Source organism: Myotis myotis, unplaced genomic scaffold, assembly GCF_014108235.1.
Source record: "Myotis myotis isolate mMyoMyo1 unplaced genomic scaffold, mMyoMyo1.p scaffold_m19_p_5, whole genome shotgun sequence".
In the NCBI taxonomy this organism is placed as follows: domain Eukaryota; kingdom Metazoa; phylum Chordata; class Mammalia; order Chiroptera; family Vespertilionidae; genus Myotis; species Myotis myotis.
Genome location: NW_023416357.1, coordinates 17,317,911 through 17,462,089, shown reverse-complemented (window position 1 = coordinate 17,462,089; position 144,179 = coordinate 17,317,911). Strand labels below are relative to the sequence as shown.

The 144,179-nt window shown below is 41.4% G+C and overlaps 1 protein-coding gene and 1 long non-coding RNA gene across 2 annotated transcripts; one reads left to right on the top strand and one right to left on the bottom strand.

Annotated features, from left to right (window-relative positions):
* Positions 1 to 38,112: 38,112 nt before the first annotated feature.
* BASP1 (brain abundant membrane attached signal protein 1) lies at positions 38,113 to 83,437 on the bottom strand. The gene is made up of 2 exons (XM_036309360.1): positions 83,210 to 83,437; positions 38,113 to 39,694 (listed from the first exon to the last, which is right to left on the bottom strand). The coding sequence occupies exon 2, from the start codon at positions 39,683 to 39,685 to the stop codon at positions 38,987 to 38,989; it is 699 nt and encodes a 232-aa protein (XP_036165253.1). The 5' UTR covers positions 39,686 to 39,694; positions 83,210 to 83,437; the 3' UTR covers positions 38,113 to 38,986.
* Positions 83,438 to 83,794: 357 nt separating this feature from the next.
* On the top strand, positions 83,795 to 128,529 carry LOC118656743. Its single transcript, XR_004967678.1, has 3 exons — positions 83,795 to 84,841; positions 118,798 to 118,930; positions 127,542 to 128,529. It is a non-coding gene; the product is annotated as an uncharacterized LOC118656743 (long non-coding RNA).
* The last annotated feature ends 15,650 nt before the right edge of the window (positions 128,530 to 144,179 follow it).

Here is a 144,179-nt window from a genome sequence, read left to right as displayed (position 1 = left end):
AGAATTGTATGACCAAGTGGGCTGAGCGAGGTGAATCCAGGATCAGGGCTATGGGAGGAAGTTTCTCTTAATGTCTAATGAGAGAGGATAGGAAAGGACAAATATCTTCTGGGGACAAATTTTCTATAAGTTTAATATAGTTTACTAATGCTTTTGGCATGGGTAAGTTATTGGGGCGGGAAGGGGGACCAGGCTAGCAGGTATTATGTGCCCTTTTAAGCCTGGCCAAGGGCAGCAGCAGATCACGTGGCCATCAGCACACTGCAGGGTGACATTCTTTCATAGCCACGTTCAGTCAGGACAGAGGAGAGCCTCAGTTCTGGGCTCCACATCCCACCTGAAGTCTGCTTCTCGTAGTTGAGACCTGAGCCCCAACCTCTTCCTTTGTTTTTATCATCTCAAGTAAAGGCGCTCATTGGGGGTTGGGGTAGTGGGTGGGGAGGAATAAACCTCAAACCTAGTGGTTTTACTAGAAAGACTGGTGAAGGTACACACACAGCGCCTCCTCCCGACGTAACTCTGCACTGTCAGTGCTGGAGCACAGCTTCAAAGAACACTACTCCAGGGGACAGAATGCTAATGGTGGTCCAGAGTTGTGCAAAGAGGAATGAAAAGAAATGAACATTGGAGGTGGATGGGAAGATGGGAAGAAATCAACCAAAGAATTTATATGCATATATGCATAACCCATGCATACAATAGGGTGGTGAAGGCCTGGGGCAGGTTATAAGGGATCAATGGGAGAAAAAAAGGGGACATATGTAATACTTTCAACAATAAAGATTTTTTTAAAAATAAAAAATAAAAATTCTGAAAGTAAAAAAAAAGAAATGAACATTTTATTTTCTCTTGAGGAAATGTGAGCATATTGTGTGTGTGAAAAGGGCAAGTAAACAAAAACTTGAAAATTGTCCCATCCTCAGTCCCCAGTGAAGAAAATACTACAGGGCTGCAAGGCTCCCTGGGGGCTGGGCCGTCCCAGTCTTAGCCACCTGTGTTCTCATGGCCCCACACTGAGTCTAGAACAGCCCAACATGTCAGCCGTTCTTGTTAAGACTACCTTTGAACCTTATCCTAAATGCATCCCCTGCTCTCCATCTCCACTATTACCACCAAATCCAAGTCACCATCCCCTGACACCTAGACCAGTGACTTCCAAACTTTTGGGTCACACATTCAATAAAATAGTTTGAGCACACATCCTCCTATTACACATGTTGGCTTATTTATGAATTGCCGGGGTCCAACCCCAGCGGGTCCAGGGGTCCCCAAAGGCGTAGACGGAGTCGGCCTGGATGTGGGGGTTCTCAATAGGGGGGGCTTACCTATGGGAATCCTGTTCCAGGGGTTCCCAAAGGTGTGGACGGAGTCGGCGAAGACTATCCACCCTCTTCCTACGGTGGAGTCCTATCCGTCCCGAGTGCGGGGCGCTTACCTAGGGGTCCCTGTTTGGGCGCCAGATGCCGGGGTCCAACCCCAGCAGGTCCAGGGGTTCCCAAAGGCGTAGTCCGAGTCGGCGAAGAAGGAATGACACAGAGACAGCGTTCAGTTGATCAGCAGCCTAGCCAGGATCTCTAGCCAGGATCTCCAGCCAAGTTCTGGTCTGGATCTCCAGCGAAGTTCTGCTTAGGATCTCCAGCCAGGTTCTGTGTCCATGTTCTCTTGCTAGGTTCTCCAGGTTCTCCAGCCAGGTTCTGTAGCCATGTTCCCTCGCTAGGTTCTCCAGCCAGGTTCTGTCCAGGTTCTCCAGCCAGGTTCAGTTACCAGGTTCTAGTCAGGTTCTCTTGCCAATTTCTGTAGTCAGGTCCAGTCCAGGATCTTTTGCCATGTTCTCTCGCTAGGTTCTGAGGCCAGTTTCTGTCCAGGATCTTTTGCCATGTTCTCTCCAGCGAAGTTCTTCTGTCTCTAGAGAACGTTCTGTGTAGGTTCTGTGCCTCCTGGTTCTGTCTTCTTCTTCCTGTGTAGGTTCTGTCTTCTTAGTTCTGTGTTCTAAGCTCTGTATTCTAAGTTCTGTATTCTAAGTTCTGTCTCTTGCTGTCTTATTACATCTGTATTTATACCAGTTGATTCAATCCTATTAATCTCTACTACAAAGGTTAGGGCGTTTCTTATCTCCATTCCAGGGAGTAAAGATTATGTAGCTTAAGCATGATTGTTCATAGTTAAAGTGATTAATTACCCGCCTGGCACTTAGTTAAGAGGTTTTATTCCCTCCCTAACTTCAGGGGAAAATCCTTACCTGGGGAAACAACCTTTCTCAGAGACCTTGGTTAAAACACATAGTGCCAAGAAGGTGAGCAAACATATTAAGAACAGTATGCCATATATGCCAGGTCCCTTGAAACAGCAAGCATGGACCGGCTCCCGGCAATGAATAATATGTGGATTATGTTGTCCATATATTATGCGTGTTATAATATAGAAATAACGTTTTAAAGAAGATTTTAAATATATGTTAACATGCGCACATATACATGTATACATATATGTGTATACAGTATATACATATATACATGCACACACACATCCCTAATGTTTTTTTCTCCATGCTAAGAGATTACCCTGCATATTCTCTGGGCTGTGTGTACTCGTATTGGGGCCATTGGCCTCGCCTACTATAATTCCCTCCTGACTGATCTCCCTATTTCCACTCTTGTTTCCTATAATCCATTTTCCACAGAAAAATTAAATTAGGTCATGCCATTCTTCTGCTGAAATCTCCCTAATGCCTTTTCATTGTACTTAAAATTTCGATTTCTTCCCCTGCCCTGCACAGTTGTCCTTGACCCACTTAAACCTGTCCCACTACTCTGAACCTCTCCTTCTTGAGCTTTGTGACAAGAAATTTCTTGTTATTCCTCCAACACGCCAGGTCCATTCCTAGCTTGGGGCCTTTGAGTCAACTCCTCAATGCTCTTTCCTAGGTCTTCACAAGCCTCACTCCTTCTGCTCACACAAACCTTGGGGAAGTGGCTCCTCCCTAAAGGGGCGCGCTCTAGACCCCTCCAGTAAGGTGTTGACCTGGTCACTACATAGCCCATCGCCTTGGGGGGATCCTCAGCCTGGCACTTGCCTGCCATGTGGTGTTCATGAGGGTGGGCATGTCCATATGTGTTTGCCCACTTGTGTATTGTCAAATTAGAGCAGAGAACATATCTATTGCGTTGACCGTGGCTTTTGACTCAGAGCAAGCCTCCCCTGAATATTTGCTAAAATATGGGAATTAATGAAGTAATTCATTGATAGAAATTTGATGCAATCTTGATTTGAAGTCAGTTGAATCAAGCAGAGTAGAGTTTTATGAAGCTCATTTTTACTTAATTCCTTCTTGAAAACAATCTACGAGAGTAATGTAGGTGGCTTTGTAAAAATAGCCTGACAGAGGCTCAGATTTCTTTGAAATACCTACAAGCAAAGGAGTGTGAGGCTAACAAGAGAATCACAGATTTCCAAAAATAAAGATCCCTATAAAAATAGGCAACCCGCCATGCTTTGTAAGGGAGCTCTAAAACCCCATTACTGAGCCTTTCTAGGAAACCTCAGTGGTGTGTGTGTGTGTGTGTGTGTGTGTGTGTGTGTGTGTGTGTGTGTGCACTATTCAACCATCTCTAATTGGCGGTGCTCTTAAGGGGCCTTAAACAAATAACAGGCCTTATCTGATTTGAACTCGATCCAAAAGTTGTCATTTGAAGGGGATAATGCTCTAGTGACAGATATCACATGGGGAAAGGAATGTTAAGGAATGTTGAACTTGTCTCTGCTATTTCAACAAGATATTTAAGGGGGGGGGGGGGTTAACTGATGTGCTCATTGGAAAAAATTAAGTTTTGAGAGAACTAGCCTCATAGAATCCAGATAAATTGTTAAAATCAATTGTCAAAGACATAAATATTCTGAGAGAGTCTAATGTCTAACTCTATGTCATTATTTTGCAGACAGAATTCCCATTCAAAAACATAAATTGTGCTTGGCATGGAGTAGAATTAGAATTGAATGTCATAATCAGCTGTAAGCAAAATTGTGTATTAGGAAGAGTTTGAGGTTCATGTTCCTAACCTAATTATTTCTCTCTCTCTCTCTCTCTCTCTCTCTCTCTCTCTCTCTCTCCTCATTCAATATTTTTTTAAAAATTAGCCCTGGCCAGTGTTGTTCAGTTGGTTGAGCATCGTAACCATGTACCAAGGGGTGACCAGTTTGATTCCATTCAAGGCACATGCCAAGGTTGCCGGCTCGATCCCTGGTGGGAAGTGTGTGGGAGGCAGCAGGTCAGTATTTTGCTCATGGATGTTTCTCATTCTCCAAAAAAAAAAAAAAAAAAATCAATTAGAAATATTTTTTGAAAAACCAGGAAAGTGAGTGAAATGATTTATTAACATTTTAATCTGAACTTACATCAGTGCCCTAACTCTTGCAAAATATTTTGTCTTTCTGGCAAAGGCATTTTGATATCGAACATGGAGTTAAAGATGTTATTTTGGAGTTAGAACCCTGACTCTTTCCTGAATTCACACCATTTGAGTAACCGTGTACTGGTCCTAAGGGTGGCAAGAGAGTTTTGCCCTTGCCATCCAGTTGGATGGAACTATTAACAGAAACACAGACTCAAGAACTTCCACCCGTCGTCTGGAAACACAAACACACCCACACCCTCATCCACCTTCTTTTGACTAACAGTTCAGATAATGGTGCTGAATTCAGTATCAGTTTCTTAATTATTCCTTCTGACTGTGCTTCAGTGAAAACAAAGACATTTTTATCCCCTTTGCTTTCCACATTTCCCTTCAAAAAAAGATTCTGTCAGAAACTATTATGACTTGTTATAAGGAAACCTAGTGCTTTGCAGCAAGCTAGGTGCTACTCGGAACACAGCCTCAGAAGAGCTTCTTGTTCAAGGAACTGGCATCTTAAAGAAGCAGCTGAGACAGAACTAGGTAGACCCAACTGAACAAAAAGACAGAGGAAAAGAACAGAATTTTGAAATAGATCCACAGCCTGCCCCTCACAATCTACAAACTCACTCCCCCTTTCATTGTCCTCTGCTACTGTGCAGAACTGCTTGCAGGCAGAGGGTCTTCAGCTTTGGGTTGTTTCAGGCCTAAAAATGAGCTCCCTAACTCTCCTGTCCCCTGCTATACCTTTAGCCAAGACTCTGCTTTTTATTTTTGTTTTTGTAACTCTGGCACTCACCCCCAACATCTGTCACAGTGTCAATGCCTGGTGAGGGTTGGACAAAGGAATGGAAGCTGATTGGTCCAGGCTGAACCAATTAGAGCCCTTCCCTTAAATTTTAGAATTTGAAACTACACACAATTGTTACTTGTTACAGTACAGCTACAAGATGGACACCAATAGCTGCCAGAAGGTTTAGTGGTCTCCATGTGAAAGAAGACAGTCTCAGTGAAATAGGCCAACACAGAGAGAGTAACAGAAATGAGAAAAGAAAGGAACAATCCTGGTGAGATTTGTGCCTTCTATCCAGTTGTGTCCACACCCTTGCTCTTCCTTTAGCCTCACAGGTCTTTTAGGACATCCCCATTTTTGCCTAAGCTGTGACTGAGTTCCATTTCTATAATTTGCCATGAACAGGATTATAAATACTCTAGTGCAGGGGTCCTCAAACTTTTTAAACAGGGGGCCAGTTCACTGTCCCTCAGACCGTTGGAGGGCCGGACTATAGTTTAAAAAAAATATATGAACAAATTCCTATGCACACTGCACATATCTTATTTTGAAGTAAAAAAACAAAATGGGAACAAATACAATATTTGTATTTGCATTTAGCCCGCGGGCCGTAGTTTGAGGACCCCTGCAGTCTAGTGTGTGTTCTGTCTTCTCCACCGTATCATAAAGGTATGGAGGATAAGAGGGTTGGTTCCAAATCCTCCATGATACATACTATGGCATTTGGTACACTAAAGGCATCCAGGCAACATATTGATGCTTTCCAAAATATGTGCTCAGGGTCTCTCAGTGTCATGTTGGAGCAAGACAGATGTAAGAAGCAATTAGATAGGCTTGGAGCTGGCAGTGTTGAACAACCAAACTGGGGTAAAGATTCCTGTAGTGACCAGTTCATGGTAGCCACTTCCTCCAATGATCTCCACTTCCAGATTTTCATATCTTTTATAGTCCCTTCCTACATTGTACCAGGGTTGGTCTATGTGACAAGTAATGTACAGCAGAAGTGATGGGTTGGCTATCACTTCTAATATTCTTTAACAAAAGACTGCAACTTCCATTTAAGTACTCTCTGGCTCACTGGTCCACTTTCTGGGATATCACTGGCTCTGTGGAAAGCCAGTGTGGGGCCTGCTGGCATCACATGGGTGAGCTTGGACATGGATCCTTTCACCCCAGTCACATCCTGAGATGACTACAGCCCTAGCCAATATCATAGCTACAACCTCCTGAGCATCCCTGAGCCAGAACCCCTAAGCTAAGCCACTCCCAGGTTTTTTACCCTCAGAAACTGTGAAATCATAAATGATTTTTATTGTAAACAGCTAGGTTTAGGGGTAATTAATACCTAATACAGCTTCCATGGTTTCAACAGTCCAGAGGGGTCCAAGATGATAATTTAGTATCTAAGGATTCCAGTTGTCAGGATTGACACAGGAAGCCAGAAAGTAAAAACAAAACAAAACACAACCAAATAGAGAGTTGAGTTGATGGGAGCCAGAGGTCTTGGAGATGAGTGCAAACGGAAAGAAATCCCACTGTCATTTTTGCTATGAGCCAAACAAGTTTTTTAAAACCAATAAATCAATAATACCAAAGTGAGAAAGAGAACTCATCTCTCAGTGGCTCAAAATGGCCCTAGAAGGGCATGAGCAATCAGAATATAGAAAATACTTCCCCTCACAATGAGAATGGTTTTCTCATTAAACTTTGTATTAAAGATGTGTGACTTTGTGCCTCCCAGAAACCATAGCAGAAAGTTACAAATTATGATCAGTGTGTCATTTACTGATAGGGCAGAAGATGTGGACCCTCAAGGCTACTCTTTGACATTTTTTCAGGAATTTGCATTTTCTACCTCTCTAGCATTTGTCACCCTCCAAACCTCACCAATCCCATATATCCTTAGCACAGACACTTCACTGTCATTAATATATCAACACATTCCTTCTCGTGTTTTCCAGGCCTAGACACCCATTTCCTCTTTCTTGACTTCTTCAAACTTTACTCCTGTCTTAGACTCAGTTTAAGCCTCTTTCACCCATGAGATTTTGGGCAAGTCCACGCTGGTCTTTAAGTCTCTAGCATTTAGAATGTGAACAACAGAATTTGATGCTTGGTTACATGTTGTATTGTTGACATTTCCCCCAAATGTTTTGCCTTCTCCCAAGACTGAAAGATACAGTTCTTTGGTAGTGTCAAGGTCCATATCCAATCACATGTCAAAATCACCATTGATGCCTTTTAAAAGGCTTCTTTGAAAATGCAGATTTCAAGTCCCCATGTCAGATTTATTAACTACAAATTTGGAAGAGTGAAATCCAGGAGAATATCAAGTTAACAAGCTCCCCAGATCAGTATGTTAAGCTAAACCTGCACAGTTCCACAGAATTATTCTGGGAACATCATTAAATGGTCAAGAATAATTTTGGATAAGCTGAAGCGACTCTTCTAATCTTTCCCATTGGTCTTACTTAGAAGTGAGAGTAGATTCTACAGAAACAGGAACATAGATCTAATAGACTGGAGCTCGTTGTAAAAAAACAATGTGGTCATTCCTTGCATAGTTAGAATTAAATTCTTTACACATTCAGGGTAGAGGGATGGGAGATATGTGATAACGCAAGTACAGTGAAATGTCAATTGTACAGTCTAGCTGATAGGTATATAGATGCTTACTTGAAAGTTTTTAAAATTTTCTGTTTAAAATTTCTCATAATAAAATGTTGAAAAAGTAAAAAATAAATTCCTACACATTCAGAACATCTGGCCTACCCAAATTTAGTCTCACTGGATTAGATTTTTCCTTCCTTCTTTCCTTTATTATTCTCACTCTTGATTATGATCACTAAAAAAAAATCTTAAAAAAAGGAGCATTGGCCATCAAGAGTATATCTCCTTGATATGAGCTTAGTTAAATATTTAATGAAGAAAACATTTTAATCTTGCAAACCATCAACTTTGACATGAGCTATACCTGCTGCTTTTGATGCTTTATTATAACAGCCACTCTACATAAAATAATTCCATACTAAAGGAAAAAATTGTTTTAAGTATTTTGAGTTCAATGAAAGATGTGACACAGTAAAGAATATATGAATTATTCACGTTGTCCAATGCTATTTTAGCATCAGCACCCCCCAAAATAATAAGCTAAAACAACAGTAGATATATTTTAATAGACAATTACATTTAATATGATATAAGTTTTATATATAGATCTAAGACTGAATATTTTCTATTTCCAGAACAATAAGTATGTCAATGGGCCTAAAATAGACAGTCCAAGAATTCAAAAACTATCAAAATATAACTACTGTATGACATCTGATTAGCTTGGAGGCCCATTCAAAAAATGAGTGAAGCCCAGCTGGTGTTGCTCAGTGGCTGAGCACTGACCTATGAACCAGGAGGTCACGGTTTGATTCCCAGTCGGGGCATATGTTGGAGTTGTGGGCTCAGTCCCCAGTAGGGGGGTGTGCAGGAGGCAGCTGATCAATGATCATTGATATTTCTATCATTCCCTCTGTCTTCCTCTCTGAAATCAATAAAAAATGTATTTTTTAAAAAACTAGTGAAGATGTGAAGGGATTCTCTGGAGACTTTAGCAAATTCTGTAGCCGTATCCTCTCTTGATAATATTAATGATTCGCTCATATTAACGACCATATTATGACAATAGTAAAGAATCAAATATGTACTCCCAACTAAAATATTAGTGGTTATATTTTAACTTCACAATATGGTTTTAACAGAACGTATATATGCTAACAAGTTTCTACTCTAAAATGAGTCTAACGCTAAATATTCACCAGTTGAGTGCTTTCCTTCCAACAAATAAATTATACACGATTCCTCTCACAGACCTCTTACTTTCTTGCCTCCATATTTCTAGCCTTATTGTTTCCCCTCCCTAATACCTAGAAACCCTTGTTCTTCATCCCCACCGACACCTTTTGTACCCAGCCCAATGATTGCTCCCTGTGAAGCCTTCCAGACCATTCACTGCAGAGCCACTTCCACTCCTGCAGTTCATTGATACACATGCTCTACAATGCTTATTTGGCAATGAATGAGAATTTCTTTCTCTTGTATATTTTCTAATTCATCACTTAGTTAGTATTTGTCTTGTCGATTGTTTGGGAATCCTTTGAGAGAAGACTATCTTACATTTCTTTGTGAGCCCAACAAGGTCTTACAACTGGAAGAAAAATAATTTGCTGCTTGATCGTTTGTTTATTTATGGGAAAAAAGATAGAAGAGAAAGAGACATAAAAATACAAGGTAATATGTATGGCTTACTGTCTGCCAGGTACTTAACTCTTCATGCTATGGTTTGTATATCATTTCATCTTCTCAGTATCCTATGAAATAGATTCCCTTATCATTCTCTTCCTTTTACAAAAGGAAGCATGTTCTCTAAGGAAAATGTGCTTCCCAAGCATCACTAAACTCTCCCCCCTCCCACTCATCCCCAGGGTTGAGTTCAGCATTGCCCTGGGCTTCTGATGAATTCCCTGAGGTGCTGTCCTACCTGAAAATCTGGTTGAACTGAAAATGGTCTTATCAGCCTTGTTTCTGAGCCATGGGGCAAACACAAGCAGCTGGGGCCTACTTGTTCCCATTTAAAGATTTATGGTCAGAGGCAATAAAAATATCAATGTTAACAATAGGTAGGCAAACAAATTCAACTTTTCAGAGAATGAAACATAATATATATAATATTTTTGTATAAGACAAAACACGTCAAATTACTGAATCCAATTTCCAGAATAACCTCAACTTTTTTTAAAAAGCAAACATTTATTTGATTGACAAATAATGTGTATTTTCTGTAGTAACTGATTTAAAAATGAGAAACTCCAAAGCAATCACAACTTTTGTTCATCTGGTTTTGGGCCACAGCCTAAAAATTCACCCAAGGAGCTTAGACTATTCTAAAAAGCATAATAATGACCATTAACCATTTCCATCTTAAAAGCAGAGCTATTCAAGGCTTTAGAAAGCTGCATAAGAAAGTGAAGCTCAATTGTCGCCACAAACAAATGGTTACAAGAAGGGCCTCTAAAAAATAAACTGCTTTAAATGGATTGATCTCTCCAGTCCTCCTTTAGGGAATAACTAGGACATTCATAACTTATACAGAAATTAATTGTGAAACAATGCATCCAGGAATTTTCCTAGATTCACATAAAAAATTAACGTTAATAACAATAGTGTTCCCTTGTACAGCACCTGCCTCTGATCAGCCCAGTTAATTAAAGCTTACACAGTGGCTTTAGCCGGAGGCAATCCTTTGAATCATATTCCCTACCCTTGTCCTCTGTGCTCAAAGATGTTATGCTGCCAGTTTTGTTTCCCTGATGAACTGAAGTGGTTGAACTGAAGAATACAAAGCAAGCGTCCTCACCCTGGCATTTTCCCTTACAGCTGTCCTCCGATGATGAAAATGTAACCACTCTCTCAGACTGGCTTAAAAGAAATTAAGAACCAATAAAAGCACAGATTAATAGGAATATTTGTTGAAGTGACAATTTAGAGAGGGATCTTGAGAAATACTTTTAGAGCCAAAATTTTAGCTTATGCTTAAATAATACATCATGTTGTTGCAGTTTCATAATGGTTAAGTGGAGGGAGGAAGGGAGGGAGGGAGGGAGGGAGGAACAGTAAGGATTTCTGTTGACCTGAATTCTCAAACTTTGTTCTCATATGATTGTAGTCAACACTTCAGGGCAGCAGGCCTCTGAAGCCAATTCTGTCTCTGATATTTAAGGAGAAAGAAAAAAGATCATGTCTACAACAGAACCTAAGAACTTTATTTTTTTTTTTTAATATATTTTATTGATTTTTTTACAGAGAGGAAGGGAGAGAGATAGAGAGTTAGAAACATCGATGAGAGAGAAACATCGATCAGCTGCCTCCTGCACATCTCCTACTGGGGATATGCCCGCAACCCAAGTACATGCCCTTGACCGGAATCGAACCCGGGACCCTTCAGTCCGCAGGCCGACACTCTATCCACTGAGCCAAACCGGTCTCGGCAAGAACCTAAGAACTTTAAAAAGAGGGTAGAAAGGGAGAGATAGATCAACCATATACCTAAGAGGAACCAAGTTAGAGATACTTGTATGGCACCAATGAGGTTGGTATAATTTCCAGTCTTCCAGTCGAGAAGGCTAAACAATAACCATGGTAAATTGACCCCTGAAGGCATCACTATATCATCCCCCAGTACTGTGAACTGACTTAAATCAATTCAATTGCTCAGCTGCTACCAGGTTCTTTCAGCTAAAGTTAGGCAGTACTGCGGTAATCATTAGTGTTATTTTACAAACATTCAGATACCCTCATCTGGGACACAAGGTAGTAGTATGCTTCCTGGCACACACGTGGTGGGGTGAGTCATGTGATCAGTTCTAGCTGATGAATTGTGAGTTGATTAATCAGCAGGGTGCTACCTGCCAGGGCTCTTTCATGTATATGCCCGAAGCAGTGATGCTTCATCAACCTGGGTCATGACCATTCTCACAGCTTGAAAAAAATAACAAGTAGGGACTGACTCTAGATTTATATTCTTTATTCTGAGCATTCAGATAAAACAAAATAACACACAACACTTCTATAAAGTTTACCTAGCAAATATTTTCAATTACCTATAACAGAAATAAAGCCCAGAATGCTAAAAAACTAGCCAAATAAGATGTAACACATTTCATTTGCTAAATGTCCTCTATTTAACCTCTAGGAGATGATCTCTGTGACTAACCACTCTGTACTATTTAACAAGCTTAGTGATCTATTTGTCTAGCCCACATAAGATCTGAAGCTGCAGATTCGAAAGCGGGTATGGAGGGGGGATGGCTAAAAGAGGTCTAATTTTAGCAGAAAGAAGTGAGAGATCACACTGTGCTAGCATGAATGAGACAGAAAAACTCTTCTTAAAAACAGACCCCAGAATTTAGGAACAAAAAACCAGCAGCAGCCCGGGGCCATTTAGTGAAGGATCCACTGGACCTAGAAAGAGCGTCAGCAGAGGCTCTTGGCACAGAAATGCGTTAGATCTCTTAGGTTTCTCAGAACAAGTCTGAATTATCAGCATGGCATTCCATCTTACAAAATGCTCAATAAGAGGGGGGAAGTGCGTTCCGGAGTTGTAAAGATAATTAAATGTGTGTTTTAACGCTTACCAGGGTAAGGTCCCTCAAGACTTCACTTAACGGGAAGCCCCTCATTCCCCAACTATGCCAAATAAATGATTAGAATATTATTAAATTAATTTTATGCTAATCAGTATACTAAGAAATCAGAACTCCTTTTACTCTTTTTTGTTTTTTTCCCTCAAGGGTTACAAAGATTGAGAAAACCTTAACACCAAAGGCAAGAACCTGCTCAATTCACCACGCCCTTGGTGGTACTGCCAACAGCCCACAGGAGATGATTTGAAAGAGTAGCATCACAGGCAGGATTTTCCTCATCCTAGAATTTGGAAAATTTACCTGGCAAGCTCTGTAAAAGAGGTCTGATCCTGCCTAAGGAATAGGAGAGAAATGTGTAATGATAAAGCATTTCACTCATCAGTTCGCATTATGAGGTCATTCAGAGAGTATTCAGGCCCTGGCTGGTATTCCTCAATGGTTAGAGCGTCAGCCCAAGGACCAAAGGGTCGTGAGTTCAATTCCTGGGCAAGGGCGTGTACCTCAGCTGTAGTTCAATCCCTGGCCACGATCCCTGGCCCCAGTTGGGGCACGAGCAGGAGGCAATTAGTCCATCTCTCTCTCTCTCTCTCTCTCTTTCTCCCTCCCTTTCACTCTCTCTAAAAAAAATAATCAATGGAAAAAAATATCTTCTGGTGAGAATTTTAAAAAAAGATAGTATTCAGATATCAGAGTCAAGTTTTAAAAAGTCATTTTAAAAACTTCAGCCCTAGGAATAGCTTCCTTTTCTAAGTGAAAGCTAAGCCAATTTATGTGACCCTACAAGTTTGCAGATGACCTAAGCCCTTTCAAAGGAGAATATGAAGTCATTTTTTTGGCACATACACATCTCCACCACCCCCAGCCCTGAGTGTCCTCAGCCAAGAATTAGATCCAGGAACTGATTTGATAACCATCTCTTTGCATATCATAGACACTGGTGTCTTAGGTAAGTACTTAATATTCCCCCGGGGACTCTATTGGAATGAAGAAACTGGGTAACTACAGGGCACAGCAATAAAACAGAATGTTTCTCATCTCCAGGCTCCTGATATTTCTCCAGTAAACCCAGATGCTAGAAAAACAATGCTCCATGTTTCCAAGCTTCAAACTCAGAGGAGAATAGGAGTGAAAATCAGATACGAACCTTGTGTGCAGATGGGGATTTTCCTACAGTCCTTCTACTCGAGCTTGGACTCTTCACCATACTGTCATTCCCCGACATGCTGCTGTCAAGTCCCTTCTACAGCAATGGGTTTGACATGGCATGCAATATTGGGGATTCTTCTATGCAACCAAAAGCTCTGGTCACCAGGAATATGCCAGTGGATAAGCTCCACATCATCTTTGCCCTCAGAGAGCAGAGAAATTGAGCAAGGAAAGAGCAAATCACAATAAAATGTGAAATGTGCTCTGACAAGAGTAGTATGGGGTCCTGTGGGAGTTTATAGGAGGAGCTGTCCAGAAGGGTAAGTGGGAGATGGCCGCTGAAGGAGGCAGCTGGGCAGGACTTACAGGAAGGTGAAACTGCAGAGAACTAGTGATGAGAAAGTGGCTGGGTGTTGGCAGCAATGAAAGAGGTGAGTTCCCTTCAAGTTGATCCAAAGAGAAGGAGGAACTTTGAGGGGTTATCGGTGTGCAGTGTCATCAGCAGGGCTGCGTTGGGGAAGCTACCTCTGTCTGCAGCTTTTAATGGGTCTGGAAAGCCTTAAAAGAGGAGACTTATTAGAAGGTAGTGGACTCTCTCATAGAAGATCCTCATAGCATCAGAGTGATGGGGAAACACACGCGGGGTAATATGCTGACTTCTCCTGAATTCGACTCCATGGTGAAGGGTCTGGTGTATATCTATTAGGCAGGAGTGTCAACCTGACATTCCTGCAGGTCAAACCTAGTGGTAACTGAATTTCCTTGGCCTGAGCAGTGATTATTTTAATAAACTTTGATGTATTTCTTAAAGTAAGACTTGTCTTCTCTACCACTCTCTATGGTAACTGTGGACATTTGAGTTTGTGAACCTCTGCGATAAAACAGGAAACTCTTTTTATATTTCATCCTTGAAATCATCATCCATTTGGGCATTTGGGCCGTCATTTTATGAATGACCTTAGTGAGAGCCAGGCAGATATTTGGGGTTCAAAAAGTATTAGATATTATTGCTATCCCCATGGAGGGTTTACTTTTGTGGAAAGAGAATAAAAAGATAACCAGCAACAGATTTGGATATACATTTTGCCAATAAAGTTATACATTGAAAAGAGACTCAACATCTTATTCATTAGGGAAAAGCAAATGACAACCACAATGAAACACCACTTCACTCCAGCTAGAATGGCTATCCGCAGAAAGGGGGTAACAAGTATTGAGGAGGAGAATGTGCAAATGCTGGCACCCTCACACATTGCTGTGGGATGCAGCAAAGTGCAGCCCCTTTGCAAAACAATTTGGCTGCTGCTTGCAAAGTTGCATTTCAGGTTACCATATGACTCAACGATTCCCTCTTAGGAAATTATCCAAGAGAAATAAAAACCTATGTCCGTGTGAATGTTCATAGCAGTTTATCCGTAATAGCCAAAAGAGTGGAGCCAATCCAAATGGCCACTCACTGGTAAATGGACAAGCAATCCATGAAATATGCATGCAGTGGAATACTGTTCTGCAAGTAATACATCGGTACATACCACAACATGGACAACCTTCAAAATACGTGTTAAGTGAAAGGAGCAGTCAGAAAAGACCACGTATGATATGATTCCATTTATATGCAAAGTCTAGAAAACGCAAACCTGTAGCGTAGAAAGACCATTGATTAGTTGCCTGGGGCCGGGGATAGGAACAGGGAGGGACTACAAATGGACACAGAACATGTTATGGAGATAACAGAAATGTTCTAAAATTGGATTGTGCTGATGGTCACAAAACTCTGCAAATTCACTAAAAATTATTTAATTATATACTTAAAATGAGTGAATTTCATAGAATATAAGTTATACCTCAATAAAGCTATATAAAATGATAATCACATATCATCAAACATGGTAAATGTCAAATCAATGGTTTAAAAATGGCCTTCAAACTCTTTTTTGTTGTTGTTAATCCTCACCCAAGAATATTTTTCCATTGATTTTTAGAAAGTGGAAGGGAGGGGGAGAGACAGAGAGAGAAAGAAACATCCATGTGAGAGACACATCCATTGGTTGCCTCCCATGCATGCCCGGAACGGGACCAGGGACCAAGCCTGCAACTGAGGTATGTGCCCTTGCCCAGAATCGAACCTGGGACCCGTCAGTCCACAGGCTGACACTCTGTCCACTGAATCAAACCAGGGCTGGTCTTCAGACTTTTAATATCATATTATCATGCACCCCGTTCATTAAAAATAAAAATGTTCATTTTTAATATACAAAGCATTTAGTTCTTTACAAATAATAAAATAAACTAATGTGTTAGTATGTTATATAAAGCATAAGATATACCCGAAAACAAAAAATATGCATAAATAGATATTTTAATATAAAACTATGATTTGATCACACAGTTTTTAAAATAAAGGAATCTAGGGGTTAGAATTAGTGAACAAAATGAATCCCAGAGTAATAAACATGTAATGTGGGGAGTTGCCAAAATAGACTGAGGGTTCTGTTATGGACAAGACCACCCATGCATAATAAACCCTTGGAATATTCATCAATTTGAAAATCATGTCCAAAGAGATGCTGTGTTTGCCTCTTGAACAATGGAACATCCATCAAAACAAGCCCAGCTGTTCGGAGGATGGCAAATACTCAGAACCATAGGGCTGCACACGTCATTAATAATGAATATCTAAGAGGAGAGTTTAAAAGAAGGGGACAGACGGAGAAACTGGAGGAAGGATTAATATGAAGAGGAAGCTTTCTACACAGTGTGAACTTTTTAAAAAATGTATTTTTATTGATTTCAGAGAGGAAGAGAGAGAGATAGAAACATCAGTGATGAGAGAGAATCATTGATTGGCTGCTTCCTGCATGCCCCACATGGGGGATCAAGCCTGAAACCCCCAGCATGTGCCCTGACGGGGAATCGAACCGTGACCTCCTGGTTCTTAAGTGGACGCTCAACCACTGAGCCATGCCAGCTGGGCTACACAATGTGAACTTTTGCTTCCAGGTGGGATGGATTTAGTCACATCACTCTGTCTAATGATCTATTATGACCTAAGAGTTAATTCTAGGAAAGACTGTGCCAGGTTTATGGAGAGTTATAACAGCTATTAAATCTTTAAGTAAGTTCGCTACATCCATTGTATTTATCCTTAAACTTTTTCCTTAGTGTTTAACATTGCAAAAATAATGATTTCTGTTGGCTTTGATGTTTACAATGTGATACTTGCTGCAACTTACAAATAATAAATGAATATAACCAAGGCAGAGCTCTTACTAGTGAGTTGTGAGGAACCGATAAAGTTGGATAAGGAATTAAGGAGCCGATCCCAAAGAGCATTCATACAAAATTACGGAGTTTGGGCTTTTGCTAAGTAGCCATCATGGAGGCCACTAGATGTTTTTGAGCACCCAACAGTCTGAAGTGTGTGGCTTTTGGAGAAATTAAACAAGTGCCACACAGGATGGACAGCTGTGTGGAGAGATGAGAGGCAGTATTCTAAGTGATTAGAATTCTAACAATACACAGCCCCAGTATAGGCTGGAGCTGAGAGCATAGACTAAGATGATGGCAATGAGAACAGCAGGAAGAGAACACCACAAAGTGAGAATTTCTAGATAGTGATGGTGATGTAGAGTTTATAAATCTTGGTGCCTAAAACTCTCCAACACCAGGCCAGAGGGCAAGTTCAACTGAAGTGCACAAAGGTCATCTACAAGCTAATGCTCCCCCGGGTTTCTCTGGGCTAGATGTGTGGTCTGGGACACTTTGGAGCAGGCCCAAGACCAGGACCTGCTCTATCTTTTTAAGTTTAAAATGTATCTACATTTCCTGTTCTGCTTCATTGCTTCTCAACAGCACTCTTAAAGAGGCAGAAGAAAGTATGGAAAGACCTGTCATCAATAATTTTTAAGTAGTAAATAAGAAAGGAGGACTTCCTCTCCATCCTCAAATATGAGTAATTTTATAATGAGGATTCAAGAAAAAATTAAAAGATCCATAGACCCTTTATCCAGTGACTTGGACATAAGTGTGTTGTGATTTACAATGATCTTCAGCCACTCTGGGAAAAACAAGATTATGTTATTTTGGGGATCCTGTTATCAACATATCTGTATGTGCATGGAGGCTATAGCCAAGGAACCAAAATAGATACAATAATCCCTACATCTTGTAGAAAATTTTAAAAAGCTAATTGTCTTCCCATGTATTCCTATTTTCACTATAGAATCATTCTTGGGGAAATTTACTTGGAAGTCTGTCCTAATATTCCTTTTTTTTTTTTTGCATACATAAAAACTCAAAGATTTGGATTTTGTTAGGTAACATAAAGTTAATGTTTCTATATTATCTGGTAATATAATTCAAATGTTTAAGATAAAATTATCTACCAGATTCATTCTTCCACCTTCCAACATCATTGTATTTTCAGGTTGGTTAATGATGGTCACTCAGTCAAATTTTAGAGCTTGGCTTCCTTGATCTGAGTAGGCATCATTGCCAAACTTTTGGCTTCCTATAGAGTCTATCCTAAAGATAACAATCATAAAAGTCACCTTCATCATTCACTTCCCTTAATGAAGTGTCTCTTTGTTGGTGTAAGAAACATTTTCCCACTTGGAAGGTCAACAGAAAAAAACCACATCTTCTGGTTATTAATCAGATCATTATTTGGTCTCCCTAGTTTGGAATGGGTAAAGCAACCCTTTTTGATCAGTGTAGAACCTTTATTGCTGCAAAAAGTTTTGAGCATTTGGTACATGGCCAGATGAAGTCAATGCTTGTTTAACATTTTTTTATCTTAAAAAAATTCTTGGCATGCAAGCTTGTATATCATCATTATATAGAGGACTGTCCTGTTTTTTAAAAGATGCATCCTAAAGTACTTATGAGTCAAGGTTTATGATGTCTGCAATTTATTTTCAAAAGGCTTAAGAAGAGAGACAAATGGAAAGATCAATGGATGGATGCATGCATGTACAGATGGATGGATAGAATGAAATGGGTAAAGAGATGGAGAGATAGAGGGACAAGAGATGTTTAGAAAGATGGATAAATGGATGGAAAGATAGATGAAATTAGGGAAATGTTAACTATTTGTTGAATTTATCTGGATGATAGATAGGTGTTCATTGAACTATTCTTCCAACTCTTCTGTATCTTGCAACTTTTCATTACAAAAGTTGCAAGAAAAGTAATCTATTTAATCAAACAAAGACCTGCTTCTCAGTCCTGGAGTCTTTTCTTCCAAAAATCCCTATGCTTTCCCTCCTTTTCACCTACTGCTGCCCTATTCTTCTCTTCCCAGACAGCAGGGAAGAAAAAGCAGTTTCCAACCTTCTCAGTGGGAACTTTTGGAAAGCTTCTCTTTAAGGGGAAACAGAACTGGGCTATCTAAGATGAAACTTCTACTAATAATTAACCATGATTTTTATTAAAATGTAGACCCCCCTTTTGTATGTTACCATTTGGAATGTCCGTGATGCTCCTCCCTTACTCTTTAGTGCTGAGTCTAGGACTCAGCCAGCCTCTTTATAAGAAGGCACATGGGCACGTACACACACACACACACACACACACACACACACACACACATTCCCTTTCTCCCTCAACACTGAATCAAAGCCCAGCTGGCCCTATTAAAATGGGTGAGTGATGAAGCAAACCATGCAGGTACAATAACAGTGAACCTTTGGAAGGAATTGAGAATTCATTGATATCTCCCCAGGAAAAAGATAAAGTAAAATTGTGTCATTTTCAGACACTCACATAATTAAATTCATATAAAATTAAAACCAAAATGAAATATTCCTCTTCCTGTTCAAAGTAGTTCCCTTAAGTAGTCCATGTACAACTGGCTGCTTCTTCAGCACATTAAGTGATTTAAAAGATTCATTTTAACACAAATCACAGTTTTGGTGATTATTATGTCAGCATTAAGCATCTAACACACTGCCTCAGAAGGAAGCTGATGGTTGCTGGGCAGAGGAAAAGAACAGAATCATCTTGTTTGCCAAAGGCAGTACAATGGGACCATTCCTTGAGTCAGCTTGCAGCATGCATGTGTGTCTTTAACTCATGAAATATTGAGAGCACCCTTTTCAGGAAGTGAGAGTCTGAATTTGAGAGATATATAATCTCATTGAGAATGACAACTGCCACGTTCCTAAACCACAGGTATGCATTTTCATAATTTGCAATAATCAGCCACATGCATGCCAAAGCAGTCTCCACCAAACTAACAGCAGCAGACCCGTCTTCTGCCCCACAGCCTTTCCTACTAAACCCAGATCCATAATCAAATGCTAAGAAAATAGATGCCCTAAACCCTGTAACAACAATATGAATGCAAAGGATAAGGAAGTAAAGTTCACCCCCAGCAGATATGTGTAAATCAAGTTTGCATATGGAAATTGAGGTGGCTTTGCTTCCTTGCACAACAATATGGTAAAACAAAAGTTAACAGCCCAGGCCCTGTGGCTCACTCAGTTGGTTGGGCATCATCCCTGCAGGGAAATGTTGCTGCTTTGATGGCCAATGTTTCTCTCTCTCCCCCTCTCACCTTCTTCTCTCTCTAAAAATCAGTAATATATACTATAGTATATAAATTTTTTTTAAGTTAACAAGCTCTTTGACCCTGAGTTCCACTAGCAGATAGGAGACCATCAATGGCATGCTAGTCTCAGACCTGGCCCAAAGAGGAGGTGGAGATGAAGTAAGATGATAAAGGAACCAAGGGTTTAGAGCAGGAGTGAGCAAAGTCTTGCTGGAAAGGGTCAGATAGTATATTTTTAGGCTTGATGGGCCATTTGGTTGCAGTTGCAACTACCCAGCTCTGCCTTTGCAATATAAAAGCAGCCACAGGCGATCTGTAAGTAAAGGGGCATGACCATGTCAGGATAAAACTGTATTTATAGACAGGCAATGAAACTTAAATGCTAGGTAATTTTTTACATGTCACAAAATAGTATTCACTTTTAACCATTTATAAATATGTAAACCATTGTCTGCTCATCAGCTGTGCAATATCAGGCAACAGGCCAGACCTGGCCCCAGGAACATAGTTTGCAGACTTCTGATTCACACAGCATTAAATTTCAAACTCAAGCAGCATCAAAATCACCTGGAAGATAAAAAAAAAAAAAAAAACACTGATCCTGGGCCCCACCCCAGAGTTCCTGATTCCTAAAACAAAACTACTCAAAGTTCTAATGTGCATTTAAAACCAATTTATTTTAAAGGGATTTTTGGCTATTGTCTGCCTTTCATATGGTGGTGGCCCTGTATTGGAGTGCTTGGATATTGAGAAAAAAGTAAATATGCTTTCCAGTACCTCATATTGTTTGGTCCAGGTTAGAGCTGTTTCCTTAGTCCAAGGAAAGATTTCATTAAAAACAGCTTGCACTGTGTAAACATAAATGCACAGCGTTTCCTTCAGAATGTATTCACTCTGACACAGAAGCATGAAATAGCATATTCATAGTGCTCTGCACAAACACACATGAGCTCTCAGTCAAACACACCAGCGGATGGGGCACCCGTTATCAATCATAAGAGTGGTAAAATTCCAGGTCGAGGATATTAACTCTTTCCCTCCATCTGAGTAGCACTTTTTTAGCTGGGAGTAAGTCATAAAGGAGTGAATTAGAAAGAGGTTAACCTGAAAGAGTTCATTTCCCTCCAGGCCCTGTCAGTCCTTAAAACTGCAGAACTCTATGGAATTAAAAATACTTCATCTAATAGGAGAGCAGACACCACAATGGACTACACAAGCAGCCAGGCTTTCCACATGAGCTAATGTAACGTTCTCGGGGACTTGGTTTCACGAGGAGGGTGTGTAACATTTCTAAGGAACCGCCCCAGTTCTGATTGTGTCACGCCAGTATGTGCACTGTTCTCCTGTGGCAATGGCAAGCTCAAGTGCTGCTTGTCACCACTCAGCTCCTAACCCTTCACTTCCATTCCAGAGCTGTTTAGCAGAAACTCTCTTATCTTTCCACTTACAAGCTTCTCAAAGAAACATGACCAGAGCAAACATGACTTCAATGAAGGTGGTTGTGCTTTGGGGTTTTGAGGGTTGTCGGAGGTTTTCTGGCAGTTTCTTATGTCTAAACTGTCTTGCTCTCTGTTGGGTGTCACTCAAGATCTTCCAGGGATGTGGTCGTTTTGTTTCAGAAGTCACATAGACGATGGGTGTAGCTTGGTCTCTAATTCAATTTCCAGTGGAAATTATCCCCTCTGTGAATCTCCAAACAGATGGGCTGAAGTCTCTGCATTAGTCCAATTCATCAGTTTATTCTTAGGAAGTATTCAACCTAGCAAGCAGGCGTCTTTAACGCCTTTATTACTGAATAATATGCAAAACACTGCCCTGTTAAACATTTTATCTTAGGCTACCTCAGACCTGTAATTAATCTATGACCTCTATTACAATCCTTTAGATACATTTTGCATGTTCATGCAACTGAATAAACATTCAATGTATGCTAATATAGGGTCAACCTAATAGACTGCCGCCCATCAGCCATCTGTGCCATATTGCCATCATTCTTCCTGACATGTAGGAATTACAACTCAACCAGGGGTTCCAGAAATGAATCTAAGAAGTTAATTTTTCATATTTTACTGCCTATAAATTTTATAGAAAAGGAAATTGCGGCCTAGAAAATTTAACTAACTTTCACAATTGAACAATAGTTGCAAGAATTATAACCCAGTTCACACTCTCACTCTGCTTATTTGATCAAATTGAAGAACCATATTGAATATTCAGCCAGATTTCATGTAGGTGGGGGATGTGAGAGAGTGGGAAGTAAATTCTAGTCCTGGGGAGAGAGGGAATATAGATATATATATAGATATAGATAGATAGATAGATATAGATATAGATATAGATATAGATATAGATATAGATATAGATATAGATATAGATATAGATATAGATATAGATATAGATATAGATATAGATATAGATATAGATATAGATATAGCTAGATATAGCTAGATGATATAGATATAGATATAGATATAGATATAGATATAGATATAGATATAGATATAGATATAGATATAGATATAGATAAGATATAGATATAGCTAGATATAGCTAGATATAGCTAGATGATATAGATATAGATATAGATATAGATATAGATATAGATATAGATATAGATATAGATATAGATATAGCTATAGCTATAGCTATAGATATAGATATAGATATAGATATAGATATAGATATTATTATAAATAGTATGAAACAAATTATAAAAGTTAAAGGATGGTGAAAATTATGCTTATCTCAAAGAATGCAGAAAGATGAAACAAAATTACATTCTATATGAAAATAAGGCCAAAATGTTTTCTAAAGGGAGAAAAAAGAACGAAGAACAAGAAATTAGTCATATGCTGGTTATATTTATACAACGATATTTAGACTTTTAAAAAAATCCACCCCATTTTTGTTTTTATTGCAAAACAATATGTGTCCCAGAGTATGTACTCAATAAATGTTTGTTGAATTGAATTTAAATTACTTTAGTTTGGCAAGATTATTTATTTTTCACAGTGCTCTGAGGGGAAAAAATCATTAAATGGATTTTTAGCCAGCCTTTCATAAATGTCTCCACAGTGCGGCCCCAGTTGATGTTTTTCTTTTGCAAGATTATGTTTTGCTTTTTATCTGTTGTAACTCCCTTCTCTGCTCTTGTACTAAAACTGAAAGTAAGAGAGAACTGCTTGGTTCCTATTGTCAAATTTCAAAGATTTCAGCAAACACGTTAACTGTCCTGAAGCCAAACAGTGTCTTCAAGGAGCCAGCAGAACCCTGACTTTTATTTGCATAATATTTCTGTTGGTGTTCCATTTAAGCACTTGACACAGAGAAGAACAGAACTTTTGCTTGGACTTCAATTCCATGTTTGCATTTATTTGGAGTTTGCAAATGCTTTGTACATTGTTATAACCAAGAGAAATCTTTGGGGAACTTAAGTACTTTAATTGAACAAATCATTGCAATATCTTTCACTGCTGAGTAGATATAAAGATCCATTTAAGATCCTAACAACCTTGAAATTTTTTTAAATGCCGTGTTAAATGCCCTTGAAAAGTTTACATCAGTAAGTCAAACTTCATGAACTCACCACTTTTCCAAATAAAGGCTCCAAAGGCTTAGAGTATGTCTCTGAACTCCTTCTCACCCACCTTTCACAAAATTATAACTAACTTACACTATTTCACCTTTGGAAGAGGTTTTCTTCAGCTTTCTCCTTTAGACCTGTCATGTGATCAGTGTGGGGGGAGAGTAGCTGAAGTGATAACTGTCCCTTTTAGGGCAATTTTCCATTTAGTTAAATGCATAGCACTTGTTACCTCTGCCACACACACAATGTGCATAATAATTAAAGTTTAAAATGGGTAGGAGAGGCCATCTGATCCCACCTTCTAAATTTACTGACAAGAAAATTGTGGCCCAGAGAGATTAAAATTCTCTCCTGAGAGGAAGGAAAGAGCCAGAATTAGAAATGAAATTTAATGACTCCCAGATGATTCTTTCCTCCACTATAGCATCATATTGTGCTTCTGCACTGTCATTTAACTTTTTGTTCACCTATGTCTCATCTTGCCTACAAGGTTGTCTTTAGTTCCAAAACTATCCGATGAGCATCATCTCTGTTCTAGGTGTCATCCTAGATGTTGCAAGTAAAAGATAAGTGACACCTACCCTTCCCCCATGAATCTGATGCTTTTGTGGAAACCCAAAATGTTGAAGAAAATCAGGAATCAATACTGATGTTAGTTCATGTGTTTATTTGCCAAATATGTATAATCTCCTTTTCAAATATGTGTTATTTTTACTGCTTTTTCCTGTCCCAGGCATTGTTCTATGTACAACAGTGAATAAAAATAATTAAAAATAATAAAATTCTTGCTCTTGTAGAGATAACATTCAATTGAGAGGAGAAGCAAAAAAATTAACAAGCATATGCCAGTTGATGAAAAGTGCTATACAGACAAACAAAGGGTAAGGGGGACAAAAATGATGAGGGCACTGTTACAGCTGGGCCAGAAAAGCCTTTCTGATAAGGTGATCTTGACCTTTGAACCAAGACTCGAGGTAAATGAAACCAACCCAACTGCTCAGCTCATTTCCAGTGGGCCTGTCAGAAGTGCTGAGAGTTGGGAATGAAAAGATGTGAGAATAAGTGCTCTAGGAAATTAGATTCCTTTGGCTTTATTCTAGGTTTAGTCTTTTGAAATTATTACTGAGATGAAATTCACATAACATAGAATTAACTATGTTAATGTGTACAATTGAGTGGTATTTTGTACATTCACAATGTTGTGCAAACACCACTTATACCTAGTTCTAAAAAATCATCACCACCCCAAAAGAAACCCTACACCAGTAGCAGTCACCCCATTCCCACCTCCCACAACATCACCACTGGTAACCACTGACTTGCCTTTTGTTTCAATGGATTTATCTACTCTGAATATTTCATATAAATGAAATCAAACAATATGTGAAACCTTTTGTGTTGGATTTCTTTCACTTTCAAAGTTTATTAACATTGTGGCAAATAGCAGTACTTCATTCTTTTTATGGTTGAATAATATTCTATTGTTTGTAAAAACCTCAGTTTATTGATTCATTCATTGATCAACATTGACCCATTTCCACCTTTTGTGAATAAATGTTCCTATGGATATTTATACAATTGCTTGAGGACCTGTTTCAAACTTAATTTTTCTTAATCCCCTTCTAAATCTGTTCACAAGTCATATTTGAAACTTTGAAAAACGTTTCAAATTGACCCCACAGTGATAAAGAGCCAAATTTATTTAAGCCCTTAAATGATACCTGGCACATCAAAAGCCCTCAATAAATGGTAGTTGTTATTATCAATAATAATTAGAAGAACACTATAATAGTACACAGCTAAATGCAAACTTCATAGAGCATTGGTCCAATCTGGAGGGCAGGACTGAGCAGAGGACCAGATCCTTATGAGGAACCAAGCATTTCACAGCCTGCCCTAAACTCTTCATCTCAGAACACTTCCCACTGGCTGGAGAAAATGGCTGGAATTGTTCCCAGCATTCATGTCTTTTATCTGCCATGCTATAAAATATTCACTAGTCCTCAGATTTGACAGTGGACTTGCTCTGGGTTTTGCCCTGAAGTTACACAAACCTTGTTGTGAAAAGCAAATGGAAAGAGATTGTTGGTTTCTGATTATGCACTTGGCATTAAACGAATCTCTAATTTATTTATTTAACATACAACTGCTGACATCACTGCCTGAAGCAATGTCAAGCAGGTCTGATCCCAGCTTGTTTGCCACCCAAAGTCAACACTATTTCAATGAATTGTGACAATAAAAATTTCATTTTTATCTGGAGCCAAATATTTGATCCTTGGTGATCATTCACAGTGTTAGGGTTTTAGAGATGCACTGACCTAGAGCTTAGGAGAAATTGAGATATTCCTCTTCTTTCTGTGACTTGTTCTGTGACCTCTGAGAGCACACTCCCTGCATCATTCTACTTCCCCATTACATTAAGGTTATTTTATCTGACCCTATGTACCTCTCCAAAGGTTGTAAGACTTATCCTATATTTATGTTTACTTAATCTGATCAATTCCATCCAAGTGGCTATGAGTTGTACAAGAAACTACTTAATGAAGGCCATATTTAGATTTCTAATGTCAACATGCCTTTTTTTATTTCAGCTAAAGCTTTCCTCGTGTATTATAATATCAGTCATGTAGGCGAGAGAGAATTGTGACAACTGGACTAACTCTGCAATTTGCCGAGCCAATGCCAGTTCAGTATTAAGGGCCAGTTGTAAGAAATACATGTCTTCCTCAAGTAAATAAAACCATTCTTTTCACAATCACCCAGAACTTTGTTCATATACTTTCACTTAGGGCTCCTCAACTTACAGAAACAAATTCTAGCCATTTGTAGTCGCTGTATGGCTGTCCACCTTCTCAATACCTCAGTCTGCAGACAAAGGAAGGTTTCATAGAACTCACCCCAAACGTTAAAACAGAAAGATAGCCACAAGGGTCCTTCACTATCTCAGAGCTCAGTGACCCAACTGAGGGATCATCACAGTTTAGGCCAAAGTCCAAACCAAACAAATACCATTATAAGCAAAATTTCTCTATAAGAAAAATATTTCCAAACCTTGACACCTCGTTGCCATTGACTCAGTAAACTATGCCATGCAGACAACCAGGAGGCCTCTGAAACACTGAGTCTGTGAAGCCCCAACCTCCCCCTTCCAACCAGAGGTCTTTCAGAGCAAAGAGGTGTACCTCTGGTGCCTGTTAATTAATGTTATAATGCTGAATGCATATGGAAATGAGTAGGTGACATGTTAGTTGCTGAGAAAATATGTGCAATAACACCCACCCCCCTTCCTAGAACTTGAAAATTCAAGGAACAGGCAGCTGTCAGCATTGCCAAGAGACTATCAGAAATATTTCAACCCTTTATTTGAAAATATTGAATAGATTGTTCTGAGGGAAAAGACCAATCATTTTGTAAGAAGTAGCCATTTTCGTTTATTTCAAATCTATCCCACTGTCCGTGTGATTGTCCAAACTATAAATTGTTTCAGGGAAAATACTGTCTTAGTCATTTATATAACTGCACCAGCTAGCACAGCACCTTGTTCTATATTCATTTCTAAAACTGTTCTGTTATTGTTAAACTAAATCTTTAAGGGGCTAGTCTTGAAATAAGTAAGTACAAGTAATTACCTCCTGCCCTAGCCAGTTTGGCTCAGTGGATAGAGCGTTGACCTGTGGACTGAGGGGTCCTGGTTTCGATTCTGGTCAAGGGCATGTACCTTGGTTGTGGGCACATCCCCAGTGAGGGGTGTGCAGGAGGCAGCTGATCGATGTTTCTCTCTCATTGATGTTTCTAACTCTCTATCCCTCTCCCTTCCTCTCTGCAAAAGAAAATCAATAAAATATATTTTTTTAAAAAGTAATTACCTCCTGACTAAGAATTTTGCACAGAAGCAACCACAGGCCCACTGAATCTTGTGGAAGCCACTCTTTCCCATCTGGAGTAAGTGGAATGGAGAGGGCCTGGGAGATCTGGGCCACTTTCATTTAGAAAGGCCAAAAGTTCTTTTTCAAGTTCAGTTTCCATGTTGTGCAAATTCAGAGACATGATGTCCTGTATTTGGCTTCTCAATGGAATTGAGGTTTCTCAATGTAATTGCAGTGCTCTCCCTTGAAATAAATATAATCCCATTTCCCTAACTGCAAGAGATCTGCTTGGAATCTTTCTAGGCTAGGATTTCTGAGGCAGAGGATGTTGCCTACAGACATACTTTCAGATACCAACTCACCGTTTCAGCCACTCTCAGGTTAGTATATCTGACTGACCTAAGGTAGCCCAGTCCCTCTGGACCTACTGAGAATGGGTAAGGCCTACAGAGAAAAAGCATAGGCTGGACCCACACCAGCAACCCCAAGAAGGGAAGGAGAAGTCGGGGAGCGCCTTTGAAAGTGTGCTGCTGAAGGAAGGAAGGAAGGAAGGAAGGAAGGAAGGAAGGAAGGAAGGAAGGAAGGAAGGAAGGAAGGAAGGAAGGAAGGAAGAGGACTGTTAATAGGTCTGGTGCTCATTGAACTGTCATAAATAAGGCAAGGCGGGCTATACTTACTTAAAATTTCTGAGAAGGGTTTATTGACACATGGATGACATGGCATGGGTATAGGGACATTTGCTTTAACAATGTTTGACCTGCTCGCCTGGCGGGGCTCAGTGGCTGAGCATCAACCTATGAACCAGGTCATGATTCGATTCCCAGTCGGGGCACATGCCCAGGTTGTGGGCTCGATCCCCAGTGGCAGGCGTGCAGGAGGCAGTCAATCAATGATTCTCTCTCATCATTGATGTTTCTATCTCTCTCTCTCTCTCCTTCCCTTCCTCTCTGAAATCAATAAAAAATATTTATTTCTTTAAAAAACAACATCTGACCAAAATTGACAGTTCCTAAAGAGGACAATGATTAAATAAATTATACCAGGTGTTCCTTAAAAGCACGGGACAACTCAGCATGCCTTCGGTATGGTGTGATCCCTAAGTTATTTTGTTAAGTGAAGAAAACTGTGATGCATTTCAACCTGCACAGTATCAACCCAAGGTTCCGAGGGTGCGCGCATCTCAGTCAAGAAAGAAAAGATTATATTGTCTCTTCTATGACTCCCTACAATCCCATGGCTCTTCTGCCCCACCCTCCAGCCCAGCGAGGACAGAGGGCTGTGACAATCATTCTGTAGTGCTCTCAGACCAGCTCTCTGCATGAGTCTGGGCTACTTCTCCAGTGTGGGAAGCCATCTACATAGAATTTCTACATGGGAGGAGCCCACAAAGAGTATGTTTCTCCAGGGAACAGTTTACTCCAGGTAAATACCCTAGAGCAGTAATAAGAAAAGAGGACTCCTCAGCAAGAAGAGCTGGCTACAACAATCCAGTGTTGTAAGACTCAACAGAGAAAAAGTAGGTTTCATAATAGGAATTTTCTTGGGTTTCTGCTCATGAGTTATCATTAGCCTGGCCTTCACCCCCAGATAAGAGGGGTGTACTAATGCATTCACAGATTGTACTGTTTGATCTTCACAAAATATACTTACGATATTTTACTGGTTAAAAAAAAAGAAAGCATTTCTTTAGAAGAAAAAGCTAATTTTTACTGTTGGAAATGTGCATGGGTATGGCTACCAGAGTGCTTCAGTTCTTAACTGTTTATGATTTTAACTTGGAATGTCTACTTATGAAGGATTTTTCCTCCAGTTATGAGTGATCCAAGATAACAAATATATTTTTCTCAATAGCTAGAAAATGTATACTAAAAACAACTTTGGGAGGTCTAATCTTGCTTCCATTCTTAGTGCTCTTCTAGTTTTATGGAAAATATGCAAACCCTTTCTTTCAGAAATTACCATGAGTATAGCAATAATTCTTATTCTCCGCCCTTTCAGGAAATGTCACTCTTGGGCTGCACTGAATGTCATTCAACCCTTCACAGGACCACTGACGCTTGGTGGTTATTGTCCATTCCTTCAACCTGTTTGTTTTCCACTCCCTATATGCACCTACATTCACATGCAAATGTACTTACAGAGACATGCTCTCCACCAACTGCCACCTGTTTTTCCACTTATATACTTAAAATAACCTAAAGGTTGAGTCTAAATCTGCAATACCTCAGTGCAATTTTTCTTTGCTCTTCCTATCTTTAATAAATATGGTGCATTAACCATGCCCTTATCTGAATCCATTATCTATAAAAAATAGCCCCTCCCAAACCATATTAGTACGTCTCCAGTAATGTTACCCTTTTAGAGGTCTGATTAACTAGACAAACAACACCTGGAACTCCAGCCATATGTCCAGCACACACATACAAATAACCTTTTGTTTTAAGTTATGATTTTTTTCAGTTAAAACAGTGAATATATCAACCTTTCATGACCAAAGCATAATTCCTCAAGGCAATAATTGAGTAGCATCTCTCTTGTTCTGTAAGTCAGACTTTTGAAAAACCTAGCCTCTTAAACACAGATATGAAAGTAGAAATAAATTAGGCAATAGTGTGGAAAAATCCAGACTAGCAAGTCAGAAAGTATGCCGAACATTGTATTCACTTACCAGCTGCTTACTGAGAGAGCACCAAACATGTTCATGCCCAGTACTCATTGCTTTCCCCTTGCACTAATTCAGACAAGAGGAAAAATTACTTTTAAATAAAATGGCAGTGTAACCAAAAACAAGTACGATTTTAGGGCAGATTTAAAACTAAAATGCTATCCATAAATCCATGGATAATTAGGATATTAGAAAATAGCATTATAAAAACATATGGATGCTGTAAAGCATCCATTTAAATTGAGATTTCTATAAAGTAAAAAAAAAAAAAAAGAAAAGAAAAGAAAAAGAAAAAACGTGAACAACTCTTAGTAAAGGCCTGGCACTATAAACCCACTCATCCCCACAAGAACCCCCATTTTACAGATGAGGCTGAGGGTAAGTCAGGATTATCAACAATTAGAGTCAGAATTCAAACCCAGCAAGTGAAACCCCAGCATCTATTATTAATCACAACATACAACATCTGCTTTCAGAGCAGGGGAAATGTCTTTTCTTTTCACCTGACAGTGTGTTTTTTTGTAAGGACTTTGAAATGTTAAAATAAGGCATGTGGTGCCTTCCTAAAAACACATCTGGCCTCCTGTCCAAGACTTTATATTTTACATGCAGGCCAGCTTCCCTCCTCTGGTCCAGAAGCACACGAGCTGACTAATTATCATCAGGCAAAGACGTCAGCCATCCCTGCAATGGGACTGTAGCATCTCCACTTCCCAAAGTATCTCTCCCATTCACCAATGACACTGCATAACATGGCACTCCCAGAACACTTGTGGAAATAGCCACATGTTCACAGTGTAAGGTAAATGTGTCTTCAAACTGATTTCTCCCATCCCAATTATTCCACAGCAAAGGGCACCAGAATGATGGGATGTTGTGGTGGTGGTGGTGAATCCTAGGTGGTCGTTTGATCACCCCCTCTTTATCCCACTGCTAAGGGAGAGATTCCCACCCCAGTGTTATGGGAATGGCGCCCAGCACTGGACAGATGAGATCAACAACAGTATCTTAGTCACACATACCCACAGCCGAAGGGAGGACACTGTTCCTTGCAGGGCCACACGGGAGTTGAACTTGAAAGCAGAGGGCACAGCAGAGGCTGTGGGAGGTAAGCTTTGTAGCAGCAGGAGGAGGAGGTGGTCCCCATGGGAGGATGTGATGGGCTTGTTTGAACAGATCCGTGGGCTGGCAGGGAACTGAAGCTGCTACTCAGAGATGAGCAGGACCAATGCCTGGTCCTCGTGAGAAGATGGTAGAGCAGAGAGGGAGGGAAGCATGCTGTTAGGCCATTCAAGACTCCCCTCCCATTTTCCCCTAGATGTTGAGGCAACACAGAGTATTGGGCCCAGTTTACTTCATTGTCCCAGATTCAGCTGAGCTCCCCTCCCCCCTCCCAGATGTTGCCATCTGTGCTCTGGAACCAGTGTCACCTTCTACCTGTGCTTTGCATTCTATCTGCCTGTCCAAATGCCCAAATAATCAATTCTCTTTTATCTCCTTGGTATTCACCTAATCCTTCTCAATTGATTCCTTCACATTAATGTACAGGCTGGGTCAAATCTTTCCCATCTAAACAAACAAACAAACAAGCCAAAAATTTCCTTTTCTATCTTGACTCTCAGTCCTATTGCTCTTCTCCATTCAAACCCAGACTTTCAGAAGAGTTTCTAGAAAACGAGGCTCAGTCTCCTCACATCCAACTCCTTCCTTGGGTTCCTATAATCTGGTTCCAGCCTCTATCCCTCTAATCTGACAACCCCTATTAAAGTTCCCAGTGCCCCAAGGTTGCATTTTTTTGTTATTTTATTTGACATCTTAGCAACTTTTGTTATACTTTCCATTCTCTTTTCCTGAAACATCTGTTCCTAGTACTCTGTTGTCCAATGTTCTCCCAGCTTCCCTCCTTCACTTGTGTACAACTTCCCAATCTTTGCAGGCTCAGGATCCTTCCTCTAATCATCAAATAAAAGGCTCAGTGCAGGGTGCACTTCTCATTTCATTATCTCCTTGGTCCCCGCATAGGTGATATCAATCAGCTCATGGTGTCAATTACCTTCTAAAGGATTTAGACTTCCATTTCTGGTCCAGCTCTATCCTTTGAGATCCATGTGGCTACTCAGTCTATTAACTTCTATGTCTATAAAACACCTCAGATGGAATATATCAACATATAAAGTCTTGACCTTCCCTCTCAATTCTGATTATTTTTCTCACTCCCAGGGAGAGGGGTAGTGACAATAAAGGTTGGGAAACATTAGGGTATGATGTTTGATGGAGGGTTGAGAGAGAGAAAGTTTCTCTCAGTTTCTGACTCATAAAAATGAATGGGTAACCTTACCATTCACTTGCTATTCTTACAGACAATGGGGCACGGTGGTGGGGAGGGAGATAAGCAAAGTATGGGTATGTTTCAGGTAGATTATATTTGTTCTTCCTGAACAAATAAATAATAAGAGTTCTGCAAAGTCAGAAAGAACAGTACACTTAAAGGGTATTTATGAACTGCACATTAAAGTTGCTTGTAGTTTTCATAGTTCTGGTTCAGTATAAGCAGTTTTGCCTCAGTGTGAAGGTGATGGAAGGGAGAAAAGAAGGCAAAAGGAAGGAAGGGAGATTATCACTTTAAAATGTAATTAACTGACAAAAAAAAAAAATAGAAGACTTGATGGGAAAGACAAAATGTCCAGGAAACAGAATAAGGAAGGAAGGAAATAAAAGACAAAAACATTGCAATAAAGCTCCACTAACATCAGAAACGTATGCAGCTATTTTCTGAGGGACTCCAGTTAGCTTGTCTCCTAATTATATTATTTGGGGTTTTGTACTTTCACTATTTTGTGTGTGTGTGTGTTATTCTGAAAAGGTAGAATCTGCTCTGAATATAAGAGCAAATTCAGCTCCTGCACGCGCGCACCCACACACACACACACACACACACACACACACACACACACACACACCACCCCCTGGGGAATTTGCATGCTAGTCAGACTTGGTGTGCTGCCGGGGGTGGTTCCGGCCCAGAGGCAGCTCTATTCTTAGCCCTGCGCCAGGCAGAGTAGCTGAAAACTGTTCACTGCTGCTCCAGGACCTTCTCCTCGGCGATTTTAATGGGGTTCACCTGTCAGATCATATCACCCAACCCTGCGTAACAGGCTCTTATGATCAGACATGCCATCCCCTTCTTTTCATGGCAAATCTCAAAACAGAGCTTTCTGTCAGGAACGTGCCGACACGTAGTCTTTCCCTTCCATGAAGAGGATTGCTGTCCTTTTAAGGGTGGAGGGTTTGGGTTTCCATTTTCCTTCCCCATTCTTTTGATTATCAAGAGTGTATTAGAAGTGGATATATTTCCCCCAAGCTTACTCTCTTAAATCCTGGCCGATACAAGCAAAAGCATATGTGAAGAAAGCAAATATGTTTATCTCTAATTCTAAATTTGTGCAGGTAGCTCCATCATTTTGTCCTTTGACCATTTACCTCAGTTAAAACAAAAGAAATGATACATTATATCAGGCCAATTAATTTATAAGTGAATGATATTAAAGGTGAAATTCCCTGGTCTCAGGAGGAAACTCGGGGGAAAGAAACAACAACAAAAAAAACACCTTTAAAGAAAAATGAGGAACAAAGGTGATATTTGGATCTTGGGAAAATCTGAAGATCAAGTGTAGAGGAGATGGAGGTATATGATATTGTTATTTAATTTTTTTCTATTTCAATGTGTACAGTTAAACTCAGTATTCTTTTTCAAGATCATAGGTCTTTTTCAAAAAGATATTCGCTCTAGGAGTTGGCTGAAATATGTTTGTGAATGGAAGTGTACAGCTTCAGAATGCAAATTGCTCTTAAAATGAAGACTGAGAAAACCTGGAGAAATGTATGGGACCAATGGTTCCTGGACTTGGAGATTTCATATACTAATAAAATTTCTATCATTAAAAAGACATGAAGCATATAAGCTCATGATAAGGAATAGCTTTTTAAAAAATCAAATATATACCTTAATCAAAAGCTTCCTATATTGCCTTTTTTACATTCCCATTAGCAGAAGGTAAAAAAAAAAAAAAAAAAAAAAAAAAAGACATCCTGTCCGAACAGCAATCTCTGGCCTAAATATTTAAAATATTAAGTACTTAAGTACTTGTCAGTCCAAAATTCAAGCAAATTTTGCCTCCTTTTACAAGGATGCATATAAAAGTTCATCTGATTAATCCCACAACTATTATTTGATATATATTCTTTTATATTTTTTTTTATTGATTTCAGAGAGGAAGGGAGAGGGAGAGAGAAATAGAAACATCAATGAAGAGAGCGAATCATTGCCCTGACCAGTTTGGCTCAGTGGATAGAGCGTCGGCCTGTGGACTGAAGGGTCCCAGGTTCAATTCCGGTCAAGGGCATGTACCTTGGTTGTGTGCACATCCCCAGTAGGGAGTGTGCAGGAGGCAGCTGATCAATGTTTCTCTCTCATCAATGTTTCTAACTCTCTATCCCTCTCCTTCTCCCTTCCTCTCTGTAAAAAATCAATAAATTTTAAGAGAGAATCATTGATTTACTGCCTCCTGCACGCCCCCCTCGAGCCCACATCCCAGGCATGTGCCCTTAACTGGAATCACACCCGGACTCTTTAGTCCGCAGGCCAACACTCTATCCATTAAGCCAAACTGGCTAGGGCTGATATATTCTTAAAATGACCTTCCAAGCATCTAGTTTTCAATATTGTGCTAATTAGTTTAAAATAAAGCTCAAAATAACTGCACTGTTACACTCAAAAAGAGAAATTGAAATCAAAAGAATGAAGATTAACCCCATCAATACTGAGACAGGATGTTGGATAACACCAAAATAGTAAATTGTACAAATAGATTTTCCCCCTCATAAATGAAATGAAATTGCTGTGCCCTGTAGGTATAAGGAACAACAAAAAATAGGTGTACCAGAACCATATCTGACAGTGGACCTGTTTTGACGAAGACATTGTTTCAATATTCCTCGATATTTCATTTAATGAAAATTAAGGCTCAGGATGCTTTGTGAAAACAAACTTTGTGTAGTTGCTGGCACCTAATAATTTACCCAACTTAGGCAGCTGAAGAATGTCTAGATCAAGTCCCTGTTGTCCACTAGACCTGGGTCTGGAGACTCTCCAAGAATGGTGAATGGCACGCCTGCATCGTGACCATGGGTGACCTCTACCTTACTGGCTAGGGACAACTAAAGATGCCTTCTCTTAGGGCTGACCCCAGGTAGGGCTATCCTGGGATTCATGGTGCGTCCCAATCCTTAGAGATTTGGGTCCATCCCCATCATGCAGAGCCAGTGTCAGCTACTGGACAGCACCTTCAAGGTGGAAAGACAAAGCTAGCAATGAACAAGCTCATTCCGATTCCTGTTAATCCCCCCTCGTGGTATGCTCACAAGCACTTCACAGGTGTTAGACCCTGAGACCCCTTTATTCTTCATAGAGATGTATACCTGTGAGTTAGTAGGTCAAATGTGGTGGGTTCCCAAATGATGCTGACTTGCCTGTTAAACACAGCCTATGTATTGCCTTCCCTTCGTTTTAGATCATTCATGAGGAGGGCACAATCTAGGTTAATCCAAAATTAACTTGAATGCCCAACACTGTTTGAACCTATCACCCACGCATATGACATTCTCTGTTGAATATACAATTTCAAATTACATCCGTTTTTCTCAGGTGTGGTAAAATTAAATGTCATGAGCCATGGTTAGGTTAAAATTCTGATTTAAATATTTTGGTGACCACATTTATGTACTCTTGTTTGAACACAATTCTAATAGTTATAAAAGAAAAAGTATATATAGCTCAGATTTTAATTCTCCTATACCCAACTCAATAATTCTAAGTGTAAGTAAACTGAGAAAAATGTCTTAGTTTCATTCATCCTTAAACAGTAATTTACAGTAATAAATGTTAATCCAGGAGGCTGATTTGATTGTTGTAATCACCAAAATGTCTAGTGAATTTTTTTAATTAAAAGAAGTGAATGAAAAGGGAGTGGATATATCACACTTTACTTACACCAAGCACATTTACTTGCAAAAAGTGCATGCTATTCAATGTTAGTAACTGTATAAATGTCCTCCATGGTTCACTGAATCTGTTGTCTTCCCACCACCAACCCACCAACACACCCCCAAGCTATTTTATATATGCTGGGACACACTGGTAATAATCTGGACAGTCCTCTGCTGTTTTTCATATCTAAAACAGTTGCTTGGTGGTTTTGTGTTTACATATTTCTTATATGCTGTGCTTTCAAGCATTAAGAGGTCAAATTTATTTCACTATAGAAACAAGAACCAAAAGTTTCAAAAGGTGATCATTGTCATGAATTGAACCCCACAGGTATATCTGCCTAATAATGTTTCACTTCTTCTTTCCCCAGTATTACCCCCTGGCAACATCTTAGGTATGGTAAGACTGCAGGTCACTCCAAAATTGGAATTTTTGTTCCCCTTTATTTAACCATGTGTAATGTAATGCATAAGAACAATTTCAGATTCATCCTCATCTACTGTATTGCTGAGGTCCCTTTGGGAATAAGTTTCTGTATAGTGGCCCTTCTCAAATTCTATAGAAAATTCCCTATGTTCAAGTATGAAAACTTCCCATGTTAGAATATAAATTGTTTGAATTTATCACTGGGCAATTATTGCCTAGTCCTACTCTCCCCCCAAAACCTGACATTTAACTGATTCAAGCATGAGCAACCTTTACAGTGGCTAGGTGTAAGTTCATTTTTAAATGCTTTATATTCAAGATTTGGTTTCTAATATCCAATTAGAAAAAAAAAAAACAAAATTACTACCAAGATCTAAGTGACAATTCCTTCTTTTCTTACATTAAAGAATCGATGTGGCCGAGACCGGTTTGGCTCAGTGGATAGAGCGTCGGCCTGCGGACTGAAGGGTCCCAGGTTCGGTTCCGGTCGGGGGCATGTCCCCAGTGGGAGATGTGCGGGAGGCGGCTGATCGATGTTTTTCTCTCATCGATGTTTCTGACTCTCTGTCTCTCTCCCTTCCTCTCTGTAAAAAATCAATAAAATATATTAAAAAAAAAAAAAGAATCGATGTGCAAGCCTGGCCCCTCCATAAGCCACTGCTTATGCCGATTCTCCTACCCTTTCCCCATCTACAGAATCTATGAAATCTGAGCAAAGTGAGCAGTTTGGGGGATAAATCAGGGTTCAGAGGTGATTATCTGTTAGAGCATACATATCCGTCATAATATAAAATTGCTACCAGACATACACACAAACGACTCAATATTTCAAAAGTTGAAAGGAGTCTTTCCTAAGAGGTCATAGAGCCTTTGCCCTCTTGTAGATAAAGCAGGGAAGTCTGGAGGTTAGAAGTGGCTTAAACACCATACAGGAGTGGCAAAGCCTGGACAGGAACCTGGTCACCATAAAGGCCAGCTCTGTGCTTGCTCCCACACTGCTGCTTCTAACTGCCTGCTCACCACTCGGGGCCCCTTTCCAGGCTCTATCATGAATGAATATGATGAATAAAGGGATACAACACCACTTACATACATACGATGTTTCTGTAAGGTCTTAGGACTCTTTTCTTCCCAACCTTCAAGATCAAATCTATTGTCACTCGCTTGTTTTATTCAAAATATTGCTTTTGAAGTAAATTAATCACACCCATACTTCTATAGGGTGCCTACCACTAGACATAGTATCTTTTCAGTTTATCCTCTTCCAAGATAACATACTGATACTGATGCAACTAATTTTTTAAACAAGTAATGTTCACAAAAATTTGAGGAGACCATCTTATACTTCTATGCAAATATATTCCAGAAAATGCCGGATACATTGCTCTGTGCTCCCCTGAGGTTACCGAGGAGGAAGGGGTGGCAAAAGAAAACCAATCATCATCATTACTTCTTTTTAATTGTTTAACTTTATTACTGTTGCACCATTTATACAATTACATATAATTTCAATGCATCCATTGTACATTTTTTTGTTATTTTTTTTTAAATTTTTTCCCATTTTTCCAATGAGTGGTGTATTGGTGTCTGTGACACAGGATGGAGGAGAAACTGGAACTGCAATGAACGCAGACGTTTTTATTTTATTTTTTTTTTTCATTTCCACTGACCAATAAACAGAACTACAGGTGCACCCAACCACGGACATGCATTAACTCGTCATGAGAAATCTAGGGAGGCTAAGTTGGATGAGAGAATGTGTGTTACTCCCAAAAATACCTGGGGAGGAGGCATGGAGTCTTGGCATGGAGATACATGTGGACAGGCTCAGTGGGCTGTCTGAAAGGTGGCATTCATCCACAGACATTTAAAAAATATCAAAAGAAGAAAGGCAGCAAATAAAAAAAAAAAGGAAACACAGAAAATACTGCTTTCATAAAGATCTGATTGCCTTTGGAAGGGCCCTGCGGGCAGAATCAAACGCACGCTCCCTACTCCCCTTGCAGAATTCAGTACCCATCTGAGTTAGCCGCAGACCACTTTCAGACACTGACCTCGAAACGCCAGGACTGGTTGGTAGAGTTGACTGAAGGTATATTAGATATTTCCCCACAAAAATACTATTTGGATTCTCCCCATCCCCCCTCCCTCCTTTGATGGGACATCTTTTTCTTTTCATTTCTTTTTTTTTTTTTCCTTGGGCAATACATATCATGACTTCCAATTTGAAACAAGTTAGTATAGGAGAGAGACAGAGAGACAGACAGAGAGAGAGAAACAGGTTGTGTCTAAGCTGTGATCTCTTTTCCCATAGGCTGTCCTTGTTACTCCTTCACCGCCACGGTTTGATCGGAATTCATGGCGGGGGCCTCGGCAGGTTTGACCTCGTCTGCGGGGGCTGCTGCGGGGGCTGCGGGGGCCTGGGCCTTGGGCGTGGAGCTGGGTGCTTCCGTGGCTGCTGGGGTCTCCTTGGACGATGGGGCAGCCTCAGTGCTGCTGGGTTTTGAGTCTGAAGCTGGGGCCCCGTCACTTTTCGTTTCCTGCGAGGCAGGAGCCGCGGGAGCCTCAGTCTTTGCGGGTTCCCCTCCCTCCTTGCTCTTGTCATCCACCTTGGTGGCGGTCGCGGGCTCCGCCGGGGCCTCGGCCTCGGGAGCCTTGGGGGCATCGCCTGCGGCGGGGCCCGAGGTGGCCGCCTGCTCCGCATCCTTCGGGGGCTCCGGCTTCCCCTCGGCTGCTCCCTCCGTCTGCTCAGGCTCTGCCTTCGGAGCATCCGCCTTGGCCGCGTCTGTGTCTTTCTCGGCTTCCTTGTCTTCGGGCTTGTTGGCAGCATCCTGGGCATCCTTCTCCGCCTTCTCCTCCTTGCCCTCCTTCACCCCGGCGGTCTCCGCAGCCGCCTGGGTCTCATTCTCCTTCGGGGTCCCCTCCTCTTCCGTCCCCGCTCCTTCGGCCTTCTTGTCTTTGTCCTTGGCCTTCTCATCATTCACATTGTACCCCTTCTTCTTCTTGCTCAGCTTGCCTCCCATCTTGGAGTTCTGGAACACAACACAAAACAGAACAGAGCGGTGTTACTGTGGCTCTAGTCTAGGCTGAATAGCTGTGCCCCCACCTGCCCCCCTTCCCCTTCAGAGGTTGAAACCCTAACCCTCAATGTGATGGCATTCGGAGCTGGGGCCTTTGGTAGGTGGCTAGGCCATGGGGGCGGGGCCCTCATGAAGGGGAGGAGTGCTGGCACAGAAGACACCCCCAGGGCTCCATGCCCGTCCCCACGTGAGGATACGCGGAGGAGCCAGCCATCTACAACCAGGAAGCAGAGTCTGCCTCCAGAACTGTGAGAAATAAATTCCTATTGTTCAAAAGCCACTCGGTATATGGTGATTTGTTACAGCAGCCCAAACGGACAAAGAAGCTTTTCAAGTATGAAAACTAAAAGGCTTCACTTTACAAAGAGTCCAGAACACTACAGAACAGTACACTTTCAAATGATCGACATGGTGTTTTTACATGTATTTTGCGAAAATTATAAATAAAACAGTGAATGGTAAAAATATATAATAATAATAATAATAAAGAGCTCAGTTACAGAGTGTCTAGTCACAGCAAGTTGAGGAAATAAGCTGGTGTCAAAGATTCAGTGATTAAAGACTAAGCCTGTCAGTGATAAAGACGTGGAGCAGTATTTGTTTCTTATCTGTCCCCCATAGCCAACTCAAATACCCAATACTGGACATGTGTACAAAATAGCATTAGCAGCCACTTCAGACCATAGCATAGCCAATAAAAGACTTAGTAGTTTTAAAATGCTTTCCAGAGAAAGGGTACATTTCAACAAAGCACAGTTCAAAAATTTCAAGAAAATTATCTCAAACTACAAACTTCTTTCAAACGCCATTATTCACGTATATCTATCTATATATATAAAAGCCTAAGCAACTGAATGACCAGTCAACATGACCATCAGGGAGCAGGTGCTCAAAGCAGGAGCTGCCCACTGGTGGTCAGTGCACTCCCTTAGCTAACCTCCCGTGGCCCCTCCCCCTGGCCAGCCACCACCACCTACCCCTGCATCGGCCCAGATCGCTGGCCAGGCCGAGAAGGACCCCACCCATGCACAAATTCATGCACTGGGCCTCTAGTGTTCATATAAGCACACACATCTTCAAAGAACAAAGTCAAGCAGGATTTGGTCTAGCTCATTAACTAGGACCAGCTAAAGGAAAACTATCCCTCAAAAATCAAAAAGTATAGTGTTCCCAGTTACATTTAGGTTGTTAGTTGTGTCCAATTTGTATTCATTGTTTTTCAAAGTGTTTTTTGGATTAAAAGAAATAGTCCCATAGCAATATAAAAGCGTCCTTCATTACCAATGTTCTGATTAGGGTTCAAACTAGATACAGAAGTTGAATGCTCATTAACAGCCTTGTTCACCCAAAGGTAAGTCTCCAACTTCTTAGATATATAGTGCAATATCCTCTTTCATCCCCACAAATAAGTACGAGAGAGAGAGAGAGAGAGAGAGAGAGAGAGAGAGAGAGAGAGCTTTGACCTGGGCCCTGTCTGATTTGGTTCCAGGTCAGGGTCTCCTCCTGACAAAATTATAAAGTACTCTTTGACCAGTCGTTTTTAAAAAACCATCATTCATTTAAAAGAGGAAATTTGCTGTTTATTCATTATACTCCTTGAAATTATAATTCATGACAGTTAAATGACCTACATTTATTCTAAGAGTCAGGTATTGGGTAGGAGAGTGCTAACTGAAGAATTCTGACTTTAGTCAAGATTTGTCTCCCCAGTCTATATGCTAATTTCCTGTCTGGAGAGACTTCAATAGTTGGGGGAGGGGGAAAAAACAATAAACCAAAAGATGTCTAAAATACTAGTTTCTATTCCCAAGAAAGACCTTTATTATGGTATCAAAGAATTTCTCTTACATATCTTTTTTTTAAAAAAGGAGTGATTTTTGGTTATAACTGAGATATGCAGTGTGCTCTATTTGACTTAATCTTTAGCTATTTCTCCCTCAGAAGTGGGAAAATCAGATGTAAAAACAATACAGTTAAATCTACCTTTATCATATATGCAATCACAAAAGCAATAAATCAAAATATAAAGAGATAAAATAAACTAGATCAGTATTTTAAATTAGTTAGAACTCTTTTATTGAATTCTTAGTTAGCCAATATGCACAAATGGTGTTATGTCAAAATAATTTCAGCGGTTGTTTGGAGTAGGTATTGCCGAAACCGGATTGGCTCAGTGGATGGAGCGTCGGCCTGCAGACTCAAGGGTCCCAGGTTCGATTCCGGTCAGGGGCATGTACCTGGGTTGCGGGCACATCCCCAGTGGGAGATGTGCAGGAGGCAGCTGATCGGTGTTTCTCTCTCATCGATGTTTCTAACTCTCTATCTCTCTCCCTTCCTCTCTGTAAAAAATCAATAAAATATATTTTAAAAAAATAATAATAATTTCAGCTCTTATATGTCACAATACCTAAGAAATAGAAACCCTGACAGGCCTGCCTTTAGGATGGCCTACCAATTCCATAATAGAAACCCATGCACCAACTTGGAGATCACAGAATAGCAGACAAAGTGTACATTGTGAATGTAACAGGATCGCGGTGTTATGACACACACAGCATGAAATTCTATATAGCTATCCCAGAGGCTGAAAGTCATGCTGGTTTACAAACCTAAAATCTGCGTTACTAAAATTGGTTTTCTGCAACACGGTTAGGGCCATTTTCTATTCTTTGTTTTAAGCCCATCTGTGATTCCTTTCTGGGTAGGAAATGATTGTATATAATCCAGTTGTAAGTAAGAAAGTGTGTTTCCATTCCTGTTTGCTTTTCAAACACAAAGTTAACCAACACTTCTACCTTTTGCTAGTTTGTGTGTGTGTGTGTGTGTGTGTGTGTGTGTGTTAGTTATAGTGAGGTATGGGGGGGGAGGGGGGGGAGGCTTATAGAATTCACCAGAACCCTGGAAAGGCAAGATAGCTGGTTATTTCTCAAGACATTATGGGTGAAAACCTTGCCTACACCCAAAGGTAAATTAAAATTGTAATTTCAAATTTATTAACTGTTTCATGGGTTTAGGCACAATCCTAATCCTAAACACAGTTATTTTATTTAATCTTCTCAACAGTACCATAAGATAGTAAATATCCCATCAGCATCCTCCTTTTACCCAAATGGAAATTCTAGGTGATTTCATGGAGCAGTTCAAGCAAAAGGCTGAGTCCAACAAAATTAGGTGAGGCAGGAAGGCACCATCTTGGAGGTCAAAGGGAACTCCACTAAGAAGCTTGCAAATGGGCAGAGTTCTCATCTCAGGAATGTTACCCACTCTGGGTCACAGGGTTGGTACAGATCTGGGGTGACTCAGAACTCAAGATATTGACAAGATAATGATAAAATTCAGAACTTCAGGTACTCTCTATCCCTAAACATTTCATCACCCATTTGCCAGTGCAGCTTTGTATCATGATCCTTGAACAATTACAGAGCATGATGGGCACATTTTAATTATTGTTCTCTTTTTATGACTTCTAATTTTGAAAGAAATCAGTTGGTGTAGAAAGTTGGAACTTCTACATTAAAAAAAAGTAGCTGGGGGGGAAAAAAAGACACAGCAACTAGTAATCCACCCTGGAAATCCCTTAAACCTAAATCTGAGCGACAGGGAAACAACAATCTTTCGTTTCTCCACATTTTGGTCATTCTCTAGCCACTGAGTAGTCCAGCACAAACACCCAGACCCACGCTGATGCACTGAGTTCTGTGTTGATACAATAACTAAAGTAGGACATATCCCCATTTTTACAGAGCTATTGGGATGTGACATTTTAGAAGATTTTTCGAGGAGTTTATAAGTTGGAAGAGAGCTTCAGGCCAGTCATAGGTTTTAAATGACAACAGCTTAGCTTTGGGAATATCAACACAAGGTCATGGTGACTTTCAAGCACAGTAAGAACAAAGATTCATTACCCTCATATAAAGGGGAGAGAGAGAGCTTCTCATTTTGAATAAAGTCTCCCCGCCTATTGCTTCTTCTGAAAATCTACTTCTCCTCTGGATACAACCTTTTATTTATTTATTTATTTATTTATTTTTTTACTTATAGAAACTGAAGCCAGTAGTCTATCCCACAAGCTTATTTTACACTCACAGAGGCACACAAGAGTGACATTATCCAGCAGAGTAGGATTGACACTTTGACCCCATTCTGCACCAAAGCTCAAGCAACTGTATTATGAATCAGGAAGCCCACCCGAATAATCTCCCTTTCTCCAGTGCTAAGAGAGGAGCCCAATTTGGCAGACGCCAATTGCTATGGTGAGTGGAGCCACTGAGCTGAATTGGTCCTAAGTAGTCTCTTTAAAGGACAGACAGTTCTGCCCCTTCCAGGGACGGAGGTTCTCAAATCCTATGACTGCTACCAAGTGAAAACACATGGCTCACTCAGCCCCACTGCCTTTGGTTTCAGTCAAGAAAACTGCCATTATTTTAAGTTATAGGAAGGCACAGCCCTACATACCCAGATAGTGTCTAATCAATATAGAAGTTATTTTTATGGCTTTTCAATGAAATGTGAGGTTTCTGGAAGCTATCATTTACTGTTTCCTTTCTTTAGCCCCTGACATATAACACTAAATAGTCTAGTTGAGTGTAGGTGAGAGAGAAGAGCGGGACACATTGGATCAAAAGGAGTTTGAGTAGGAGAAACAATAAGAGCACTATCATCACCAATTTTAAGACTTCAGTCCTTTGAGGCAGGGCTAAGTAGTAGCATGCCATCAGGCATCCCAGAGATCTGGGTCATCAGGATGGCTTTAAAGAGCCATTCTGCCTCTTGGTAGCAAGCAAAACTATTGGTAACTAACAGCCCACATACAGAATTTTAAATGTTTTGATATGTAAGCAATCACCACTTGTAATGTTAAATCTTCATTTTGATAGCACTTTGTTGGTTATATCCGTTAGTGTTACCCAAGTCTTTGGATGGAAAATGCAAACCCCAGCTATAGCATTTTCCCCCTTCAGAAAAATGCAGCATTGCATAATGACAGTTTGCAGGCATTAACTATTCCAAAACCACGAGGGCTTATACTCACTGTATTCTGCCTACAATTATTATGTACTCCACGACACCTCTCCATTCTACTACAGTCAGTAAGCAACAACAAGATTTTGTGACAACGAAAAGTATTGGTGTGCATTAACTTGTGTATAAAACAAAACAAGAAAATGACTGATACAGAATTTCTCCTATGATCCCATAATTACTATGTGTATGGCTTCACGTGCTATTTTTATGTCTTCTGCCTCTCACTAATAATTTCTAGGTACTTACTATGCAGGACAGTTTGAATTACACCAAGATCCCATCCATTGCCAAATTTCCACTTAGGAAATACAAACCCGGATTTATTAACTATTTCAACTAGAAACAAGAGAATAGAGTTCTTAAGGATGATATCAAACAGATGATAATAAAGATCACTGCAAGTTTATAGAAAAACCCAACATGAATATGCAACAGTGTGTGTGTCAGAGACTAGAGTGTTATTTCTGGTTTGACTGTTGCTTCATGATGTGATCAAGACAAGAAATAGTGTCCTTTTGCTTCTGTTTCCATATTACAATCAGAAGAAAACATACCTCCTCACAAGCATGCTGAGAATGAATCAATGTTTCTTGAAAGTTAAATATGTGGGTGCAGCATATTAACTGTACCTTGAAAAAGCAATTGTTACTGCCAATTCAGGGCTGCAAAGCTTCATGGATTTATATACAAGGCCATCTATATTGACCTTTTAAGGATAACATACAGAGTTAAAACTGACTCCTGAGTTACATCTACAGGCAAACTCAACACAAACAAAGAGGGTTTATTAATTACTCAGGCCAAAAGAACCCAAGTTATTGATCAAACCTAGTTAAAGCACATGTTGTGATAAGACAAAGAGAAAGGATCTTTTTTTACCTTAAGGAAAGAATTTACACAGACTCTTTTCACAAAGAAAAAATAAACAAATTCAAGAAATATTTTCAATAAGAATGGAGGAAAAATTAAAAGATTTGGTTATGTCCAACAGTTTCTATTTTCAACAAATGGCTGGCTTTTCTTCTTTTAAATGGTCAAGACTTTTATTCTAAAGGAAGAAAATGAAATAAAGATAATGTAGCCTGTCTGTATTTTTGGTATTCCTACAGGGATGTGTTCAGTCACAATGATTTGCTGTCAAGTTTCATCAATGCCTGGTGATCATTTTCATTATTCTCAGCATCTGATTCCATCAAAGCTTCTATTCAGCAATTGTAACATCACCAACATTTAGATGAGAATGTCCTTTGGGGAGAGAATTGTCAATCCTGAGTTTCTGAGGCACACCTATTAAATACCATGAGTAAAATTGTAGAGAAAACATTCTCAAGCTAATTTATTCCCTTGTCACAATAAAAATGTTCACTCAGCATTGAAAAAAAAAAGTACTTTAAAAATGTGTAAGCTATATTTTAAAAAGAGGGCACATACTCTCACACTTCTATAACCCAATTTTCCCAAAAAAGTTTCAGTAAGTTGACTTGGATCTTCAAGGTCAGAAAGCCCTCCAATACAATAGAAGATTAATCACAAGTGACCCCTCCATTTTTCTCCTTCAGGAAAGCCCAGGTTAGCCCTATAGAAACACTGTCAGAGTGTCTTTGGGGATCTCTCATCAAAATCTAACATGCAGAGTAGCCCCAAGAACTTCAGATGTTCACAAATTATTCTAGAAAAATAGACTTGATCTTAGTGGGAAAAGAACCTTTTTGAAGTGGGTACTAAATGTAAGCAATGACAGAGGATATAAGTAAGCAAAAAACTTACTCCCGTGTAGCAGGAGGGATAAGACGTACAGAGACCATTAAAATGAGTCAGTTAAGTGTCATAATAGAGAGAAAAACAAAAGTTTTCCCAGAAGAGATGACCTTTTGTTGGATTCATGGGATGTGGAAAAAGTTTTATAGAGAAGGTGGACTTTGAGATGGTCAGAATATCAACAGTGCTTATACCCGCAGTAATTATTCGGCCTAGGACTGTCTTACTATTTAGTCTTTACATTTTTGACCCATTAACAGTCTCATCAATCCTACAAGGAAGGGATTATCACTATCTCCACTTTAACATGAGGAAACTAAGGCATGTTGGAGATAAATAATTTACCCAAGACCATGCAACTAGTTGCCTGGAGATGTGGGGTGAACCAGGGCACTCTGGCTCTTGAGTGAGGTCTGTTAATCATCATGGTAAAGTGCCTTAAAAATGGCTAAGCTATCTACAGATGAAGATGGGGAAGTGGAAAGTGTTTATGTCAGAGTGAACCAACAGGAAGGGTCTAATCAGGATTATAAGAACATCCTGTTTACATTTAGGAGACAGGTGAGGGCACATTGACCTGGAGGAAGAAATGATGGGGGATCCATCTATAAAGTTTGCCTCGTAGAATGCATTAAGGTGGTAGAAAGCAGAAAAACAGCTCTTAAAGGAGTTAAAGGGAAAAAAGATGTCTCAGAAATCAAGAGAGAATTTTAGAAGCATCTTGAAGAAGTTATATGCTGCTGCCATAAGGTTAAGAAAGATGAGAACAGAAATTGTGCAATTTGATCTTGTGATGAGTTGTCCACTACTGACCTTCTAGTGACGCAGGTGGAGGGGTGAAGACATATGCCTCCCTTTGGGAAGGCTCAAAGAGCATACAAAGAGCCAGAAAAGAGATCCACATAAAAGACTGACATAAATGATTGTAGGCAAAGTGAAGGCAAGAGTCGAGGTTCTGGAAGGCTCAGAAAGTACACCAAAATTAAGCTTGGTAAAGAGGGACATACATTTACTATACAGATGGTGGGAGGGGGAGAAAGGAGCGATGTAAATTCCAAATCCACCCATTACCCCCAGACTCCATGTCGGCATCACTCTCTTTCAAGTGAATGTGCTCATATCTGAATTATTCCAGACCAAAGCCTCGCTATAGTAAATGTTAGATCATGTGTCTTTGAAATAGTCCTTTATCTTTTAGTACTTTATGTCTTTATTTGTCCAGTTGTTTATCGTCTCAGTTTCTTTCATATTACACTTAGGATCTCTCAAGTACTGGGAGGAAAAATACAGACATTTCATAAACTAAAATGTTTGAGGATTAACATAGTGACCCAGAGTGAACCTGGAGAGGTCTTCTTGTGAAACAATTTGATGTGCAAAAGTAAAGCAGATAGGCTCATCACATTACAAAGGATTTAAGAGACAAGGGAATGCACAGGTACTAGCCATGGCAGCTAAGTCTAAATAGAAAAGGAGCCATACTTCTTAAGAACTCCTTTACTCTCCTTGCTCCTTTCCTTATTATGCAATCTCGTGTAGTCTTAGACAAGCCATCCAGCTGGGGTTGTTTATCTAATCTTCATTGCTTAACCCTCGTATATTCTGTTGTATTGTACTGGGAGTTTTAGCAGTAAAATAAGCCTAGCCTCACTCAAACATTGACCAAAAGCCTTTCTTCAGATTTATTCAACATACATCTGATGACCTCAGAAAAAGGATTTTGTTTTATGGTTATTAATGAACAATGGGCTCTTGATAAACACTGCAGACTCTGAAACATGCAATTTCCAAATTATAAACTTGTAAGAGTCAATACAACCAGGACTGTAAACTAAGTTATGTAAACTCAGCTTTCAGTTAGCAGTAGAAATAAGCAGGCTAAATTATAACTGAAATTTCCATTCCATTGAATGAGACATGGCCGAGTTCCAGGGATCATCATGATGGCCAAGTCTATGGCATGGGAGCCATCACATAAAGATGAGACGGCAGACATTGCTATAGTCATCTTGACAAGATATTTGCCCTTAAAGTTATTATGTGCATATTGTAGACATCAATTTTTCAAAGTCTGTCTCCTGGTTGGTTCTTCAGGCTTTAACCATAAAACTCTGAATTGATGCTGCTGCTTTAAATCCAGCATGTAACAGTTAAGCTTGTCTTTGAATATAAAAGGAGACTGAATGCAGACCTTATGTAGAGGGGAGATTTACCCCATTTAAAACATCCTGCCACATGAATCAAACACTATCAGAAACATGTATTAACATGTATTATTCATTCTCATCAATACTCTAATATGCTTTTAGAGTCTTCTGTGCATTCACATCATTATTTATTTGTACTTAACGGGTAGTCCTTTCAAAAGCCCCAGCTGCAGCATTCTAACATATGACTTTGTGTAAATCATCTGCTCTTTTAGTCAATAAAGTGAGCAGGTGAACCACAACCAGCCCAGGAAATGCAAGTTGCCAAGATCACCTCCTAACCTTCCTCTCTTCCACAGACCCAGGAAACTAATGTCTTATCACCACAACTAATTTAGAACTCTTAAGACAGAATTAAAGCACAGGGGAAAAACTTCTAGCAATTGAGATACTTTTGCTGCTTATACTAATGGACTAGACAGACCATCATGGGACTGGAGCCATAACAGACCTGCACAGTGTAGCCCATCCAACAAAAAACTGGCCAAGGAGAAGGGAGGGGCCACCTACACCCAGAATAACTGCCCCTTACTCATGATGTGACCTGGAGGGGTCAGTCATATTCTCTCATTTGTCAATATTTTGATGCATCTGAGGAGCTGGTTAATAGTGCAGATCAGGGGTCTCCTTCTAGAGATGAGTGAGTCTAGAGCAGGTCCCCAAGAATCTATTTTTTAACAAGTTGACCAGGTAAAGCTGTGGCCCAGGAGCCACTCTGAGAAATGCAGACACATGGAGTTTTCAGTGACATTGAGTCAGTTGATGCTTTCGCATTATCTGTAACAACTGCAGCATGAAAAACACTTCAAAATCAATTTGTTACTGGTGGTGGCAACCCTGAAAACAAGCATGGGAGCCACTGGCTGTGTGGGGCCTGGAGGAAACAGTGAGCAGAACCCCAATGGAACCTTACCAACTAATGCACCATTTAGTCTGAGTTCTCTGCTACCAGAATCACAAACACGTTAGAATTACCTGGACTTATTCTTCCTCCCAGACTCCCCAAAAGCAACTGCCCCCACTACCTCTCTCCCACCCTCCTCACCTCTCCCCCCACCCAGCCCTCTCACTAGTGCCATTATTTAGCCAAGGAGTGGGAATCATACAAGCAGCCTGCATAGAAGAGCAAGTCTCCTGACCAAAGAGCAATTCCACCAGCTGCCGAGAAGCCCCCATGCCTGCATCAGCTCTTAGGCCACCTCCTTACTCCAGCAACTTCGGCCACTGGTGGGGAAACACAGTATAGTGGCTATTCACCTCTATAAACTCCCTTTTTACATAATGCGGGGCTTCAATTGTTCAAGATTTACTGCCGGCCCTGTGAGACAATACTGTTTTCAAAAGCATCCATTTTATGTAATTAGAGTTCACATTTCAGAAAACAGGTTTTTCTCTTTCAGTTCAAATGGAACTTTGATGGCTTGCCAATGAGTTTTGAGCCCTGATCTCATATACTCTGTGGGAGAAGGCATATGGGCAGTGGGGTCAGCAGGCCAAGTTCAGCTATGTGAACTTGGTCAGGGAAGTGAGCCTCGGCAATTCACCTTCACCTATAAAAGAAAAAGGAGTGGAAAGAGTTTAATAGCATTAAGTGGAGTAGTTTCAGGAAAGTGGAGTTCAGCTCATGACATAGTATTCGGTAAATTTTCATTGACCTTTCTTTACCTAAAATCATTTTTTCTCAGTCCTATTAATATGTAATAGAGAGTAAATCTGAATTTTAAGATTAAGTAAACATATGGGTGGAACAAATTACTGTATTCAAACGGGCAAACAAATGGAAATGGATTCAATTATATTCAAAATAATACTTTCCCTATATATCAAAATCCTAGATTAGGTTAAAAATGATAATACCCAGCTCTAGCCAGTTTTTCTCAGTGGACAGAGCATCAGCCTTGAGAACTGAAGGGTTCTGGGTTCAATTCTAGTCAAGGGCACATGCTGAGGTTATGGGCTCAATCCCCAGTAGCGGGCATAGAGGAGGCAGCCGATAAATGATTCTCTCTCATCATTTATGATTCTTTCTCTCTCTCCCTCTCCCTTCCTCTCTGAAATCAATAAAAATATATTTTTTAAAAATTTAAAAAATAAAAAAGTATAATATCCATTATATAATCTGTAGATTTTAAAGGGAAGTAAATGTTACTAAATGGGCAAGCTCTTATAATAGTATGAACAGAGGGCGAAGATGAATGATAATCAGAAACACCAAATGCTGAGTGACGTCAGCATACATGAAAAAACATTACATAAAAAAATCAAAAGGGAGAACATGCCTTTAAAGCAACCTTTTGGGAAAGAGACTCTTTTCCAAACTCTATTTCCATCTTATTTGCTTAGGTAAATTGCGAGGTTGTGGTGAAAGGCCGTGCACAATAATACTCTGTTTTGCCCACTCCACCTGTTTGAAGTTCAATCATAGTTTTAAAATTAAAAGACCAATAGACCTTTTCCCTAAGAATATTTTATTTTTTATCTACAGCTATTTAAACAGTGTGTTCAGACATGAAGTAAAGAATTACCAGCCAGCCTTCCTCAGTTTTAGCATAAAATTCAGGTGAGAAGTCAGTCACATCTCTATTTTTCCCATAGGCTTAGAAAAAGCAAGTCAAGAAAACCACAATCCATAAGCACTTTTCTTGGAATCAGGGAACCAGCCACTAGGAAGTGTGGCATTGCATTCCAAGCCACACCAATATCACCTTGGTACTACAGTCTGGTGACAAAGTGCTAAATACCATCCCTACATGTGGAACTTAAAACAGGGTACCCATTTAAGGCCCCAACAGCATCCCTCTCAGGGTACTCAGCCACTCAATGCCTCACCTGAATTACTCTCCTTAGGAAAAGAACTAATACCATTCATTGGCCATGCTTTTGTGAATTTGAATCTTTAAATAATATCTGTTAAACTTGGACTTGAATCTCACCATAGCCATTACTAGGTGCTTATGTTAATCAAACCACTTTTAACTCCCCGGTGGTTCCTTATTTCATTTGTATATAAATGGCTATAATTGTATTGCTTTGGTCTATAATTTTTAGTCTTCATACAAATCTGCAGTAATAATGTATATATTTAACTAGATTGTATTGAGCACTCAAATTCACTCATGCATTTATTTCAGAAAGGCCACAAATGTCCAGGCACTGTGTTAGACCCAGGGCGCCCAATGTAAAACAAGGTTGACTCTGACTTACCCACAGACCATTCAGGTTTAAAGTGCAGGAAAACAATACCTCTTAATCATGTCAAAAATAACAGCAAATACTAGCCAGTAGGCTAAATTCTGATAAAGTGGCTTAAACTATTTTAACAAGTACACTACAACAGAAACTCAATTTATTTTGTAAGAGTTAGAGCAGAAAACACATAGGTAGGGGCCCAAATCTTTCCTAATGAGGCCTTTTGGGTTCTCCTTGCTGTCCTCAAATGCTTTATGCACCTTCTGAGATGAGGACCAAGAGTGGAGCTGCTAAGAGTGGGGTGCTGAATGGCAAGGGTAGAAAGTCATGCTAATACCAGATAAATAAGGAAGAAATGGAACCTCACATGTCAATAATAGACACGTCAAGATTCGCTCAATCAGGTACAAGTTCCCTCTGCTTAGTAGATCAAGGATCCTATCCTATGCACTCAAACATGTGGGCGCCTGCAGCTCACTGTATATAAATGTACTCTGATATGTAGGACATTGCCAAATGGAATGTACCAGTGACAGCGTGAGTTTTGCATAATCCTGGAGTTGTGACAGACACATGAGAAGAGGTGCATTGTCTTAATAAGAAAGGCGAAGGCAAATACATCGCCCATGTAAAACAGAAGGTGGAAGTGAAAGATGTGTTTAATATGACAAACTTCACCTGACTTATCCAACCTCAGGAGAGCTTCTGAGGGTTCCACTCATTCCCGCCACCAACCTTGCCCTCCCACAACTTCCTGTTACAAATTACACTTCCTGGTTGACACTAGGCATCAGTGTGGGGCAAGAGATTTCAAAACACACAGCAGCCTCAGACTGGCCAAGATACCACAGGTTCCATATGACTCTTAGATGTAAGGCGAGAATAGAATACAAGCGTGGAAGGCTATGACTCATGAGTCTCTTTTACTGGTAATGGGAAAGAAACCCTAGTGAACTTATTTTAGTATTGAGTGAGTAAATTGATTTACTATGTCGTTCCCACCAGTCCTAATACAGATTAAGTGGAAGCAAAGGGAAAAAGCATCTTTGTTAGAACAGCATCCCCTAGCTTTTATGACAGTACACCTGTCCCTCACATCTCTGGACCTACAAGGATTTTCTACAAAACAAAGGAATTGAGCTATTTCATCTCGAAAATCCCATGAGTCTAAAACACTAATACACACCAACATAGAAAATTGCATGTCCCAAACTATTTACATGTGTGCAGCAATAGGTTCAAATAAGTAGATGTCACTAGTCAGAACAAACCAAAGCTGTCCCTTAAGTCAGTTGGAAGGTTAAAAAGCAGCAGTGGGTAACTTAAAATTACACAAAACCACCCATGAAAGAGGGCACATTTATTAAGATAAAGATTAGTGTCAGAACATGTTACTTCCTTTGATGTCAAGGTGTTATCTAATGAAATGAGGAAATCCAACATAGTGCCTTAAGTTGTATTCTTTCCATTTTTATGTTGGGTCTCTTACTAATTTAAGCCTAAAATGTCTTAGGGAGCACTGCCAAGCACAGTGGATAGTAAATATTCTTTATTCTAAATCACATGATTCAGTTTGTGGTAACTTGAACATGGGATCTGCAATTCATATTGAATTAAAATCTGAGAAATAAATATAGTTACCTAAAACCCTCATTGAGTTTATTACATCCTGAAGATCCATGGCAAATGGAACGTTTTATCAACTGATCTCGCTTTCCTTATGCACACAATTTATTCCGTTTATAACATAGCTTTGAAAGGAGACCATCTTAAAATACGAACCATCCTCTCAGTCAGGCAAAAGTGACTCTTTTTACTTGGGAATTGGTGAAACTTGACTGTCGTAGATGGCTATCATAGATTCATAGGGTTCCCCAAACCCAGCCAGATCTTCTCAGCTCCCCCAGTCAATCTAACTTCAAAAGACCTTTTGCAGAAGCAGAAGTATTTTATTTCCTGTAAGTCATGAGGAGAGCTAAAGGTCAAACAGATAAACACTACTCAGCAGCAGGGAGCGGTCCATTCGCTAAAGGTGCATCCTGTGCTATGGCAGCCTCCCCAGGAGGGAAAGGGCGCTTCTAAATAAACACAAAGGAGGAATTACAATTAGTTTAGCAAAAAGTTTGCTTTTTCCATGCAAATGAGAGTTGCCAAAATGAAGACAGAACCTGCTTATGATTCTTCCACAAATTAATTATGCTCATTTATCATCCCCATGCACTTATTTGCACACAAGGTGCTGAAGTCCTCCTAGTTTGTTCTTTTATGAGAAAAAAGCTTTTGCCCCCAAAACTCCAATCTAGTCCCTATTCCCCAAAACTCAACTACAGTACAAATGCAGATTTGCAATTTGAACATATTAGGAAACTTGAAACATGCAAATTCTGCTTAGCATGCTTCTCTAAGTTTGCTACACGTATCTATATAACACAAATAATAAACACCAGATAGTCACTAATGTTGAAGGGTTTTTCTGTTCCATAAAGCCTCCTGAATGTACTATGTCTTATCACTGGTGAGTAAGATGCATGAAACTTCTCTGATAATTCGAGCAGCCAAGCTTTCTCTGAGCCACAGGCTCCAGTCTGTAAACCCGACAGATGTGCATATTCATAGTGATCAAAGCAAACCTCACAGCTCAGCTTGGAAATCAAGGCTCGCTGTGATTTCAGGGCTGGTGTGAAAGATATGGATTATGTTGAGACATTTGGGAGAATCTTGGTAACTCAGAATTCCATCCAGACTACACAGGGGAAAATAAAATAGAAATGGGGAATCAACGTTCATACTTTGCCACTGTTCTCCAGAAAGTGTCCTTACACTCATAAAAAAATTATTATACAAATAAGTCAATGTTAAAAACAATATTAGCCTGAAAAAGAAAAATGGACTGTTTTCACCAATTTGTCAGATGATTTTCTTGCAGGATTAAAAGCAGAAATTCGAGAATTTAGCTTTCTTTTGGGCCAGGGGGTCAGCAAACTGGGCCACCAGTTTTTGAAAACAAAGCCTAATTGGGACCCAGCCAGGCCCATCATTTACATAATGCAGCTGCTTTCATGCCAGAGTTGAGCAGTTGTGACAGAAATTGTCTGGCTGCCCTGACCGTTTTGGCTCAGTGAATAGAGCGTCGGCCTGTGGACTGGGGGGTCCCAGGTTCGATTCCGGTCGGGGGCATGTACCTTGGTTGCGGGCACATCCCCAGTGGGGGGTGTGCAGGAGACAGCTGATCAATGTTTCTCTCTCATCGATGTTTCTGGCTCTCTGTCCCTCTCCCTTCCTCTCTGTAAAAAATCAATAAAATATATTTAATAAAAAAAAAAAAAAAAAAAGAAATTGTCTGGCTGGCAAAGCCTACCGTAGTTTCCACCTGGCCCTTCAAGGAAGGTTGCTGACCCCGTCTAGAACCTTAGATGAACATACTTAGCCAGCGACTCATTTCCTACTGTCGGATGACTGTCTGATTCAAATCTAAACGATGCTGCAAAGATTAGTCAGGCTCTTTTTGGTTTGCAGCAATATCATCAGTAAAAAAGAACGTCACATGGGGATGTTTTAAGATTAGGAACAAGATAGTTTTTTTTTTTTTTTAATTCTTATCACCTACTCTGTGTATTCTGACTGCCTGAGAGCAAAGAGACTTGGGCTGTTGTAGCATCAACACAGCACTTACCAGGACAAAAACTCTAATCTCTCAGGAGACATGATGCCATAGCACAAAGTCCAGACCAGACCCAAAAAATGTTGCTCGGGTTCCAAGCCAGCGTTCCATCCCTTTCTGCTGCATGGCAGAGAGTGAGCTGCCTACCCGTGGTCGGCAAACCTCGGCTCGTGAGCCACATGCGGCTCTTTGGCCCCTTGAGTGTGGCTCTTCCACAAAATACCACGTGTGGGCGTGCACGTACAGTGCGATTGAAACTTCATGGCCCCCTGTGCAGAAGTCGGTATTTTGTGGAAGAGCCAGTATTTTGTGGAAAAGCCACACTCAAGGGGCCAAAGAGCTGCATGTGGCTCGCGAGCTGCGGTTTGCCGAGCCGCAGTTTGCCGACCACTGGTATGTGCGCCTGTTTTGGGAGTGTGTTTTTTTTTTCATAAGCATAAAATGGGGATGATAATAACTTTACATGAGACAGAATTTATAGCAACTGAAGAAGATAATGAAGACTACTTCAATGCTCCTCTTGAGCCAAGGGTGTGCTCTTGTGGTGCCCTTCAGATTAGATGGCGTCTGACCTTCTCTGAAGTTAAAATGCTCATCTTTGTGACACTTTCATAATATCAACAACAGTCCAATGGTGAAAGGGAAGCGAAAGAAAACACAGCTGCTCCTTCCCTGTAACTATCCCCAGACCTGTCTCTCTCATTTTCAAGCCCAACCTCAGCTCATTCTTCCGCCCATGGCTTCCTCCAAAGGTTCCTGGGGCATCACCCTCAGGTCCACAACAATTCAGTTACCTTGTTTTTCCTAAGAGATACACCCACTTGCACAGTTTTAAGAGCCTTGTAAGATGCTGAACATCCCTTTGTCTGATGTCAACAGCTTACTTATAGTCATGTCCTAAGCTTCAGACTTCTACAGCGTGAAATACCACTGACCCAACATGGACATCCCTTGGGTACTTCAAATTCATGATTTTCCCACGTTGGCTCACTGCTGCCTTTCCCACCTCCCTAAATCTATTTTTTTTCCTGTATTACCATCCAAGAGACCAGAATCACCAAACCCCGCCCCCCCGACCCCGATTGCCTAGGTAGGAATATGAGGGTCTTTTGCAGACCAACCTGCACAACCACCACCACCACCACCACCACCACCACCATTTTCTCATCCAATTGCTTATGTCCTTTTCCCACTTAAAATCTGTTCAAAACTCCACTGCTAGGTGCTGGCAAATATGATCTAATGTGTTGTATGTGCTTCTAAAGCAGCTATTCTCAACCTGTGGGTTGCGACCCCTTTGGCGGTCGAACGACCCTTCACAGGGGTCGCCTAAGACCATCCTGCATATCAGATATTTACATTACGATTCATAACAGTAGCAACATTACAGTTATGAAGTAGCAAAGAAAATAATTTTATGGTTGGGTCACAACATGAGGAACTGTATTTAAAGGGCCAGAAGGTTGAGAACCACTGTTCTAAAGGAAGACAGCTTGGAGCTCCAGCAGCCATTTGAACCAGAAGGACAGACATCAATACTCAGAATGGAAAGATAGGAGCCTGGTTCCTTGACAACACCACAGAACTGCCACATCAGCCCTGGAGCCCATTCCTGGGATGCTATATAAAAGAGAATTACACTTCTCTGTCATGTAAGCCTTTAAATTTTGGATGTTTTGTTCTATCTACACAGCAACAATACTATCAGAGAGTAAATTTCTCAAAACCACTCCTCAAGCACCAAAAATTTCAAATATCTCAACACATCTGTCAATAAGCCATTCTTATGAATTCCCCCAGCTCCATGACCATCTCTCAAACACATACATTTCTCAATTATTAGTGTTCAGACTATGAGAGTACTTAAAAATACCAAGTCTGTTCAGTGATTTTTCCACATAAGATATTATTGATGCTGTAAAAAATAAATAGTAACAAAGATTTAAGTTGATTTTTAATACTGACTGTAAAGTCAATGCAGCTAATCTCACAAAAGAATAAACAAGTTAATCAAAGAACGCACTTTCTATAAAGCCCAACAGTTTTATAAAGAACAAAGTGACTTTTTATAGTCAAGGAGAACACAGTCAAATTAAAATAGGTATATTTTAGTATAGGTGGGCAAAACAGCTCTAGCAAGAGCCATAGCAATTAAAAACAAAACAGACCCTAAAAACACGTTTGAATGAGAAGCCTTAGGGATGGCCAAGAAAAAAGACTTGGATTAAGCTGTGGGCTGAAGAAAAATGAATGAGGTAGGAAGCACAAAGCAAGCAAAGATATAGAAATGTTAGTATATGAAAAGGAGCCATTCATAGAGAACATGATAGGGTCTAAATCTGGGGTGGGGAACATCTGGCCCCCGGGCCCTATAAGGCCCTCGATATCATTTGGCCTGGCCCTGCCAAGGATTAGGGGTGAGTTAATTGCCTATTTGACCAAATATAGCAGGCTAATTTTTAAGTTGATAATTTTGTATGGCCCGTGAATGATGCTCCAAATGGCCCTTGGCAGAAAAATGGTTCCCCACCCCGGGTCTAAACTGTAGTTTAAAGAGGGAGGGAGACTGTGTGTACCAAGTGATTTTATGCCGGGTTAGAAAAATGTCTGATGCGAAAGTGCCTCAACACTGATAGAATGAGACGAAAGGTCTGTGGAAGTAGTAACTGAATCTGGCTATTCAAATTCTGAGTCAGATAATCACATCCTCCAGACTGTTGCTAGTCCCAGCGGAAGGTCCTGAACAAGGCGATAGCTAGGGCTGGCTGCTGCAGGGATGCACAAGAGGAGCATGTGGCTTCTCACCTTGGACCAAATTTTTTTCTGAGTTAAGAATGAGGCTTGGGGAAGGCTGACATGTACTGCACCCCATCCAGGCCTGCCCTGCCCATTCAGAGGTGAAGGACTGCAAGGCCAGCAACAGGAGTGGTTCCTGGCGCAGGCCCAACAGGCCTGGGGCAATGGTCTCTGCACTCACAAGGACCTTGGAAAGTCTAAAAGTTTGGGATCTTCTAAATAAAACAGTGCTTCCAAAATACAAAAAGAAAACCTCCAGATTTTAATTAGCAGTGTTGCAATAGACTGCATATTTGCAAACCACCCCCTTCCCAATTTATATGTTGAAACCTAATCCCCAATGTGATGGTATTTGGAGACAGGGCTTTTGCAAGGTGTTAGGTCATGAGGGCAGAGCCTTGATGAATGGGATTAGTGCTCAAATAAAATAAAACAGGCCCCAGAGAGCTCCCTGCCCTTTTCACCACCACTGACATTACAGCCATACTCAGTCCTCCAGGAACCAGCGAGGCCTCACCAGACACCCGAGCTGCTGATGTCTTGATCCTGGACTTCTCAGCCTCCGAAGCTCAGTAACATTAATATTTATTGTGTAAGCCACCCACTGTATGGTATTTTGTTAAAACAGCATGAACGGACTAAGGCAGTGATGGTGAACCTTTTGAGCTCAGCGTGTCAGCATTTTGAAAAACCCTAACTTAACGCTGGTGCCGTGTCACATATAGAAATTTTTTGATATTTGCAACCAGAGTATAACAAAGACTTATATTTTTGATATTTATTTTATATATTTAAATGCCATTTAACAAAGAAAAATCAACCAAAAAAATGAGTTCGCGTGTCACCTCTGACACGTGTGTCATAGGTTCGCCATCACTGGACTAAGGTTTGTGTCTATAGTAGTAGTTATGCCAATGAGCTTCTACAGCTCAACACCTACAGATTTGTAGTTATGCAAGTTATCTTTAACTTGTGATTTCAGTGTTTTAATGTTTAACATGATGACGAGTACGGCCTCCATAATTAAGAGACGCCAGAGTCATGGAATGGTGGTATGTGAAGAGGAAAAAGTAACCGAGGAGATAGAACAAGAGCAACAACATATAAAAGTGCTTTAAAACCTGTAACAAAACGCAATTGCAATGTGACATGTATTTTTATTAATGATTTTTATCAACATCATGGTGTTAAGAGCTATCCAGCCCCCATAAACATGCTTGGTTTAGAATGCCGTGCTATACTACGGACTGAAAACTAGTCACACCCTACAGTGGGCACGTTGCCTCCTTCTTCGCAGTTTGAAAGAATACTGCTGTGTCTGAACTTGGTCAGCAGCTGAACTTGGTTTTATTAGTCCTCAAGTTTGTGCAATGAGAATGTTCAGTTGTAGAATAAACATCGAACTGCCCTTATGGTGATGATTACCAAACACCACCATACCCCCAGAGTCATGCCAACTCGAGCTGAAGCAGATCTTTTTTATTGGTTTTGCGGAAGTGTCCTCCCATTTAAATTTACACATCAGAGTCAATCACAGAATTAATGCCACATATGCACCAACATTCAAAAATAATTTTTAGTTGCAAAATCCTCAACCAGCACACACAGCAACAGTTTATGAAAAAAAACACACACACAATCTTTTATTTTAAAGTATGACACAATTGTTTTCACATCAAATCAGCCTATTCAGTTCACAATGGAGGCTGCCCTAACACGTACACTTATTGGTCACTTTCTCCAGGTAATAGACACTGGACGTGAACTTGGTCCTTTCATTGCAACAGTTTACAAACAGCAGCTCAATGTAAGTTTGTGCCAGAGAGATGGCTGCAGTTAGAGCTGAGGCGAGAATTCAGAGAATATGACTACAAGCAACTATATAAACTATATTTACTAGAATAGTATGAAACTATCTGTTCATGATCCCACAGCTGGAGTATTTGAGTGTTTAGACTGAAATCATCATAAGCAACAAAGACAGAGGAAGCCTCATGACCCTGGGGCAGCTGACCAGTAAATGCCTAAGAGCTCATGGTGGCCCAGAGGTGGAGATTTCTCTGCTCACTGGTTCCCCTTTTCCAGGAAACAGTGGGGCGCCCCTAAAGAGACTATGCTCGATATTTTCCAAATCCTCTGCAATACATTTATCCCCCAATTCCCATAGTACAAAGCCTACCAAGTCTTTTGAGTTAAATCTGAAACATCTGAATTACCAAATTCATCTACTTCACTCCTGCCACTGTCTTATACTAAAAGGGATCCAATTTCTTAAGTTTGGGGGTTGGTCCATCAAAGGCAGACTTCGTGCTGGCCCAGGAACTTTATGTGGGCCACATCAAAGTAGATTCCCAACCACTGGTGCTGTTTGAAACAGCATTCGTGTTAAGAATTACAGCTTCGGATCCATTTCAAAAGCCTGAAAGTATATGGCACACACATCCATTGGGCAGTCTGGTATTCAACTGATTTCTACTGTAGTTGAAAGAACACATGGGAACATTTATGCTTTCTATCCCCTAACCTAAATGAAAACATCACAGTAACATAACATAGCTGTATATGTGAAGTCAGGAGCTACATCCTTTACCACCTATCTCATGGAAGGGTGGAGGCAGTATGCTACAGGTGTTCCAGAATGTTCTTTCTCCCCTTACACACATGGTCCACTTTCTCATACTTCCGTATTAAAAAAGGTGCAAATTTATGGGGATGGGAAGGTTTATAAAAACATCACTTATTTAAAGATATAGCCTCCTCTCCCAGCCACCCCTCTCCCTCCCCCCTCCCATTATTTCTTTTTGAAGGAAAAAGGTGCTTGCCTTTCGTTTAAGTTGTTTTTCCTAAAGTTCCAGTCCACAGGATATTAATAAGCTGAGCAAATATGTACTATTACAAATAATGTTAGTCATTTTTTGCTATTTATAGATTTATAGGTTTTTAAACATCTTACTGATAGTCATAGAGACATAATAAATACTTATATAATCTCTTAATTGCCCTTAAATTAAATTAGAAGTCCTGACTTGAGCATCTATTAAGAGACAAAGTTATCGCACTATAATTGTCAATGTCATAAAATTGTCCAAACCCATAGAATGTACAAGACCAAGAGTGAGTCCCAATGTAAACTATGGACTTGGGCGATTATGTGTCAATGTGGGTTCATGGGTTGCAACAATGTCCCACTCTGGTGGGGGATGTTTGGGGCGGGGGGCAGGGAAACTGTGCACCTGTGGGGCAGAGGGTGTATGGGAAATCACTATCTTCTGTTCAGTTTTGCTGTGCACCCACAACTACTTTTTGAAGTCTATTAAAGAGAGAGAGAGAGAGAGAACACCACAGAATCATTTTCACCCCCATACACTGTAGATGGGTGTATACTCAAGTTTCTCCTCTCTTGCTTTTCTGTTAGCTGAGTAATCAATCACATTTAAAAGAAAAGAAAGAAGCTACAATTACACCGTGGCTGGTAGTAGTCACTGAAACTATGAATGGCGCCTCAGAGGATGCCTCCTTACTCTTCGGGAGCAGCACAGCGAGGCAGCGCCTTACTGCGATGTCAGTCCTTTCTGTCACTCAAGAAACCACGAAGTGTGGGCGATGAGGAGGCCTTTTCTTCCAAGTGACCAACCACTTGAACAGCAGCACACCTCAAATTCTGTGAGGAAATCACAGTATGGTTCAATACCTCTGTCAAGAGTCCCCTGATTTAATATTTTTAAAAAGCTTAAGTTTGAATCTCAGAAAACCCCAACTTCGCATGCTGTCTCCATGTAGTAGTTTTGCAGCCTTGCCTGTCCCCAAATCCATCAGCTCCTGGCGGGTCAGTGGGTCAGGAGCCTTTGTTTTGTTTTGGTGAATGACCCACAGCCTGACACCCACCCAGTGGGGTCCAAGGGACAGGAGAAGAAGGCGTCTGGGAGCCCGTGGCCCTCGGGAGCTCACAGGAAGAGCGATCGCTGTGCACGCTGGCTCTGCTCCAGTTCGGGAACTGATCCTATGAAAGCTTCAGAGTCTCCTTCATTTCCAACAAACGCAGCTAATGCATGGCACTTATTTTTAAAAAGTCAAAGAAAAGTTACCCTAATTGGAAGCAATAAAGTAAGCTTTTTTATTAACTGGGAACAATTCAAACAAGTTAAGAGCATGGACTGTGGACCAAGAAGGGCTGTGTCACACTGGTTACGTGACCTGTTACTTATTTCTCTGTGCCAAAGCTTCCTCATTTGCACGATGGGGTAACAACTGTACCTACCGCATCAGCTTGCTGCATCTCAGAGTGTTAATCTTTGTAAAGCTCAAGAACCCTGCTTAGTACAGGGTAAGCCTGTGTTCAGTAAACTAAATGGTGGGGTTTTTATAATTTATAATTAAAAGAGATTACAAAATGCTGTGAAATGTCATTTTAAAAATAAATCTTTGCATAGTTTCACCTTCCCTGTAATGATGGTTTTATGTTTTCAACTTAGTTCAAAATAACAACCATCCAAGCTTTTTATTTAGTAGAGTCTTTGAAAACACATGTCTCTTTCCCCCCACCCCACCCCCACCCCCATGCTTGTGTCCAAGACCTGACACTGGGAGCCACCATCAGGCGGTCAGTGTGTTGGCAGTGGGACTGCTGTAGCACTGGAATGAAAAACATGTCTCTTAACAGTTCCAACTACAGGACTATAGATTGAAAAAGAAAAGGCAAATACCACCACCCTACAGGGGTGGCATTTCCAAAGACCTGACAACTGGCGGTGGTTACCAGTAAAGAGGACTTTGAATAAGAACAAATTCACAGATTGGGGAGAAATCCGGGCGAGAAGAGTTTTGCTGGACTATTTGAAGCTTGTGTTTTCAACTACAAGAGGACATTATCAGATGCAGATATGCCACACATGTAAATTCCTAACTGGGTACCACTAGGATCAGCCTGATGTTGCAAGGCCCTGGGAAGGTCATGGAAGCTGTAACTAAGATCAATAACTTGGGCTGTCTCAACACATCTTGCAAGAAGGACACTGAGGCCCAGACCCCAGGGGGAGTTTGGGGTCAATGTTATCATCAAATATACAGCCTTCTGTTACCTGTACAGTAGTCCCCACTTATCCACGGTTTCACTTACCCACAGGCAATAGTGGTCTGAAAGTATTAAATGGAAAACTTCAGAAGTAAACAATTCATAAGTTAGAAACTGTGTGCCATTCTGAGTAGCATAATAAAATCTCACTGTCCAGCTCAGCCCTACCCAAGACGTGAATCATCCCTTTGACCAGCATCTCCCCCACCCATTAGTCACTCAGTAGCCCTCAGGTTATCAGGTCAACCATCTGAGTATCGCAGTGCTTACATTCAAGTAACCTTTACTTTACTTAATAATAGCCCGAAGCACAGTGTAGTGATGCTGGCTGGCACTTTGGATCTGCCAAAGAGAAGCCATAAAGTACTTCCTTAATGTGAAAAGGTATAGGTACTCTCTGAAGTTTCAGGCATCTTTTAGGGGTCTTGGAACTTATCCCCTGAGAATGGGGAAGAAGGTGGGGGTGACTACTGCACTAACGTTGACCTATTTTACTTGGACCCTGACTTTGGTGACTTCAAAAAATAGCTGACAAAGAAAAAACAAAGTGAATGAGGGGACTTTTCATATATGCCATGCCTTCTTTCAGAAAGAGCTAAATACGGTGTGTGCTATTTAATCAAGTTTGATTGATTATTCAGGGAGGGATAAAGATTTGTGTAGCTTTACTCCCCAACTCATTTATGTGTTATATTGAATGAGCCAGCTAAAGTGGTTTCTTAGAGGGCTAAAAGGAGCAAACATTAAATCAATACTCATTTTCTAGGCACTTACTAGGAGCTGGGCAGTCTTCAATTGAGTGGAAAGATACTTAAAAGCTTACAAAAGATAATCACATTTGAATAGAAAGCAGGAGATTAATAGCTTACCCTCAAAAAGAAATTTACACATATTCTTTGAAAGTCATTGTCATATTTATATTTAAATACAATCCATAATGAGTCCTATTTTAATAGTCATAGCATTCTACACTTCAGATATTGACCAGGAATTATGAACAGTTCATGGTGCTGGGCAGTAGGATGACAAACTGAAGATGGTATAATGCAGGAAGAACAGGTGGCAGCAGATGAAGAAGAAAAGATGAGTCAAGTTCAGGCACTACAATGGTGGTGGCTACACTTTGGTACATTCAGGTGAGACTATTTGGGGGCCAGGCAAGCATTTTTACTCCAGGCTTCCACGGTTTCTATAGAAACCCTGACCTTAGAGTATCAAATGCTCAACACAGACTATTAAAGGTTTCTGCACACGGTTCTAAGGCTTGACATTAGTCTCCATTAACACTTAACTACATGTTTCATCAAATAAACATCAAATTAGTTCCAAGATAAACATCGGTAGGTGTGAGTTGAAAGGGAGAGCAGGGAGGCTCCAGCTTCTTCGGTTTCTTTGAAGTTTTATTTTGGTTTCAATAAAAACTCAGCTAGCCAGCTATGGAAAGTGAGTGGGTTGAAAATAGTGACCACTTTTACTGGACAAGGGACTGAGATGCTGGGGAGATCCGAATGAGCCTGGAATGACTGCGGGGAGAAAGTCCAGTGCTGTTCTGAAAAAAGAGGGCAATTTAAATGGAGAAGAAATAGAAAGGCACCTGGGCAATAGGATAGGTATAGCTCACAAAAACATTTCAAGTTCCAAACCAAAGAAAGTGTCTGTGGAAGTGTCAACACTCCAAGGAAAATGTGACAGTTAAAGACAAGAATCCCCAAATAAGCGCCTACATAATTAAATAGCCCCCCAGACACATCATGGTCTGTACCACTTTGGTGACACTATACTAGTAAGTAGCCTGACTTTAGAAAGCAACACCGGGGAACATGTAAGGTCCAGGGAACAGGATCCTCATGCACACCCCTCACTTCAGGGCTCCACACCTGGAATGCCCGTAAGTCCATTCAACCACAGGCTGAGGCAGTCTTCCTTCTTCAAAATAAAAACCATACAAGTCACTAGTGTTAAGAACAGATGTTTTATCTGTGTTCTCATGCCAATAGCAGTCCAGATGAGCTCGAGGAGGGTTCTTGATGTCCCTGTCAGACAGCCGGACATCTGTCTTCCTTACACCTCCATGAAGAATTCTTGGTTGTTTACCACAGCCTGGGCTGGAAGATTCCACTAACAAACTTTCAAGATATACAGAAAAATTCCAGCTTTTGAAAATTTCAGGGGAATTACACAGCAACACAAGCAGCTCCTTTGATACACAGAATTGTGCTGTATTACCATCAAGACTGCCTACTGAGAATTTTTTCGTAAGATATGGATCGAATTAAAAGTGTGTATTACTCACCTCACTTGAACTACTCAACTTCTAGATATTGGGATCTATGAGAATTTGATAGAAATATTTAATTCCTATTATTAAAAATTTCTGTTTTTATAAACATTGAATGAAAACTAAACTGAGGACATGCTCTCAATCATGAATTCCATATTCTCAACAGTGTTATGTACATAAAACTAAATAATAGCCCATTGAACTTCTAATATCTCACATTGCTTAGTCAAGTCAAAGAGGTGGATGTGACAGCAAAATAGAGAAAGAACAGGGGTAATGACCGATCCAAGTAGTTAATTTAATGACTATCTGCTGGTTAATACCTCTATCCCATGTTATCTACAGACTAGCACTTGTCTCACTGTAATTACGGGTGTACTTGTTTGCTTTCACTGACCATAAGCTCCTTAAAAGGAAAGAAAACAGGTCTTGGCATCCATCTCCCAGCTCATTCAATAAACAAACATTAATTGTGTAATATCCTAATATGGTTTGTATTTCCCCACATTGCATTTAACAGGGAAGAAAACCCCCACATTGTTTGCTCACTTGAACTGCTTTTAAAAAGCTGAGTCCTAGAAATATGCTTGCAAAAGCCACTGATCTCTAAATAAAGAATGAATTCATCGCAAAAGCAATACTTGTACCTTTTAACTATATAAAGTAATTATTTAGCTATGACTTCAAATGAATAAGTGTACATCATGAGTGTCCAACCCAATGATGAATTTATAGAGCAGAAGTAATGCCAGAATCTAAATATCTACACCAATCATGCCTTGGGCTTCCTTATTGCTGCCACAGCAACTTTTCTGATTATATCTTCCAATTTCGAAACCAAAATAATACCTTCGCCCTAGCAAGTCACATCAGAGGGTTTAAAAATAATAATAAAGGAAAATATCCTCTAGTAAATTGCTTGGAAATACACATCAAAAAGCATATCAGTCATCCAGTTATTCATTTGTGTCATAAATGGCTGCTCAACCATCGATACCATGTCATTCCAGCTAATTACATATTCCAAGGACACGATCTACCACCTGAGCCAAGGCTTCAAAACAAAACATGAAGTTTGGTATGTGAGAGATCAGCGGTCAGTATGACAAGTTAGGGAGGCTGAATAGTACATAAAATAAATTGCCAAGAGCTATCCATCCCTGTCCTTTCTATTCTACTTAAATCACACTGACTTGACCCCATGGAGTAGATGACCCACCCCTGTCCTGATGGCCAGCTCCTTTAGATCCTATGGAAGTGTCATTTTATATGTTGGGGGAGGGGCATCAGGGGAAGGAGGAGGAGCTAAAGGAGTCACAGCTGCAGACAATGCCATCCATAAACTGATTTCATTTTAAAATGAGATCACTTTAGGTACTGATTTAACAATAAAAATAGCAAGTGTTTATGGTACATATGATATGAGATTGTCTTATACCCCAACACAGCTCACAGATGTAGACAAAAAAGACCCTGCAACCACCTCAACTATAGCTAGTTTTAATATGTAAAAAAATGCCTACTAAAATAAAACTTTTACAAATAAAGCATCAATATCTAGAAATGTTTTAGAATGAATCAATTATATTGCCAAATTAGATTTGCTTACTGAAACTCTGTGTTATTATTTAACTATAGGTTATTTTAGAAGCCAATTTCACATTATAGTAAAAAACTACATTTTTAAAAATTTAATAAGAATTCCATCAATAAGAACTGGCTTTAGAAAACTAGACACTGATCTGTGAAGGCCAGTAACGTCAACGGTGAGACAATGAAAGTTGAATACTGACCATCAAGAAGTACATGAGCCCTAGCCTGCTTGGCTCAGTGGGTAGAACATCGGCCTGTGGACCAAAGGGTCCCAGGTTCAATTCTGGTCAAGGGCACGTACCTTGGTTGCAGGCTCCTCTCCAGCCTGGGCCCTGGTCAGGGCTCATGCAGGAGGCAACCAATCAACATGTCTCTCTCACATCAACGTTTCTATCTGTCTTTCCCTCTCTCTTCCACACTCCCTAAAAATCCATGGAAAAATATCCTCAGGTGAGGATTAACAACAACAAATAAAAGTACATGAAAACATGGGGACAAGATGGGGGGGGGGGCGTGGATCACAAATGTTGTTTTAGTTGTGTTCCTCCCCTCCCAAAAACACTGCAATGTTTGTAAAAGGTTTATTACAAGCTGGTTCCTGGATATGAAAATAAAGGACAACACTCGGTCACATGCATTATTTGTATAGCATGATGCCAAGGGTCACTATGAAAAACATGTCGTTCTGTACCTTCATCCCAATACCGGACCACAGGTTCTGTCTGGGAAACTGACATCCAAAGATGAACAAAGCCAGGTCCTGGCCTGCAGGAACTCACAATTTAGAGTAAGTGCCACAGCACAGAACCAGGACTAGATCCCTATTTATTTGGTTAGGTTTGTAACTGACTAATGCATACATTAGATTTCAAACCACATGCTCATCTGGGGGCGGAACACTCCTGACTTCACAAATGCTGTCATAAAACGCACTGGTCTGCAGAGGACCCATGGTGTTCAATGACTTGGAAGAGGGCTGAGGAATGTTAGGACAATGCGCCCAGCTTTCATTCCTTGTGGCTTACTTCTGAAAAGATTCCACAGTGCAATACTATTTGTTTCCCACAAATAATATACAATTCATTCTTCCTTTGAGACTCTACCTTGGGAGGAAGCTTAGATGCATGAGCCATTAGTACTAATTACTCATAATGTCTCCGGGATTTAGAACAATTACTACTAAGGTTATGGCCTGGAAACAGAATAATTACACTAATTGGAATTCATCAGCTATCCATCTTCATAGTAAGCACAACTGATGAGGTGAAATTTACTATCCATAAATGGAAAGCATCTAAACTTCCAAAGGTGATTTTCAAAAGACATGAGCCCTCCATGAATATAATGTACTGTAGGCAACCTTTGACACTGAACAAATGTGGAGAGCTTGGTATGTATCAGAACTGTTACAAAGCACTGTCATGGTCAACAAAACTAACACATCCCTGCCTCCTGAGTCTTTTTATCTAAAGACGTTAAATAATCACATCAGTTTTGATAAATGCAAGGACAAAAAAAAATGGCAAGTGCCATGAGAGGTGTGGGGACAGTCAGGAAAGGGATCTCTGAGAAAGTGACATTTAAGCTGTGGAGTACTTGGACAGTGGAAAAAAGAATATTCCAGGCAGAACGAATAGTAGGAAAGACCTTAGAGCATTGTGCAGGTGGAGAAGAGAAGGTGGGTGAGAATGAAAGGGGGTGCAAGAGGGAAACAGGAGGTGAACATGCAGATCAGTGAAGGATTTTATTATTTTATTCTAAGGGTAACAGAACGTCATTATATAAAGCAGTGGTTCTCAACCTGCCTAATGCCGCGACCCTTTAATACAATTCCTCATGTTGTGGTGACCCCCAATTTCATTGTTACAAATTGAACATAATTAAAGCATAGTGATTAATCACAAAAACAATATGTAATTATATATGTGTTTTCCGATGGTCTTAGGCGACCCCTGTGAAAGGGTCGTTCGACCCCCAAAGGGGTCACGACTCACAGGTTGAGAACCGCTGAAATAAAGTCTTAGGCACAGGAATGTCAGGCTTAGATTTAGGTGCGTATTGGGCAGTAATCAAGGACAGGAATAGAGGCTTTGACAAGATTCATGGCTTAAAGTAGTGGATGAAGGGGAGCAAAGTCCACCACCCCAAAGTGCCTCTTTAGGGTATTGGTTATTTTATGCTGGTTAATTTTAAGAAACAGTAGGTCTGGGAGAAGCTCTAAAAGTCAAGTAAAAGTTATCCTTTATAAAAGGGCCTTTTTGCAGAAATCTCCATTTGTAAGGGTGTTTCCCTCATTGTATCAGGAAGGTATCTAAATCCCTAGAAACTGTTATCAATCAAAAAGGCATAGACTTAAATCTGAATAACAATTTTGCCCTTGTAACTGGTGCTTTTTCTGGTGACTTCCCATAACTCACTCTCTGTACCCAGCATCTTCTTTTGTCTTTAGTTGAAGGTAGTATACCTATTATTAAAATTGAATTTTAATCTGTCTCAACTTGATTAGATGAGCCAGAAGAACCTTGAAAGGTGTAGGAAAAATTTTCCTCCCCAACAAGGGAAATGGACATATGTGTGAAATAATTATAAAATAGATTTGATAGACCTTTGTTACCAGGAAGAACCCTTCTTTCTGGAATAAATGGAAGAAAGTGCTATTAACCAAGACAGTGAGCACTGAAAGTAGACCGTGGGCATTGGCTTGAAAATAAAGGCCATATAAATTAAAGAGCAAAAATAAGATATTCTACAGTAAACTCACATGTTTCATGCAGAAAATTTGACGGTGAAAAATTTTTATGAAAGATATTGAACAGTATCAACTTGCCATTATTTTTAGGGCCAGTGGTTTATCTGGTCTAGTAAAATTGAATTGTTACATTTAATTAGACTGTGGAATAATGAAGCAATATTTTTATTGTCATAGTTAACACAATGTGACACAATCTGAAATTTGAAACAGAAAGCAGTAATTGCATCATTTGAGAGGGCACCCTTGAAAGTTGTAAATTGCTTTTTTTTAAAGGGCCTCTCAAAAGAGTTTAGTGTGGACATACGCACATCCGCATTTGTTGAGAATGCCCCTCAAAGAATCCCTTAAGTATCACTATTTGTTTTATTGCCTGGAAAGACCCCAAAATTCATTAGCCTTGACTTTTATGTCATCCAAGACCCCTGGCACATGTGATTCCTGAAACACCTTCCTTCCCAATACTTAGCGTCCCGCTGTATAGAAACCTAGGCCTCCACCCATTCCTCCCACATGTGCTTCTGTGAAAGCGTCAGTCTTCTAATGTCTTCAAGTCTCCATCCAGTAATACTTGCCCCCTAGTAACATTCTGTATGGCGAATCCCTACCAATAAGCATGGATGCTAGAATAGAATTTTAAACAGGCCTGCACATGTGGTCAACTCTTCCATTATTGGATGGGACATTTTAAAGTGGGCTTTCTCAGAATAATTCTATTTACTCAACACTAGCTGGTTCTTTACTCTGGATGTACTAAGTCAATCCTTCTCTCTTCCTTTATGCACTCTCTTCTAAAATTCAGCCATATAAAAAAAAAACCTAATGAAAAAGCTTTTAGGCAGAGGAAAAGCATAATATACTACATAGCACTAGAGTGAAAAACAGGCTTCACTATGTTAGTGCCTATTGATTGGCGGTGGCTGCCTAAAGCACTGTATTGAGAAGGACCCTCAGGCTTCCTCCATGTACCCATGTCCATCATGAGTACAACAGAGGGCATGATGCCTGCACACATGCTTTGCACCTCTGGGGGGACACTGGAGCCACAGAAACATGGCTTTGAATCCCACGCCAGGCTCTAGCTCTTCTAGCAATGTGAACCTTAGCGAAATTAACCTCTCCGCCTCTAATGTGTCAGATGGGGTCACCTATGCTTGCCCCACCTGGATTCATGAGCATTAACCCAGGGACTCAAGGGTTGGGATTTCCCCCACTTCCTTCATGAAGCAGCACTTTGCCCAGAAGCTTGAAATTGTTCTTCTGTGTAAAATACCTTCCGTGGCATAAAACATAAATTGTGATGAGCTGAGTGGTATCCCCCCAAAATTCCTTTGTGGAAGCCCTAAATTCCAGCATCTCAACATGTGCCTGTATTTGGAGAGATGGCCTCAAAAGAGATGATTAAGTTAAAATGAGGCCATGAGGGGAAACCTTTCATCCAATAGCATGGTGTCCTTATAAATAAGAGATTAGGACACACTGGAAGAGACACCAGGGATGTGAGTGCACAGATGAAAGATCATGAGAACAGAGCAAGTTGTAGGCCATCTGCAAGCCAATGAAATCACACTGTCAACACGTTGATTTGGGGTTTCTAGCCTCCATAACAGTGAGAAGATCAATTTCTGTCAAGTAGGTCACCCTGGCGGGGGTATCTGTAATGGCAGCACCAACAGACTGCCAGGGGAACAAAGCACCAGTGTCTTCCACCAACTCTATTACTGCATATGCATCTGGACCCTCTGCTGTCCATTCGCTTCCTCCTCTTGCCGGGCTACGTTCTTTTCACCCTGGGAACACAGGAAGGGAGCCCTGGGGCTCAGAAACAAGAGGTAACGTGGACTGCTGACCTAGAATAATGTAGTTTTGCTTCCTGTATTGTACTTACCAGAAACCCTGCCCACACAAGGGGAATACAGACACTCCTGGGAACAGAAAGGAATGGTGTTCCCCTCTCTCCATCCAAACACAGGGCTGCAAAATTACCATGCTGAACTTCCCTCAAGCATGGCCATTTCCTCCTTTTCAGGGGTTTTTTAAAAAACCTCAGTATTGAATAAGAAATTCTATTGCTCACAGGTGCCCCTCCCTCTCTCAGGGCTGAACTGTTTAATTAGGTAGGGAGGTAGTTAAATGTGTTATCAGAATCCAATTTAAATGGAAATATGTCCTGGCCAATTAAACCTCACACTAACCAGTGCATGCATATTAGTGCTCTAAAACATTTGTTCTAGCAATTAGATATTTTCTCTACCAGGTAAACTATGCAAACAATTGCCAACGTGTCAGGGCCTGCTGGTTTGCCACGCGGCGTGCTGCTCATGTTAAACACCCTAAGAGTTTGGGTGTCATCTTGCCTTTTAGATAAATCTCCTCCAGTTCACACCCTCTTCCAACAGGATCATGCCCAGCTCAAATTTAGTTTGAGTTTTTTCACTCCCCTGGGAAACAGCAGTAACATTTCTTGCAGTCTGACATCATCCTGGACTTCTTTGCCCTTTAGCTGAAATTCTTGGCTCCCACTACAGAAGTGATAAAGGATCCTCCTTTGGTCATCCACCCAGCCAAGGGGGATCAACACAAGAACGAGACCCGCAAGTAGTGTCTCTTGGTCTAAAGAAGGCAAGTGAAAGGGGTAAGTAAGCATGAGTGCATTTGTCCTGACTTGCCAACTGTTCCCTCTAACCACCATTTCTCCCCTGAATGTTCTAATGTTTGTTGCTGGGAGCAAGGATACAGTAATTTAAAAAAAAAAAAGTGTTAGTATTGACAACATTAAAATTTAAAGTACAAAAAAAGTGATATTTTTTAAGTAGGAAGGGCTAATTAACATTGTTATTTGGATGAGAGGAAGAGATGGGAAGACTGCTGAAAATTCATTTTTTTTGTTGAATTCATTTTTTATTACATTCTCTACATTCAGAGTTAGTAGCCAATTAAACATAGTATCTTAGAAATATTACTACAATGCTTTTCCCACTGAGAGTGCATTGCATTGAAAACTACAACTCTTACCTTAGTGAAATCTTGTGCTGTAATTCCATTGTATAGTTAACTCCTCTCTGCATTGTGGCCAGTTGCAGTCTCCTAAGACAACCACCTACCCAGGAAACCTTAGTACAGCTGAAATCAACGCTAAGCTCTCTGGATGGTGGAAACAAAACCAGTGTGAATAGAAAGGGTAGAGGTGAAGAAGGTGAGCTACTAATATTTGTCTCTTACACCAATGAAACCTTCAGTGAGACTTTATTAGTCAACCAGTGGACTGGATTTGGGAGAAGAGTAACATTCAGATGTGAGTCACACAAAGAAACACACACCTGGGAAACCATTATCCATCTTGTCTTGACAACCTTCTCGATAACACTGGGACAAACACTTGTTGCTATTTGTCTGAAAATCAACACTGAAATTTCTGGAATCTGGTTTCTGAAGTCCAGTTGGGTGAGGTCTCAACAAAAGATCTCCAGGACTACTGAGGAAATGCTCTTGCCACAATAAACCTCCTGTCAACAGGGTGGTATCCACCAAGGTTGGGTTACCACAAGAAGACCCAGGAACTACTTGTAACTTCCAATTGTTAACTAAGATCCTTTCTTTTTCCCTCCGGAAAATGAGTCATTCAGAAAAGATTCCAGAACACCCTGTTTAACCAAAACAATGTATCTGGTAAATAAATACCCTAGCAGTCACATAACCTTACTCTACCTTCTTACCTCCTTGATGAAATGCAGAAAAAAGGGAGAAAATCACTTCAAATCTCCCCACCTGGAAATCACTGATTTCTCTAGATTTTCCTTTTCCCGATCATCTTAAATATGCCCAAGGCTAATATAGGAGCTCTTCATCCTCTGTTGAAACAGCTGAGAACATTTTGTAAAGGTCAAAGACAGCAAATATTCCTACAGCCCCTACTGTTTCCAAGATAAGCTCAGAAAAGCTTAAGACAGTGTTCTGTGAAAACCCAACAATTCTAAGGAGAACTTTTTCTATATATCCTGAAGAAATAGGAGTGTTCTCAGAGTTACTAAATGGTTGCTATTGTTTTCCCTTTTAATATACTACTTCCACAATTAGATTTTGTTACTATTTGATTTGGCTATTACATTAACCTAGGTAGTAATGGTGTTTTGAATGGCTGTCAATGGGTAAATGATGTGGGTCTTTTCAAAATCACTTTGCAAGCAATTCAGGAAACTTATAATGTAGAAAGCTCAACCAGGAAAAACTATTCTCTAGCATCTATTCTTCAGAGACTTAAAAAAGAGGTTTTAGCCAAAACCGGTTTGGCTCAGTGGATAGAGCATCGGCCTGCGCACTGAAGGGTCCCAGGTTCGATTCCGGTCAAGGGCATGTACCTGGGTTGCGGGCACATCCCCAGTAGGAGATGTGCAGGAGGCAGCTGATCGATGCTTCTCTCTCATCGATGTTTCTAACTCTCTATCTCTCTCCCTTCCTCTCTGTAAAAAATCAATAAAATATATTTTTTAAAAAAAGAGGTTTTAATTTGAACTTATTTTAGGAATACATCTTTTTCTGAACCTGCAAAATTATAACTTAAAACATTATAAAAACTGTGAGGTTATCAAATTCATCAAATCTTATTCTCTTTTGAGTTGTCTAATGATGATATTTAAAAATATGAATTAAACTTGTGTCGTATCTAAACTTCGCTGTCAGTTTCACCAAATACTAATGTAAACACTTAACGTTGCTAACATCAGTTTCAAACATCTAAACAATAATTTGCAAAATGTTTTAACATGTACCTCAGTTCCATGTTTTAATGACTACTTCAGAAACTTAGAGCCCTTTAAATCCTCTAAATCAGCCCAAATACTATAAATGATCATTCCAAAGAAAAAAAGATTAAACCTCCTGTATTATGCAGCTTTCAAACCAAGAAGCCAGATAACACTGGTAATCAGCATAAAAGCTCATGTCCACCCATCACCTCCCACAGCGCAGCATGCTGGATTTCCCAAGAGTTCCCCGGAGCATTTCTAGGGCCCGAAGTTTGATGATCCCACTTGCTCTGTAGTCCCCTGGTTAGTCTAAAACCAACTGGCTTATTTTCAAACATGTAACCTCCATCCACAGCTCCCAACCTTGGACCACTACTACCTTTAAGTGGAAAACAAGAGATATGGCACGAAGATTTCATTGTATGAGCCAAGTTATTTAATACATGCCATGAATTCTTTGGCATATGAAGGAAGTCATGGGCCTATTCTGTAAGAAACACAGGTCAATTGAGAAGAAAGATGGTGCATAGATAAAGCTCAGGTGGGCACTGGAGACAAGGGGCACAGCGATGTATCAAAAAGTAGTTCTTTCTGCGGGAGGGGGGCTACAGCAGAGAGTGACACATAGGCTTAAATTTGGACTTTCAAAAAAGTGGGAGGAATGCTTTTTTTATGTTGCAGACAGTGAGTAAGAGGTTGACTCAAATTGAAAGGGAGGGACAGTAGGAGCGCCGCTTTATTGGGAAATAACCTGGGGGTCCACTCAGCCACTAAGCAGCTCACAGGACCTTGAGTAAGCCACTAACTCTCCTAAGGGCCTTTTAAGTTCCAAAATAAGTGTTTTAGTCATGAGTTTTCAAACCTTTTGTTATGATGACATGAGTATTTACAAAGGACTTCTGTTGCCGTTAGGATCGTACTGAAAACAGCCACCGAGTTTCTGCAAATGAATCCTGCACGCACGGAGGCAGAATGAAAACCAGTGAACCAACTTAGGGCTTGGTTTATTTCTAATCAGGCAACTCGACTACATAGCTGAGAGAGGGTTGACTGGTATCCGATTGGTATCTCAAAGTTAGAATTACAGGTATTTGAGTGGTTGCCTCCACCTATGAGGTGTAATGGGAAAAGTGAAGGGAGTCAGGCAAATGCACGACATTCACCCACAGTCTTTATTAGGAGCAGCCATCATCATCAGACTCAAAAAGGTCTGACTTAAGGATATTAGCCCGTGTTCACGGTGACAAGAGCACATCTAATCTATAAGTGACTTAATGTATCTACTGATCAAATATTTACTCCGCCCTGCATCTTTTCTATAATACATAATTATTCATTGAAGAACTTAGCACAACTCTCTGTAAATAACATTGAAGATGTTAATACATTAGCAGGCTGTCCATATTACATAAGGTAAAATGGCCAAGGCTTATGGGAGCCCAATATAGCATTGTGGAGAGGAATGGGGCCATCAGACAAAGATTTGAATTCTATCTCTTTCTATTAGCTCTAGAATATTATGAACATTATTTAACCCTTATGGATAAAAAAAAGGGGCCACATACTAATCCTGATAAGCTCAGGGGTGGCCTGCATGGGATAAAATTCAATGAGAGCATATGACATACAATAAACAGCCAACAAATGTTCAATTTCATCTCTTAACTTCTCCAGATTTAAAAAAAGTAACAACAAAAAAAAACTCATCGATAGAGGAAGTTTTAAAAAAGATACAACCACCATGTCCAAAACCTATTTCTACAGTGAACACCTGACAGATAAGTAAAATGTCACTTCCCGCCCAAATCCATAAGATTCAAAACATGTTTAAATAAACTATTAAAAATGATTTAATCAAAATAAGAATGACTTCACCTTCCCTCAACAGCATAAGCCAGTGTCCAGAAGGCCAAAAACAAGCCACATGGACAGATCCCTGAGTTAAATGCCTGAAAGGTAGGAACTTACTGGAGGAGGATGGATCAACCCCAAATATCTGAAATTCCAAAGAAACAGGTTTGTTTGTTTTTAAGAGGCCATAGTGACCAAAGTCTCCATGTAGATATTTACTTGCAAAGATTTTGTCAACAGGTGACAACATCTTTACATTCTGACCTAATACAGTTTCGCTCCTAGAATGGAGATAGTGGGGATGTGGGAAAGTGGAAGGGTATATACCATGTGCATCCTTAGAATTTTAAATATATAAATTGGTTTATATCTTAATACTAATGACTATGACACTCCTTTCAAATGCCAATTAATGCACCTTGAATCAAGACACAACAAAAGCCAGTACTTTGAGGAATTCCCTAACACATCCAGTGAGCCTTTCTCTGAGCTCCCTCAAGTTCCAAGGACTTTCACTTCTTTTCTTTCTTCATTTTAATGCCAATTCAGTGTGGAGGCTAGAGTTGTATTAACCTACCCACTTTGAAACTAGGACAAGTGTCCTGACCATATATTCAAGGTATCATAGGACTTGACTATGCTGCCAGGATTATCCTAAACCTCAGACTTTAATGTCCTACCATCTACTCTCTTCAAGGCACCACCATGGCCTGTCTGGCAACAGGACCTCAGAAACAACCCTATGAACAGCTACAAAGGTGGAGGATGAAGCAAAGTAAGCTGGGCTTCTCCCCACTTTGTGGTGAATGTGCTAAATAAGATGCACTGAATAGGTGTGAGGCACTGAACTAAAGTGTTTGAGGATTTCACTTAATCCTTAACAACAGCTCCATATTGTAAACCTCATTTTACAGGTGGGGATTGAGACACAGAGAAGCTAAGCAATTGGCCAAAATTCACACAAACAGAAAATGGCTGAGACAAGATACTTAACCCAATGAATCTGGCTCCAGAGTACAACTCCACACACTTCACTCTCCAGCCCATGCTTTCTAGATATCATACTCCCTTCACAATGTACAAATAATAGCTGAAATACACCTTTCAGAGAAACATCCAAAAAACAAACAAATGAATCCTTCCTCATCCAAAATGAACAATCACCACAACAAAATCAATTCAACAAAGTTCAAACAATGTTTAAGTGTTAATGTGGAAATACTGTGTAAACGCTTTGCTTCCCCACTGAACACCATTTTCTTATATTATCTAGAAGTGTTTCCTTATGCCCTGTGTCCCTGTGGTGCTAGCAGATGGTTGCTATTTCTCAATATCTAAAGCTTTCAGGAATTTATTCCTAGACTACGAAGCCTGCTCAATCACAACCTCCCCTCACTGATGGACTTGACTTGGCAAGAAATCTCTGCTTTCCCTGTGTTTGTTCAAAAAAAATCGAATGCCTTTGGAAAGCCTGGTTTTTTAATGTCATTTAAATCCTTAGGGTTCAGAAGGAAAACACCCTATGAGACTCTCTCAGCATCCTACTTCACCCCATTTCTGATCCCCAGAGGAAAAAAAAGAATGCTGTTTAATGAGTCATTTTTGGGCTTGTGTCTCCTGAAAATTACAACCTAACCATATCCTGGTAAGAATTTGGCTCTATGGTTGTATTTTACTCTTGATAAAGTTCACTGGGCAAGTTTTCTCACGTGACACTTACCTAGGTCTGCCTTATCAGCTGTGGAGGAAATGGCATTTAACAGAATGGCATTTCCTTTGGCAGGCAGGGAATTTCCGTGGTTTTAAGACTATCTCTATATTTTCTCAAAAGAACTCAAATGCCATCTCTTGAGTTAATAAGCAGCCATGGGGAATTCAATGGGAGTGGTCATCCTGTCTCCATTCAACCCACTTTCAGCAAACTCCCATGCATTGTCTCAGAATTTCAAATATGTACATCCATAAGGCCAGAAATTCTGGATTAGGAAATATTAGCATCTATGAGAATGAGATATCCTATTTCTGACTGAATGCACCCATAGCCCTCAGGTCTTGATTAATCAGCATGAAACAAAAATACAGCTCAATATACAGAAATTAGTTAGTGATGTCAATCACACAAAGTATGTTGAAATGTAGACTGAGAAGTCCAGGGGCACCTAAGAGCCAGCTATTGTATTTATGCACTTTTTACACATATATGTGTGGTCCTTAGTACAGCCTGAAAATAGGAATTATTATCCTAGTTTTAAAACAGAAGAAAGTAAAATCCAGAGAGGCTTGAAGTATTTTGCCCAAAGTGGCCCAGCCAGTACTTAGAGATTTTTTTAAAACCAAGTTGCTTTCCACTATTCCCTAGGAAAACTAAGTAAGTAAATACATGAATAAATAAATATTTCCCCAAAACACATCAAGAGTGTACTCTTTTTTTAACATTCTGACTATTCACAACTTCAAAGTCATTTATTTATATTAATCCACAATCATTAAGCCAGGGAGTAAAGTTCATGTTGCATTAGGTTATCTCAAGTCTTAAGAGACAATAAATTATAAAGATTCAGTAAGTTGAGAAAACTTGATAAAATGAAGACTCCACATCATCTCCCTGTGTCTATACATGTAAGTTGTTTTACCTGGTTTCCAGGTCACCAGCTAAGACTATCATTAAGAAGATGCTAATCTTCTGATAAAGGAGGTGCAACAATGAGAAGATAAAAACTACACATAAGAAAAACAAAAGCCTAAGCAAACCAAAGCATGTCTTGCAAGGAAATCTGACACCAAAGGCAAATGCTTTTTAGCAAATAATAACTGACAGGCCTTTTGGGGACATTTTCCAAACAAAAATGTACAAGAGATCACAAAAATAAGACAAAACAATTTTTATAAATCCTTTATTTAGAAGGCATTGTTTATTACAGTTTTAAAAGTCAGTAGGGTTTAATATGAGTTTTTAAGCCTCTAAATGAACACCTTCATTTTAAATGTTCAATGAAACCCATTTGTCTTAGGGGTACGCTGGTAGAAATTGGAAATGAGCGTGTTAGTAGACGAGCTAGTCTTGCTCCCTTTTACATACATATTTAAAAAGAAAATTATTTTCCAAAGATATATATGAAGCACTATAAAATAATATTCTAAACCAACTGTTTTAATTTTATATCATTAATAAGATTTTTTTATTATATATATATCTATATATCTGGCACCTTAATTGCTTTAAAAATGGTTTTGGGGTTTGCAATTTTTTTTTATAAAACTACAATGAAAATCAAAGACATCTATTTTACAGTGATCAAGTCTCACCTAAATGTAAGTTTTTCATACTCCACTTATTTTGACCACAGAAGGAAAATAGTTTTAAATTGTTCTTCATGTGAATTACACACACACACACACACACACACACACACACACACGAAACAGGGAGCTGAATCCCCTTGAGCTGAGCTCGTCCATTGGACCGTTTCATTTGAGTGATCTGGGGAGAGAACGGGCTCTCTTCCACGGGCCACAATGAAAGCATGAGCACTAGTTAAAGAGAAAAATGCCACTGTTCACATAGTCACTATTGGTGAATTTTTGTCAAAAGGCCCAATTAGCTCCTTTCTCCACCTGCCAAGGCTTGGCAAAAATCAAGCTAGCTACAAAGTAAGACAACTGATCTTTTTAAAAAATTCTATTTTAAAATTATTTTGCTCAAAAAACTAAGACTCATTGAACTTGGGTTTTATTGGTATATACTTGCTATTGAATTTGGTCTATATTTCAACTCACCTCTCCCTTAAAAACACAACCAACAGGAAAGAATAAAATAAGAGAGAAAATGTACAGATGGCCATCTAAATCATAATCAATCATTCAATACTAAGGAATAGAGCAGGTACCAGGTAGCTAAACTACCAAATATAGGCTCTTTTACATAAGGTCCAAGTTTTTATTAGAAGGAACAAAAGAGGTGATTTCCATTTTCCTGCCACGTGTTGTCTCATCAGGGTGTGCTGAAGTATGAAATTCCTATAAGTATATTTATCTGCAAAAATATACTTAGCACTATTATACACAATGTCTCCTTTTGGATGGTAAACAAAGTAGCCCAAAGAGAAATCTAAAATGTCATAACCTGGATAATTCATATTGGAGAGAAAATCAGCCAAAGGTATATGTATTATGGCTTCTGTTAAATATTGCCAAAGGAGGAGGAGGAGGAGGAGGAGGAGGAGGAGGAGGAGGAGGAGGAGGAGGAGGAGAAGAAGGGAAGGAAGGAAGGAAGGAAGGAAGGAAGGAAGGAAGGAAGGAAGGAAGGAAGGAAGGGAGGAGGGAGGGAGGGAGGGAGGGAGGGAGGGAGGGAGGGAGGGAAGGAAGAGAAAGAAAGAAAGAAAGAAAGAAAGAAAGAAAGAAAGAAAGAAAGAAAGAAAGAAAGAAAGAACGAACTCCCTTCTTCCTCCCCAAGAGTGGATTTCCATCTCTGAGGGGTTTGCCTTTGGGGATTCCTACTGAAACAATAAGGTAGGAAGCAAGAGAAAAATAAAAGGGTTAGGATCCTGACAACCATTTTCTCTGCTCTGGGTTTTGTAGGCCATCTTGTTCCTATAAAAGCCAGGATGTCTCAGTTTTTCCCAACTAGGAAGACCAATGTCCCTTAATCAAACGACCAGCAGAAAAAAAAAAAAAAAAAAAAATGTCAGACAATTAACTGATGCAAATTCAGAGTGACCATTACTGCAGTGCTATGTTATAGGAAAAAGAACAATGGTCAGTACTAGAAAGTAAAATAATAGCGTTCTATTTTTAAAAACTTTAATCCACACATTTGCTCTCATTATAAAAGCTAATCTTATTTTTGGTCATTTTAAATCACTAAGAAAGAAGAGAGATAGCCTGATAAAGAAACCTACACACGGGGGTAGGGGTGGAGGGGAGACTGTCATTTTTACCCAAGGGTTTCATGCAACATTTAGGGCAAACGCCTTTGTTCCTCCACCTCGTAAGGGAGTGGGTGGGTGGGTGATGGAGAGATCAGACGCGGCTGCCCGGGCCCTCCACACCCAGCTCTCCCGCGCATGCGCGAGGCCAAGACAAAGGAATAGGTAATTACAGTCCGGATTCATTCATTTTGCCCGCAGCACTGGGGATCTGTTGGCCCCGGCTGTAATCCCGAGGGAAAGGGGCTGAGGGTGTTGGTCCACACCCCTGTGGTAGGAAGACCACCTCCACGCTGCCAGTGTTTGATTGTAACCTGCCGCGTACGTGCTACTGGCCTCGCGGGAGACCGAGGTGTGTCAACCCCGTTCAAGGTACTAAAAATGCGCCCATGTGCGCTGTGCTCATTTCAGCAGGATGGAAAGTACACAAGCAAGGGCTGTCCACGGAGTCCGTCTCAAGGCGGAAATCTCTCTGGGGAAGCAGCTCAGGAGCTGAGCCAAGCATTCGATGAATATTCATGAAAAGAATGCGGTTGGTTGGTAGCCGCACGTAGTGGGTGCGATCCGATCCAGGGATTCTGCAATTTACATTTTTCGCGGGTGGGGGTGGGGGGGGGGAAGGAACAGGAACCGAGCGTCGGGTTTCAGGGTTCCTGCTTGAGGCAAAACCTGTTAAACCCCAAATCTGTGCTCACAGAGGGGCTGGGCCCCTTAGGGGCCAAGCTCGGTCAGGTTCAAGCTCACACCCTCCGGGCCGGGGCAGCGAGTGAAGGCACCAGGTGCTTTCTCTGAACCGAAGACTCCAAAAAATTAAATGCTCAGAGGGGCCCACGGGTTAGTGGGAAAGCAATTCAGCCCCGTCCGAGCCTGGGGCTTTGATCCACTCAGATGTACTTCTGGAGGCACGTTGTCCTGTGACCCTCGCATTTCTTGGACACTCGGAGCCAAGACTCAGGAGTCCCACTGGCCAAGGAAACCCATTTGATAAAACCCAAAGCCACCTCCTTCCTCCGATCAGACCAGATTCCCCATGTTCGCTCCCCGCTCACTCCCGCCCCACCCCACCCCCACCCTCCATCTTTCACTGCTGCGCCCCTCGCACCAGGCGCTTTCTTCCCGCGGTGGAAGGTTCCGATGACAGAGACGCTCCCTTCAGCCCCACAAAACCGGCTCTTTGGGACTCCGTGCGCTCAAAGGGTTTCGTTCATCCGGCATTTTTTTCAATTAGCAGCTTCTCTCCCGCTACCCACCATCCCCAGCCCCAACTCCGTTTATCAGGCTCGCCATCTCCCTCCCACCCCCCACCCCCCATCCCCTCCACCAAGCGAGTGGCTGAAGCCTCACCTGGGAGGGGGGCGGCGGGGGTTCACCCCAGATCCCCGAAGTGCGATGGAGCCCTCGTGGAGGGACCCCGTGCCCCGTGGAGGGATCCCGAACCCGGCCCTGCCCATCCACCACCCACCCACCCACCCCAGCTGCAGCGCGGAGTGGGGAGGACGGGCCCGAGGAGCCGGGCGTGGCGCCGTAGGGGAAACGGAGGCCCCGGGGTTGCCGGCACCTTGGGTCTTCGGTGGCGGTGGAAACGGGGCCAGGGCCACCCGGACGCGCCTCCTTACCGGCTCTGGGTGCCTGTGCCGCCCCTGGGTGAACGCGGTGCCGCCGAGGGGCCCGGGTTGCTGGCGTCGTCCGGCCGGGTGGCTGGCCGCTGGCGGAGGCTCTCTCTCCCGCTGGACGGCGGAGTCCGAAGCGAGGAGCCAGTTGGAGCGCTGCCGCCGCCGCCGTCGCCGCTGCCGCTACTGCCGCCGCTGCTGCAGCCACTGCATTTCTTGCGCTCGCGCTCCCCCTCCCCTTCCTGCCCAGCGCCCTCCCCCCGCCGCGTCCGCCAGCCCAGCCTCCCTCTCCGGCTACCCCGCCCGCCTCCCTCCCCCTTCCCCTCCGGCTCGGTGCCCCGCCCGCCTCCCCTCAACTCCCCTCCACTTCTGTGCGCTCCCGAAGTCCCCTCCCCTCACCCTAGCCCCTAATCCATCCCATCCCAGTGGTCCCCCCTTTCCCCTCCTCTCCATCCCTGTACCCCTCCTGCTTCTCTGGATCTGCCTTCTATCTGGGTCTCCCACTCCCTCCCCACCACTCTCCATTCTGGGGCCCACCGCCCGGTGCCTCCCCTCCCCCGCTGCGCTGGGCTGCCCGTGGGTGGGTCTCTCTCTCTCTCTCTCTCTCTCTCTCTCTCTCTCTCTCTCTCTCTCTCTCTCTCTCTCTCTCGGCTGGCTAGAAGTGACCCGGCTATCGCTCAGACTTAAGGGGCTGCCTGGAGGTGATGAATAATGCCCTGCCACCTGCTACCCAGCTCAGCACCCCATTCCCTCCAGCTGGCCACATTGGGCTGATTCTGACAGCCTGGCAGACAGTGAGGTTGGGGGTGACCTGGTGGCTTCCCCTCAGCCCTTAAGGACAGATGTCCGCGAGGTGGAGGGTGGCCCCCATCGCTGGCACTTCTGGGAGGCGCCCAGCAGACCGGGCGCCCTGGGTGGGCGGCTCCCGCGCGCGCACTTGGTTGAGCCAGGACGGCTGCCGCCTCAGACCAGCGCCACGGCCAAGGTCCAGCTGGCGGGGCGGGCTTCGTCGCCCTGCGAGGATGCTCTCTAGACTTGAGAGAGAAGGGAAAGAAAAGGCCCCGAGGAAAGGAACCTTCGGGATTTTGTGTGTCTGTGCGTCTGTGATTTAATGGAGGCAACCAGTTCTCGGAGAAGACTGGGTGAGCCGAGGCAACGCGCGCGGGAGCGCACAAGTCAAAACGGGGCCAACTAAGGCGTGTGGGGGAGTCCTGGGGACTGCCACCTGGTTAACACCAACCAGGGCACAAAACAGCCCCCCGGGTGGGGAGAGATGCTCACCTTGCTTATCTGTTGGCAAGAAGCAAATACAAAAGATAACATAACGTGATATGGCTTACAACGGTGGCTCTTTCATCAGCCAATTTCACCTTCCCGCAACACGCGTGCGAACCTTTGGAACTTTCATTTGCGGCATTTTGGCGCCCCCTGGCCGTGTTTGGATTGCTCTCGTGCTCGCCTGTATCCCAGCAAAGAAAAGGACTGAGTTGCAGGTTTCCCTCCCGGGTGGATCTGCCCTCCTGACCTGGGCCTCCATTCGATCAGGGGCAAGGTTGTCCTCCAAAATCGGGATGACAAAACGCATATTGAGGGGGACCGACGCCAAAGGCAAGTGCATCCGCATTCAACCTGGAAGAGGTAAGCCTATTTTTGATTAACAGGAAAAAACCTTACCTGAACTTAACTGCATTTCAGTGGGGTGGCCATGTCAACCCAGTTCTCTGCCAGAGGTTTTGTGGTGGAAATACCCAACGGAGCAGGTATTTACAGCTTACATGAGGCTGCACCAAATGAGACAAACGCATGCGAGCTGGAAATGTTCACATTTTAACCAAAGGGCGATATGGGCAAAGTAGGGATTTTGTTGGTTTGTTTTTTTCTTCTTTCTTCTTTTTGCCATTTAAATGAATAGCAAATAAATATCATACAAGAACAGGAAAGCAACTCGCAACTAGGGTTGCCTCCAAGCTATTTACTTGAATATAAATACTTATTCAATAATTTAATATGTTCAATATGTGTCCCTCATTCCAACACACCATCTATGAAGCTAGATGCAGGGTTTCTCAACTTCTTGCTTTGGGCTGATCATTTTCTGTTGTTGGGTGCACTGTAGAGTGTGTAACATCATTGCTGTCCTACCCACTAGTTACCAGTAACACACACCACCACCACCACATATGTTCCACAGTTATGACAATCAAAAATGTCTCCTGACATTGCTAAATGTCCCCTGGGAGGCAAAAATCACCCCAAGTCGAAAAATACTGGGCTATTAAATTTTAAACCATTGTGAGCAAGTCTCTAGGTTTTTACCCTGTCCAATTAGGTGAGCATTTGCAATTTTATACTCAAGGCATTTATTGAGTATATTTGTTAGGGTATCAGAGTAGTTAGTTATTTCATTTAGCATTCCATTTTTAGCCCTGTGATCTTACAGGCATGAAAATCTTCTTAAAATTAGTATATATATATATATATAGTCTTATTGTGTTTGTATTATAAGCCACCAGATGTCATGTTCTGTTTTCTCTTTTACCAATTTTTCAAAGAAAAAAAGACAACATAAAAATTAATTTTTGGTGTACCTTCAGTGCTTCTGGCTAAATTTTCATGACAGGGAAAACAAGCCTTTCAAGGGTGTGATTGGAATACAGATCATGGGTTTCCACTGAAATGAGAGGCAAAAGCTTACACCAGTGAGACTGGGGTCTCCTCAATTTTGTCTTCCATCAGATTTAGCTGTTCTCTTAAAATATTTTAAGGCATTCTGCTTTAATTAAATAATGATGAAACTGGCTGACAATGCTATTAGCTTAAAGAATGGAACCTTTTCCAGAACTCATAAACATGTATCAAATGGTAGCCAAAATATTTCATTGCAGTACAGTACTATATAAAGTCCAATTTGGTGATATTTTTAGTTGTTCATCTAAGATCTTTTGAAACACACACCTAAGGAATTAATGACTAAGCATTTGAAGCTCTGCAGTATAGAAAATTGTTAATATTACCTATTGTGGATGTCACTGGCTATTGAGATTATGGACCTGGGAGCATATATTAAAGATGCAAATTCTAATAAATTAAATTACCTTTCAAAATTACATCATGAAAATAAAAACTGTTTTACTCTCCAAATGAAATCAATATATTTTAATAAACAAAGCTGGACTTTCTGGGTTGTGAAGTGAATTCCATTGTCATTTTCAATTACCTACATAATTGGTTTCGGTGAATCCTAACCTGCACTATGAAAATATTTATCAAAAGGATACATTACTCAGTGACTACTGATTTTCACTAAAGTATTCGCCATAGAATTGCTTGCAATATAATGGACTTATCATCACCTAAGCTACTAGTCAGTTTAGCAAAACTTTGGTATGTGTTCGCCTTTTCAAATAGTCCCTGTTATGTGTCAATGGAGAGTCCACAATAATCCTTTAGAGCTCATCTCACCTCCAAAACTCACCCACAACTCCCCTTTCCTATCTTCCAAATCACCCACCAACGCCTGGCATCCTCCTCAGTTCCCCATACTTTCCTCCTAAATAGTAAAAAGAGGATTAATGTCCCCAATAAAAGATGCAGACCAACATGAATGAAGCAAAAGCCTCGTGACAGCATCGTCACCCCAGTGTTACCACCGCCACCTTTGCTGGGCATCGTCCTGGCTGGCTCCTGTTTAAGGCCACGGAATTAGCCGGAATACCCTGAGACCCATGCAGAGAATTTAATAAATGTAGCTCTACTGGTAAGTGTTGGCTAGAGGACTGAATTGTCTTGAGTTTGCTCACAAGATCTCATCTACAAATTGAAACCTCAATCAAGGCCAGATAGCCGACATTATAGTATAAAAATGTACAGCTTTTCCCCACTAAATATATTTATAATTTTTAACCAAAGACAAATATTGAAATCTGTATAGTCTTTATTTCATCTTTCTCCCTTCTTACAACCACCTCCCCCTGCTCCCTCCATTATTACAGCCTCACCATTCACATAGCCCGGAGAAAGACTTTCTCAGGTTCACTCAGCAGTCCCCAAGCAGGGCAGTGGTAATATCTGGAGGCATTTGGAAGGAAGGGAACATAAGAGAGCAAAGTACCACTGGCCTCTGATGGATAAAGATCAGGATTGCTACGCAACATCCTACAGTGCACACAGAGCAGCCCCTCATCAGGCAATTATCCAGTCCAAACTGTCAAAAGGAGTGTGAGAAACCTTCGTTTCAAAGCCCATGCCGTGGGGAAATGCCTGGTTTTTGTGCAGTGCTGCCAAGGGAATTGCCTCTCGCTGTGGTTCAGGTGTCTTCAGCAGGCAGCTGGTTGGGAGGCACAGAGATGAGCAGAGTTCTCCTCTGGGCAGGGGCCTGCTCTGTGCCCTGAGCCCTGTACTGACCACCTTCCTGGACTGGAGCCCAAATCCAGGCAGTCACTGCAGAGCAGTGCCAAAGATTAACACCGGGGATTGTGGATTCCACTCTCTGTTACTACCCGCTGAGCCACTGGAGGAAAACAGATGAACTTGGGTTCCCTGGTTCACGTCCCTCTTTATGTTCTGTGAAAGGATAGCAGGGAACCTGAGAAAACGTGTGTTTACTATGAAGCGTTGGCCTTGAAATGGAAGGAGCAATCTGGCCTTGGCACGAACACTAGGAACATTTTTGCCCAGGATAAAAGGCGGCTGAAAAGCAACCTTAGACTCTGCCTGAAGAGTTCTCATTCCCAACTCCATTCTCCCTGTCATCGCCCTCAATTTCCAAAGTACTCTCTCTACTCTCCAGCGCTTTCTATTCAGAAAACACACAAAACCAGTGACAGACGGATGTTTCCTCACTAGCCAGCAAGGGCTCTTTCCAGGCAGTGCCTACCTGTTCCTACAGACACAGGGCCTGGGATTAGAGTAAGGGAGCTCAGTGTTGGGAAAACAGTGCTTAATACTTTGGCTGCCCTTCCCCCGTCATCACCCACTAAACCCTTCAAAGAACAAGTTACTTTACAGTGGCTAAAGAATTCTGTAGAACAATTGTTCACGTGGCTCTCGTCCTGAATACATGAGATTGTAGAGGCTCCGGTGTTCGATAGCACTGTCTCGTCCCATTCCTTGTCACTACCCTATTCTTCTCTCAGATCAGCCCCTGCTGGTAATGAAAATGGTTTAAACTTAACTCCAATGCAGGGAATGGCGCCCAAAATAAATTGGTAAATGAACGAGCAAGTTGCCAAACAGAATGCAGAGGATGCATAACTTTTGCTGTGAATTAGTGAGGGGTGCTGTTTTCCCGATGACTCCAAGTGCAAATGCTGTCCAACATCTGCTTAGCTCTGCTCTGTGGATAGACTCCCAAAGACTCGCAGATGCCAGAACCCAACTGCACCAGGAGCCTCCTCAGGTAAGCTCAGCTCAATGTCAGGAAGAAGGACTTCTCTCCAAACCAAAAAAAAGTAAGACAATGAGAAAGGAGAGAGCCAGGCTTAAAGTGTACTAAGGGAAAAGCTGGCATAAACAGTTGAGGATATCTAAACAAACAAAACCAAAAGAGAAAAGCAGCTACTGTGTCAGCAGTTTGCGGGGTAACCCAATGCCATCTATGAAAATGAGGCAGCCTGTCACCGTGATGGACCATGGTATTTGACACAACAAGAAAATCACAGTTCTTGTTCCTGTTCCTGAAGGATTTGGAACAAAATAAAAAATAATAATAAAGCAATTTCATTGCAATTAAAATATTTGATCTAAATCAAACAACAAAGAAAGATGTCAGAAACAACTTTTTAGGTGCCTAAAGCAAGTTGAACAGGTGGTATGAAGTTGTTTCAGTGTGCTCTAAACCAACACACAGGGGAATGTTTGCAGGATTTTAGCCCCATCTGTCGCTCTCACTGAGAACTGGAGTCATGTCAGAGGTGGGGTGGAGGCTGCTCAGCTTTCCAGTATCATGAACGAGTGCTTTTGCAATGACCATTCGTTACTCTGAGAAGAATATATAATTTTGTGCGTTGTTCAGGAGACCTGTTCCGGGCTGAGAAATCACTGTTTAGGGATTGCCTCCTCATCAGCTTTCTATGCACTCAGTATTTGAACTCTACACTTCTGTTTCTTGCATTTTTCTGCTTCTTCGCCTTTAAATGAGTGGATGGAGAATGTGGCCCTAGCCCTGGCACCCTTTTGGCTGTTGGCCCACATAGCTGAGGCATCCCACTCTCATCCATTTCTAATGCAAAAGTCCTCCCCACTCTCGATGGCAACAGCAAGGAGATGTTAGCCTATGATTAGCACCTACTGTACCATCCATACGTTAACTTACTTTTTGCATTGATGGGCCAGTGGTCAACACAAAGTTCTGTTCTCTATACAACATTAGTTTTTGTCTTTCTCGGTCTATCTGAATGATCTAATACACAGCATTGCTGCTGAATCAAAGTCACTTAAGCATTTTATCTTCTACTGAAGGCCAATTAACTTCCTTTCTGTTTTTTTGACTTCTAATCACGCTGCTGTGACAGCTTTAAACACATAGTTCTCATCTTTTAAAATATTTCCTCAGTTGAAGTTTCTAGCAATGGGATCCATCAATCATTGCTATGCTGATTTTTATGGTTTCTGTCCTCCATTGAGATTTTAAAATTCTGTATAACCAAAAAGATTTAACAAAACCTGTTTCCCCAGCAACACCACCAGTACATGTCACATAATGTTTAGGTGCAAAATGGCTTTAAGCTGCGTATATTTAATTACCGACAAGAATTGACTTTGTTTCTCCAATCTTGCTTCACTGTTTGGGTTCCGTCTGGGAAAACTGATTCCATTCTTACAGATTAGTTCTCTTTGACATCTGTTGAACTCCACTGGACTATGACCAGGGGGAGATAGAACATCTTAGTGGCTGAGTTGACAAGCTTGGTTTTTAGTTAGTAATGGTTTCAAATCCTAATTATGCTTCCACTTTCTAGCTTTTTTTATTTTGAACATAATCCTTCCTGATTTTTAGCCTTAGTCTTTTTCATGTGGAAAATGGGGAAACTCCAACCTCACTGCATTGTTCTGAAGATTCTGTAAGAAAATGTATTTAAAGCTCTTAGCCAATTCATAAAACACATTCAGCAAATGTGTCCTATGAACCTGATTGTCGGGCGCCACCAGTAGGACCACTAAGGAAGAGATAAAATAAGAATTGAGTACTGTATCAGGGATTGCAGGAGGCACAGCTCGTTATAATCAAACACCTGAATAATACAGCTACGTTTGCCCAAGGAATTTAGCTCCAAGCTTCCTGGCAGCCAAAACAAAAGATGATAATATGATGGACTATTAATTTATCTAATAAAAGCAAACATTTTTGTGTGTCAGGAGGGACAAATCTTCCTACCAGTCAGCTTTAAGAGGAATGTGTTGCAAGATTCCTTTATGTAAAGGGTACTGAATTTCATAAAGGACAATTTTCAATGATTATTTTTACTGCAACTGACTTCAAGTACTGTGTTGACAGAAAAATAATACGAAGTATTTGTATTTTAAGGTCGTCTTCTTCTTCTCCCTCTCCTCCTCCTCCTCCCCTTCCTCCTCCTCCCCTTCCTCCTCCTCATCCTCCTAAACTTAACTTGTGTTTTGGCCCAAGTAAAGGGTTCCCCCATTTGTGTCTAAAGGGGTGCCATGGGAGTCTGACAGTGGACACCCCACATCTTGTTGGCAGCTGCTTAAAATCAGCTTTAGGGCCTGCAGAAGGGAAGCCCCTGGGGCGGGAATCAAAGGAGCCATAAGTGGTTCCTGGGGAACAAGCGGGGAGGGGAAGGGAGGTGATAGACGTGAGGTCCTGCTGTGCACAGCTCCCTCTAGGGAGGAGTGAGGGGCTTGCTGTAGCACCAGGTCTGGGAGAGAAGCAGACACAAACCTTTCTCCAAAAGCTGAGAGAAATAGGCTTGAACTCAAGGATAAATGTAACAAGCAGAAAGTTTAAAAATACTACCCACTGCATAAATCTATTTTCATACTATATTTTTAAAGCTGTTATCTGATCATCTCAAAGGTAGTGATACTTTTTTTAAAAAAAAGAAATTTAAAACTAAGGTTAAACATAGAGCCCCTGCCTTCAAAACTATGCAATCTAATGAGACACTTATAACTTAGAAAGGGCCAAGTAGTAACTAGTTTAGGTTTTGCAAGCCATGTGACTTCTGTAGGGCACTAGGCAACTCTGCCATTATCTGAAGAAAGCGGCCATAGATCATGTGAAAACCAATGGACATGGCTGTGTTCCAATAAAGCTTTATTTACAAAAAAACAAACAAACACGTGGCAGGTCAGCTTTGACACAGAGCTACTGTTTGCCCACTGCTGGTCTAGATTAATAACAATTTCCTCCTGCTAAAATCACCAATCCCTATCTTTTCTTTTCACTAAGCTAAACTCTATACCTTCTTTCAAATCTTCAAATCCATTCAGATTTATTTATCCCTTCAAAACATTTATGACTGACACAAAAGGTGATGAAAATTTTGTATTTAATCCCGATTTCCTTTAAAAGAAGCTTATGCTTTCTTCTGAGCTTTATTTTATTTAAATCTCGTAATTTCACACTTTTTATCCCATAATTGAAAGCTAGCTTGAAATATTTGTCAGTCTGGTCTGGAATTACCTTTTTGTAAAGAAGCAAAATAGGGGCGGGGGGGGGGGGTGAAAGGGAAGTCAGCCAACCAGAAGAGAATAAGCCATAACACATCTTAGAGGGAAATAAAATATTATGCATAATAAATAGCAGACTTGGTGCGGACATTTTTCTGAAAGGAGCAGTTTTAAATATTATACACTAAAAAGCTTTTCCTTCATGATACAGGATATCGGGTGAACTCTGGGTAAATACATAGACACAGATCTGTTTCCATTTATCTTAGACTCTTTCCTGGAGATTGTGGTTTATAATTTTGAATCTGAGCTTAATTCCTGCTCTATTATTCAATGTTGAGGACTGTTCAGAGGTTAAGTCTACTTCAAATCTAAAATGCAGTTGAAACAATAGTTTGAGACTCTAGTTTAATCACTGACATTTAGAGCAGGAAGAAACCACGTGACCCAGGAATGCACAGCCAACACCACCTCCTGCGTCCAGGGTGGACATCACTAATCAATCAATATCATTCAATCACAGCATTTTTTGTAGCCAACAAATTCTTTGTAATATTATATACCCAAGATACCTCTGCCAATTAGTTATCCCCCAGGATATCTTATGTGATATGGAATTGTCATTTCCAGCGTAGTCCAATCCTCCTTTTACAAACTGGGAGGTCATAGTCTAAAGAATCTGCCCAAGTGCTAAGCACAATTCTCATCAATTTAATGCCCTTTCTACCTCTATTTTCCGAATACCAGATTACCCATAGACCATGGTGGGGTGGGTGTCACCATTATTGCAATATGAATTCATATGCAAACTAAACATGCATATGGAGCACCATCTAAATGCCAGAAACTATTTCTGAGTGCCAGGGACTCAGCAATCAACGAAGCAGATGAGGTGCTTGTGGGCACGGGGGATAAAAATAAAACTTTTGAGAAGTTTTATTGTGACGGGAAGCAAAGAAAGAATTTGGGAATAATGAAAATTTTTGTTGTTGTTTTTTAAATAAAAGCCGTTGGTACAAGTATTTATGTCTAATGGAATGGGCAAGGGGGAGGAAGCCTTTGGGAATGTAGGAGAAAGAGGGGGGATCATTACAGATGCAAAGTCCTTGAGCCCTTGAGACGGCAAGAGGTGTTTCCATCCACTCAACAGGAGAGAGAGGGGCTGACCTCTATAGGAGCAGGGATAGTTCACTCACATGTAGCCCACAGGGAAGATGGGCACACAGGTAGGGAGGATATTAGGTTAACAGGTTATGAAGGTGAACCACATTTCCAAATTTTAACTTACATACACGGTCCTTCTGTTATAAAGCATAAGCTCTAGGAGGCTTGGGATTCTTGTCCACTTTGTTCACTATTATAAGCTAGAACAGTGTTTGGTACATATTAGGCCAGTGATGGCGAACCTTTTGAGCTCGGCGTGTCAGCATTTTGAAAAACCCTAACTTAACTCTGGTGCCGTGTCACATATAGAAATTTTTTGATATTTGCAACCATAGTAAAACAAAGACTTATATTTTTGATATTTATTTTATATATTTAAATGCCATTTAACAAAGAAAAATCAACCAAAAAAATGAGTTCACGTGTCACCTCTGACACACGTGTCATAGGTTCGTCATCACTGTATTAGGCGCTCAAAAAGTATTTATTGAAAAAAAAGCACTGTAGAGCAGTGGTTCTCAACCTGTGGGTCGCGACCCCTTTGGGGGTCGAATACCCTTTCACAGGGGTCGCCTAAGACCATCGGAAAACACATATATAATTACATATTGTTTTTGTGATTAATCACTATGCTTTAATTATGTTCAATTTGTAACAATGAAAATACATCCTGCATATCAGATATTTCCATGACGATTCATAACAGTAGCGAAATTACAGTTATGAAGTAGCAACGAAAATAATTTTATGGTTGGGGGTCACCACAACATGAAGAACTGTATTAAAGGGTCGCGGCATTAGGAAGGTTGAGAACCACTGCTGTAGAGCAACTAGTTTTGCCAAGTCTGATTTTCCAAAAAACCACTAGGTGGCAGGCTCGTTCAAGAAAAGTGTCACCTGGCTAGTAGTGAGATAAACGAGAAATCCTGAGAAGGGACTTTTTAGTAAAGAGCCTTATAAACTAGAAACAAATGAATTAAAGCATTGGGATGTGTATGTACTTACTTGTCTTGTGACAGACAAGACTTTATGCAACCATGAGAAAGAAAAGAAAATGCAAAGACTGGCTAGGTATCCATGCTTCTTATGATGTGAAATTATTTCCTCTTAAAATTATGTCCCCTTAAAACAATCACTTTTACTGCTTCAAGCTGTTTCTCACATGTGGTGAGTTTCAGAGTCACAAGATGAATGTAAAATGCTAAAGAAGCCCCAACGTGAAACGGCGTCCTCTTTGAGGCCACCTGAACTTGGATTTCCTTTGTATAAGTAACATTAGAGTGGCCCTTTCGTAAGGCAATCTCTCTCGGTGCTATTTCTCATCAGATAATATATTTTTTGTTTGTTCCTTCGTTAATCCTCATCCAAGGATATTTTTCCCATTGATTTTTAGAGAGACTTGAAGAAAGCAGGCTGGGGCGGGGGGGGGGGGGGGGGGGAGGGTGGGGACACACCAATGAGAGACACATCAACTGGTTGCCCTTCTGGGGCTGGGGATCAAACCTGCAACCAGGTACATGCCCTTGACTGGGAATCAAACTCTGGACCCTTAGGTGTGTGGGCAGACACTCTAACCACTGAGTACACAGGCCAGGGCAAGATAATGTCTTAATGTTTTCTTTTTTCTTTTTCAATTACACCCTGGGATTAAAAAAAAAAAAAATGCAGTGAAGGTTAATTCTTTCTCTCTTTTTTTTAAGTGGCATACAAAGTTTGAATTTAATATTTCTGCATAATTAAACCCTTGACACCTTGCTTTGTTTTGTTTTGCTGGTTTTGCTTTGTTTATGGTAGATTGAATTTTCCAAAACTTTGCTGCCCTCCCTGGTGGAGGATTGTACTTCCCCGCCCACTGATACCAGGCTGGCTGCCCAATTTGAGATGATCCTCCCTGGCTCATTGAGGTCAGGAGTGACCATGTGACTTGCTTTGCCCATGAATTGAAGGGAGACATGACATGCATCCCTTATGAACAGAAGTTTTAAGAACCAGCTCACGGTTCGCCATGTCTCCTCTCCCTTCACCTGAGACTACCAGTTTCCCCCCAAGGGCTGCCCTCCCTTCTACGTACTCGGTTGTGCAGCCCAGGATGGGCACGTCGTGTGGGTGAGAAATAAGTGTGTTGCCATTAGCCTCTGACATCTGGGGGCTCTTTTTTATTGCAGCATAACTTACTTAGTCTAGGGTGACTGACATAATATCTTATGTGGTGGTTGTAAAAATAAGTGAACTAAAGCCTATAAAATACTTAACCCTGTGGGTGGCATGGATTAAGCAACAATTTATTAATGTCCTTGATCATTATTGCATCATTCATTTTATCTCCCATATTCATGACGAAACATATTTAGGCTTTATCTAATGTGCATTACAAGATGTTGACATCATTAAAAGGTTTAACATGAGATTTACAGTCCAATAAAGAGGCTACAATAGCTTCTCCATGGAAAGCTCTGGAAAGTGCAGGTGGTCAAATGCCATCATTGGAACACATACTCATGAATATTTATTGAACAATTAGTGTTAATTTCCCTAGTGCCAGTACTCGGCTTTTGCAGCCTCTGTTATTCTGAAGGTACAACTTTCTTTAACTGTTAAATACAACCAATAAAAAGAGCTGACTTAACCTAAACTTTTCTAACTTTTATATGCCAATTCCATGAAATAATCTCCCACTTCTGATAGTGAGTTCTTGGCGTCAAGGAAAAGAAAATACACTCCCCTCTCGTCCTGGGGCAGATTAACAAAGCCAAGCTTCTTTGATACCAAAATAGCATTATTTTTACATCCCTTGATGTTTCTGCAGGAATGCATTAGAATGTCCCAAAGAATACAAATTTCCTTTCAAACTGATGACAACTCAGTGTTCTTTATACAGTGTTGAATATTTGCCAGTTACCAACTAACTTCCTGAGTGACATCGATTCTGACCCGCAGTTCCTGCCGATTCTTTCAACCCAGATCAGTTGTCACCAATTCCACCCCATCAGACAATTCACAACACTATTTCTTCGATTGGCCCCTTTAATGAAAAAAAAAATAGTTTTAAACTGTAATTCTCCCCCAGGAAGGTTTGAAAGCATTTTCCCTGCAAAACCTTCAGAGGTCTAGGACTTAAAGGTAGGAGATACTCAAAGGCAGAGGGCAGTGCAAGGGATTGGTGGAAGATGTCTATATTTAGAATGAATGTACCTCCAGATTTACCCCCCACCATTCAATAGAGGCCGCCACTTCCATGCTCTCGGGCCCCACCCTTGGCTGGAAATGTGCCTTAGAGAAACTGACTCCAGGCAGCACCAGTCTAATTGTTCCTGATGAGCACGGAGAAGAGACACGGGCCTGAAGATAAGGGAGCTCACTGGAAGTCGGCCTAAAGGTGGTAGATTCCCAGCCCATTTCTGAGAACCTGATGCCAGACGGCCTTGGCCAGGTAGAGAGCCCCCAGCAAGAGTGGAGGCTTCTCTGGAGAAACGGGTCCCTAATGAAAAGGCCAGTTGGCCCCTAGCCAACATTTTAATTGGGCACTGACTGTGAAGCCCACCTGTCCCCAGCGCCGCCCTCACACAGAGAGCTTGTAAATCGCTCTCAAGTGGTTAAGTCTTAATTATAAAAGGACAACCAGGGATTGTCCGGTATTTAAGAAAACTTACAACATGATTTAAAGGAGATTAGTAGGAAGGACTCCAGAGCAAACAGAGGTGGTGCAGGACCAGGTTTTGTTTGGGGGTTTTTGGTGTGTGTGTGGGGGGGGGGTAGTGGTAGGGAATGTAGTCAGTTATATTGCAATAACTATATATGGTGTCAGATGGGTACTAGACTTACAAGGTTGATCACTTTGTAATTATATAAATGTCTAATCATTATGTTCTACATCTGAAATTAATATAATATTGTAAATTGAAAAATAAATTTTGTAAAAAGACACAACCATATAAAAATAGAATAATAATAAAAATGAAAGTTTCAGCTATGGCTGGTTTGGCTCAGTGGATGGGGCATCAGCCTGTGGACTAAGGGGTCCCGGTTTGATTCTGGCCAAGGGCACATGCCTGGGTTGTGGACTTGGTCCCCAGTGGGAGGCGTGCAAAAGGCAGCCAGTTGGTGATTCTCTCTCATCATTGATATTTCTGTTTCTCCCTCTCCCTTCCTCTCTGGAATCAATAAAAATATATTTAAAAAAAAAAGTTTCAATAGTAGTTAAAGACAGTAATTGACAATAGCTCACCAGGCAATTTGACTAATTGCCAAAAGACTATTTCCAGAGTCAGAGCAGATTGCTCACTGCAGCCCCAAGATTATAAGGGTGAGGTGAGATCTGCCTGAGTTTCCTTGGAAGAATAGATTTGTCAATTTGAATGGGGGGAGGGCAGTCCAAAGACTCTTTAGAGCAGCGGTTCTCAACCTGTGGGTTGCGACCCCTTTGGGGGTCGAACGACCCTTTCACAGGGGTCACCAAAGACCATCAGAAAACACATATATAATTACATATTGTTTTTGTGATTAATCACTATGCTTTAATTATGATCAATTTGTAACAATGAAGTTGAGGGTCACCACAACATGAGGAACTGTATTAAAGGGTCACGGCATTAGGAAGGTTGAGAACCACTGCTTTAGAGGCATAAAGAAGGTGTGCTGGGGGGGAGGGGACAGTGACCAACTGTTTAGACTAAAGTCTAACTGTACACGTCCAGTTGGGGTCCTGCAGGAGACATGCAACCATCAGACCAGGAGAGTCCAGTGAACACCAGGCTGCAAAGGGTGAGGAAGCCTGGATAAAAAGCCTGGACTTTTTTATTTGCTATAGACAGTGGTCCCCAAGAGATGCATGTGCATCACCAAGGGGCACTAGATGGGAGGCAACAAGAACGAATGGAGTCTTCTCTTTGTCAGCATTAAATACAGAAACTGACACCTATGTTCTCACTCAGCCTGCCTGTCAGAAGGCCAATGAGTGGTGTGGGTCTTCACTGCCCATTTATTGTCATGTTTTGCAGCACAGAGGGCTCGTGTTTTAACTTGATTAACTCTCCAAAAATGGACACATGGCTAAAAAAGATTCCTGGAACGAAATGGCATATTGAACATACTACAAATAAAACAAGCACCAACAAGCAACAAGAAAATCAGAGCACCCACACTGACACTTCACCCAAAGGCCAAAGCAACAGTAATTGAGTCACCACTGACAATAAGCTGGCCAAAACGTTTTAAATGACCAGGAAGATCATTGTCCTAAGGGTTTGCACCCACCATTATTAAAGAGCAACCACTGCCTAAATCAGTGGTTCTCAACCTTGGCTGCACATTAGAATCACCTGGGAATCTTTTTAAAGTCCTGATTTCTGGGCTTCATCCTCCGGAAATTCTGTTTCTTTGTTATGGGGTGGGGCCACAACATTAGTCACAAAGAAACAGAATTTCTGGAGGATGAGGCCCAGAAATCAGGATTTTAAAAAGATTCCCAGGTGAGTCTAATGTGCAGCCAAGGTTGAAAACCACTACCCTAAATGCAAAACATGCCTTTAAATGGCAGCTAATGGCGGGATTGGGCATCATGACTAGTGAGACATCTCACAATAATTTCTCTTTCAGTTCAAACTCATCTTTTAAATTTTTCCATAGTCATGTCTCTTATCATGTACATACGTTGAGTATGTTGGTATTTGTGTATTATTTATATAACATGTTAATTTTTCCCCCTTTCATTGTGTGTAGGACCAAAAGAGCTTTGAGGCCACTGCTGTAGACAATGGGAATTTCATAAGGTTTAGGAACTGTGGAACGTGTACTCAAAATTCTTCTGGAGGGAAAAGGCATAATTAATCATATGGGGCTGGACTCCATGAATATTTACAGCAATGCAGGCATGAAGCAATAATGAGCTAGATGAGATTAGTCTATGAGCCCTTGAATTGAAAGGATGGGATGAATTTGAGAAATACTACAAAGGATCAAGAAAAGAGGCTGAGTGGCTGGTGTAATAGAGGGCATTTGTCCTTACACTTTCTGCTAAATAGGAATATCAACAGCATGAAGCAGAATAGTTAGCACAAGCTTGTGAGTATGTTGTTCCTTGTTCACCCCTGGGTGGGTATATATAATTCTGCTCAGAACCCTATTTTCAGGGTCACACAGGGTTATGTACCCAGGAGCACTTTCTTGATGCTCTTATTAAATTATTAATAACCTCCCTATTTGATCCCTCCCTATTTTTAAGGTGCTTTCGCACTAATTGAATGTTTAAGGTATTCTAGCTATATAAAAGCCTAAGTGACTGTTCGACTGACCAGTAGCTATGATGTGCACTGACCACCAGGGGGCAGATGCTCAATGCACAGGCATGGAAACATGGAACAGACTGATGAATCTCAGAGGGAAGTGGGGATGGGGGAGGGCAGGAAGAGATTAACCAAAGATCTTATATGCATACTAGAGGCCCGGTGCATGGATTCATGCACTGGTGGGGTCCTCTGGCCTGGCCTGTGAAGGTTGGGTTGAAACTGGCAGTCCGACATCCCCCAAGGGGTCCCGGATTGTGAGAGGGCGCAGGCCAGGCCGAGGGACCCCCCACTGGTGCACAAATCTGTGCACCGGGCCTCTAGTAAAGCGTAAACAATAGTTAACACTTTTGTGGCTCTTAACATGCTCTTGGTGCCATGCTAAGAACTTTACACACATTACCTCCTTAATCCTCACTGAAAAATCCTATGAGTTGGTATCATTATTAGACCTATTACACAGATGAGAAAATTGAGGCCCAGAGAGGATAAATAACTTGCCCAAAAGTAATTGGCAAAGCTGGGTTCCAACCCAGGGAGGCTAGCTCTAAACCACACACTAACTACTATGATAGTATAATTAGTGTAATTGCTCTAAACACCTTCACATGACTCACATTTCCTTTTGAGTTATAAAACCATTCAATTCTATAAATTTCCCAGGCTCCCAAATTTGTGAATTAGGAAAAAAAAGCCAATTTATTTTTGGTTGATTAGTAGAGAAAGAGAAGCCTTCCAATCCAGGCACAGCCCATAAATTGACATGGTGAAATGAAAAGAAAGGACAATTGTGTGTGTGTGTGTGTGTGTGTGTGTGTGTGTGTGTGTGTTAAACACATTTATTCCTGGGAAGAAATGTGTTTTAATTATCTTTTGTATTAAATTGTTCTTTCTTTTATGAACTGAGGGTGATAGGTGGTGGCAGTTTTATTATTAATGAACTTAAGTTCAGTGTCATTACATGAACTTCTTTTATTATCAATTTTTAATTCCCCATTAAAAACTTTATTGGAGGCTTGTTTGTAAGATCTAAAAATCTGGGAGTTGCAAATCGACGAAACGGCAAAACGACCGGTTGCTATGACGTGTACTGACCACCAGAGGGCAGATGCCCAATGCAGGAGCTGCCCCCAGCCCGCAGGCCGCAGGCCAGCCAAAGCAGGTAGCCAGCAGGGGGCGGGGGGGCCCTCATCACCCCACCGATCACCCCACAGATTAGCCCTGATTGCCAGCCAGGCCTAGGGGCCCTACCCATGCATGAATTTTGTGCACCGGGCTTCTAGTAGTTTTATAATTACTTTAGAGAAATCTTGAGCACACCCCCTAATCTGGGCCCCAGACAAGACAATCCTTACTGGGATCCCTGGAGTTGGCCACCCTGCCATCTCCTGGAAGCCACGAAGCGAGGAAGTGAGGCCAGGACCTTCACCTCTACACCAGTTATGGACCAGGATGAGAGAGAGCATGCAGGGCAGTTGGAGGTCCTGGTCTTTGCTGAATCAGTTGGGGATAAAGTCACTGGCAGGACATCCTTATGCAAAGAAGTAAGGAAGTGGCCTTTAACTGGGGACCTGCTGTTTCCTCCCCACCCACTTGTCACAAGCCCTCTGGCACCCAATGGATGTCAGACTCTCACCAACAGAATTCATATCCCTGTCCTGCTTTAAAAGGTTCTAGATCATAATAAGCTCAGTTTTAGAGCTTGGCTATAGTCATGGGTTCAGCACTTTAGTTTTCTAGATACATGTAGCAAGTTACCAACCACGTTCAATAGCCCTTGTGGTAACTTTCTTCTGTGCCCCTTTTATTACATCTGCTTTCTCTCTCCCGTTTCCTAAAACAAGGAGAGGGGATGTGTAGAAAATTTCATGTGAACAGTCGGAGGATTATATATACATATACACACAATTTGGTCATGTGTTGAAATGAACGATAGTTGGAAGCATAATACGGACCCACTTTAGAAAACGAGTTTGCTAAAATGCTTTCTTAGATGCCTGTGAAAACGGTAAAACACATCAAAATATCCACTAGGGGGCACTGCGGTCAAAGCACAAAGAATGGATGCAAAACCTTTACTCAACCGTGGGTAAACTCGGGTCGTTTGTTTCATTAATATTGTCAAAAATGAATTGTTTTCACAAAATGAAAGGCCACTATTTTCACTTTTGGCTGAAGGGGGAAAAAATCAATTTTCTGGCAGCAGAAGCTAAAAAGTAGCTGACTCTTGGCATCCAGAATTGGCCCTACTCTAAGGTCAATATACATATGTGTTCAGGAAACCTGAACCAGCTGGAGATCGTGAACCAAGCAGGTCAGGCCAGAGATAACGCCTGGGTCTTGTAAATGTCACACTGATGAAAATGTCCTCCCTCCCACCTAACTCCTCCCCACCCTCCTCCCAACCCCTGCTGGTAGTCATAGACAAGAAAATTTAGGTGACTCACAGAAGCTTTAGAATAAAATTTAGGAGGGGAGGGCCTTGAATTTTATAATGCATCTGATATCACCCGCTGACTCCGGCTCGGTGAGGGCCTAATCTCAGGAGAGCCGAGGTCCTGTGCCGCAGAGGGTGGAGAGGAGGCCTCATTGCCACAGCAGCAAACACAGAGGAATCAAAATGGGGTAGAGTGTGAGCAGCTAGAAACATATGTTCTGATGCATTTTTTAAAACCATTTGATTTTTGTATTAAAATAAGTCCATTTCTTAAGAGCATTTATTTGTTAAACTGAAAATAAATGTCTTGGGCTGAGAGTCGAAGAACAACTGAGGGTTAGGAGAGGGTATGGTGAGGACCCAGGAAAGAAGCTAAGGCGTACACAGCACAGTTCAGGTCCCTAGAACTCCTGCCTGCCCTGTGAGACCACCACCAAGTAGCCTTACCACACAGAGAAGTTGCCAGAGCCTGGGTCTCCCTGGCAAAGTGAAGATTGTTTTTTTAGTTGGTCAGCATTGTGGGTTGCATCCCCCACAAAACATAATGAAGTCCCAACCCCCTTATATGTGAAATGTGACCTTATTTGGAAAGGTCTTCCCAGATGAATCAAGATGAGGTCATTAGGGTGGGCCCTAATGCAATAGGACTATATAAAAAATAGGAAGTCTTGACATCAAGATGGAGACAATGAGGTGTGACCACAAAGGCAGAAATTGGGGTCATACATCTACAAGCCAAGGAACACCAAGGATTGTGGACAGCCAAATGGCTGGGGAGAGAAGGGGACTGGATCCTCCCTCAGAGCCTGCAGAAGAAGCCAGCCCTGCTCACACCTGGATTCCAGACTTCCAGCCTCCAGAACTGTGGGAAAAATCAATCATTTTCTGTTGTTTTAAGCCACCAAGTGTGTGGTACTTTGTTATTGCATCCCTAGGAAACTCATTATTATGACCAAATTCAGAAACAATAAGATGGAATTCTGGGAATGGCGATGAAGAAATACTTAACTAAGCACAAGGTTTTAAAGAATTTGTTGTTGTTGTTGTTGTTTTCCCTTCTCTCCCTTGTTTTCTGTCTACCCAATACCAATATTCCAATATTTTAAATATGAAATATTATTTTGATTTATCTTTAAAATGCACAGCTCTTAATGATTTCTAGAAATATGGTCATTGTTTTCCCAAGTCCCCTCAATTACCCAAAAACTTTACAGTCCAATTGGCATTTTTTTTCCTAATTGGCATTTTTAAAGCTCTTTGCTCCCTTGAGTTGCTCAAAGTATTAAATGTAAATGTTCCTTATTCTTCATGACATCTTAAAGAAATTTTTTTAAATAGAACAGGTTTTTAAACCTCAGAAAATATAGAGCCAAGTTAATCATATTGCCCAAGACACACAGCCTTTCAGTGGATGAATAGGTTCTGGAAGACAGATCTCCCAAGTTCTCCTATAGTGTGTCAACTGTATTTCATTCTTAATTATCCACCTATAAGAGAAGAGTAAATAAATCCTCCAAAATTATGGTCCATTAACAGTTGCCTATTGAATATCTTTTCTATATTTTGAATAGAAATGTCTCTGACACTCTTGGAATTTATAAAACCTCAAAGTAAATGGTACAAATTGTCATGTTCTAATTTCCCAATCTCCACAGGAATTTGTCCTCCCTTCCTTCCCATTCCATTCTGAGAAAGTCCCTCCGCCCCTTGGGGTGATAGGAGATCAGGCCCAAGCTGAGCTAAGCCTTCTCCCACCTTTCCTGGCTCCAAACGTCCTGGGACAAGAAGATGAGGAGTTTTCTGACTCCAAGTGCCAAGGTCATTCAGGAGGCCTCAGAGAGCCCTCAGTCTGAGTCCCTCTGCCATCACCATTGTGCCTTCCAAAGAGGAGTGTCATCTGAAAGGTCTGGCCCATGGTTAGAGAAAATCCCTGCTCTTTCTGTGACTCAGGAGAATTGACATAGACTGAAATTTCCAAAAGAAACAACAATTTTTTTCCCAAAGAAAATCATGGAAGCACAGAAACACAGCTGAGTTTGTCCCACAGCTCACAGGGTTTGTCCCATTCCTCATCAGAGCACAGACACCAAGTTCAGATGATAAAGACCACCTGGGGCCTCCTGGTGTCCCAGCTCTGAGTCGCTGCCCTGTGGAAGTCCTCCCACCCCCATGCCAAGCCAGTTTCCTAAACCATTCTCCCCCTGGGATCAAATTCGTTATTGGCCTAAGCCCCGTTCTTCAGTTGAGTGGTCGATGATGAGATCCTTCACCTATAGCCTGTGGTGGGCAATAGGGGGTGTTTAGCCTCACGGTGATCTTTATAATGCAAGAATTATTCAAATATACCTATAGAATAAATATGATATTCATACAAGATGAATGACATGGTCATCATAGCCTAAGTAGATGGCAGTGAAAAGAAGCCATCTGACCAAGAATGAGGGGTCCCAGGCTAGTGCTACAAAAGGACAAGGATATGGGTGTTTATGAAGAAAGGGACATGGCAGGGAGGAGGCTGGGGGTTGGGGTATGGAGACAGGGAGGTTGTCATTAGAAAGTGGGACAGGCATGCAGTGGAGATGCACGTCCGAGTTAAAGAAGGCAGGGATCTCTGGTGGGGACCAGGTTGGGAAGTTCCAAAGATCATTGACATTTCCCCAAGTGATAGTGGGATTTGGGAATGAAAGCAAGTCAGCCAAACACTCCAGCATTAACAACTATGGAGTTGTGCCAGAAATGTGCCAATCACTTTATATGGATCTTCTCATAACATCCTCACAGCAGCCGTACCCTATAGGAAGTACTATATTCGCATTTTATAGAAGAGCTAACAACACTAAAAACGTTCAGTAACTTGGCCAAAGTCACACAAACTAGTAAGTACAAAGCAGAAATTAGTATCCAAGCCATCAGATATTGTAGCCAGGGTCTTGACACTATATATGCACATATGCACACACACACACACACACACACACACACACACACACACCTACACACATACACTCCTGTATTAATTGCATCGGAGAGCTGAGAGGAAGCAGCCACCAGCAGATCCCGTGGAGGTCAGCAAGGAGGAAAGGATGGGGAGAGGAATCACAAAATGTCAAGAACTCAACAGAGAGGGGATATTTTCCAAAAGGAAGAGTAGTAGATTGCAAGTGATCATGGGACATTGGTCAAATGCTGAATCCCCAGGTGATGAAACGCAGAAAAGGGGGAAACCAGGATACTCTGGAGAGAGCCAGACTTCAGGAGAGGGAGGTCCTTCGAAGACTCTGAGGACACAGAGGGATTACCCACCATGGAACAAGGACCCCAGACAGCCCAGTGAAAAGGGTTGCCATGGGGGCAGAAGAGAGAGGCCAGGAGTCCTCAGAAAAGACCCATGGAGCAGCAGGTGCATGAGTACAGGGGGAGCCATTACCGGAGCGGCCAGGACTGAGTGATCCCTGGAGATGACAGAACGCCAGGCAGGATGCCTCTGGGAGCCCCACAAGTCCCGGCTTGTCCCCTGTCCTCTGAGCCTCCGGGACACCAGGGCCTGTGGTCATCTGGTGGCCGTCCGGGTGGAAGGGGACTCTTTGGAGCCACGGATAGGGTGAGAGGAGGAAGGAGCTGGGTTTCACCCAGCTGGCAGCTGGGAGCTGCCAATCCTCGCAGGAGAATTAGCTGGGCTAGGAGGCTTACCCCGACGTGACAGCGGGAAGGTAAGTAAGCTGCCCAACAGACATTCCCTTTTCCACTGGGAACCTGAAACAGAACGGTTTACTCTAAGCATGTACTTCTGCTTGCCTGGAAGGGGTGGTGATTATCATGATTAAGAGCCTACAACTGCAGCCCCATATATCAGCCCCAGATACAATGAAAATACGTGGCAGATGGGTGGCTGATCTCAGGTCACTGGTTTCAGTCTATTTTTCTAATCTTCCAGTCAGATTTCTATTTGGAAACTATCTCAACCAGCTACTAACTGTATATCAGAGGCTTCCTCTACTGTCTCGTACTCTTGCCATTTCTGACCCCTGGCAGCCTGGAACATGTTGAAACAATGTATGTTCTTAAGGTTCTAGGAAAACACTAAAAAAAAGTCTCCTTAGAAATTGCGTTTGAACTAAACGTCATTCCTGCTTCCGTTTAGCTCAATGGCTCTGCAAGCAGAGAACAGCCTGAAACAAGAGCCAGGATCATTTGTCTTGGCCTCTGCTTCCTTTTCCCTTTTTTATTATGGAAAGTTTCAAACATACACACCCAGCTTCCACGAGTATCAACTCATTTTGGCCACTATGTTCAATAGCTAATGTTCCTTAAAAAAATAAAATATCAGTAAAAATTCATTAAAATGTTGCGCCAAATTTGGAGCACATTCCCCACTCCCTCCATATTTCCTCTTGCATTAGAATCCTGAGTGACATAGCCCTCCATACAAATTATAAACAATCTGTTTTTGAAAACTCTTCCCAGAGTCCAAATTTCAATTCAATTTCAGGTTATAAGAATTAGGCACCTCCTTAAAAAGGAATTTACCTCATCATAACTTCTTATTCTGAATGTGACTCTAAAACAAAACTGGTTATTCTTACCAAGCTCACATTTTACTTGTTGGGGATTTTAACCACATGCAGTAAATTCCAGTAAGAAGCTTAAGAAATTTCCCAGCTAAAGAAACACTGGTGGTGGCAGGATTGGGGGTGGGAATCAGGCATGTTTCAGACTATTTAAAGAAAAAGAATCTGTGGGAAGTTTGCCATTTTGAGGTGAGTCAATGGTGACTGTTATAGGACTGAGAACTGTCCACTATTTTCCAATCAGGAGGAGGCGACCGACCTATCAGTTGGGAGTTTCTCAAAGGTGGCTGGGATTCCCTTCCTTTATCTTTGTCTTCCTTCTTGTGGTGTTTGTTTGCTTGGTTTTTTGTTTGTTTTTAGAGAGCATGACCTTGTTAAGAAAAAGAGAATTTGTATCATCAGTAATAGCCATCACACAGTCATTCTCCAATAGCTTCTGTTTTCGGTCAGCAGGTGAAAGTGAGAAGAACACATATGAACACTAGATACCAATTCTAGCTCGAGATCTAGCCATGTTATTTATTCCCAGAGTCATTTGAAACCTCTCATTGTGGGATTTGGTGAACTCAAAGGACTGCCCCAAAATACTGACCACATATATCATAGCAAGGAAGAGGTTTGGCATGAAATAGAGCAGGGCTTAAAATCTTGGCTGAAACATCTCCCCTTCCATGTGGGTTTCTCCCTGGGACAAAATGCTCAAGGCAGATATGTCTCTAAATGCAGTCCCATGGAGGTGATGGGGGATCCATAGCTTATACACACACACACACACACACAGAGGCACATGCACACGCACCATACACAAATAGAAATGAGGAGACCCATTCCTTGGGGCATGAGCACTCTTGCAAGTCCCTCTCCATTAACTAAACATCCTAGAATGGAAGACTTTTCCTCAAGGACTCCAGAGGTAACTTGCATCCACCTGGGACAACTTTTCTTGTTCTTGGCCATCTGCTCACGTGCAAGGGACAAGAACACCCTTGGGAGAGTTAGTGGCCTGGTTTTGTCTGCACTCCATCCGGGATGGACAATTACTTGGATTTGGTGAACTCAGAGGACTGCCCCAAAATTCTGGCCACATATGTCACAGCAAACAAGAGGCTTGACATGAAATAGATCAGGACCTGCGAAAAAGGAGATTTATATCATCAGGATTAGGCAATACCAAGATTGGAGTTTAGGGGCCTTGTTTCTTCAGCTCTGATGTAAGAGGAGGAGACGAGCCAGCTGATGGCTGAAAGTCTGAAGGCAGCGCTAACCCTATGGTAAACCATGAACGCATGCAGGGGCTTGGCCTCTGCCGTGTCAAACCTGAGCTCCACGCTTCTCAGCTGTGTGGCTGTGGGAACACCACTTCATTCCTTCTATCAACTAGACAGAGGAATGAATACCTGTGTCACAGGTTAGGATTGGATCCCTTAAATATATATAAAGCGCTTGACTATGGAATATGTCATAGTGCTAGAACCTCCCTTTCTAAAATACTATGATTTCAAACATGAAGGAATCTGGGAAGTTTGCCTTTCTGGAACACAACTAGATCATTCAGTCCAAAATACTTCCCAGTCTAACTTATTACTCATCGGAGGACAGAAATTACACAAATCTGGGTCAGTCCTACTGAAAAATACCCATGAGATAAAAGTGTTGCATAGCCCCTGTCTTACGTGAGATAGTTTACTTTTTTCCCCTTAGTTGTTCCCAGTCACTTGGAAATCAAAGAAACGGTACACATTAAACCAAGCTGGAAAAGTGAAGCCTCCACAGAGTTTATATTGTTAATTAAATTAAGGTTTCTAGCAGATCAAGGACAAATTACTGAGTTCAGAAAAATATTTCCTTTGATCTCAAGATTTTTTACTTCAAAGACTAGCCAGCGGGACCTTGCAGACGGCTGTCAGGGGGCCCACCCCTCCCTACAATGAGGGGCTCATGGTGAAAGAACTTTCCAGGGTCTGCTTCAGAGCTGTGTGAACACCCGCAGTGGTTGGCCCTGCCCAGGCCAGACTGGGCATGAGGTGTCTTAGGAGAAAATAAATGGCTCAGGAGATGTGGGTTTGAGGCTTGGGGGCAGCCACTTACCCACATGCCATGACCTCCGTATTTGACCTCAGTCTTCATGTCCTTCCATGTGAAATGGAGGCACAATACCTCACCTATTTCTCTCATGGGTTTGACATATTAATAATGTTGGGTCTTTGGTATGCCAAATACTGGGGAGAAAAATAAGGAATAAAACCCCTGTAGGATCCTATGGCAGGTTCTTTTTTCTCCCAGGAATGGTTTTTCCTCCATTGTGTCTCTAGTGCTTTTAGTAACCAGTGCTAAGTAATTCTTTGCTGAATGAGTGAAGGGATAAATGAAGAGTGTGGTGAGGAATGGACTTCCCTCTTGATTCACCCCATTCATTCAGTCATTGCAACCCTGCCTCTACTTAGACTTAGGATGTAGTAAAAAAGAAGTACCAGGGGTGGGGGTAGCAGAAGACAATGAAGAGGGTCAGGGACAGTAGCTAGGAAGGAAGGAGGGTGGCTCTGGGGATGGAAGGGGATTTCCTGCAACACCTGAAAACAGGAGCCTGTGCTGCCCCAGCTTGCGTACCTTCATGGGACAAGACATTTTCAGTATTATCCCCTTAAGTTCATGTTTGCTTCTGACTGAATGGATCAAACATTCATGTATCATCAAATATGCATATACCTGGAAAGTGAAATACTGTACTCATCAGTGAAATACAATGTCAAGTTGGCCTTAATTCCTAGTCCCAAAGAGAGCTGGGGAGACTTGAGAAACCCAGACATTGACTCCATAATGACAACATAATGAGTAAACTTTAAGAATATGCACTGCAGCCTTTCACAGATGTTTTCCAAGTCTCCCTATCTCTTTGAGCTTCTCATTTCCATAAAACCTCTGGACACACTTTATCAGAATCAGAAAAAATGGGCAGATACTGGAAGGCTAGGCTTTGCTGTAAGCTCTGGTCTGGGCCTGGGTGGACTCCCCCATGGGTGTCTCCATAGGGGGTATTTCAACATCAGCATTCCCAGGACTTAGATTGTTCTTCCTCTGATGATGGGACTGTTTCCTAATCCATAAGTGCTGTGAATCAGCCCTTGAGGGAGGAGTGATTCAATTGACTAGTATGGCTGGGGCTTCAGATGAAAGACCCAGTCAAAGATACGACAGCTGTTTAGATGTTTGAGATTGTAAGTCACAGGAAACTCAACCTAAAATGGCCTTAAACATAAGCATGTATATTCATTTCACATAAGAAGTCTAGAGATAGGTGGTTCCGGGGCTATGCAATTCTCTTGGTTCTAGAATGACAGTATAGTGCAGTGATGAGGGGCCCAGCCTCTGCCATTGGTTCCCCGGCTTCAGCTCCCAGCTTTGGTGCTTTTCGGCTGTGTGACTCACATTACTTAACTTCTCTGAGCCTCAGTTCTCTCCTCTGTGAAACTGGAGATAACAATAGCACTTTCCTCCCTGGGGCCTTGTGAGCATTAAATTAATTAGCATAATGTAGACTGCTTAGCCTATATATGCGTTAGTTCTTATCTTTGTTTATTAATATCACCCTCTCATTGTCATGAGAGTTCCCAAGGCAACAAGCTTCACACTGCACATGACAGTATGAGGGCAGGAAGGAAAGTATGGGAGGGGGACAGGACAGAGGGTGGGAATGACACAAACTCCTCTTGAGCATCTCCCTTCTTTTGCAAGGAGAAAAACCTTCCCAGATGCCTCTGCCTCTTTACATTGGAGCCTGTGGATCAGGATGGGGCCACATTAGACAATACTTGGCAAAGGGGACTAGAAGTATCATGGTTTAGAGTCTTTGTGCTGTCTAACATGGTAGCCACTGGCCACAGGAAGAGATTTAGAGTTCAATTAAAATTAGCCCTGGCTGGGTGGCTCAGTTGGCTGCAGATTCAATTCCTGGTCAGGGCACATACCTACGTTGTGGATTCAATCCCCAGTCAGAACATGTACAGGAGGCAACAGATCAATGTTTCTTTCTCACATCAATGTTCCTCCTTCTTTCTCTCTCTCAAATCAATGAACATATCCTTGGGGTGGATCAATAAAGAAATAAGATTAATTAAAATTCAGTTACTCAGTTACACAAGCCACATTTCGAGGGCTCCATAGCCACATGGAGCTGGTGGTCTCCATAACAGACAGTGCAGTTATAGACCTTTCCCATCCTCACAGAAAGTTCAGTGGACAGCACTGCAATCAGAGTTCATGCATGAGGGACCCACCTTCCCTGAGCATGTTTCCTCCAGGTGCCTGAACAAAATTAGGGTTCTGTTCCTAAAGAAGAGGTGGCTGTTGGGTTGGTAATCAGCAAGGAAGGAGGAGCAGGAAGAAGGACCATCATAGATGCTAGTGAGACCAGCATAGTGGGTGTGTGAATGTGGTATTCAGGGAGAGACTCCGAGAAGTTAAAGAAGTCACATTAGACTTCAAGTTCACCATGCTGGCTTCTCTGCCCACTAGGCCCCCTTACACACAGGACTCTGGGTATCTGACTGTGGTGGAAATTGGAATTATCAGGAAGGATGTTTTTAGACCCCCATCTGAATAACTTCAGTGCCTACATCCTGGACATCAACCTAACGTTACAGCAAGGCTCTGCAAACGACCACACAGATGTTGGCTATTTTTATGACTGTCATGTAGTAAAGAGCATTTTCCACTTCGCATAGTCACCATGAGGCATAACATGATAGAGCAGAGCCCTCCTGAAAGTCCTGCCAATCTACCGCAGAGCCCTGCACCGAGGTTGTCGCTGGCTTACCCAGGGGCCTTGGGGACCAGTCAAAGTCCTCTGAGCTCCTCTCAGTGTTAGAGAAGGTGTCGGTTGACTGCGGCAAGAATGCAGCTGGAGTCATAATAATAACGATTGTGCATTTATGCTGAACTATATGCCAGGTACTTGCCTAAGGTCAGGAAATGGCAGTGTGGGATTCACGCCCAGATATTTCACTGCCAGCGCCAGGCACCCTGCCATACTTTCTCCCCAGAACTCTAGAGGACAGAGCTCTTTGGGGATTAGTCAGAGCAGTGGTTCTCAAATTCCAGAGAGCATCAGAATCATCCAGGAAGCCGCTTAAAACCCAGATCTCTGGGCCAGCAATGTGCTCAGCAGATTCTGCCTCTCAGCAAGGGAGAGCTGAGTGTGTGCATCTCGTCACAACTCCATGTTCAAGAACATCCCGTTGGTAACTTGAAATCAGTCCCGGTGGGAGAATTTAAACCTCAGGAACCAGCAAACTCTGGAGACTCAGCAGTTCAACCTTCACCAGCACACCGCTGACTAGGCCCCATCCACAAATTCTCTGATTTGGAAAACTGGGATGGGGCCTGAGAATTTCCATTTTTAATATGTCCCCAGGTGTTGCTGAGTCTGCTGGTCCAGGGGCCACACTGGAGAACCACTTAGAAAATCATTTCAGAGAGCCCCGAAATGGATAACGGATTCTTGTCCAAGCATAAGCCATCATTGGCAAGAATGGCAGTGGTCTCATCGAGGAATGTTGCCTGTAGATGACTCTATATCAAATCGATACTAATAAGGGCTAATATTTATAGTGTTGACTATAGCCGGCTGCTGTCCTAGTCACCTCATGCATTAGCTCATCCAATCCTCCCAATAACCCTAGCCATCATGTTTTATTATTATAGCTGAGACGGAAGCACGGAGCAGTCACATGCCTCGTCCAAGGTTGTTCAGGGAACAGGTGGTGTCACTGAGATGTGAACCCGGGCAGTCTGGCTCCAGAGCCCAGGAGTTTAACTGCCACACCGCAAATCACAGATGAAACCTGACTGTAGTTCTGCCAAATATAAATCTAGTAACAGTTCCCTCAAAAAAAGAAAACTTCAAAGAACATACTCAGAAAAGGGAATTCGAATTTGTTCCTCCCAACTAGACTTTCCTGACTTAAAAGAAAATGAAGAAGTTTTCATTCCTCCCCTTATTCTCCCTCTAACATCCTGAATGTGCTGGACCACACTACCAGCTGATGAGAAAGTCATTCTCCTGGGTCAGGGGTCAGTGCACTTTTTCTGTACCGGACCAGACAGTAAGCAAATGCTTTAGGCTTTGCAGGTCATACAGTCTCTGTTGCAACTACTCAACTCTGCAGTTGTTTGAAAGCAGCTGTACAGGGTATGTAAGAATGAGTGTAGCTATGACCCAGGAAAGCTTTGTTTACAAAAACAGGCAATGGGCCCTATTCGGCTGTGATGACCTCTCCTAGATTCATCTTGTTTCAAATTAACAAGCAGGAACTCCGCCTTCATTAAGTTCCGGCAGAATTTTAGCAAAAACAAACACACACAACTATAAAAACACCATGTACAAACATAGAGCATTGGTTACAGACAGAAACCTGCAGATAATAGCATTCTCTGTGTCCAGTCTCTCACCAAGCCTTCTTCCAAGGATGAGAGGAGGGTGGTGCTGATGTGTGGGTGCTGATGGTCATGGATGTGGAGGTTTGTGGGATTAAACATGAGTGTCCAGGAGAGAGAGTTAACAGCTACAGATGTCCAAGAGCAGACAAGAGGGCAGAGGTTGGAGTAATTAAACTTCCCTCCTGGTAACCCAAAAGTGGCCCGAGGTGCCAGCGAAGGTACCACCCTCCTCCCTAGGAGAAGATGCCAACAAGATGAGAAGGGAGCTCTGGTTTCTAGAAGCCTGACTCCATCCTCATCCATGTCGGAAAGAGGCATAAAGATTAATACCACCTGGAAGAGAATGGGAGACCTGTAGTTCATGTCCAGCTCTTAGGCACTCCGATTTTGTTAGGGCTCAGGAAAGAACATTAGGCATGAATCACAGCACCAAGGAGATCAGAGTGGTGCCAAACCTTCCTCCCGGAGCACCTTCCTAAACCCGCACTTCAATTTGCACCCTAGTGCAAAATGCGACTTTTATCAGAAGGGGGGGGGGGGGACGTTGGGGAACAACTGAAAATGCCTTTCAAAAATCTGTTGTCTTCAGCTCCAGGAAGTTTCTAAGGACATGAAATTTCCACTTCAGATCTGAACCCTGGGTATCCAGGTGAGGTTTCTTTCTACCACTGAGCCTTCCACTCTACTAGTATGCTTCTGAAAAAATCAATGTCTTGCCCTAGCCAGTTTGGCTCAGTGGATAGAGTGTCAGGCTGCAGACCAAAGGGTCGTGGGTTTGATTCCCATCAAGGGCACATACCTCAGTTGGATGTGTTTCTCTCACATCGCTATTTCTCTCTGTCTTTCCCTCTCTCTTCCACTCTCTCTAAAAATCAATGGGTGAGGATTTTTTTAAAAAGTTGATGTGTTTGTGGTTGCTGCCAAGAAATTTGAGTTCATTTGTAGCATTTTTATCCTAAGAAAATTTATTTCCATATGTAGTTGAGATGAAAACTATATGGCATCCATTAAAAAATAGTGCTTTATAATAATGCTATTTGAAGTTACAGTTGTGTTTCTGCCCTTAGCGTGTCTTATCTTAAGCCATGTGCTGTTGTGAATTAAAAGGAAGGGATTTCAAACCAAATGGTTCCTCTGAATAGCATTAATCCTGTCAAGAATACTTTGTGACAAAAGCTAAAGGTTGTGCTGTTGCCTTTTAAGCACAACCAAGTTAAACATCCGAACTATTCCTGCTGTCTCTTAAATATTAGGATGTAACACATTTGGGATATTTGTTGACATTTGTTATACTTTTGATGAACAATTAGCCTGCAAGACTATTAACAGGAAATTCCATTCATGAGATAAGCAGCTGTTCGTGCAAACCTTCAGCCAGATCATGGGACCAAAAATCTTCTTTATGCAACTAATGTTTGTTGAATAGTCAGCATTCCTTAGGTATCCAAAAGGAAATGCTTTGAAAATAACTTTTATGGCTAATTTTGACTCCTGTGCTCATAAGGAAAAAATAAGTCTTAAGACTCATTTGGACTCTTGTAGTTTGTGATTATTTAATAGTGTCCCTAATCACCGTATACATTTCAAATAGCAGGTACCAAGAAATGACTGACCCTAGTAATTTCCAACCTGTAATACAGAATCATACAGCCAGTCTTAACAACCCTAACACCACAGCATATCATGGTGTGTTCTTACTTCATTCTTGAAGCAAAGGCTTAGAGTGCCTACCATTATATGGAACATTCTCTTATTCAAAAATATACATCTCTTCCATTTTTTTTTTACTACAGTTATTAAAACAACGTAATATTCCCATTGCAATATTTACTTAGGATCTACTAAATAAATGCTAGGAATGCAGTTTCAAAATAGTGAGAGGCAAATGACTGGTAAGTAACTAGTTAGATTCCAATGCCATAAGAGAAATGATGGCCATTCTGTGAAAGTACTAGAAAGGCAATACATTCTCCACTGGGGGAAGGATTTGATCAAAGATTCACTCCCAAGCCATCAGTCACCAAATTCTAAATACCATTGCCACCCCCCTCTTCCTCTTTCTCTCCAACTGCCTCATCTCCCCCTCCTCTCTACCCAACATGGACAAAAAAGGAAATCTAAAAGGGCCTGGCATTTATTTTAAAGTCAAAGCAAAAGACCATAATTGTGTCCCCATCAGTAAAATATTTCTGAGCAGGCGTTCCCAGTGTGTGTGCATTTATTAAAAATTATACACATGTCCTACTCTGGACTAGCATATTAATTATCAGTAAAGTTTTTCAGATTAAAGACCACATCTGCCTCAAATTTCTTCTAATATTTTCTTGCATTTTGGGGGGGGGGGGGGTACAAGTCTCCCCTGCAACTTGTGAGACCAGTACTCAAAACAGCCACCAGAACAAACTTTCTGAAAAGATATCACATCATAATTATGATCCAGTCTAGAGTTCTGCAATTTATGGTCTGTAGCTTTTACTTAAGTGTGTATGTGCGCGCGCGCGTGTGTGTGTGTGTTTAAATAAACAAAGGTCCCTTCTGGATTTCTTTTCTTGCCCATTATAGCCTCAGATATGGCTGTAAGGATAAACAGGTACCTGCTCAGATAAACAAACCCCACACTCTCCCATCGTCACCCTCAGCTTCATCCCCTCCTAGCCAGCTCCCTGCTCCAGTCCTGCTGAACTTTTGGCAGCAAAGGAGTTAAGATAGACAAGAGGCTGCCTGCTCCTGGGGGTTCATGACCACCAGATGCCAACTGATTTTCTAGTTGAGAACACCCCTGAGGTTTAGTTGGCCAGAAGTCCAAACTACAACTTTTCAGGAGGGTTATGGAGTGTCCCTTTTAGTAAAGGTGGCCGAAAAGTACAAACTTCCAATTATAAGTAAGTCCTAGAGATGTATGGACAGCATGGTAATACAGTTAATAATACTGTATTGTACATTTGAAAGTTGTTAAGACAGTTGATCTTAAAAATCCTCATCATAAGAAAAAAATTGTAATTATGTGGTGATGGATGTTAACTAAATTTATTGTGGTGATCATTTTGCAATATATATATGTATATCAAGTGGTTCACCTAAAAACAATACAATGTTGTATATCAATTATATTTCCATTTAAAAAATAAATATTGGAAACAGCCTAAATGCCCATCAACAGATGAGTGGATTAGAAAACTGTGGTACATCTACACAATGGAATACTACGCTGCTATAAAAAAGAAGAAATTCTTACCGTTTGCAGCAGCATGGATGGAACTGGAGAGCATTATGCTAAGTGAAATAAGCCAGGAAGTGAAAGAAAAACACCACATGATCTCACTCATTTATGGATAATAAAGAATATTATAACCTGATGAACAAAAAGATAGATACAGAGGCAGAGAGCATCGAACAGACTGTCAAATTACAATGGGAAGGCTGGGGAGTGTTGGGGCGGGGTGGGAGGTAAGAGATCAACCGAAGGACTTGTATGCATGCATATAAGCATAACCAATGGACACAACACACTCGGGGGTGGGGTAAGGGCATGTGCCAGGGGGTAGGGGAGGCCGAGGGAAGGTCAATGGAGGGGGGGAAAAAGGAGACATATGTACTACTATCTGTAATACTTTAAACAATAAAATAAAATAAATAAAATAAAATAAAAAGAAACGGCAAAAAAAAAAGAAGAAGAAATAAGAAATAGCCCGAGATGGTTAGGCTCAGTGGATAGAGTGTAGGCCTGTGGACTGAAGGGTCCCAGGTTCAATTCTTGTCAAAGGCACATTCTCCATCCCCAGTAGGGGGAGTGCAGGCTCCATCTCCAGTAGGGGCAGTGCAGGAAGCAGCCGATCAATGATTCTCTCTCATCATTGATGTTTCTATCTCTCTCTCCCTCTCCCTTCCTTTCTGAAATCAATAGAAATATTTTTTAAACATATGAAAAAGAAATAAAAATTAATAATAATTTTAATATTAATAAAAATAAGAGTCCCTTTTAAAGCATTTTAAAATCTTAACAGGTGAGGTGAGTCCCATTACATGACAGAAAATGAGCCCATGTATGTTTTGGCTCCAACTGCTGTAACGATTAACTATATAAATCTAAAATGTATCCCACTATGCACCCAAGACCTTCCCCATTCCACATTATTCATGTCATTTCCATCAGTTTCTCTCTCCCTGTATAGGCTAGCCCTTCATTCAGCAACAGATAGTGTCACCCTGAGGCTACTCATTCTGGAATGGGGGAAGGGGGGAATTCCCTTTCATCCCCTGAGACCCTCCCCAAAGTCACCTCCCCCTGTGACAAGGTTCAAACACTTGTAAACAAGGTAAGTTACATCTTTTCCTAAATTTTCACAGAATGTGTACAAATCTGTATTACTTAAATGCCAACATTCAATCTGTTTTCATGAGTATCAGGGTGAGAAAACTCATCATTGCCCTGACCAGGTGGCTCAGTTGGTTGGAGCGTCATCCCATACACCAAAGGATTGTGGGTTTGGTTCCCAGTCCAGGCACATACCTAGGTTTTGGATTCCATCCCTGGTCAGAGCATGTATGGGAGGCGGCCTCTCTCGTATTGATATTCTTCTCTCTCTCTCTCTCTCTCTCTCTCTCTCTCTCTCTCTCTCTCTCTCTCTCTCTCTCATCATTAATCAATTAACCATATCCTCAGGTGAGGATAAAAAGAAAACTCATTATTCCCACTTAACTCTAGTAGCTCACTTTGGGATGGAATTGTTTGAGAAAATACTTGATGCCAGTTAGAGTCGAAGGTGAAGCCCTGAGGGTGTAATTTTGAAGCAAACTACAGAAGGAGAGTTCAACTGCTGTGCTCATTTAATGAAAGAGAATTAGGTGGATGGAGTGAGTGAGGTAGGGGAGAGCAGAAAAATGAGGCAGATAAGGAGAGAAGGAAAGGAAAAGAAGAAAGAATAGAAAGGAGTTCAGCAAAGGAGTAGAGGGATGGAATTAGAGTTGGCGGAAATGCCCAAGAAACATTTGAAGAACAGGGGGTCTAGTATTCAATTTTAAAGTGATCACTCTATGGCTGTACAATATAACCGTCCTTGTCATCAAATCGCCAACAGAAATCTACTGCATACAGCTGCATCATGTGTGCTGTATTTTAATGCAAGGAGCAAATTTTCTGAAAATGGAAGGCTTATGTCCTATGTTTGAGTTGACGCCAAGGAAAAGATAAAGAAACAGCTGAAAGACCTAGAGTGAAGGATAAGAAGGCAGTAGAAGCTGAAAGCTGAAAGCAGACGTGACTGGGAGGGTGCCATAGGAATGTACAGGAGTTTGGACAACAGCATTGAACTTCCAATTGTCTGGTGGACAAGGGATTTGAGCAGATCTAACCTAGATCTAAGAAGTGCATGGCGGGTAGCCCAGCTGATACGTGGCTTACTCAAATATGTGACTCTGTTGTATCTGAAATCTTTGAGATCCTAAACTATGAACTCTTCCAGGACAGGAGGGTAAAGTATTTGTTTTCTCCTAGCAGAGCCACGTGCCTGCTTAAGTAATAGCTAATGAAAGATTAGTGCATCACTTTATAAACTTTCACTAATTGATAAGTACTGAGATGTCATTTATCATAGTTGGTGGTCTAAGATTCTGGGATTGCTAGCTTAAGCTATTTTTTATTTAAAGGCTCTCTGGGGTTTATTTATGTATTATCTGTAATAATAAAAGCATAATATGCTAATTAGATCAGACATCCTTCCAGACCAAGCTTCAGTGGCTGGGGGCTGCCGTGGTGGTGGGAGTCAAGCCCCTTGCATGAATTTCGTGCATCAGGCCTCTAATATAATAATAATATACTTATATTATTATACTTTGGAGGTGATTTTAAAATTCTGTATTGCTTGATGGTATCAAGCAGTGTGTCAACCTCTTGAAGTCAACATCTTTCTTCAGTGTTGTAATGAATACCATGAAGAAGTTCCGGTCACAAGAACCTACCAGGGGCCAGAAGATGACTAGTCCTAGAGGGACTGCTGTGGGTTGAATTGTGCCCTCCCCGCAATTTGTATGTTGAAGTCCTAATACTGAGTACTTCAAAATATGTTTGTTTTGGAGATACAGATGTGTTTGCACCCAGAGGAAAGACCAGGTGAAGAGACAGTGAAAAGGTGACCTTCTACTAGCCAAGGAGAGACACTTCAGAAGAAAGCAAACCTGCCAACATCTTGATCTTGGAGTTCCAGCCTCTAGAACTGTGAGAAAATTCATATTCTGTTGTTTAACACCCAGCCTGTGGTCATTTGTTTTGGCAGTTCTAGAAAGTAAAGATAGGGACCATATTTTCCAAACTAAAAATTAGGACACATGACCTTACAATACAAGTGATTTATAGAAGCAATCGACTGAAATACCTTATATTTGAAATCCAGCCATATGTAACCCATAGTTTTACTTCCAAATAGGACTTGACTTAATCCTAGAAAAATACTTTTATTCAATTCTTTAAAAAAAAAATCTTAGAAAGGGGGTTCTATTACCACCACGGGAAATGTACCAAATCTCAATTTTGAAAGTGAGGTTTTACTATCATGCATTATTTTGGCACCATTTAAAAACCAAATCAAATGTAATTTAGAGAGAGTTAAGGGCAGAAATCCATGGACATTTTTCCCTTAACATGTGCTAGTAAGTGTAGTCTAAATTACTGTAAGCACACGCATTCTATTTTTAGAAGAAAGGAAATGGAAGAACCCTGAATACCTTCAGGAGGACAAATCCTACAAGAGGAACAGCACAGGCCAGCATCGGCAGCCTCTTAGGCCACCCGGCTACATAATTAGAAAACACCCGGGGGGTTAGGGGTGGCAGAAAGTGGGAAGGAGTTTAAACTAAATATTCTTTAAGATCTAAATCAAGGAATGAATTGGACTCTCGCCATGGTTGTTGGTACAGTGCATATTAAACACAATGTCTGTTTTCTCCCTTAGAGCAAGAATAGAAAGGCAAAGCTTTTATTTATTAATATGATCTAACAAAAATGCTAACTTCTATATGTTTAAAAGCCCATTGGGGATCCCAAGAACATAACAAAGCATATGGAATCCTCATCAAATGGAAGCCAGGTGTGATTTTTTTTCTTTTTTTGCCTTTACCAGAAAACTTCAGACTCACAGACCTCATAAGTCTGCATTTCTATTCTTTCCACAAGTTAGAGAAATGCAACTAAGTAAAAAGGAAAATTATATTATGAATATTTCTTGAAGAAATACAATTATTTGACTTCTGGGGTGAGATGACAAAATGGACCCAAATTATAAAATTGCTCAATTTACAAAAGCCAATGAAGAAAATGAAGACGCATAGCTAGAAAAGAATAAATTGTATCAACTCTCCTTAAACAAATGAGGAAAAACTCATATTGAAAAGTGTTACCCATTTCCTCAAAAAATTAAAAACAGAACTCCCAATTGGCCCAGTAATCCCACTTCTAGGAATATATCCCAAGAAACCAGAAACACTAGTGAGAAAGGACCTATGCACCCCTATGTTAATAGCAGCACAATTCACCATAGCTAAGATTTGGAAACAACCTATGTGCCCATCAGCAGATGAGTACATTAAAAAGCTGCAATACATCTACACAATGGAATACTACGCTGCTGTAAAAAAGAAAGAACTCTTACCATTCACAGCAGTATGGATGGACCTGGAGAGCATTATGCTAAGTAAAATAAGCCAGTCAGAGAAAGATAAATATCACATGATCTCACTCATATGTGGAATATAGTGAACAACATAAACTGATGAAAAACAGATCCAGAGACAGAGAAGCATTGAACAGCCTGTCAAACTTCAGTGAGAAGACAGGGTAGGGCATAGGGGAGGGTAAGAGATCAAGTGCAGGAGGTGGGGGGGGGGGAGGCTGGGGAGAGGTCAATGAGGGAAAAAGGAGATTACTATATGTAATACTATATGTAATACTTTACCAGGGGTCCTCAAACTACGGCCCGCGGGCCACATGCAAATACAAATATTGTATTTGTTCCCGTTTTGTTTTTTTACTTCAAAATAAGATATGTGCAGTGTGCATAGGAATTTGTTCATAGTTTTTTTTAAACTATAGCCCGGCCCTCCAACGGTCTGAGGGACAGTGAACTAGCCCCCTGTTTAAAAGGTTTGAGGACCTCTGCTTTAAACAATAAAAAAAGAAGAACACAAGCTCTTATTTCTGAAGAAAACATTGAACTATGTTGAAAGTTTGTAAATGACCAACTATGGAGAAGCGTATTTTAAAAACACAAATAAATAGTGATTTTCCCCAACAAAAATAGAAAAAGAAAAGTGTTACCCAGAGAAACCTGTGTGTTTCCAAAGATGGGAAGGTAGCTCCAAGCCTCATATGCCCAGGAGCAGTATCAAAACCAAAAAGATGAGTAGGGAAAATGAGGGGAGAAAAGTCTCCCTAATGTCTCCAGCCCCAGGGCACAGGGAGGCAGCCCAGGAGACATGAGAAGTTTCACCCTTTCTGCTCGCCCGACTCCCCCGCCAGGACTATTCAGAGAAAAGAGGATGTGCATGAGGGCCCAGAGATGATTGTCTCCATTTACAAACGGGTTTCCAAGGGTGAAAGCCAAAACAGAAAATACGTAACACAAAACTACTGAGATTTTGGGGGCCTGAGGTATGAAACTGCCTCATTTAAAATCCTCAACTTCTCTTCAGATTAAAACTGCCATCACAATAGTGGGGTATAGAAGACCCTCCACTACTTATTAGTTGTGTGACCCTGGCCAGGTTACTAAATGTCTCTTAGCTTCCGTTTTCTTATCTGTAAAATTAAAGTTATTATAATAGCTAAATGCAGATGAGTGCATTAAGGATAAAATAAGTTAATATATATGAAGCACATAGAAAAGTGTGGGGCACATAGTAAACACTATATTAGTGTTACCTATTACTATTATTACTGTAATTGCCACAGTCCATAAGCCTTCCTTTTCTTTTCTCCCTCTGGCTAGAATGGGTGTAGGAGGTATTCATTGTGGTCCAGGTATTACCTATGTTACTGCTGATTTAAAATAAAAAGATTCAATGCCTGGCCGAATGAAGCTCTCAATCTATTATGGGAAGGGAAGGGCAAATGTATCAACAAATGAGCCACCCAAGCTCCCTCAGTGCTTGCCCCAGTCTGTGCGTGGCAGGGTACTCAAGCCCTGGGGGAAATTTATTTGAGAGATCCCTACAATTAACACCAGTCATCAACTCCATGAAGATACGGAATCCCTACTTCTCTTTCAGTGGCGAATTGTGTTTCAGTCGTTTTTAAATAGTCTATGTTCTTGCCTGGCTGGACAAAAATCAACCTATGAACCAGGAGGTCACATTTCAATTCCCGGTCAAGGCACATGCCCAGATTTCGGGCTCCATCCCCAGTTGGGGCGGGGCGGGGGGTTGCAAGAGGCAGCAAATCAATGATTGTCTCTCATCGTTGATGTTTCTATCTCTCGCTCCCTCTCCCTTCCTCTCTGAAATCAATAAAGATATATGTATTTTTTTTAAAGAACATTAACTTTTAACAAAAAAAAGTCTATATTCTTCCAACTCTTCCTGTTCTGGTGTAGTGCACAAACATCACCACCCTGAGCCAGCCCCCTCTTATCATACCTCTTGCACAATTTGCTACATAAGCATGGCACATCAAAGCACAACAAAACTTCTCTCTTAAGCCCCTGCATTACATTCTGACTTGGCATGTACCCAGGTCCTGTCCTTCATTCCTCTGGAGTTAACATAGCACCCAGTGCATGTATATTCCACGTACTACATTCTTAATCTTCTTTTTATCCCTTCTCCATTCCTTTGATCCTTAAGAACAAAGAATGGAAAAACAGCTCAAAAACAGAGCCATGGTGTATGGCTGCACTAAATGTGCACCATTTTGTGAACAAGGACCCTAGAGTTGGTCAGTCTACAAGCTGAACAACCCTATGCAGCCCCTCTGCCAGCATGCATTCTAACAGAATATGCATGTAGCACATTGGGAAGCACAGCAGATAGAGTGCTCAGCTCCCTTTCGGAAGGTCAGGGAAAGCTGTATAAAACAAGTAGCTATTAACCATTCTTCCAAAAGTCTGGGGAGGGTGATGTAGGGAGCAGAAGCAGTATATGAAAAGGCACAGATGCATAAAACAGTGCAACATTCAGGCATTACAAGATTAGGAAGGACTGGGGAATATCTAGAGCAGAGGGACAATGGGAGGAACAGCGGGAGATGCAGCTGAAGATACAATCGTGTGAGGACTTGCTTGTTATGCCAATGAATTGAGAGTATAGGGGTGCCTGTGTATGTAGGTAGGGGTGGTCTTAGAATTAGGGAATGGGGTACACATGATCAAATTTGTGCTTTAGAAAGATCACTGTATCTATAGGGTCAGCTAACCTGGGAGACCACTTGGAGCCTCTCATCATTATCAGAGAACTAAAGACGAGTATCAATACTGATTAATGCAGAGATTCCAGAAGCATTTAACAAACAGATTAGATAAGACATATTGACTAATTGGGATGGAGAGCAAGTTGAAGAAGAGTGATATAACTTTCAGAACCCTAGTTCTGGTAACTGGATAGTACTTTTGGCCAGTGCTAACCGAGTAGGGGAAGAGCAGGCTTAAAAGGGTTGATATAGGTTAAAGTAGAAGAGCCCTTAAGACATGTAGATAAATAAATATATCAAGTCCCCAGTTGGTAATTTGGGTCTGAAGTTCAAGAGAAAGATTTGAGTTTCATTTCAAAGTCACGACAGAAGCTGACAGCACATGGAAGGGAGAAGTAGAGATTGCTAGTGCAGGGTATTATATGGGGACTTTGTTAAAAAAAAAAATAGACAGAACACAAGGTTGAGGAGGGTACTCTTTTTCTAATGGGACTTGAAAATATTAAAGGATGCAAGAAGGAATAAGGCAAAAGGGAGCAATAGAAACATGAGAAGACGTAATAACTGAAACTAGATCGGGAAGGGCATTGATTAAGAGCACAGTTCAGGGTGTCATTTGAACAGAGACCTTTCTGAGACTCCAGTTTCATTGAGGTGTAAGTTGGAAAATGAGCTTTCACATCTGAGAACGCTATGTTCTCTAGGAAATAGGAAAGTAGTCATTCATTAATTGTCATTCTTTTCAATAACTATTTTCTGAACACCTACCAAGTACCCTTGCACCACAGAAGGCATTCTCCCTGTCCTCTTGGAGCTTAAAATCTGGTGTCGTGGAAGGCATTATTTTAAAAATCATATAAATAAATGTAAAATGGCAACTGTGATAGATGCTATGAAGATTTACATGGTACAATAAGAGTTTATAGTGAGAGGAATTGACCTGGTAAGGTATCACTGAAGCCTTCCTTGCTGAAGTAACACAATTAGGACATGTCCCTTGAGGAAGAGACATGACTCCAAGCTACAAGTTGGAATCAACTGGAGAAGAGACAGGAGGAGGGTCAGCATGTGCAAAACTCCAAGCCAAGATGAAAAATAGTTGATGTGGATGGAGCAGAAAGAGTGAGGTAAAGTGTGGCGAAAGATGAAGCTGGAGACATAAGTAAGACCAGACCAAGTAGGACCTTGTAAGACATTGCAGGAAGGCACTTTTAAACTGAAAAGTACTAGGAAGATATTGAGGAATTTGAAGAGGGGCTGGAGATCACATGATCACATTTGTATTTCATCAAGTTGATTTTAGCTGCAAGCTCACTGAAGGGATTAGAGGAATCAGGAAAGGACAAGATAGACCCATTTCTGTAATCCTGGGAAGAAATTCTTATAGCTCATAAAAGGTGGTGGTGGTGGTGAAAATAGAGATGATTTCAAAGATTTTTATGAAGTGAAATTCAATAAGACAAGGTGAGAAGTGCATTGAGGTTGGCTCCTAGATTTCCAGTCCGCACACATTGGGTGAGTTGCTGAAGTGAAGTACACTGGAAGTAGACTGGGTTTGAGGAAGGATCAAGAGTTTTCTTCTAAATATATCAATTTTAATGTATCCTTGAGATATTCAAGAGTCAATATCAAGCATAATGCTGGACACATGAGCCTGGATCTCAAAGGAGAAGTCTGCACTGTAGATACAGAGTAGGCATCACTAGAGCAAGATTGTTTATGAAAATAATATAGAGGAAAGGACAGGGCCCAAGACAGACCCTTGAGGAACTCAAACATTCAGTGGTTAGGTAGAAGACAGTGAGACTGAAGAGGAAGAAGAAATGGCCAGAAATGTAAGAAAGATTTAAAAAAAAAAAAAAAAAAAAAAAAACTAAGGCAGTTTCATGGCACAGAAAATGAGATGAGAAAGTTCCAGAAAGAGGAAATATCCAAGAATGTTACTAAGAAGAAAGATGAGAGTAGAAATGTCCTTTCAGTTGACATGAATCCCATGGGGGTAATAAAGCCAGAAATCACACTGGGCAGGTTGAGGAATGAGTGGGAGGAGAAAATGGAGACAGTGAATATAAACTATGCTACTAAGAAATTTATCTTGAGTCATGGACTGAGACTAAAAGGGATAAAAATTGAGAAGGTGCCTTGAGGAGAGAGGGAGGACAGTTAAGGCAAGCAGCTGTGAGTTATTAAAGAGAGAACTGACCTAGAACAAGTGAAAAACTATAATGAACTGGGAAGACAGACTTCCCTTAATTTGTAGTGGCACCAGTTTGCCTGGGTGGGCAATTCTTTCTAGCTATCAAAGTCTGAACTGAGGAAATACCAAATTGTGGTTAAAGAAGAAAAAGAAAAGGGAGAAATAAACAACCAACGAGGAGACAATGAAGTAGAGAGGCTTGAGAGAATGAAGTTCAAATTGGCCATGGGACCCAGGCTCCACATGGAAGGAATTGTGGTTCCCAGGAGCCTGATAATTTAGCGGAAAATGAATGAGTCAAGGGATTAGGGACCTCAATAAAGACGAAAGACATATTTAGGGGAAATGCAGGGTTAAGAAAGCTGAGACGGTAGGTGAAGCAGATGCTGTTGAAGGCCCCCGAATCTCTGTGGTCATCCTTATTTCTATGCCCCTACTCTGGCCAGACGGTTGCTTACTTTTGGCTCAGGGCCTTTTCAGGGCCAGAAATTCTGGGCAGTTTATGTCCCTAAGAAGCAGCCTCAGCCAATGACTGATGGAAATAGGCAGATAACTCCCCAGCTCCCCAGGGTGAGCACTGGGAGGGATGTTCTGTTTCCTTCTCTGCCTTGTCTCAGCCCCACACCCCACTCCCCCCGACTGAGATTAGCTCCCAATAAACTACTTGTACTGGAATCTCTCCTCAGGGTCTGCTGCTTGTGAGACTCAAACCAAAATAGTAGGCAATTGCTGTTGAAGCTTTTAGAGGTGATCCTGGGGATACAAAGAGCACAGGATGTGCTAGTGAGAGGTCTGCTCAAATGCCATGGAGGTGAATGCTGTTGGTTCTGAGATCTTAGATAACCATGTTTGGGGTTACCTATAGGGATATCAAATTGACCTTAGAGGTTTTATATGGTGACTTAGACAAGACCATGAACCAAGTACCAATTTTCCATACTGTTGGAGAGAGATTAGAAGGCTAGTAGATGACAGTGACCCACAGGGTTGTAGGGTAGATTAGGTGGATGGCATGACCTCAAAAAAAGAGGATTTTTACCCAAGGGAAGTGGAGTAATGTCTAGCCCCAGGAGAAGGGAGTGAGGACACGTATACTCTAAGAGGAAGAGCAGCCCCCGCTGAAGAGAGCCTAATTGAAGGAAAGCAATGTCTCTATGAGAGAACAACAGATTCATCGGCAATGGGTTAAAGATACAGAGAAAGTCTTTACAGGAGGTTCCAGATGGTTTAGGATAGAGGTCAACAGATAGGGGATAAATCAAAGAGATGAAATACAGGAGGTATGGGTTAAGGGGAGGAATAGAGGTTGTCCATTTTGATCAGTGCCTTGGAGTGAACCTTCCCAATCCCCTTCTGAGGCAGGATCCCGGGGAGCTGGTGTCCACAGTCACACAACCGTGTATGGTGGGATTGAAGAAACTGAGCCAGGCAGTTGGGCCCTAGAGACCACTAGCCACCATTCAGTGCTGCCCCTGAGGTTCAGGGCTCCAAGGCCCCTCTCAAAAGCACAGGCAGGAATCTGTACTTATATCGTGCAATGCTTACACTTTAAGAAAATGGTGGTATGCAAAGCATGATTATGTGGAAATATGCAAAATAATAAAACAATCAATTAATAATAACTGTGCCTGTACTCTGGCACCACTGTCTTTCTTTCTTTTAAATCCAGGCTTCTGTTTTTACCACCCATCTCTATCACAGTAAACAGAGCTAGCATCCAGAAGACTGACATTAAAAGAATTATTATCTGTTCAGAGTTCATTCCAAAAAGGAATCTGCAATATAGCAACTTCTGAATTGGGTTCAGTCTATGCTCTTTGATGCACTACAGATGTTACTGCAGAACAGCTAATCTAATAATCTCCTGCCCGGCAGGAAGCAAGACTCCTGGAAAGCTGGGCTGAGTCACGTGTCTCAGAGCCCCCTCAAGAATGAAAGCTCTCCCCCAGCGGCTGACAATGCTGCAGGTCCAAACCCTCAGTGTGTCGCCTCCTATGGAAAGTGCCATGGCTCTTTCTCCACTCAAGGTCACTGCCCTTCCCTGGATGCTGCATCTGACGGGAGTGGGGAGAAGGGAAGTGTATATAAAGGCCAAGCCCTCTATCTCAAGACAAGTCAACTCTGAAGTGCCATCTCAGTTGCAGAGCTCCTAGTGGGGTCAGCTGAAGCCTTTATTGGGACTGCATCACAACTAGACTTCCCTTAATCTTGCTTCCTTCCTCTCTTTTTTTATAGGTGCCAATCTCAAAAACACGCCCTAATAAACATCCTTCATTTAATCTCCATTGCAGAGTCTGAAAAGGTAAAACTCCAGGAATCAGGTCTGACAGTGCAACATTGGTTTATAGGAAATGTGCCATTTGCCAGGTATTGAACGGGAGAGGGGAAAGAGCTTATGCTAAGTCATATGGACTGGGAATTGAATCCTCACCTTATATTTCCTCAGGGGAAGTTTATAAAATTCTTTGACTACAGAACTATTTTGTGCTTGGTATTTCTCTTAGAGCTCAAGGTAGGATAACAACTCTGATTTGCACAGGTCTGGGGCAGGGTGGGTTCTGGTAGGGATGACTTTTAGGACTATAACTGGGACAGCTCTGCTCAAACCAGGGTATTGGTCAAGGTCAGTAACTTTGGGGATGCTTGGAATTGAGAAACAAGGTTTGTTGACCCCCTGGAGAGAGAGAGAATGGCTGGATTCTGCTACTCCCATCCCTGCTACCCCATTCATTGCCAATTACTATGTATGGGCTGGGCTTTAGTCCAGCGTCCATAGACTAGGATGTGGTGGGCCCGTACTTGCCCTGTTGTGTAATACTGATGAGTTGATATAAGAAGGAAACCCATGCTTTTCTGCCAGAGAAACTGAAGCTTAAGAAATCTCTGACATACCTAAAGTTCCTAAAAAGGAATGCTAGAGCCAGAATCAATATTAAATCAGAAGCATCCCTTAATTCCCTAGTTAACTTCTATTATGATGACTGAAATATGTAGAAGAAAGCAAAAGACTAACTTAGGTAACAACTCTGTCTCAAACCACTCAGACCTCCATACCCTGACTGCTATACCCTGATTAGCTTTGGAAAGTGTCTCACTGTACACTGGCATGACTTGACAGGCTGAGCCCCAAGACTGATTCCACAGCAGTCCCCCACACTCGTGTACATTTCATGTTGTCAGGTCTGGAATATCAAGTTAGAATACATGTGCAGCCAGGGTGTCCCTAAATTGTAACTTGCATCCCCAAGTAAGGACTTTTTAACTCCGTTGTAGATGTTGTGACTCTCAGGCCAGTGGGCGCCTGCATCTCTGGGTGTAGACACAAGCACACACTGACTCAGAGAACTTGGGCTCCATGTATGGCACGCAAAGCCCACACTTCACATTCAGGACCCAAGACAAAGCCTTTCATCCACTGGCCTGAATAAATAAATATTTTCTGCAATCAATGTAGCCGCCTACTTTGTTCTTGGGCTTGTCGTGATGAACTTCATAGATGTTTATAAGATCAGTGGCTAGCTACTAAGAATAGATTTAAACAGGGGGAAGTGCAGACAGCTCAGAAAAGGAATGTTGGATTGGGGGATCCTGTTTTCTGTTTATCCACCAAAACAGGAATTCTTCAGTAGCTGAGAGGTGTCCCAGGGGCCCAGAGGAAACGCTTTGTGAAAAAAATGCCCCCCAGATGAGTAATTATATCAGCAGCCTTATTTGTTGCAAGTATTCCATCATCTGCTTATGTTAACTTATCTAAACTGTGAGAAATTAACATTTAGGGCAACAACGGGTGCTCATGACTTTGAATAAGTCACATCTTACATACATTGACCATAGGCTGCTGGCAAGCAGCCATTAGCCAAAAGGACATAAACACCCATAAACTGAAAATAGTTCCCATTTTATTTCCACTCAGATGTGTAATACCCACAATTTCCATTGCTGTTTGTTAAAGTAATCTTACTCCCACAAGGTGCTTGTAAAGCCATAGAATTCCCCGGGTGTCAGGGTTAGTAATAAGTCCTTCCTTATAACTCATACATTCAAAAGAATAAGCCAACTTCAAATAAGGATTAGAAGAACATTTACCCAAAGAACAAAAATAAAGACAGACAAGCACCTCATAAATTAGTTTGCTAATCCGACAGTTATGCTTAATGGTTTCATTGACTCTATTCCTAATTCGTTGTAAGGTTTTGCTTAGTTCCCTGGTGAAATGGCAGCATGAAAGCATGGTTTTACCATAGGAGCCTCTGGGATATTTATTAAAAGGTGATACACGCATACACACACACAAACACACACGGTTATTATTCCTATTTTAACATAAAATAAGTTAGCATGCGTATCTCATGTGTTTCTTGTGAAACTGTTTTTTGGTTGGTATTTCAAAATACATTTTATTTCATATTGTTTTATGATGAGAAGATTAACACTGCCGATGTGGAAACATTTTCTACACTCGCCAACTTAAATCGTTTTAAAGTTCAAAAGTAAAGGGTGACATATTTTTCACTTTGCCTCCAGGTTTGACGAAAATTAAAAGCAGACTTTATAAGCAGATACCATGATTTCATAATGGGGACAAAAGCATTTACAATGCAAAGAACCCCCCTTGGGAGCTCTTGAACTTTCTGAAACAATGGTCTGGGTGGAATTCGGTTTTCTGCATGTCTAATGTTTAAAAACAGCTGGTTTTTGTTTTGGTGGGGGTTTTTCCCTAAAAGAATCTCATTCCCCCTAAAATTTTCTGACATTCATAATGGCTTTTGCCCATGCCATTTGGGAAATGCACTTCTGATTTCCCAATTTATTCATTTATAAATATCATAAATAAATGAGGTGGTAATGCCCATCATTACTACTACCTGGTAGAAAGATGATTCTAATTCTCATATCCCGCCATAAGGAACCATACCCTAAAATATTCCTCTTTATTATTGTCCAATTGAGCACTGAAAAAGTTCAGGATAATTTCTTTTCAGATTAAAGAGAGAGAATCACCTGTAATTTTAAATTACTTAACCATTTCTAAGGTGACATGTTTGGACAGATATTAGGTGAGGTCCTATGGGCTAAAATGTATTTCTTCTTTCTGGTGACTGATTTTTTTCTGCATTTGCAGTCTCTAGATTAAAAGACTTCAAGAGCCCTAACCGGTTTTGCTCAGTGGATAGATCATCGGCCTGCGGACTCAAGGGTCCTAGGTTCGATTCTGGTCAAGAACATGTACCTTGGTTGCGGGCACATCCCCAGTAGGGAGTGTGCAGGAGGCAGTTAATCGATGTTTCTCTCTCATTGATGTTTCTATCCCTCTCCCTTCCTCTCTGTAAAAAAAATCAATAAAATATATTTAAAAAAATAAAAGACTTCAAAAAACCAACTGTCACAATGTTAATTCAAGGGTTTAAAAATTTCAGGGGTTCACCTTTTTGGTTCCTTAGTTTTGGGCTCTTGAAAATATAAGCTTTTTTTGTAACTAGATGTAATTCATAAGAGTAATACAATAAAACAACAAAATCTGCCTCCATCTGTGAGTTTGGGGAGTTAAGATAATTAAGGCAAAAAAAACTTGAAGTTCAGATTATAAAACAAGATAGCCTACATGCACATCATCACATTGGAAAATTTTTAATCTAATTAGGCAAATTAAAGAAAAATAAATTAAAGATAGTTATCTGTTTTGTTTTTTGCTGCCTAGCAAATTATCTCAAACATAGTATCATCCAGCCCTAGTCAGGTGGCTCAGTTGGTTAGAGCATCGTCCTGTAAACCAAAAGGTTGAGGGTTCGATTCCCTGTCAGGGCATATACCTAGGTTTCAAGTTTGATCCCTGATGAGGCATGTATGGGAGGCAACCAATTGATCTTTCTCACCTCTCTCTCTCTCTCTCTTTCTCTCTCTCTCTCTCTCTCCCCCTCCCTCCCTCCCTCCCTCCCTTCCTCCCTTCCTCCTCTCTCTAAAATCAACAAACATATCCTTGGGTGAGGATTAAAAATCCTCACCAATCCCAATTCTTTATTTAGCTCATAATTGTGTGGGTCAGTGACTTGGGTTGGACTCAACCCATGATCCTTCTATGTTCTCAGCTACAGTCACTCATTAATCTGTGATCAGCTGCTGGTTCTGAGGTCAGTTGGTGGGTGCTCTAGAGGCTGGCTCATTCCTGTTGGCCTCATGTACATGTCTCTCTCTGGAGAGAGAGAGAAAGAGAGAGAGAGAGAAAGAGAGAGAGAGAGATCGAGCAGAGAGATTGATTCTGCTGCATACCATTGATCAAAGCATGTCACTTCAGCCCAGGTTCAAGGGATGGAGAAATAGACTCCATCTCTTGATAGGTGGGGGGCCAAATGCAGGGAGGGACATTACAAGGGCATAAATGCAGGGAGGGACAGAATCAGTAGCCATTTTTATAATCCACCACAGTATCAAATTGCTTGTTTGAAAGCAAGAAGAAAAGCAGGGCTTAGAATGCTTAGAAGTGATGGCTAGAACCACTAAGTTTCCCTTGACTTTTGGCAAGTTGCCTCCCATACACACCCAGACCCAGGATCGAACCTGCAACCTGGGTATGTGCCCTGACCAAGAATCAAACCCGAAACCTCTCAGTGTACCGGATGATGCTCCAACCAACTGAGCCACACTGGCCAGGGCAGGTGCCAATTTTATTTTATGAAAAGACTGAATGTGTACATTTTTACAGATAGAAAATATACCTCGGCTATGTTTCTCGGAAAAGTAAGTCTCCGGATTACGAAGTGTAAAGGCAGGTGGCAACAGATGACCTCAGATGCTGTCACTGCATCTGATTCCCAGTCTTAGAAATAGAAATAATAGGAATAGACATGATAGAAACAAATGCATGTAACTTAGAGAATTTAGAGAATGGAGGAAGGAGGCGAGCAGCTTTGAGTGGATGTGAGCATGAGTCCCAGGAGGGCAGACAGAGGTAAAGAGAAGGGAAGTCTGTTAGATATAAGCACCCATGGGCTGTCTTCACAGGAAGTCCAGCCTCACAATGGAGCCAGAGAACAGACGCCAGAAGAAAGTGGCTCCAGGAACAGAAGAATTTGATAAACACCCTAGATATCAGTGAGAAAATACCAGTTTGTTGGAGCTAAAAATAAGAAAATTGCATGACTTTCTGCATTCTTTGCCTAGAGTGAGATCCAGAGAAAAACAGACCCATTGGCCTGGGAGAGAGTTTTAGAAAGAGCATCTTAATGACATCCTTCTGGTATTGTTTTTCTTCAGACCTCTGATGCCCACTCCCATTCTCTCTTGGCAGCTCCCTGCAACAGTTGGCCGCTGTGACTTCTGAGAACTTGCTATGGATGTGAAATCCCTCCTCTTTAATTTAAGTCCGTGTCCACTAATTTGGTCCTTCACAAAAGTGATGAAAAACTGGCCCGCATTCTCCACATTAAAACCTTTCATTTATCTAAAGATAGTCATTAAGCCTCCCTCAGCCTGCTTTTCTTTGGGCCAAACAACCCCACATGCTTGAACTTTTCCTCATAAAACTAATTGTCATCCTTTACAACATCCTTTTGTGCCTCTGGTTTCTTCACATCAGTTTTAACAGCAGACACAAACAAGCCAAAAAAACACGTTTCCTAGCAAAATTGGACTAAGGAGGAGCATAAAGGAATCGGACACAAAGGAGAGGGATTTCCTAACCTAAACCATCCCTGTCTTACTTCTGGCATCTCAGCATCATGCTGCTTTTTCCCACAGATCCACTGCATCTCTGAGGAATACTCATTTAGGAAACGGAGCCCGCCCCACCCAGGTCATGTTGCCGCTAAACTTGTACCTTGTCATAATCTCCGCGACAGCAAACAGTAATAGCTGCATCTAACTTTGTTGCCCTGTGCTAACCACTCTTAAGTGGTAGGTCTATCATTATCCACATTTTACAGCAAAGGACACAGGCCTGGGGAGGTTTGAGAACTTGCCTGAGGTGATCATGTTGCTCAGTAGTGAGGCCTGCATTGCCACCCAGCCGCTGGATTGCTGGGTCCCCGAGTTTGAGACATGTCCTCATGTCTATCTGCGGATTGTAGATAATGTTATCTCTTTTTTATACCGACGGGCTGGATTCCTGTTCCTCAGCAAATACTTCTCTCAACAACACTCCTGGCTTATCAAGGTCATTTACAAATGTATACTGGCTCTCAGTCTAGAGAATTAGCAACTTCTACCTAAGTAACAACTGCAGTTTAGGTCAGTATCTTGTCATTAGCTTCATTCCCAATGTGGAAGCTTAGAAGTTTGACCTTTAAATTATGGATGTTAAAAGCAATAAGAGCTAGCATTAGGCACTGTTGTTGGCATGTTGCATACCTTAACTCCTTTACCCCCCTCTACAGCACCAAGAGGTGGGTACTAGTGTTTCTTCCAATGTTACCAACAGAGGTACAGAGAGGGTCAATAATTTGCCCAAGGTCACTCAGCTGGAAGTTCAGCCCCACATCTTTACAAGTAGCTTTGGATTTAAAAAATAAAAATTCTATGCATATCTTGTCACCAATTCGCTTTTCAACAAACAATCTCTAAACAGGAATGTTAGGAAAAAATTGGATCATTTACCAAATGTTACTATTTCTGCTAATGGTAATTTAGGTTTGAAACCTTTTGCTATTTGGAAAAAAATGTTTCTCCAAAATTATTGGGGTTTTATTGTTGCTGTTTCAGGAGACATATATGCGTAACTGCCAAGGGCATGACAAACATCAAAATCAGGATAATGATGACCTGGGGGATGGAGGTTGGGGAGGGGACACAGGAAGCTTCAATCATATTTGTAATTTTTCTCTTAGGCTTGGTGATAGTTCTATGCTGCCGATTTTTATATTATTTTTATGTCTTTTTAAAATTTTATAATTTTTTAAAAGGTGGGAAAGAAAATTAAGTATGAATAAATATAATACAGTAGGAAAAAACGCTGGTGGTCAGGGGCTCTGATTTCCAGACTTTATTCTGCAACAAGCCCATAGTTGAAATCAAGCAAGCTGCTATGTCCCTCTGTTTTTGTAAATAATGTTTTATTGGAACACACCAGTGCCCATTTGTTCACATATTGTGTACAATTGCTTTCATTCTACAAGGGCAGAGTTGAGCAGTTGCAACAAAGACTGTATGGCCTGTGGAGTCTAAAATATCTACTACCTGGGGCTTTACAGACAATGTTTGCAGACCCCTCCAGTAGAAAATCAGTCTCTTTCAGCTCTAAGATTTGATCATCCTAGGAGATGGAAGCACATCCAAGACCTTGCACCAAAGGTAGTAGATCATGGATACCAGTCTTCCACACACACAAACTGCTTTAAGTAGGCATGTATATACTGGTAAAACTGAAGAAACTTTAGGACCTTGAAATCACACAGCAAAACCCTTCACCATTGTTCTGGGAGAGTATGGACCACAGACATCTTCCCCTGAAAACACTACATTGGATTGAAGGAGAGAAAAGTCCATAGACACCAAGAATGAATTTCTAGCACCGTTAAGGTGGTGCATGTTGTGTGATTACTGTACCATTTATAAATGGTTATAAATGGGTTTTACAGGGTTGCTTTAGAATATGAGTTCTTGATCTTTGAATAAAACTTCTCCTTTGAGTAGTGAATTCATTCCTTTATTTGGAGCAGTTCACCCACTGAAGGAGCAATGCATAATAGTGACCAGGAGCAGGAATTCAAGAGCCAGATAGCAAAGACTAAAATTCCGGCATACACCCTCTCTGCCTCTGCATCTTGGGCAGTTTATGTAATCTCTCTAAGCCTCTGTTTCCTCATCTATGAAATGGAACCATGCTAGTATGTACCTCACTTGGGTTCTTGTGAGGACTAAATTATATAATTTATGGCACAGCACTTAGCATAACATTGAGTCAATAATAGCCATTATGAACCAGACATACTTAGGACACAATACAAATTCTGAAATGGATTTAAAAGCACAGCATCTAGTATTTATTTTCAGGACTAATGAAAGTTATGGGAGAAAAGTGGAAGCTAAACGGCAGTTTAAACGTATCTGTACTGAGTAGAACATATGAAGCAAGGTTTCCTCTGGGTTCCCATATGGCAGTGGCATCCAGGAGGCACAGAAAGCCACCATCAGTGACACCTGAAAGGGAGCCCATCATCTAAAAGTGCTTGGACAGGCCCTGACCATTCCATCAGAAGAAACACGGGTTCTCTTCCCACCCTCACAGTTTATCACAATATCATGACATTGACACACAGCCCATTTAGTAGTCACTGGAATGAAAACAAGCACTAACAGCTGACGTCACATAGGGTGTTTACAGTGCAACTTCCGGCAAGTTACACAGCGGCTTTAAGGCTTTCATTTCCTCACTGGACATCACTGCCCAACAGACATAACGTAAGAGCTATGTTCTGTATTTTCTACTAGTCACATTAAAGAAAGGAGAAAGAGCCCTGGCCAGTTTGGCTCAGTGGATGGAGCGTCGGCCTGCGGACTGAAGGGTCCCAGGTTTGATTCTGGTCAAGGGCATGTACCTTGGTTGCGGGCACATCCCCAGTGGGGGGGTGGGGGGGGGTACAGGACGCAGCTAATCAATGTTTCTCTTTCATCGATGTTTCTAACTCTCTATCCCTCTCCCTTCCTCTCTGTAAAAACCAATAAAATATATTAAAGAAAAATAACTAAAATTAATTTTAATAATATAGTTTATTTAATCCAATATATCCAAATATTTCAACATGCAATCAATATAAAAATACACTAATGACAAACATTCATGTAATGATATACATTCTTTTTTTCATAGTAAGACTTCAACTTGGTATGTATTATACACTTACAGCACATCTCCATTGGAACTGCTTCAGGCCCAAGGGCACATGTGGCTAGCAGCTACCACATTGGACCATGTTGGTCTAGGATACACCTAGCTCTTAGAAAACCACTGATCCTAACACCAAACTTTAGGGATGAGCACAATGGCAAGGATGAAAGTTCTATGCCATTGGCCCATATATGAAGATTTAAACCATATTAATAAATGCTATTTCACATTTTATGTTGCCATATAATAAAAGGAGACCAGCTCAGAGGCCAGGAGCTCATCTGTTAGAAGAGGCTCCCATAAAAAGTCCTCAGGGAGGCTGATATTAGATGAACAAGTGTGACTTTCAGCTGGAGAAACTGAGTTGATTCTCCTTAAAAATGGGTTATTAGGTTTTCTTTCTTTTCTTTCATAAACATTTTGTAATTTAGCAAACACCTATATAAGAATGCTCACAGCAGCTCTATTCATAATAGCCCCAAACCAGAAATGACCCAAATGTTTTTCAATGGGTGGAAGGTTAAACAAACTGTGGTATAACCACACCAAGGAATGCAACTCAGCAATGAAAAGGAACTCTTGAGACATGCAAAAAATGTAGAGAGATTTCAAGGGAAATAGAGAGTAATAAAAGTCCAAAAAATTTAAAAAGTCCATCTTCAAAGGTCATATATTGTATGATTCCATTTATACAACATATTCAAAATAACAAAATTACAGAGATGGAAAACAGATTAGAGATTGCCACAGGGTAGGAGTTGGTGAAGGAGAAGCTGGGTGTGGCGACAAAGGGATGGCATAAGAGAGTGCTGTGGTAATGGCACACTTTTGTATCCTGACTCTGATTGTGCTTACACAAATATATACACGTGATAAGATCACATAGACCTTTACACAGAACACACATGCAGATGAATGTTTGTAAAGCTGGTGAAAGCTGAATGAAGTTCTATGGATTGTACAAACATAAGTTTCCTGACTTTGCTAGTACACTGTGGCTGAGTAATGGGGGGGGGGGGGGGGGGGGGCTGGGTCAATGGCATCTTCCTGTTCATTTTTTAATTTTTTGCAGTTGCTTATGAATTCATAATTACTTGATTATAGTAATTATGAATTACTTGATTTGTTGGTTTGTTTAAGAACTCATAAATAACTGTATTCTATAAAATTTTTCCCATTTGCACTGTGGAGGAAAAATTGTAGGGGACCAAGAGAAAGGTCTAGGCATGAGAAAATGATGAACTGGGCAATGGCAATAGGAATGGGGAGATGTGACGCAAGAGCTATTTGAAGTTAGGAGAGATCAGACTCATTTGGGCAGAATAGCATAGTAAGTGTTCAGACTGCTTGGGTTCAAATCCTATCTCTGCCATTTTTAGAGAAAGAGACTTAATCCTTCTGTACCTAATTTCCATTTCTGTAGAGTAGGAACAATAACAGTACCTGCTCCTAAAATTATTATGAAAGATCAATAGTTAATTCACAAAGTACTTAGAACAGTTCCTGACACATGATAAGTGCTCTAAATATATTGGCTATTATTATTGTTATTATTATTATTATTGTTATTGAGTGTAATTATCTCAAAACTAGAAAAAACACCATTGTTCCTTTAAAAAAAAAGCGGGGGCGGGGGGGGGGGCGGGGACATAGAAAAGAAAAGATCTTTAAGAAAAGCAAGAACTGCTTGACAAAGCCAGGCCTTAACAGGTAGCAACTCAAGAACCAGCTTTTCAGAAGTCAAGTGTCGCAAATATTCATTTCTTTATCCAAAAATCAATGCCAGGAGAGAAATGATTGGTTTGATGAAAACCAAACCAATTCTGACCCCAGCTCCAGGAGTCCAGTGCCTTCCGAACCCACCAAGTGTGTTTTATGGCCTCCATGAGTCAAGTTGTATTGGGCTCTTCACATGATGATGCAACATCTAAATTTTAAAACCACACCAAAGTCCTGGCAGGGAGAGGCAGTTGTGAAACCTACACGATGTGATTGTTTTTCTGCTTTCCTTAAAGCTACAACTTCTAATCTGTTTCCTTTTAGGCATTCTATTCTTTCTTACTATAGGTTAAAGCATTGCCTTTTTATTTGTGCTTTCCTTTTCCTAATGGTAAACATTGGTAGAAACCATAGTTGAGCCTCAACACCTTAGTCTATCTCAGCGGTTCTCAACCTGTGGGTCGCGACCCCTTTGGGGATCAAAGGACCCTTTCACAGGGGTCGCCTAAGACCATCGGAAAACACATATTTAATTACATATTGTTTTTGTGATTAATCACTATGCTTTAATTATGTTCAATTTGTAACAATGAAATTGGGGGTCACCACAACACGAGGAACTGTATTAAAGGGTCGCCGCATTAGGAAGGTTGAGAACCACTGGTAGTTCACACTAAACCCTGAAAATTGGCCCCAAGTCAAGCAGTTTGCATTTTTTTATCTGTGCACTTTCTGACCACAAGAGGGCTCCTTTCATTCTCAGTTGTAAAACCCAGTAGAATAGTCGGCAATTTGGAATTTACAAACATTTTACAAGGGAAAAAGAATTAAAAACCGAATGCCCCCCCCCCCTCCCCAACAAGTACCAAGATTTGAGTTTTGTAAAATGTGGAATTCATTGAAGAAGCTCTGTGATATGTACTTCAAAGCTCAGTTTCCTATTTTTGAGTCTGGCATTCTACCTGATGGAAACTAGCCAGCCACTCATAAAGCAAGTTCATGACTTCATTTCCCAGTTGGCGAATGAAGTAGGGCCAAGTGCCGTTCTTATTTTTGCTGGTTTTATTAGTAACATATAGAGCTCGGCATAATGCTGTGGTTCAATCAGAGCTCTGCAGTCCATGGTTCCTTCTTCATTATTTAAGATCATTGTCCCTAAGTAGAGCCCCCCACTCCCTTGCTAATAAATTTCAGTCCATTGGTAAAAAGCAAATGTTTGGGAAGAAAGACTCATCTTCCCCCTGAGGTGTAACCCAACATGTTAGGAGAAGGGAGTTCAGAGTCCAGATTCCTGGAATGCTGGAAGTGGAAGCTCTTAACAGGCACAGAAGACTTTACAGCATATTCTTGTCTTCAGGTTTGTCCTCAAACCTGTCTAGGGTTGCCCTCACTCCACACATGCTACTCCTAAAATGAAGATCCCATTCCTCTAATATTTGACTACTGATGACAGCTACCAGAGCTAAAACACCATACCCCGCTATGCCAGCAGTTGCCATGGTTTATTGACTCATTGCCCAATTTGTGGAACTCTCTACATTCTATTAAAGTTTTGCAAAGTGCATGCAAATGAAACAAAGAACACCTATTTTTTTTGCTAGGCATCAGTTCCCAAATTTGAAAGAGGTTTCCACTGAATTCCTAAAAATAACAACAACTAGAAAATACAATTCAGAACCAAATCAATGAATATCCTGCACTATTATCCTTTTTAGCAGAGACCTAGGATTAACTATCCCTGTCCACACATTCACCTTCGCTGTGAGAAAGGTGCATCAACTGGCACCTTCTCTGCCTCTGGCCTAGCTCTGCCTCCTGAGTCCAAGAGACAGGATGAGCCGTGGCTGGAGGTGCCCCCACCCTATGGGATATGCATTAAGGCAGTCAGATGGGCTTCTGGGAAACATGACCAAGATGTGCTTTGTGGAAGATGGTCTGATTAAAATGCATAGTTGCTACAAATAAAATCTGTGGCCAGTGCAAAGGACACCCAACAGGGAGTCCTGAGCTGCAGGTTTGGGCCCTCACTTGGCTGTGAGGCCTGACCTCCCTGCCATATACAAGTTCTTTGCTGTGAGAAACAAAGCAAATATATAAAATCGCTGTGGCCAGATACTTTCCAAAGCTTGTCTCAGCACTAACTTCAACCTAAGACTCAGTTTGTGATCTTCACAGCCCAGCAATTACTGGGGCATTTCTGGAAAAACAGCGCCCTTAAGCCAAATCCTCTCCCCATGTGATTAAAAGGACTAGTTTGTGTGAAAGACTAATCTGAGAACCTCTGCTAGAATCGACAGGATGTCATTTTTTAAAGCATAAGCATATGACTAGCATAAATCCACCAGCTTTCTACCACCTCCGACCCTTGAGAGATGGGCCCAGAAATAACTGAATGCTGGTATTTGATATTTCCAAGGGAACGTTCAAATTTCCTGGTCAAGGTCAGTCCCACATAAATGAGAAAGGTTGGAGTTTGTTTCTCAGCTTGGCCTGACTTTCACGGGGATTCATAAGTATGTGTGTTCCTGTGTATGATGTGGACCTTCTTGAGCCTACTGTCTCTACCTTGAAATAAAAAGCAGCAGCCCGTGGCAGGAATGCTGAACACTCTGGGAGCCACATCTTTATGTATAAAATTGAATCCTTGTGGGCCATTCTACAGCTGCAGGGAGTGCAGTGAGGATGCTGGGGACAGTCTGTCGCGTGTGGCTTTCACCACGGATGTGGCTTCTCCCCTCCCTGGCCTTGTCTGATGACAGAACCCTTCTTGGCGAGGCCTAGAACTTGTGTGGTGGGAAGCGAGTGCAGTCTGCACATCATTCACTTGATTCTGGATGGCTTTTCTCCCTTAAAGTCTACATCACTATTTTTTTAAAAAACAAAAACAAAACACTTTAGTGTGTGTGTGTGTGAAGTCTAAATCAGTTCCTTCACTTCTATATTGAACTTTCCTTGGCTTCCCAGGACCAAGGAGAAAAGGGTTGGATTTTTTTTGTTGTTGTTGTTTTAATTAGATCTGTATTGTTGAAAGTACAGTGGGGCCTTGACTTACGAGTGTCCTGACTAACGAGTTTTTTGAGATACGAGCCGTCTCTCGGCCGATTTTTTGCTTTGAGTTGCGAGCTAAAATTCGGGTTATGAGTCAGCTTCAGATACCCCACTAGTTGGCGCAGCGAACGTCACAGTGAACGCCACAACATCAGCCCAGCATCACGTGTCTCACTCGTTCACTTTTGATTTGACATACGAGTAATTTGAGTTACGAGCTCTGTCACGGAACGAATTAAACTTGTAAGTCAAGGCCCCACTGTGTTACATGTCCCCTTTTTTCCTTCATTGACCCCTTCTAGCCCCCCCGCCCCCCCTTCCTTAGGCCTTCACCCACTCTGTCTGTGCCCATGGGTTATGCATATATGCATACACATTCTTTGGTTGATCACTTCCCACCCACCCACTCTCCTCCACCTTCCCTGAGGTTCTGCAAGCTGTTCTATGCTTCTCTGTCTCTAGATCTATTATGCTAACTGAAATAAGCCAGTCAAAGGAAGCCAAGTATCACATGATCTCACTCATATGTGGAATCTAATGAACAAAATAAATTGATGAACAAAATTGATCCAAAACACCTTTCTTTTTTTCTTTTTGTCTGGTCCACCTCTGAGGAGCTGACCCAGGTTGGACTCAAAGGGAGAAGCAGGGACAGAGTGACACAGAGCAAAAGGGAAGGGCTGCTGGTGGGACCAGGCACAAGATGATGCATCCCTGTCCCAGCAACAGGGGTCCCATTGGACCCTTCAAATAACAGACTCTCAGCACTGGAATGTCCTCAAGGTCATCCAAGGGACCACATGACCTATTTGAAGCAAGACCTCAACATTTTCTGAAAGGTATTTACATAAAGAAAGGAATAATTATTTCTTCCTGGGGTTCTCAACTTTGCAAAAGAAAGCCGTTTTTGAGGGGTTCTGAAACAGGCACAGAAGGGTAAATGATTTGCCCAAGATGACAGAACGTCTGCTAGAAACTCAAGTGTTTTTTTTAACTTTTCACATATTTTCTTTAATAAAAAAAAAGATATCTGCTTTCTTTGTAGTACTGTAGTTTGTCATGTTTATGAGATTTATTTTCTTATTGGATCAGAGTTCACTGGGGATGGGATAAAAGAGGCTTAGGGAATTTTAAATCTCCACTTAAATAGTTAGGTTTATTAATTCTCATGAACAGAAATATTTATTTGAAAAGCTGATTCAGTATATTACAACCCTGTGAGTCAACATACCATGGGCTGAGTCTGGAGAGGAAGTACGGGGAATTAGTAATGAAAAGGATGGGAAGGAGGAGGGGTGACAGTTGTTAAGCACCCGGTATTGATAGAGGTTATTTCATTTAGTCCCAACCACAGGTAAATATTCTATCGCCATTCAACAGAGGCATGGGCACATTAAGTACACTACTTTGAGTTTATACAGGTAAAAAGTGATAGATCGGGGACTGGAACCTTCCCCATGCCACATACCAGGATGGAAAGAAAACTGGGCTTAGATGTAGGGAGGGGTGAGGAATCCGGAGTGTGAAACCCAGTTCTGCTATTGGTTGATTGTATGGAGTTAGTACAGCCTTAGAACAAACTGCTTGATTCATCTGGACCTCAGTTTCCTGAGAGATTAAGGTCCTTAACTTCAGGCAAGATGTAAATCCACCACTCCTGATGAGAAATAACATTTTCCCTGCCTATTACATTGTGTGTGTGTGTGTGTGTGTGTGTGTGTGTGTGTGTGTGTTTCAATTACAGTTCCTTTCAATCCTGCCCTCATATGTTTTAGCAGTTTCCAAACTGTATCTTCCCTCTGTGTCAGCTCTGGCAGGGGGAGTCCAGCGGGGCGCTGGGATCTGGCCGGGGACAAATTAAGATCCAATGGGGAGAAGTGTGCTTGGATGGCAATGGGCTTTCTGCTCGGTTCAAGCACTGTCCACTAATTAATTAATTGAGGTGTAATCTAAAGACCGTGCAATGCATGCATCATCATGGTTCAATAGGGTTTGACCATTGCATACACACATGTAAACCACCCCCCAAATCAAGTCAGAAAAGCTTTTCAACACCCCAGTGAGTTCTCTTGTGCCCCTTGTGGTCAATTCCACCCCTTCTTTACCCAAAAAGCAAACACTGCTCTGATTTCTGTCACCATGGATTAGTTTGACCTGATCTAGAATTTGACATATATGGAATCATATGCATGAATCCATTTTTATTGCTACAGGAACATCTATGGCTCCAGGAAGTAGATGGCACATAACTTTCCTCTTGACTGTGGAGTCAGGGGTGCAGAGTGTATTCAGTGGGACAGTAAGGACCAGAGGGGATGTCAATATTTGTTTCTTTCTAAGACGCATATAAATTCCTTAAAAACAAGATCTGGTTCTTCGACGCAGTCTACCAATACAGTGCTCACATTGCTTTTCAATTCATATTGATTTAATTAGGTGATACTTTTACATCCTCTGCATTCATTCATTCATTTATACATTTATTCATTCAACAGCCATTTATTATTATCCAACACTATGTTCCTGAGACTGTCTGGGGGCAGGGGGCAGGATCATTTACAAATAAGATGTAGAGTTTGTGTCCTCTGAGGATCACATTCTAGTTGGGGAGACAAACAATAGATGCCCCACAGTGCAATCTATGGGATCATTTTCAGGGGTGGTGGATGCTGTGAGGAAATGAACCGGGTAATGGGGGAGAGAGTGGTCAGCTGCACACAGTGCCTGGTGAGTAGGTGATTTCGTGTCGAATTTACCCTGCTACCATTTGCAAGATGCAGGATTAATAGTGCTCTTTTGGCTGGAGCATGAACCAGAATTTGAGTCTTGGAGCCACATTTCATTACTCATCACTTTATTTATTCATGGCCTACTATGTGCCAAGCACAGTAGGGTCAATACTGAGACAATATGAAAATAAATAAGGCTTGGATACCATTCTCAAATTTACTTTTTAGGAGTTGCTGATCTCTGGCAAATCTTTGCTTTTAACACATCGACATTGCTTTCTCCGATGTCATCGTGCATTGGAAAAAAGTAGCACATCTAATCCACATTTTGACAAGTTTTCATGAGTCATGCCTCAAGTCGCTTTGAATGGGGGTCACTGGACAGTTTTTAAAGAGGTGTAAGGAACCCACTCTGCTAGACAGACAAAAAGACTGCTTTCCTGCAAGTTTCAGGACTCCTGGGTCTCTAGGTCAGTTCCCTGACAGCAGAGGCTTGAGAATACACTGCACACTAGACGGCTTACTTCTGGGATTTTGACAGTTCCTCAAAAACACAGC

Coding starts and splice junctions, on each gene's coding strand:
- BASP1 (XM_036309360.1), bottom strand. CDS start 39,685: ATGGGAGGCAAGCTGAGCAAGAAGAAGAAGGGGTACAATGTGAATGAT.